The sequence below is a fragment of the Marmota monax genome, unplaced genomic scaffold (assembly GCF_021218885.2).
Source record: "Marmota monax isolate L192 unplaced genomic scaffold, Marmota_monax_Labrador192_F-V1.1 WCK01_AAM20220418_F8-fsc00002, whole genome shotgun sequence".
NCBI lineage: Eukaryota > Metazoa > Chordata > Mammalia > Rodentia > Sciuridae > Marmota > Marmota monax.
In genome coordinates this window covers 17,742,107-17,886,285 of record NW_026693571.1, presented here as the reverse complement: position 1 = coordinate 17,886,285, position 144,179 = coordinate 17,742,107, and the positions used below count along the sequence as shown (strand labels likewise).

General features: G+C 39.4%; 2 protein-coding genes and 2 pseudogenes across 5 annotated transcripts; 2 read left to right on the top strand and 2 right to left on the bottom strand.

Moving 5' to 3' along the window:
- Nucleotides 1–29,438: 29,438 nt before the first annotated feature.
- LOC131424714 (zinc finger protein 232-like) lies at nucleotides 29,439–32,075 on the bottom strand (annotated as a pseudogene).
- Nucleotides 32,076–41,016: 8,941 nt separating this feature from the next.
- On the top strand, nucleotides 41,017–41,226 carry LOC124102471 (UPF0729 protein C18orf32-like; annotated as a pseudogene).
- Nucleotides 41,227–71,391: 30,165 nt separating this feature from the next.
- On the top strand, nucleotides 71,392–118,538 carry Dapp1 (dual adaptor of phosphotyrosine and 3-phosphoinositides 1). Its single transcript, XM_046458812.2, has 9 exons — nucleotides 71,392–71,639; nucleotides 85,904–86,026; nucleotides 88,906–89,039; nucleotides 99,814–99,944; nucleotides 109,815–109,862; nucleotides 111,691–111,753; nucleotides 112,542–112,627; nucleotides 115,201–115,288; nucleotides 116,917–118,538. Exons 1-9 carry the CDS (start codon nucleotides 71,539–71,541, stop codon nucleotides 116,983–116,985), a joined length of 843 nt encoding a protein of 280 aa, XP_046314768.1. The 5' UTR covers nucleotides 71,392–71,538; the 3' UTR covers nucleotides 116,986–118,538.
- A 4,910-nt stretch (nucleotides 118,539–123,448) lies between these two features.
- On the bottom strand, nucleotides 123,449–143,753 carry Lamtor3 (late endosomal/lysosomal adaptor, MAPK and MTOR activator 3). 4 transcript variants are annotated; one of them, XM_046458811.2, is made up of 7 exons: nucleotides 143,200–143,364; nucleotides 142,823–142,868; nucleotides 141,201–141,235; nucleotides 134,066–134,124; nucleotides 132,507–132,640; nucleotides 130,828–130,891; nucleotides 123,449–129,364 (listed from the first exon to the last, which is right to left on the bottom strand). In XM_046458811.2, exons 2-7 carry the CDS (start codon nucleotides 142,829–142,831, stop codon nucleotides 129,291–129,293), a joined length of 375 nt encoding a protein of 124 aa, XP_046314767.1. In that variant the 5' UTR covers nucleotides 142,832–142,868; nucleotides 143,200–143,364; the 3' UTR covers nucleotides 123,449–129,290. The 4 variants fall into 4 exon arrangements, 3 of the variants coding, with proteins under 3 accessions (XP_046314767.1, XP_058439813.1, XP_058439815.1); XM_058583830.1 differs by lacking the exons at nucleotides 123,449–129,364; nucleotides 130,828–130,891; nucleotides 134,066–134,124 and having other exon boundaries at nucleotides 132,516–132,640; nucleotides 143,200–143,735; XR_009228152.1 differs by lacking the exons at nucleotides 123,449–129,364; nucleotides 130,828–130,891; nucleotides 142,823–142,868 and having other exon boundaries at nucleotides 132,599–132,640; nucleotides 143,200–143,731.
- Between the last annotated feature and the right edge of the window lie 426 nt (nucleotides 143,754–144,179).

Here is a 144,179-nt window from a genome sequence, read left to right as displayed (position 1 = left end):
AATTCTCATTTCTTTGTCTCCTGATTCCTCAGTGCTAAGTCTGCTAAAGCTTATTCTCACTATTTGATGTTTCTCCCAAATCTGCTTCTCCTCGGTGTTTCCTCTTCCTGTGATTCCCCAGGCAATCATCCTAATCAGCCAGGTTTAGCTCCTTTCTTCCATTCACCCTCCCCATCCAATCTGTTTGCAAGTCCTGGTGATTCTACTTCTGTCTTAATTGTCATGCCATTCCCCGAGCTCCGTGCACAGGAATCGCCTACTGCAATGCCTCACTATTTCAATCTTGTTGGGTTGAGGCAATCTCTAAATGGCCTGCATTGGTCCCCACCTGCTGGCATTGACTGTTGTGGAAGTCTTCCCCTTTGGGTGTGTACCAGGCCTGGCAATCTGCTTCCAATGAATAAAACATGGCACCTGTGATGGGCTGTCACCTCTAAGATTAGATTACAAAAGTACCCTGATTTCCATCTTGCTTCCTTTTATTGCTTTTTCACTTGCTCTGATGGAGGCAGACACCAGAGCTGCCCTATGGAAAGGCTCATGGGGCAAGGGACTGGGTGAGGCCTCTGGCCAATGGCCACTGAGGAGTTGTGAGAGAAGAGCTAAACCCTACCAGAGTCGATACTCAGATTCCTGCCATTCAGAAACTGTGAGAGAATGAACGCTTGTTGTTTTAAGATGCTAAATTTGAGCATAATTCTTTAATGCAGCATACCTTCCTCATTCTTCTACATACCCAGGAATTTTTACATCTTTCCATTACCACATTAAACCTCTGGAAATGCCATTCTGTTTATGTCATTCCCGTTTTCAAAAACCTTGACTGATTCCTCATCTGCCTCTGGAAAATATCTAAGCTTCTCAGCTTGGCAATGACAAGGCTTTATCACCAAGCCCCAGCATGTGAGTTAATAATTAATTAAGGATTATTTGATAGTTGAAGGCAATCGTGTGTAATTCCGACATTAACTGAGGCTACTCCATCACTTAAGGGCTAAATAAAATTGGCTCCAACTACTGATACTCATTTTGTGGAAAATCCAACATACTTCCCCAAGATTTCTATCAATTCCTGGTGGATTTATTGTGTTCACACTTGTATCTGTCTTTATCTTGCTTCTACTCAATTAAATCAGTGTACAGATCATCTCTCTAGCTCACACACACTCCTGCTCCACACAATGTCAACCCAGATGTGGATCTCAGTTTTTTTTCCTTGACACGCACACTGCCACACGTACACACTTCTTACAAGACTGTTGAGTAAACCAGGTTTTACTTAAATTTGAGGATTTTCCTTACAGCTCAAGTAAGTTCAATTGAATATTAGATGTGACTATTAAAATATTTGGAGGAGGTGGAAAAACAATAAAAATAAAAATTTATTTTAGTCTGTATTTGCATAAAGAAACACTGGAAAGAGCTCACAGAAACTAAACAAGACATCTCCTGTGGAGAGGGAGTAGAATAATGGGGTAGGGAGGGGGAGCTTGGGAGGAATAGAGGAACTCTAGATAGGGCAGAGAGGTGGGAGGGGAAGGGAGGAGGGCAGGGGGTTAGCAATGATGGTGGAATATGATGGACATCATTATCCAAAGTACATGTATGAAGATGCGAATTGTTGTGAACATACTTTATATACAGAGATATGAAAAATTGTGCCCCATATGTGTAATAAGTATTGTATTTGCATTCCACTGTCATATATTTAAAAAATAAAATCAATTAAATATTTAAAAAACCTAATAATAAAAGATTATGAATTGAAAAAAAAATAAAATATTGAAATTCAAAAAAAGATAGGAACAAAAGTTGGACTAAGACGTCATATTATATTCCTCTATGCTTATTATATTCCTCTATGTTATTTTGATTTATGAACCATGTAAATGTATTTTCTTACCACCCACGTCCCACAGGGGTGGTGGAAATGGGGTTCCCTCAGGTGGAATGGGATGGCTGGGAAATAAAAGCTAAGAAAAATAGACCAGGGAAAAAACCACAGAACACAGAAAGTAGTTCCAAAACCAGGGGGCAGGACAGGCAAGCTGACCAGATGGGTCCAGCTTCCAAAACATATAGGAGCCCGCTTCTGCTTTATTTGTACAGGAAACATCAAAAACTTTCCATAGAAAATTCTTCACCAAAATAAGATAAGGCGGGGGGCAGGTAGGTGCTCAGTTCCTAATGGGTTATGCCCATCTCCAGTGCTACTGTGAGGGCCCTTTCTAGCAGGGCAGAGAGGAAGGTCACATGCATTGGTAGAGCCACGGGAAGTTCCCAGCGCCAGACCTATTCCCTCTCTGGCTGCGATGTCCAAAAGAGGTCCTCTTGCATTTCACAGTTGGCTTCCTATATTTTCTTTTCCATAAAATCAAAAATTAAAATGTAAAAGTCACTGAGACACCATCCATTAAGAAAGTCTTACTGTCTACCTCAGGCTGCTGGACCCAGAATTCCTTCCTCTGCCCTGTCCCCTCTCTCCCAAGCCCCTCCACTCTCCTCCTTTTATAGTCTATTCAGGATGGAGTCCTTTTCTGTTCCAACCCAGATTTTCCTCTCTCCTAATTCAATTAAATTCTCTTATGTCCCTGTTTTCAAATTTATCCCTAGGTCTGCCTTTACATATTAAAAACTCATAAATATGTTCATATGAACAAAGTATAAAAAGAAATCTAAAAGTAGTAATTTTAAATGAATTATTTCGGCTCTACCCTCCCTTCCCCAGGGTACAAAACATGTGGTAAGGCTGGGATATCAGAGAAGCAGGGAGAGAGAAAAATCTAATAGATGAAGTCAAAGAATATCAAAGACAAATTCTGAGCAACTTTGCTTGGGACCAACCTGACTGTATTCTCTAGACTTCTCCTGACATTTTTGTTGAGTACCTGTGTTCCAAGTAAGCTAATTAAGCTTGTCTCTGATGAAACAAATCATTTTGTGACTTCCAATTCTTCAGTGCAACTTTAAAACAACATTAGATTTTTTTTTGAGCAAAAAATTGAACTGTCACCTCATGCCAGACAATATGCAAACAGCTATTAAACATAAAAAGGTACACAATTTCATTAATCATCAGGAATATGCTGATGAAAACAATGAGATAAACTATACACTTATCCTAATGGCTGAAATGTAACAGACAATATCAAGTGTTGGCAAGGTCATAGTGAACAAGTGCCAGTGTACTTCGGCAAACCACTTCAGAAAACTGACAGTATCTACTAAAAGTGGAACCTCAGCTTCTCAAAAACACCCCTGAGTCCCCCTGTGTCACTCCAAACAGGTATGCCTACAATTGTCCCAAAGTCTAAAAGCTCCTTGAAATATCCATCAGTAGTAGAATGGAAAAATAACTTTGTGGGTTTTGTGTGATGAACTATTACACACCAGTGAGAAGGGTGAACATAACATTAAGAGGAAGAAGCCAGACACTGAGAAGTTCATATCCTACGGTTTCATTTCCATAAAGTTGAAAACTAGCAAAACTCACCTAATATTTGAGAAGCCAAGAGAGTGATTAATTTAGGGGGAATGGATGGCAACTGTAAAGTGGGCCTGTGGTAATGGAGTATATTTTTGTGTAGGGACTGGTTTTATGTAGGTGTTCACACTGGAAAGATTTATCAAACTCCTCACGTAATATTTATGCACATTTTCTATTGGTGCATGATAAATATGTAAGTTATGAAAAGTTTTTAAGAACTCATCAGCCGGGTAATTGTTAGCATTTGCTATGATTTGAATGTTTCTGAGCCTCTAAAACTCATGGTGGTATTAAGAGATGGTCAGGATGGTTTTGCCTTCACAGATGCAATTAAAAGAGATTTCAGAGAGCTGCCTGGTCCTGCCATCTCTTCTGCCGGGAAAGGACACAGCACTTGTTTATCCCTTTGGCACCCTTTGGCCATGTGAGGACACGGCAAGAAGGTACCATCTTGGGGTCAGGGAGTGTCACTCACCACACGGGGAATCTGCCAGTGCCTTGATCTTGGATGTTCCAGCCTCCAGAACAAAGAGAAATAAATTTCTGTTGTTTACAAATTACCAAATCACAGGTATTTTATTACAGCAGCCCAGATGGACTAAGAGTGTCATCCATCCATAGTTTTGAAACTGCCTACCTCATATTCCACGAACACAGATTTTTGTCTGTTTGGTTTTTTTTTTTTTTGCATAAATGCTTATGGAACAAATTAATGAAGCAATTATACCTAATTATTGGTATGGAGTGATAACCAATGATTTTCATTAGCTATTAAGGATTGTTTTTAGACTGTATATTTAGAATTCTAATTATAAATATCTTTTGGCTATAATTTGAGACATTTTAAGAATTCTAAGTATCTAAGAGTTTAAAAGTCACTGGGATAGAGTGATATTCATAATATACGGAATAGTTTGAGAGACAGAAGAACTTAACAGTTAAAAGCATGTGGTAGCTACGTGCAGTGGTGCACGCCTGTAATCTCAGAGGCTCAGGAGGCTGAGGCAGGAAGATTGAGAGTTCAAAGCCAGCCTCAGCAAAAGCGAGGTTTTAAACAACTCAGTGAGACCCTGTCTCTAAATAAAATACAAAATCAGGCTGGGAATGTGGCTCAGTGGTTGAGAGCCCCTGAGTTCAATCCCCTGTTCCCACCCACCACCCAAAAAAGGATGTGGTCAGGGAATGAATTCAAGTTCCAGCTATGTGATTCATTTGCTGTGTGACTTTGAACCAGTTATTTAACATCTACCAATCTCAGCATCATCTCTGAAATGGTAATAATAGTGCTACCTAATCCATGAGTTAATGGGAGGAATAAGTGAGGATATGTTTGTCAAGCACTTAGCATACTGCTGTATGTATATTGATTGTGTTCCATAAATGTTCACTATTGCTTCAAGTAATAGCCAATTTATTTACATTTCTATGTCATAGTTATAGTATTTTTTAGTTTATATTATGTTAAATTTAACTATCATTTGAAATATTTAAAGCCCTCAATTCCACTGATTATGCTTAATCTTCTTCTTAACCAGCTGTGTAATGTCAGGCAAGTTACTCCACCTCTCTGGGCCTCCAACATCAAATGAGGAAGCTGAAATAAACAATCCCACATTGAAGATTTTGATGATGCTGACATTTTATATACCCATGTTTTGATTTTCAGGGTTTTTTTTTTGCAGGGGGAGTAGGTACCAGGGATTGAACTCAGGGGCACTCAACCACTGAGCCACATCCCCAGACATGTTTTGTATTTTATTTAAAGACAGGGTCTCACTGAGTTGCTTAGAGCCTCGCTTTTGCCGAGGCTGGTTTTGAACTCTCGATCCTCCTGCTTCAGCTTCCCAAGTTGCTGGGATTACAGGCATGTGCCACAGCACATGTTTTGATTTTTATCCCTTTGGAACCACATCCCATAATATCCTCCACTCCCTCTCCACTTCTCATATGGTAAACAAAAGGAATAGCTCCCAGCACCCTCTCCCACCTGCATGTCTCTGCTATTATCTCAGCAGGTCCTTACCTATTTAGAATGCCTCTTCCCCTTAGCAAGCTCTTCTTGATTTCACCCTGCTGGATACCATCTGTCTCTCCCCTAAAATCCTGAATACTTAGTCTATATGTCTCTTGGGACAAGTATCATTCTCTTCCTTGCATTTTAGTTATCATTTAAATTCTGTCTCTTACTCCAGGCTCTAAATGCTTGTGAGAGAAACATACTTATGTGGCCTGTGTGAACTTTGCCCATCAGAGATGTTGAGCAAGAATTTTCTGAATTAATTTATTCACCTAAGAATGTTAGTACTATCCAGCCACTCCTTACACCACAAAAGAAATCTAACATAGGAATGTCTATAAAATATCTGAATAAATAACCAATGTACCATCGATATTTTATACCTCAATATGTTCCCGCATTAAGGTTTGACATGAGACAACTAAAACCACTGTGGCTGGTAATTATCACACCATGGAACCCTAGTCTATGGAGAATGGCCATAAATACCTGTCTGAGAAGTGTGTGTTGTTTCTGAGGCTGAACTTATGCCCCTTCCAAACCAGGGCATCAGAGACAGGCAGGAGGGCTGACTATTTTCTCCTGTTGGTCCTCTTTCCTTTTCTGGCCTCCTGGATGTGACAGATGCAAAGAAAGACTCTGCACAGTCACAGCACAGCCAGGAGAATCATCCCCAGGGAGGGCTCAGTTGACCTTCATTAGTTGCTAACTATCGTTTGCAGGTTGTTTCTAAATTAAGTTCCGTAGACTAGTGGCTTTCAATCTTTCCATGCACGAAGCAGATTGTTCTTTCTCCTGTGAGTAATCCCTAAGGAAGTCACAGCCATGATGATCCATGCAGGGGTGAGGACTAATCTTAAGATTAGAGGAGTTTTCAGGGTAATGGGTTGTTGGTTTGTTTCTTTTAATGTCTGTTTCAATTAGCGATGTAACATAATGGTGTAGGATGCTAGCCAATTGAAATGCAGGTGCTTTGCAACACGCTTTACCATAAAAGGACAGGTTTTGTCAGTAAGGAAATCAGTCGTGACAGTTGGCAGTCGTAAAGACATAGGTAAGCTGGGAACCTCCTTCCCCACATCTCTGCTCTCACTGTCTGGAGAAGCAAATGTCAGACCTCTTGTTCCAGGTGGGGTTTCTTTAATTTACAGTAGAATTTTATATTGCTGAGAATCGTAGTTGTGTTATCGTGAATGATGAAGGATATGTAGTTAGACACCTTCTGCTAGATTTATTAAAAGATGCCTCAGAGTTGAGTTCAGCCCTCCTAGAGAGCATTTTGGAAATATGTATTCCAAGCATCAAAACAGGCCTATCCTTTCCCAGGAAATGGCACATCTGGAGACTTAACTACAAAAAGGTTATATGCATCTATAAGAATATTTGTATCAAAACTATTTGTAACAGTGACAAAGAAAAATATGTAAGTGTGTAACAATAGGGAATTGTGACTTAATTAGGGCACAGTCACAGGCTTGAGCCTGAGTGCCTGTCAGCTCTTTGGAGTGACGGAATAGGAAGGGCATCTGCTGAAATACATTCATGATACATGCTCACCTTAAAGTCCGTTTTATTACCTAAACAGAATATTTCCTGTGTGGGAGATGTTCTACTAAGCATCTATATGCATCTTATTTAATTATTAAACAATATGATGACCTTGGCAGTACTATTACCTTTATTTTACAGATGATGGGTGCCCAAGGTCCCATGAGTATTGTGTCAGAGCCATGGGGGGTTGGGATAGAGAAATGAGAACAATATTGGAAAGGATCTGGGAAGATTTATTATCTATGATTGTACGGGATTTTGAGTATTATCATCCTCTTCTTTTTCTTGAATATTTTCTGTGTATTGTTTTCCTATAATGATCCTGAGTTTTTTCATAATGAGAATTGCTTAGTATCTCAAAAATGTCCTATCTTCTCCTTCTCCTTCTCCTTCTCCATCCACCCCACCCACCCCACCTCCCTTTTTTATTTATTTTTTATATTGAGACAGATTCTTGCTAAATTTCCGAAGCTAACCTCAAAGTTACAATCCCTAGTCTCTGGGATAACAGGTGTGTGCAACATGCTTAACCCTTTGTTCTTTCTGATTCTTTCCAAGATTTTCCAATATATGTGGAAGAGAATTTTGGCTTATGCAATCCTGTTTGGGTGTGGATGTGAGATGTCCCCCCAATAAGCTCAAGTAAGAGACAATACAGGAATGTTTTATTACCTAAACAGAATATTTACTGCATGCTAGACGTTCCACTAAGCATGATTAGATTATAAAATGATTAGATCATGATCGGTGAGGTAAATGATTAGATTATGAAGACTGTGACCCAATTCAGTGGGTTAACCCATTTGATGGATTAATAATTTGAATTGAATACTGGGTGGTAATTCTGGGCAGGTATGGTATGGCTAGAGGAAACAGGTCATTGAGGACAGGTCTTGGGGATTTTATCTTGTCCCCTAGCTCCTTGCCCTGTCTTTGTTTCCCAACTGTTATGAGCTAAGCCACTTTCCTTAGACACAGCTCTTTCACCATGATGTTCTCCTCCACTTCAGGCCAGAGCAACAGAGTTGGCCAGCCATGGACTGAAACCTCTGAAACCATGAACCAGACTTTTCCTCCTTCAAGTTATTCTTGTCAGGTATTTTGGTCACAGTGACAAAAAGCTGACTAACAGATTCCCTATGGCTGGGGAAAGGTAAGAAAGATAAGTATCCATGCAAGGACCTTTGGATCTCTCCAGGTTCTGCTGCAGGGCTGCTGGTCTCTGCAGCTCCTTGGGTTGGTGAACACTAAGGTACAATGAGTCCTGTTGAACTTTTTGGATGATTAAAGTCTTGTCCTGCTATTGAACAGGTCATCCTTGGTCATCGAGATCCTGTTTTCAGGGGTCTCTTCTCAAACATCATTTTGCAGACAAATGATGCTCTATGAGCCATGATGCTCTTCCAGATCAGCACCTGGGCACACCTGCAGTCCAAGAATGATCTGTGTGAGCTGATCCGTGGCTGGCTCCCGATGGAACATCTGTGCCAGCTCTCTGAATGTTGTTGGAAGTGGCCCCGTATCTGGTCCCTCCTGGAGCCTTGCAGGCTTTCTCTAGCACACTCCAGCAGCTGGGCTTCCTCTGGGTGGTTCTCTCTCCTGTCACCATCTGAAGCCTTCCTCCTGCCACAGTGCATCCTGCCTTCTTCTTTCTATCAGATCAGAAAGTAAATCTATGAAAAGTTGTACTAGGCCTAGCTTTTCATATTCTTTAAGTGAAGGTTTAAAAAAAATTTAGATCTCATTTCTCCAAAATGTCTAACTTTCAAAACCCTCATGGTAGAATCCTATTTGTGATACCAGAAGAAGAATCCTAACTTTATTTCTCTTTGATATTTTTGCTGCAGTGACTCAAAATCTTCCCTAATGAATTAAAGGTAGGAAATGGATGTGCTGAAAAGACATGGGGAAGGTCAGTTCAAAGACATCAGAAACATGTTTCTATTTCACTAGCACATTGCTATAGAAAATATTGGAATTTGGCATAAAGATTGTGTGATTAGGGGACAGGACAAACTCTAAGAGCTTTCAGAGTTATAGAAAAGATCCAAATCAGGGAGGGCTTGGGATAAGTGATTTTGTTTTTCTATGAGGATCTGGGGAGGGGAGGGGGGAGGGGGGGGGGGATGGGGATAGGAAAGATGGTGGAATGAGATGGACATCATTACCCTAGGTACATGTATGATTGCATGAATAGTTATAACTCTACTATGTGTACAACCAGAGAAGTAAAAAATCATGCTCCATTTGTGTACAATGAATCAAAGAGCATTCTGCTGTCACATATAACTGATTAGAACAGATAAATTTAAAAGTTTTAAAAAAAGATCTGGGGAAAATAGTCAGAACATATTTCTGGGAATGCTAGGTAGCAGTGTATCTTCAAAATGAGAACAGAAAGGCAAATTTGGAGAAATTACATAATAAGTGAAATACTCAGGATACTTTGAAAGAAAAATGAATGAGGTAACTCAGAGGTGAAAGGAATGACAAGAAAGGACAGTAGAGAGTCCCATGCAAGCATTTGCAGCAAAAGTTGTCAAGTGAAAGGAACCTGAGCTTTGAGGTCAAACAGAACGCACATCAAATCTCAATTTTGCCAATCACTGACTGTGCCAATGAAGCCACTCTCCATTACTGTTAGTTTATTTGAAAGACAGAAATGACAATACCTAACTCAGTGTATTACACAGAGAACAAAAATCATATAGTAGTAAATGAGAGTAAATAATGCATGTTAATTCCTCATAGCACGTGACGTCCAACAAACTAAGTGTGACTAAACTACAATCAACATCATCATCATTATAAGAAGCAGAAAATAAGCTTAAAAAATCTAGGGGAAAAAAAAACTCTTGGTCAACACCTAGAGAAAGCCCCCCAAGATCATCACAAGACTGATGGATGAAGACTGAGGCTGTAGCTCAGTGGCAGAGCACTTGCATGGCACTTGTGAGGCGCTGGGTTCAATCCTTAGCACTCCATAAAAATAAACAAATAAAATAAAGGCATGTTGTCCATCTACAACTACAAAAATAAATTTTAAAAAATGATGGATGAGGGCCAAGAAGGAAGTGAAGGATACACCAGATGCTGAAAGAACTCTATGTGAAGATAAAATGAAAATGAGGATATATATGGGTTCCATACGGATATGAAAACAGGTGTGTAAGACGAGATGCCATGCAACTGAGTGTGGAAAGATCATCTTGCTTCCTCTGATGAGCTACACCGATCTGAACAAGAGGAAAGGAGGAGGAGGTAGAAGAGGAGAAAAAGAGCATTTACTATATTTAGATTTTATACTGATGAAGATAAGGACCCTGAAATCCTATGCACATGTAGGTTCAACAGCCAGGATGTAAAGTCCTTTCTGAGCACAGGATATGTAGAAACCTTGGTATCCTCATGTAGCTGCTATATATGGCCCCAGTCTCTCCTTCTTGATCATTTTCCATCTTCCTGTGGGAGACAGCTTTAACTGTGGAGAAACCTTTGTGAACTTCTATGTGCCTGGTGCTGTGCTGTGTGGAGCAAGACGGCTCCACAGTTGTGATTGGCAATTCAAGTAAGGGGGGAGGCAACCCCAGGAAGGCTTTCTTTGCAACAGCCCTCCATTGGGCACAGTATCTAGGAGAGGTGTTCAGTTTACCTCTCTATAAAACCACTATTTTTTTGTTATTGTTTTACTGCCATTCTTTGGCTATGTGGAGCTGTCACCTGTTTCTATCCTGCAGTGTGGCAGTCCCTTGCCCCCAAGCTGAATGTGCTGATGAATCACTGCCTTCCTCTTTGGGCTCTCTCCTCTAGGAGCCCCACACAACTACGTGGCCAATTAGCAGACAAGGCTTGCTGGTTGGTTTGTTGTCTGCTTCCCCACCAGGCAGGAGAGCTTTATTTGGGAACATTCTATGCTTACATGAATAAATGCTTGTTCACCTCCCCCAGCAGTCCAATATATATGTCTGTTCCCATACTATACATAGTTTCACAAGTGGGTTGCTATAATTATGATTGAGAATTATTTTTGATCTCAAGTAATATTTACCTACAACCTGCTCATGTTGGAGGGGGGTGCATGGAGAGGGCTGAAATATCTCATTTTCATCTATGTAGATGTGTATGTAAAGAGGAGCTTTAGTTAAAAAAAACACTTTTGCACATTGCAAGAACTTGGAAATCAAATTTTACATTATTTACACTATAACTTTTCTCCCATGACACAGCTGCAGAAGTTCTTTATTCAAATCATTTATTGTAGTATAAATATTCTGGCTAAAAGTATAAGCCTTTGGCTCAATCGTTCCTTCAATTCTCAAAGGTGTTTATTTAACTGGTGATTTAGATCTCCAATTGTATTTATTGGTAGGTTAAAACACTGGTCAGGCTCAAATCCCCCAAAGAGTTCTGAAATTCAAATATATCTATGAAATCAGTTAAATTCATTAGTGATTGTTATGTCCACAATCAATAGTTTTAATCCATTTCATTCAGTTTAATTTGACGAGCTGAATGCTCTGGGACAAGCAGAGGAGAGAGAGAGATATCTTTGAACACCTGAAGGCCTGCTGGGATGGTTGAATCACCAACAGATCATTCAATAGTGTCAATCTGATATCTAAGCGCTATCCGTGGCAGTCCTTCACTGTGGCTGCTGTGGGAATTCAGAGAGGGAACATTTTACTAGTGCAATTTGGAGAAAATCTGGAGGAATGTCACCAGAAATAAGATGAGAAACATGTAGAAAAGTTGATCAGGAGTCTGAGTTCCAGCAAAGAAATTTACCCATACATGTGAAATATGAGTTAGGAAGTAGCAAGAGCTGACGCCAGAGTTTTAAATTAGCCATGAAACATTATTATATTCATTCAATTCTTTTCAATTGAAGAGACTTTAAGAATAATCTCACTCCATTCCAAGATATGAAAAAGAAAAAAAAAAGAGTTTATTTGGTTGAAATGGGATTAAGATCTGGCTATTTCATATGATTCTGCCTGAACAGTGGAATTGGCTATGGACAACTTTGTACTGATTAAAAGTTGAAGAACTTAAGCTTTATCTTGTATGGGACAGAAAACTTATGGAGGATTTTAATTGGGTGTGTTTCTGGCTCAGATCTGCATTTTTAGACAGATCATTCAAGTTGAGAGGGTGACAAAGACCAGCTTATTCCTCATCTCAATATCTCTCTCTCCTTTTATCTGGGAACAGTCCAGATGAGAGACAGTGGAGACCTGAATTGGGACTAGAGGACTAAGCAAAGGAGGGAAGAGATTAGAACATGTAATTACTAGATAAAATCTGTCAGACTCATGACTGATTCTCAGTGGGGAAGAAAAGAGGATTAAATCTCAGGCTTTTGGTTTGTGTGACTACAGGAAATTTGAAGTTGTTAATTCAGATGATGAAAGAGAAAATGAGTGGATTTAGGGTAAAAATAATGAGCTCTCTTTGGACATATTGATTATGAGGTACCTGTGGAAATCCAAGTAGAGACAGTGGTCAAGAAGGAAAATGAATATAGGATTCTAATCCAGGGAGAATACTAGACTGGGAAAGGAGACTTTGGATCATCAGGTCACCAGAGTATGGCAGGGATGGGGGGGTGGTGGCAGGAAGTCAGAAGCACAAGGGTGGTTGATTCTACTGAGAAGCATATAATTCTCAAGGGGACATCATAGAGTCAATGTTTTCTTTACAAGCTTTTCAATTGAAGAGCCTTTAAGAATAATCTCACTCCATTCTAAGATATGAAAAAGAAAAAAAAAGAGTTTATTTGGTTGAAATGGGGATAAGACCTGCACGACCCTACCTGCCTGTGCTCTCTACTCTTCTTTCTTCCCCAAAGGCAATGTCAGAAAATTCTAAGAAACTGTTAAAAAAAAAAAATGAGTGATTTAGACCAGAAGTCAGAAAACTACTTTCCAGGGTCCAAATCCACATACTTCCTGTTTTTGCAAGTAAAGTTTTATTGGAACACAGCCACTCACATTTGCCTTGTAGTTTGTCTGTCTGCTTTCAGGCTATATCAGGAGAGTTGTGACAGGGACAACCTGGATAACAGAGACAAAAATAATCACTGCCTGGCCCTAACCAATAATCACTACTTGGCCCTATCTATTAAATATAGTTATAAATCCCACTGTCCTTTTAAAAAAGAGAATCAGCTATCAATGTTCCAAAGAGGAAGATGGATATGTGCCCACCCAAATGAATCTTCATAGGAACAGCAAACTACCACCTCTGAACTTCCTTTCACTATTGAATAAAATAATTCTTAGTATTTTTTTTTACTGTTATCTCTGAAATAAATTTAAAACTGCCTTTATCCTATTTGAGGTAAAACACTGAATTTTTTCTACGCTATTATTAATTGTTCTTTCTTAATTCAAAGACCAATTTTACTCAAAAATCTGAAGTATCGTATACCCTTTCTCCTACAAGTGACACGGTTTGAAAATTCAGTTTTCCAGGGTGCAGCCACTAGGGAGTTCTCAGAGGGATAAAGCCTGCAGGGTCAGATGTATCTTTTGAGATTACATCTTGCTGGGACGTGCTGGGATCTAACCCAGACCAAAGCTCCCACCCCACCCCTGCATCTCTTCTTTCACGCATTGCTCCTATTTGTAGGCAACGTGTACCAGCCAGAAACAAGCCAGGGAAGAAGAGTGCAGAACATTCACCCCCGAGAGCTGGTGAGATCGACGTGAGACGCAAGGGACCTGGAGGGAAGCCCAGGGACCTGCCATTCCAACAGGTGCAGGCGCTGGGCCCCGCCCCCTTCTCCTCTCCCTCCATTCACCAGGTTCTTCTGCATTTGGCCAGAGAAACGCAGTGCAGGCGGCACACGTGGCAAAGTACTAAATGTGTTTCAGTAGCACCAACTGGGGAGTGAAAAATTTTCCACAGTTCACCCAAAGGATTTTAATGTAGTCCGAGGTCTGGAATTAAAGAAACAAAAACTTAATTCTTTGTTGATAAAGCAGTATTGAAAACTGGGCCCCATAGAATTCAATTGATATCCTGAATTTCTATAACAAATTGAACATGGAGACACAAATAATTAGCATGTATTTATTATGTTTAAGAATGACAAAGGGAAATGGGAGGAGGGAAGATGGCGGCGAGGGGAGTGCATTACCCCCGTGTGCTGCTTCACTGTGTGGGAGTATGACAAGTCAGGACGGCTAAAGGATATCTTGTTAGGAATTTCCAGCAATAGTGGGGTGCGCCGGAACCTGGAGGAAGGATTTCCATCGCATGAGGATCGGCTACGGGGACTCAAACGCGAGAGGTTTGTCGCACGGAGGGTAATACTGCTTATTCAGCAAATCGCCCCGCGGCTAGAGTCTGCAAGGCGCGCTGGGATAGAGACGCAGGGTTACAGCGCTGCAGTTTCTGCCAGACGCGCAAGCACCGCACTCAGGGCTGAATTCTGGGTTCGAGACGGGGAAGGAAGCGGTCCATCTCGGTTCTCCACACCGGTCAGACCACAGAGGAGGCCAGCAGCCACCATGTTGGTAAACTGACGTCACCACACCTGTTTTTGACTGACCGCAGCTCATTCAGCCATAGAACAGGTAATTTCAGGCTGCAATTCGCCTGCGGCTTGCAGACAGATTGCTAGGGTTCAGCGCCTGGGGCCTTCTTAAAATCTGATCTTATCGGAGTGAACACGGAGCGCGGGGCGGCCAAGTCCCGGCTCCCGGAACCGTCCCGGAACCGCCCTGGCTCCGGGCTGCGGAGCCTGCGGAGGCTGCTTCTTGGACCCTGCTAATATCAGAGCAAACACGAAACACCAAGAAGCCGAATTCCAGCTCCCGGAACTGAGCCCGCGGGGACTGCTTCTTGGAGCTTACACTTATAGGAGCTTACACCGAGCACAGAGCGGCCGAGTTCCGGCTCCCGGAACCGTCCCGGAACCGCCCTGGCTCAGGGCTGCGGAGCCCGCGGAGGCTGCTTCTTGGACCCTGCTACTATCAGAGCATACACCAAACACTAAGCGGCCGAATTCCGGCTCCCGGAACTGAGCCCGCGGGGGCTGCTTCTTGGAGCCTACACTTATAGGAGCTTACACCGAGCACGGAGCGGCCGAGTTCCGGCTCCCGGAACTTCCCTGGACCGGGGCTAGGAGCCCGCGGAAACTGTGTCTCGGTCCGGGTCCTGCTGAGGGCAGGTCAGGACTCACCCATTGCTTGGGTTGCCTGGCAAGGGGAACGAAATGCTGCCATTCGCATAGGATACCAACATGGCAGAGATCTGATGTCAGCAGAAAGCGGTGGAGGAGAGATCTTCATCAATACCAGCGGTGACATAAGCAGTTGGTCTTCTGGTAAGGGGGGTGAGGCTCAGTCACCCGAGTCTCCTCAATTTGTCCTCGAGCCGGAGGGAAGGAGCCGGGCCGCCGCCAGCCCCCGGAGCAGGCCCAGCGGCTCGCCAGCGTGGTGACCGCGTGACCCCAATTGGAGAGGGGGCGGAGCGGAGCCGCCACCCACACCCGCCAGGTGGGCAGACCCACGACCCAGTAGTACATGGGCGTGGTAGGAGGGGCAGGGCAGAGCCGCCCTTCGCGCTTGCAAGGTAAACAGACCTGTGACAGCCTGGCGGGTCAGGCCCAGTGGCCTGCCAGTGTGGTACACACGTCACCCCAACTCGAGTAGGGGCAGAGCAGATCCTTATCCCACGCCCGGATCAGGCCCTGCCGGTGTGGTGGTCACGTGACCCCAATTGGAGTGGGGGTGGAGCGGAACCGCCACCCGTGCCCGCAGGGTGAGCAGACCAGTGATCAACCTGCAGATCAGGCCCAGGGGTCCGCAGGCGTGGTAGGAGGGGCAGGGCAGATCCGCCGCCCGCGCCTTCAAGGTAGGCAGACCTACAACAGACCGGCGGATCAGGCCCAGGAGCCTGCCGGCGGGGTACAAACACCACCCTAATTGGAGTAGTGACAGAGCAGAGTCGCCTCCCTTGCCAGGAACAGACCCAGCATCCTGCAGGCGGGGTAGTCACGACACCCCAATTGGAGTAGGGGCAAAGCAGAGCCTCCACTCGTGCCCGAAAGGTGGGCAGATCTGCGACCGACCAGCAGGACAGGCCCAGTGGCCTGCTGGTACGACAGACACGTCACCCCAATTGGAGTAGGGGCAGAACAGAGCCGCCACCAGCTCCCAGAACAGGCCCAGTGCCCTGCCGGCGCGGTAGCCACGACACCCCAATTGGAATAAGGAGAGAGCAGAGCCGCCGCCCGCACCTGCAGGAAAGATACGCAAGCAGTATGAAAAGACAAGGAAAGAAAGGACCACAAGCAATGCAGGTCAACGCAACTTTAGAAGAGGTAACAGCTGCAGCAGATGGAATGTCAGATAAAGAATTCAGGATATACATGCTTCAGATGATCTGGAGTATCAAGGAAGACATTAAACAGCAAAATCAGACAATGAAAGATCACTTCGACAACGAATTACGCAAACAAATCCAGGAAGCAAAGGATCAACTATACAGGGAGATAGAGGTTATAAAAAACAAGCAATCAGAAATCCTAGAAATGCAGGAAGCAATAAACCAACTTAAAAACTCAATGGAGAATACTACCAACAGAGTAGAACACTTAGAAGATAGAACATCAGACAATGAAGACAAAGTATTTCAACTGGAAAAGAACATAGACAGCTCAGCAAGACTGTTAAGAAACCATGAGCAGAACATCCAAGAAATATGGGATAACATTAAGAGACCAAACTTAAGAGTCATTGGGATACAGGAAGGTACAGAGCTCCAAACCAAAGGAATGAGCAGTCTATTCCATGAAATAATACAAGAAAACTTCCCAGACTTGAAGAATGAGACAGAATCCCAAATCCTAGAAGCCTACAGGACGCCGAATGTGCAAAATCATAAGAGATCCACACCTAGACACATTATAATGAAGATGCCCAACATACAGAATAAGGAGAGAATTTTAAAAGCTACAAGAGAAAGGAAGCAGATTACATTTAGGGGCAAGCCAATCAGGATAACAGCTGATCTTTCAACACAGACTCTGAAAGCTAGAAGATCCTGGAATAACATATTTCAAACACTGAAAGATAATGGGTTCCAACCAAGAATTGTGTATCCAGCGAAATTAAGCTTCAGGATGGAGAATGAAATTAAAACCTTCCACGATAAACAAAAGTTTAAAGAATTCGCAGCTAGAAAACCATCTCTTCAAAACATCCTAGCCAAAGTATTACAGGAAGAGGAAATGGAAAATAACAATGAAAACCAACAGTGGGAGGTAGGACAGTAAAGGGGGGGGGGGAAACAATCAAAGAGGAAAACAAACAATGTTTAGTAACAGAAATAAACAAATATGGCTGGAAGAACAACCCATATCTCAATAATAACCCTAAATGTTAATGGCTTAAACTCACCAATTAAGAGACACAGGCTAGTAGAATGGATCACAAAACAAGACCCAACAATATGCTGCCTACAGGAGACGCATTTGATAGGAAAAGACATACATAGGCTGAAGGTGAAAGGTTGGGAAAAATCATATCACTCATATGGACTTCGGAAACAAGCAGGCGTGTCCATACTCATATCAAATAAAATAGATTTCAAGCCAAAGTTAATCAAAAGAGATAAAGAGGGACACTACATACTGCTTAAGGGAACCATACACCAACAAGACATAACAATCATAAATATTTATGCCCCAAACAATGGTGCAGCTATGTTCGTCAAACAAACTCTTCTCAAGTTCAAGAGTCTAATAGACCACCACACCATAATCATGGGAGACTTCAACACACCTCTCTCGCCACTGGACAGATCTTCCAAACAAAAGTTGAATAAGGAAACTATAGAACTCAATAACTCTATTAATAACCTAGACCTAATTGACATATATAGAGTATACCACCCAACATCAAGCAGTTACACTTTTTTCTCAGCAGCACATGGATCCTTCTCAAAAATAGATCATATATTATGTCACAGGGCAACTCTTAGACAATATAAAGGAGTAGAGATATTACCATGCATCTTATCTGATCATAATGGAATGAAACTAAAAATCAACGATAAAAGAAGGAAGGAAAAAGCATACATCAATTGGAGAATGAACAATAGGTTACTGAATGATCAATGGGTTATAGAAGACATCAAGGAGGAAATTAAAAAATTCTTAGAGATAAATGAAAACACAGACACAACATATCGGAATCTATGGGACACATTGAAAGCAGTTCTAAGAGGAAAATTCATTGCTTGGAGTTCATTCCTTAAAAAAAGAAAAAACCAACAAATAAATGATCTCATACTTCATCTCAAAATCCTTGAAAAAGAAGAGCAAAACAACAGCAAAAGAAGTAGAAGGCAAGAAATAATTAAAATCAGAGCTGAAATTAATGAAATCGAAACAAAAGAAACAATTGAAAAAATTGACAAAACTAAAAGTTGGTTCTTTGAAAAAATAAACAAAATCGACAGACCCTTAGCGATGCTAGTGAAGAGAAGAAGAGAGAGAACTCAAATTACTAGCATACGGGATGAAAAAGGCAATATCACAACAGACACTTCAGAAATACAGAAGATAATCAAAAACTATTTTGAATCCTTATACTCCAATAAATTAGAAGATAGTGAAGGCATAGATAAATTTCTTAAGTCATATGATCTGCCCAGATTGAGTCAGGAGGATATAGAAAACCTAAACAGACCAATATCAATTGAGGAGATAGAAGAAACCATCAAAAGACCACCAACTAAGAAAAGCCCAGGTCCCGATGGGTATACAGCAGAATTTTACAAAACCTTTAAAGAAGAACTAATACCAATACTTTTCAAGCTACTTCAGGAAATAGAAAAGGAGGGAGAACTTCCAAATTCATTCTATGAGGCCAACATCACCCTGATACCTAAACCAGACAAAGACACTTCAAAGAAAGAAAACTACAGACCAATATCTCTAATGAACCTAGATGCAAAAATCCTCAATAAAATTCTGGCGAATCGGATACAAAAACATATAAAAAAAATTGTACACCATGATCAAGTAGGATTCATCCCTGGGATGCAAGGCTGGTTCAATATACGGAAATCAATAAATGTTATTCACCACATCAATAGACTTAAAAATAAGAACCATATGATCATCTCGATAGATGCGGAAAAAGCATTTGACAAAGTACAGCATCCCTTTATGTTCAAAACTCTAGAAAAACTAGGGATAACAGGAACATACCTCAATATTGTAAAAGCAATCTATGCTAAGCCTCAGGCTAGCATTATTCTGAATGGAGAAAAACTGAAGGCATTCCCTCTAAAATCTGGAACAAGACAGGGATGCCCTCTCTCTCCACTTCTCTTCAACATAGTTCTCGAAACACTGGCCAGAGCAATTAGACAGACGAAAGAAATTAAAGGCATAAAAATAGGAAAAGAAGAAATTAAATTATCACTATTTGCAGATGATATGATTCTATATCTAGCAGACCCAAAAGGCTCTACAAAGAAACTATTAGAGCTAATAAATGAATTCAGCAAAGTGGCAGGATTTAAAATCAACACGCATAAATCAAAGGCATTCCTGTATATCAGCGACAAATCCTCTGAAATGGAAATGAGGACAACCACTCCATTCAAAATATCTTCAAAAAAATAAAATACTTGGGAATCAACCTAACAAAAGAGGTGAAAGACTTATACAATGAAAACTACAGAACCCTAAAGAGAGAAATAGAAGAAGATCTTAGAAGATGGAAAAATATACCCTGTTCATGGATAGGCAGAACTAACATCATCAAAATGGCGATATTACCAAAAGTTCTCTATAGGTTTAATGCAATGCCAATCAAAATCCCAATGGCATTTCTTGTAGAAATAGAGAAAGCAATCATGAAATTCATATGGAAAAATAAAAGACCCAGAATAGCAAAAACAATGCTAAGCAAGAAGTGTGAATCAGGCGGTATAGCGATACCAGACTTCAAACTATACTACAGAGCAATAGTAACAAAAACAGCATGGTACTGGTACCAAAACAGGCGTGTGGACCAATGGTACAGAATAGAGGACACAGAAACCAATCCACAAAACTACAACTATCTTATATTTGATAAAGGGGCTAAAAGCATGCAATGGAGGAAGGATAGCATCTTCAACAAATGGTGCTGGGAAAACTGGAAATCCATATGCAACAAAATGAAACTGAATCCCTTTCTCTCGCCATGCACAAAAGTGAATTCAAAATGGATCAAGGAACTTGATATCAAATCAGAGACGCGCCGTCTGATAGAAGAAAAAGTTGGCTACGATCTACAGTCGGTGGGGTCGGGCTCCAAATTCCTCAATAGGACACCCATAGCACAAAAGTTAATAACTAGAATCAACAAATGGGACTTACTCAAACTAAGAAGTTTTTTCTCAGCAAAAGAAACAATAAGAGAGGTAAATAGGGAGCCTACATCCTGGGAACAAATCTTTACTCCTCACACTTCAGATAGAGCCCTAATATCCAGAGTATACAAAGAACTCAAAAAATTAGACAATAAGAGAACAAACAACCCAATCAACAAATGGGCCAAGGACCTGAACAGACACTTCACAGAGGAGGACATACAGTCAATCAACAAGTACATGAAAAAATGCTCACCATCTCTAGCTGTCAGAGAAATGCAAATCAAAACCACCCTAAGATACCATCTCACTCCAGTAAGATTGGCAGCCATTAGGAAGTCAAACAACAACAAGTGCTGGCGAGGATGTGGGGAAAAGGGTACACTTGTACATTGCTGGTGGGACTGCAGATTGGTGCAGCCAATTTGGAAAGCAGTATGGAGATTTCTTGGAAAGCTGGGAATGGAGCCACCATTTGACCCAGCTATTCCCCTTCTTGGTCTATTCCCTAAAGACCTAAAAAGAGCATGCTACAGGGACACTGCTACATCGATGTTCATAGCAGCACAGTTCACAATAGCAAGACTGTGGAACCAACCTAGATGCCCTTCAATAGACGAATGGATAAAAAAAATGTGGCATTTATACACAATGGAGTATTACTCTGCATTAAAAAATGACAAAATCATAGAATTTACAGGGAAATGGATGGCATTAGAGCAGATTATGCTAAGTGAAGCTAGCCAATCCCTAAAAAACAAATGCCAAATGTCTTCTTTGATATAAGGAAAGTAACTAAGAACAGAGTAGGGACGAAGAACAGGAGAAGAAGATTAACATTTAACAGGGATGAGAGGTGGGAGGGAAAGGGAGAGAGAAGGTAAATTGCACGGTAATGGAAGGAGACCCTCAGGGTTATACAGTGGAGGGGGTAGAGAGAGAGGAGGGGAGGGGAGGGGAGAGGTGGGGAGGGGGGAGGGTGGATGATGGGAAAGGCAGCGGAGCACAACAGACACTAGTATGGCAATTTGTAAATCAATGGATGTGTAACTGATGTGAATCTGCAATCTGTGTATGGGGTGAAGGTGGGAGTTCATAACCCACTAGAATCAAAGTGTGGAATATGATATGTCAAGAAATTTGTAATGTTTTGAACAACCCACAATAAAAAATTAAAAAAAAAAAAAAAAAAAAAAAAAGAATGACAAAGGATAAGTGTCAGTCACAAGTGAACAAAAAAAGGGGGGGGGTATTTTTATAGCAAAATAAGAACTTTCTGCTAAGATGTGTGAAAGTGTTAGGGTAAAATTTCCACTGTATTTAGTTTAGACCTTTATAGATCACATGAAATAGGGAAGAAAAGTGTGAAGGCAGAAAATAGAATAAATTTATAAAAAGATTACTTAACTCTTTTAAAATAAATGTACCAACCCACTTTCACACCATCTCCACTCTCTTGGTGAATCATTAGTTTCATTTAGTATTGTTAGCCATGTTGATTTTAAATATGACTCAGGACACCATATAGAAGGTTAAATTCAAACTCAAAGAGAGGATGTTTAAGTAACATACACTTATTTGTTAAATACTTACAGAGTTGCTTACTATGTGCCAGGTAGAGTGTTAAGAGCCTCATAAAAGTTGTTGTTTTTGGTTTTTTGGTTTTTTTAGTTAGGAAAGCACACCTGAAAAAGACCTGGGCATTGGTAGAAATCAAATATTTTTTAAAAAGCAAACAATGGCCAAGCGCAGTGGCTCATGCCTGTAATACCAGCAGTTTAGGAGGCTGAGGCAGGAAGATCACAAGTCCAAAGCCAGCCTCAGCAACTTAGCAAGTCCCTGAGTAACAAAAGGAGACCCTATCTCAAAATAAAAAATAAAAAAAGGGCTGGGGATGTGGCTCAGTGATTAAGCACCATGGATTCAATCCCTGATACCAAAAAAAAATTTTTAAAGCAAATAATGTGTTGATAACTAGTACCTTTCTTGTACTCATCTCATTTCCACAGAGCAACTCTTCTCCTGAGCATTGGTTGCTTTGCTATTAAAGTATTTGGGTGAGAAAAATAATCCCACACCTGAAGACCTGCCTGGCTGTGGCTCTTCATTTTTCCATCCCTCCAAGGGAATGCTTACATTAGTGATCAGTTTTCCTTACTGCAGGGATTATAAGGCAAAAAAAATTCCTTGTTTTGGATTTCTATTAAAACAAGTATTTAAATATGCAAATTGTTATACCAAAATGTATTTAATTATAGAATTTGTACATTTCCCAGTTACCAAGAACTTTCTATTCTTATGTGATAGTCGTTTCTTAGAACTGCAGTGACCTCAAGTTTTTTTTTATTCTTTTCCTTTCATCTATCAGAATATTCTCTTTTCAAGACTCTGTCCTGTCCTTCAGTAGACTCTTCTGAATCCTCTGCATTCCTCTAACTGCTAAATCATTAATCACATCCACACCGTTATGATTCTGTTTCCTTCTTTCTTCAGCTTGCCTATTCAGAGCATTCAGAGACCCGGTATTGCCTTTCCTCCATTTTTTGGTCAGAAGTTTGCTCTTGTCTCTGAATTCTTCAGGGCCTGAAGCCAGCTCATTTCCTGTGAGCTTTATGTGAACTTCTGCTACTTGGCATGTCTGTTTTCCTGAACACAGGCCTCAAATCCTGAACTCACATCCTGAGTTCACTCCTCTCTATAGCTCTTCTTTATTTCCTTATATCATATAAAAGAAGCCTGTGGCTCTCCTTTCATCCACTAGTCTGACAATGCTATTTGTTGAGCTTCTGGTATATGCCAGCACAGGTGTTTTATTACCTCTGATATTCAATGAAGAACAAAACAGACATCAATCCAGTTCTCTTGGAACAGTGTGGAGTAATCACATGTTATTTTGATTGTGCTGAATGCCATGGAGGAAATGAACAAGGATCACTTCACTGAGAGAGAATGAAAGAGCAGACCCACATGAGTAGTCAAAGGCAGGTTTCTCTAATTCTTCTCACATTTAAGCTGTGATCATAAAGACTTTTTTACATTTTTCTGATTTTCTTTGTGGGGGCAGGAATTTTTATCTTGTCCCATAGCCATTTCCCTGCATCTTTTTATAGAGGAGTCCTTCTCTGTTAGCAAAACTCCTAGGTTAACAGACTCTTCCCCATATCTTTTTTCAGAACTGGAGGAATTATCTTTCTGTTGTCATCTCTTATTTTCTAGGGGGGAGAAAAAAAAGTCCTAACCCCTGGTGGCCTAAGCCAGGGTCCATCAGCCATTAACTGATTAACTGTGTTTCACTTCAAAATTAAAATCAGATCCTATTGAGAGATTTCTATTTCCACTCCATCCAAACCAGGTGAGCAACTGTCTCCTGTTTTCTGAAGACTTACTCTCTCCAGTTTCTTCCTGGTCCAGGGTATTTTTTCCATATTTTGATTTTTATTTCTCCATTTCTTCTGTTGCCTTCATCCCTTCCTGTGGTATACCAAGTTCTCTAAACCATCCTTTGCATCTTCATCCCACAGATGCTCCTTGATCCTGTGGGCCCTGGCCCTAAGGCACAGTACAGCACCTTAAGTAAACACAGCAAGGCAGGAGGCAGGCCACCTGTAACACCTGCTTTTCCACCTTCTAGCAATGCTGACCTCACATGAGCTAACTTCTAGACTCCACTTCCCTCTGATGTAGGATGAAGATAACCCATCCATATTCATTCATTTTCTTTTGCTATATAATAGAGTACCACAAATTTAGTGGCTCAAAAAACATATGCTTGTTATCTCATAGTTTCTGAGGATCAGGAGTTTGGGGCAGAATATGTTTCCAAACTCCCTTAGTTGGTGGGAAGAATTTGTTTCCTTGCAGCTGCAGGACTGAGGAGCCCAGCTTCTTAGGCTGTTGGCTGGAGGCTGCCCAAGGGGCTGTGAGCCGTTCCCTCCAACATGGCCGCCTCTCGAAAGTCCACAAGGAGAGTTGTGAGCTCCCGATTGCTAAACATCAGTCTTAAATAACTGATAACTAATCAGGTGACTTTTGCCATATGATGTAACTTAATTAGGGAAATGGCATCCCATTACCTTCCATATATATATATATATATATATATATTGGTTCCAAGCAAGTCACAGGTTCACCTAGCACTGTTGAAGAGAGGGTAGTACAGGGCAGAGAGATGAGGCCATCTCAGAATTCTGTTCACTTCAGAATTCTCCATAGGGCTGCTATAAACAGACATATTAAATCAAATCATGCATAGAAAGCACTTAACCCAGTGCCTGGCAGGTGGTACATATTCAATTAGCTATTATTATACTGCTTCTTTCTTAGACTTTTTAAAAATATCTACTGGCAGTAGGATGTCAGCTACTTATAACTGAGCACTGGCAGCACCTTTCATCTGCCATTTTATCTTCACAAGATTCTCTTACATCTCTTTCCTGAGCTCCTCATCCCCATGCCGGTCACTTCTTTGGTTCCCCCACGCAGCTGAGCCCTGGAATGCATGTCATAGTCTGATCATCAGCTCTTCTCAGGCACATGGTGTCCTAGATGATCTTATGGAGAAAATTGCCTTCGTTCATGTTTCTTTTTTAGTTTTGAACATAGTAAGTATGAAAAAAAAATGGGAAACTTGCAAAACCAAAATGGAGTCACTCATGTCAATGCTACTTAAAAAAAAAAAAAAAAAAAAGGAAGAAAAAATAAGAAAGAAAATAAACCTGGGCGATTATGCAGAAAGGATTCTTGTACATGATCACCTGAGAGTAAGTATCTCGAAAGGCTCTGCCAGAGCTTACCCAGAGCTCAACCTTACACAAAAGATACTAGTACCAGGACATCTGCCCAGCAGCTGTCTGTCCATCCTTGAACAGGTACTGCTCTTGAAATAATCATCGCGGTCAGGTTGTTTCAAAAGAGCTGATGCAGTCCTCCCCACTTTTGTCTTTAAAAATGTCCCTTTGCCTCAGTCTCTTCAATAGGCCCATAGTTCGCTCTGGCACACTTATTCCTATGGCAGTGCTATTCCCAAATAAGTATCGTTATTCTTTGGAGAATCTCTCTCTGATGGTTTTCCACGGAGTCTGGCCTCAGTGTCTGCTCACACCCCTGCTTTGGCACGTTTACAATTTCCCTGCTGCTATCTCGTGCCTCTGCCTCACCCACGCCCACCCCTCTGTTGCTTTGCAGTACATTTATTTCAAAACCTCTTAAACCAGCATTTCAAAATCAGCAGCTTCCAATGTCTCATTTCCTTTCACTTGAATGAAATGACTGCCACCGTCCTTGTACCAGTGGGCAGGTCGTGTCTGTCCCCAAGGTTCTTGGCATCCCATGGGAGACCGAGAGCCCTGTGTAAAAAAGGAAGCTAAAATTTCATAGCTGGAAAGGCAAAACAATGTTGAGGGTTGTAAGGGTTGCTGTTGTTATTGTCCAAATCTCTCAGAAATGGGCGTGAAAAATGGCAGGCACCAGTACCAGAAAGAAGGATTCAGCCTTAAGGAGAGAAAACATACGAGACTCTGTGGAGGACCACAATGTGTACTAACCGGATTAAAATCAGAGATGAACTCTTTCAGCCTAATGCCCAAACTGAGAGTCCCTTAAAGGGGATTTTAAAAAATGGCACGCAGGGCAAGGCGGGTGGGGCTGTGGTGTGCTGAAGTATTACTGTGCCCAGGCTCAGAGCTAGAAATGGTGAACAGTAGGCAATAAGGACTGTGAACTGGAGGGACAAAGTATCCCACCAGAGATAGTTTTTGCATCTTTAGCTTCAGCCATACTTGGCTTTAAAGTGGCTCTGCTTTTGTCAACTGGCACATTGGCATGACTGATTCAACTTAGTACGTTTTGACAATTCTGATACCAAAGTCTTGGGTTATCCCAGTGGGCCCTGTTGCTGGGCCTCTGGGGACCAATGATCGCATTTTCCATGTGGGCCATGCTGACTCAAGCCACCTTTAGGTGTCAACTTTGAAGAACAAAACACTGGCTACTTCATTTTTTGGTACCTGAACCCTAACCTGCAGTATTTCTCTTCTTTTCTTACTTTGCCTGCTTCCAAAGCAGTCCCTTAAAGAACTCTGCTTTCAAAAATCTAGTTACATAAATAATATGGACATACACACACAACATATATATGAGTGTATATCATAACTGTATTAAAATATTTACATATACTAGTGGTTATCCCTGAATAGCAGGTACATTTATTTCCTATAGCTGCAATAAACAAATTACCACAGACACAGTGGCTTAGATCAGCACAAATCCATTACCTTACCGGTCTATGTTTCGGCAGCCCAGAATGAGTCTCCTTGAGCTAAACTCAAGATGTCAGCAGGGCTACATTCTTTTCTGGAGGCTCTCAGGCAGAATCCATTCTTTGGCTCTTTTCAGCTTCCAGAAGCTGCCTGCACTCCCTGGCTCAGGGCCCTCTATCAACAAAGTCAGCAATATTGGACCAGGTCCTGCTGAGGCTGCCAGCTCTCGGGTCTGTTCTGGTTTCCTGTTTCACTTTTAAGGACCCTTGTGATTACATTGGGCACTCCCAGATAAAAGAATAAATTCTCCTCCTGAAGGCCGTTGATTAGCCATCTTAATTCCATCTGCAGCTTTTAATTCTCTTTTGCCATGCAACCTAACGTCTTCACAGATCTGGGAGCAGAATGAGCACACCTGTGTTGGCCGTCACTCTGCCTGCCACAGAAGATCAAGAACTGTTGTTGCTGTCTATTTTGCCTTACGTGTAGTTCTGAATTTCTGAAATATGAGTTAGTCATAGAAGAGTCTAAAAAACAACTCACAAAAATATCCAGGTCTCTTGTCCATAAACTCCCTTTCAACATGGCTCCCTTTACACCACCAGCTACCATTACTTTCCTTTGTCTCACCTGTAATCTTCTGAAGGTGGTCACTCATTCTCACTCCTTTAAATAGTCCCATTATGTCTCTAGAGTTACCTTTCACTTACTCTTTGAATTTTAACTATTTCTTTTACTTCTTTGGTTGGCAGTGGGGGAAATGTTTGTTTTAAAAATCTTCTCCATGAGCATCACTCTCAACTCTTGAACTTAGCATCTTGACGTATTTACAGCATATCATCCTGGTCTCTGATATTTGGAAAAAAAGAATCAGAATTCTCTCCACTGATCTACCTATTATAGTAATAATAGCTTACACTTAGCATCTATAATGTTTCAGCCACTCTTCTAAACACTTACATATATTAAACCACTCACTTATCATATACAACAATCTAATAAGACAAATGCTATCATTATTACCATTTTAAAGATGGAAATAAGGCACAGGTAAAAGAGAAAAGTGAAGCACAGAGAGGTTAAGTAACTTGCCTGTGGTCACCCAGCTAAAAAGAGATGGAATTCCAGAATCCATTCTCTTAAGTATTTTGCTGTATTGACATTCTTGTATTTTTATATCTTCCTCTTCTACATTTTTTTTATAAATTCATGATAGCTTTTTTCATCTCTCATTTCCTCTGCCCTAATTGCCATTTTTCAAGAAACTAATTTCTTCTACTGACATAACAGGATCAAAGAAGAAAGTATAGCATCTCCCAGGATTTCTATCCTTTTAGGTACATAAATGCCATGAATTCTATGTGAGGTTACTCTGTTATGGAAGAATATTCAGACTGATTTTAAGTATTTGGCTTAAAATTCTTTTAGGTCACTTTTTTGTTTTTCTGGGGTTTTTTTTATTGCTTTCTGCAATGTTGTTAAAGTCTGTCCTGTTATAACCAGGCCAAGTAATATACTCTAAAATAAAATTATATTTTATATTCATTTTGGGAAAGAAAGGAAACCACATATATTGATTGGCTTTTAGGCCTGAAAGTAGAAAGTGATTTTTCAAATGTCTTATTTAACCTTCACCATGGAGATATGAGACAGATGGTCCCATCCCTGTTTTACAGGTGAGAAATGAGCTGTTTTTATCACAGGAATGGAAATCTGACTAACATACGTGATAATAAACTAAGGGAAACTTAGTAAAGCCTGTTTGTTCTGATTCTTGTCTGTGAGTCCCCCATCTTCAGAGATAAGAATGATTCTTTCCTTCAGGTGGATGGCACCTCTCACATGAATCTCATGACCTGCGTCAAGGAAAGATCAGAAAATCATTCCTGTAAGGCCTCTATTCCTATATCATTCTTATATTCCTAATTCCTCAACATCCCTATATTCGTCTAGAGAAGAAGGTGAGGGAAATGTGGAAATGACCTTCCTAATTCTGTTGTTTCCTCAAAGGCCAAGTATCCATACTTCATATAGACAGTATTTGTGATCCATTTCATGAGACAAGTTTTAATACCTAAAATGCGCAACCAACCCAACAGTAAAGATAGGCAGAAAATAGGAATAGGTAACTCACAAACTAAAAAGATAAAATATATTAATAGACATTAACCATGAAAGATGCATAGTCTGAATTGTGATTGTGGAATGCAAATTTAAAAAATGAGAAAAAATTTTCCTCATTAGATTGGCAGAAAATTAAAAGAACAAAATCATAGCATTTATAAACTCTAGGTAGAACTAGATTTACAAAGGCTCACTTGAATAGTAATTTTTCAATAAAATTGTAATGGGTATGTCTTCAACCTAGCAATTCTATGTTGAAGTTTCAAGTCCCTAGGATTACAGGTGTGCACCTCTCCACCTAGCTCCAAGTAACAAAATTCTATCATTCCATAAATCCATCCTTACTTGATAGAATTTGAACTGTAACAACCATCTCTCTTGTTTTATCACAAGGGATCATAGAAGTTCTCCACACTTTACTATAGCAAATGCACACTGTCTATTTGCCAGATCATCTATAGACACACTCCGACTACAAGAATAAGAAATTCCCAACAACATTAAAACCTCAGAGGCTTTAATAGAATGCTGAAGACAAATAGTAATAAATTTATTAACATCTGAACATAGAACCATATTGTAAACTGGACAAGAGAAAGTGAGAAACCTCATGTTTGTCTGTCTGTTTGGATAATTCTCAGGATGATTTTAAGCATCCACTGGGGCAAGTGGTAGCTTCTAGCCTACTCTGTTTCAGTTGTCCCCAGTTGGTCTTGAGCTAGCCTGTCCTTTTTTTTTTTTTTTTTTAAATATAGGCCAATGATCAATTTATTGCCTCTTAGCTTCAATCCAACATTCTTTGTTCTGCTTTACTACAGCTGGACCTGTAAACATTTCTCCTTTGTCAGGTGGTATAATGGAAGGTTTTGACAATTAAGGGCACTGGAGAGACCAAGATAAGAGGAAGGAGCTTCTTTAGGGTTGGTTTCCCCCCACCATCTTGTTCAAGAGTACAGCTGCCATCAGTGTCCAGGAAATCCAGTGGCACGTACCCTTTGGTGAATGTTACTGATACCTCATCTCGTGGTTTCTTGGACTGCTGCATCTCAGTGAATGTCAACCATTCATCCAGTGGGCCATAGCCAGTGCTGTGTTGGTAAATATTTAACCAACTGCACACCAAAAATTCTTGATTGTTGCATTTGCTGATTTTCATGGTGTGAATATTCCCTTAACAGCTAATTTCAGTGCAGATTTAGGCAGTGATAATGCAAAATTGGCTCTAGCAAGCCTGTACAGACTGGCTTTAGTATGTCTCTGGATTAGCACACCCTGTCCAATGAGGTCTGAATTCAGTCTTGTGAGGCTGGAAGGGGAGCTTCTAAGTTTGCTTCCCTCGGCCTTAGAGGTAGTAGCTGTTTCTCATTCTACAATTCTATATTCTTTAGTAGATCATACCCTTTTATTAGTTAATTATTTATATTAAATTTCCCTTTTCAAATTACTAGTGCAGATTCTGTCTCCTGCTTGGACGTTTGCAGATGTGACCCTCTCCAAGGAAGAGGACAAAAGATCCAGTGTGCCAGGACAAAGATCTAGTCACAAAAAAAATATCAATAACTATCACTGCCTGAGCAGTTATGCTGTGCTAGCATTAGAACTCTACTGAAGTAGGCATTACTATCCTTATTTTATTGGTGGACAGCTAAGAGTCTTGTTCAAGGTCTGCCAGAAAGAAGCAGCAGCACAATTTGGCTATTACTTATAGCCAAAGGCATCCTATGGATATATTAATTTTAATCAAAGGACATGAATTAATAAAATCTTCAATTGACACTACATTGACAGTTTTTCCTAAATCAAGAAAGACACAGGGAAAACCTTAAGATACTTATAACTTTTATGAGATCTAGTCTTAAGTAGCTTAGACAAAAGTACAAGTCTGTCTGGAGACTTTATCATCTTCAATACACTGGGAAGGCTCTTTGCTAGCATGAACTCTCTGATGTCTAATAAGCTCTGAACTCCATCTGTTTCCCACATCCTTTTTATATAAAAGTTTTCTCTCCACTGTGAATTTTCAAGTGCTGACTAAGATATGAGCTTTAACTGAAGGCCTTCCCACACTTATTGCACTCATGGGCTTCTCTCCTGGATGAATCCTCTGATGTTGAACAAGATGAGCACCCCACCTGAAGGCCTTTCCACATTCACTACATTCATAGAGTTTCTCTCCAGTATGAATTCTCTGATGCTGAATGAGGTTTGAGCTCTGATTGAAAGTTTTCCCACAGTCACTACACTTATAGGGTTTCTCTCCAGAATGAATTCTCTGGTGGATTACAAGATGTGAGTTATAAATGAAGGCTTTCCCACATTCACTACGTTCATGGTCTTTCCTCCCTGTGGGAGTTTTCTTATTTGTGACAACCATCTGCTGAAACTTTTCCCTTGAGCAGGGTACCACTTCCGTCTCTTTGCTTTGGAATTTCTTTGCTGCTGTTCTAAGGTGCCCTCAACTTCAGAGGTAACTTCAAATGGAGAAATGTCAGTAGTGAGTTTTTCTGAGAACATTCGTGATTCCACTTTGGTAATGGGCAGCTGTGGCAGTGATCCTGTGTCCTTGGGTTCTGGGCCATCTTCTGCAACAACTGATGGAAAATGTAAAAATACCTGTTCACTCTCTGGCAAAGGCTGGGTCTCCTGAGATTCACACTTGAGCTGGGTCTCCTTAGGTTGGAGCTGGATGCTTGGTTCCTCCTGGGCTGGTCCCAGAGATGCCTTCTTCTCCCACGGCTCTTCCTGTGCAGGTCCATCTGCAGGGCCTGGACACCTGCGGTCCTGGTTCAAGTCCTTTCTCTAAATCTTCCAGCACAGTCACAGCCTCCTCTTAATTCTTTGGGTGATGTTCCCCCACCCAGGACCAGAGTTCCTCAGGCAGGATGGTCAGGAATTGCTCCAGCATCAGTAAATCCAGGATCTGTTCCTTGGTGTGTGTCTCTGGTCTTAGGCATTCACAACGGAGTACCTATAGTCGGCTCAGGGCCTCCCTTGGGCCAGGGGTCTCTTGGTAGCAGAGCTGCCTAAAGCACTAGAGAAAGATCTCTTGGCTGCTAGAGTGGTTCCCAGGTAGCCTGGTCTCATATCCCCAAGATTGTTCCTCTTCTTTTGGTTTCAAAATCACAATCTTCTCTTGTTCCTGTGTATCCTGAAGGGCCAGAGTTTTAGCTGATGTTAGTGGTACAGCCATAGTAGCCTGGACTAGCTCTGTAGAAAGCCCACACCAGCTGGGGCACTCCCACAGAGGCAGGGCATCCATCAGGCACTGCCCTGCACGGCGCAATTCCAGCCCCAGCAGCAGCCCCAGCCCCAGCTCTAGCCCCAGCTCCAGCCCCAGCTACAACTCCTAACCCTGTCCTTTTTGAAGGATTTTTCTGGTTGCTGCCTTCCTCTCCATGTGACTAACAGGATTAAAAACATGTGCCCTGAAAATTTCTTCTACTGAGACCCTATAAATATTACTCATTCTGGGCTGGGGTTGTGGCTCAGCAGTAGAGTGCTCACCTAGCATGTGTAAGGCCCTGGGTTTGATCCTCAGCACCACATAAAAATAAATAAATAAAGGTATTGTGTCCAACTGCAACTAAAAAAATAAATATTAAAAAATATATATTACTCATCCTGGGCTGGGAGACCCCTGAATGCAATCAAAGCTGTCATTCACATGAGATTCATGATATTTCAGTCTTAAAGAAAATGCCTTTGAAAGCAACAATTCAGCCTACGTTTTAGATTCTGAAGGAGTTTGGGGAATCAGGGGCAACGAGAGACGGCTCCAGTGGCTTAAGCTTCAATTACATTATATTGAACTTAATTTCTGTGGCTTCCAATCAGCCCCAGAGTATTTACCAAGAGAGGCCACAGTGGGAGGCAAAAAGGGAAGATAATAACAGCCCTAAAAAGACTTGCTTTCTGGCCAAGAAGGTCAAATTAACATCTTCAAAACAGTGAGAGACCAAGAAATGCAAATTGCCTGGTACTGATAAGAAGTGCAGAAGCAGTTTTAGTAAGAAGGGAGATGAAGTGGTCTGCAGCAATCCAGGAAGGCCCAAGAAACAAAGACCATAGTCGGGCTCAGTGGTACACACCTAGAATCCCAACGATTTAGGAGGCTGAGTCAGGAGGATTGCAAGTTTGAAGCCAGCCTCAGAAACTTAGGGAAACCCTTGGCAATTTAGCAAGATCCTGTCTCAAAATAAAAATAAATAAATAAAAAGGGCTGGGGATTTGGCTCAGTGGTAAAGCACCCCTGGGATCCACCCCCAGAATAAAGAAAGAAAGCAAGAAAGGAAGGAAGGAAGAAAAAGAAGGAGGAGGAGCAGAAACAAGGATGTCTTAGATTAAACTGAAGGGTAAGTGAGCCAAGGATGGCCAGGGTAGGAAGGAGCGTGCTACAGTCAAGATCAGCAGCACAGGCCACACAAGGACATTTCTCAGATGGAGGTCTCTCCTGAGGACCTCCATATGGAGGATGTCCATCTCCAGCCTCCAGCCATTTCCTCCCTTCCTCCAAATCACCTGGGATTCTGAGAACTCCCAAGCCTGAAACGTGTGGATTGTTAAGAGGATATGTGGAAATCTCTCCCCAGAATAGTAATGAGCAGCCTGTGGGTCTCTCCACAACATTTTGAAGAAAATAAATGAGCAAATGTCAGATTCAAATAGATCCCTCAAGAAAGATAATTTTAGTTGACTCTTTGGAACTGGAATCCTGTCTGGGCACGTAGGAGCACACAGATATCAGTTACCTTCAGTTACTGAAGAAGAGCAGGTGTCTAAACAAAGCTGCTGCTAGTCAAACCGAATTAAAATGACACTGTACTCCTCCACAACCCTCGGGATTAGTAAGCATGCAGCAGGCCCAAGATCGTCCTCCTTACAGATGGCTTTTGAGGACACCTGTACTTAGTTAACTGTCACAGTCAATGGCTACATCTAAGCCTGACATTTTATCCCAAAAGGATCATAAAGCTGTAATAGTATAACACTGTTGAGCTTAGAACCCAGAAAAGGTGACTCCAGACCATTAGTCCCAGGTTCTTGTAACTTCTGGCACATTCCTAAATCTCTCTGAGCTACCATTTAATTCTAAGTAAATTAAGCCAAAATGCAACTTATTTTTTATTTGCTATTACCTTGTCTGTTTGCAAAAAAAAAAAAATCAGTAAGCATTTCCTCTATGCATATCTCTGCCAAATGTTTGAGGGAGGAAATGAAATATAAGAATGAATGAGGCAAGTTATGCCCTCAAAGACTGCAAATCTCTAAACAAGCTAAATACAAGAGATGCAGGCTAAATGGGGCAGAGAGCGACTGAGGCTCTATGAGAGGCACAGAATTTGGTAAAGCAAGGCAGATGCTAAGCGATTAATTTTGAGAGAAGTTTTCTGGGATGACTCCTTAGAGGTATTTTTGTCTTATATTTGAAGAACAGACAAAATTCTTCTGGGTGGACTGGGAAAAGCAATACGCCAAGATAAAAGAAGACTGTAAATAATTGAAGGCACAAGAATACACACAGGCATGATGTATTTGGAAAATGATGAGAGACCAGTGTGCCTAGAGAGGATACAATGCAAAATACGTTATTAAAAGTAGGTTGAAGCCGGGCCCAGTGGCGCACGCCTGTAATCCCAGAGGCTCTGGAGGCTGAGGCAGGAGAATCGCGAGTTCAAAGCCAGCCCTAGCAAAAGTGAAGTGCTAAGCAACTCAGTGAGACCCTGTCTCTAAATAAAAAACACAAAATAGGACGGGGGACGCAGCTCAGTGGTTGAGGGTCCCTGAATTCAATCCCCAATACCAAAAAAAAAATATGTGGGTTGAAGGTAGATGAGGAGGAATTTAGAAGTCAGACTAAGGAGACGTAATTGAGCAGGATAGAGCATGTTCATATACAAGCAGTCTTGTGCTACCGGGATATAAATGATGAACTGGAGATTTTTTTTTTTTTTAAGGCCAGTTAAGACAAGAAATCACCATATTCTTGGAATGAGAAGATGAAGGCCTGACCTGGTCAAGAAGCTGTGAGCATGGCTAGAAAGAGGCAGATTTGGTGTATGGGCCATGGTGCAGAAAGTAGCAGAGAATGGCTTAGAAGTTTCCAGTTGGAGGTGATTGCATGCCATCCTCCCCAGTGCTTTTCACGAACATTCCACCTCATGGACAGGACCTCAGCACATCCACAGAGAAACTGGTGCCTATAGATCTAGATCTGCCCCGACCAGAATTAGCTCTCCATAGATTGAGACTAGAATCTGATTTCAAATCCAACCATTGGGGGATGAAGATAATTCCCAATGAAGGAGAAGAAACACCAAGGAAAACAGTTCACAGAGGAAGATATCGGAATTGAGCTTCCTGGGGGCCACTGTTGGGCTGAGGAGATCACCCAGCAGTGACTGGACATGCTCCCGCCGTGTTCTCACACAGCATTTGACAGAGTGGTGCCTGTGCTGTCAGACATTCATGAACATTTAGTGATATTTTGTATGGTTGGGGTCATTTATTTGTTTGGAAAGTTAACCTTTGGGGAAACTTAAAGATGGTTCTGGTTCTGGGGAATCTTCCAAATTGGAGACAGAAAGATGGAAGATGTGCTCAGCATTCAAACTTTATGGGAAAAAAAATTTATGAAAAACTTCAGCGGAGTGTTGAGGCAAATGTTACGTGAGATCTTGTAATTGGCCTTGTTAAGGGGGGACCAAGCCTTTTACCTGGTGGCACAGGATGGGGTTCCTTTATGTTAATTTCAGCAACAGTGGACCTTATTTACTTTAGCAATTGCCTTTGGTGTAAAACAACAAGTTGTATTTACTTCTACTCAATCATAGAATATCCTTTTCCCCAAAGATTCTCAGTAAGGGGCAGTGTCACTTGTGACCTTGGGGAGCTCTAAAGAGGTGGCAACCCAGAAGCACACTTCTGTACCCTGCAGCCTACATGACTTGCCCCAGGGAGAGAAGGGCCAACCAACCCTCTGACCATACAGTCCAACAGTAACTGAAAGTAAACGGTTCAGGGAAAAATGCACAGAAGAGTTCCAGATTTCTCTAAAGTAAAGCTAACTCCCTCGTGTTTCCAGAATATTTGTTATTTATTGATTGAAAATGTTTAAAGGACTTGAATCATTAGAATCAATACTTTTAAGTGATCTTAAAAGTCCAGCATCCAGATTATCATCTCAAACAAATTAGGTGACAGTATTTGCTTTTACTGCATTTAAAAAAACATTTGTAAAATATTCTTGAATGAATGATAAAAATGCAAAGCATACTTGATATCCAGATCTGGAAATTTCATAAGTTCATTTGTAGTTAGTTATACTTTCAAAGTGTATTGAACCAACTGAAACTTTATGATAACCTATAACACAGAAAGAATATTCATAGCCTAGGGTTCCTATTGTGGATGTATAAGATATATGCCTCCACTTATATTAGGCAACCTGCATAAATCTGCCAGCTTTAACCAAAGATAGTTCTTGATTCCTGCATTAGTTCATCATCTTACAGTTTGGGGAAGATTAGAAAATCATCTGAAAGAAAAAAAATGCACTTAGGAAATTCACTACTTCTTTCTTTGATTTTTAGGTAGTTTCCACAAAGATACTGTGGGTTTTTTTTTTTTTTCTTGCTTTGTTTTATGTGGCTGTTTTTCTTACAAAACAAATGAATAAATGTGGAACAAAGAGGATGCTTTAACAAAACTGAGTTTCACCAACATGTTTGGTTCTAAAAACAAACCTTCAACATGCAAACTTTATAGTAGAGGATAGGAAAGGTAGCAGAACATGACAGTCACTAGTATGGCAATATGTAAATCAATGGATGTGTAACTGATGTGATTCTGCAATCTGTATATGGGCTAAAAATGGGAGTTCATAACCCACTTGAAGCAAAGTGTGAAAGATGATATATCAAGAACTATGTAATGTTTAGAACAACCAACAATAAAAAAAAAATAAAAAAAAAACATGCAAACTTTCAAAAAATGAGTAAACAACTGCATTCTTTGTAAAAATGTGGGATTTGCCTTCTTGCCACTCATGGGAATGATTTTAGGCGATGGCTTTCCAACATGCAGATTCCCATGACACAAGGTCAATGGGGCACTAAAGAGGAAGGCAAAGTACAGACCCTTCTCTGAGCCTTGGGCACCATCTCAAGTTAAATTTCCTCTGCCCTGGGCCTCTCTCAGTTGGCTCATTTCTGACTCTCAGCCTCTCCTGCTAAAACTTGTCTAAATCTCACAGCTCCTCTGGGTCACATACTCAGTGAAAAAAAATGCCATCTGCACATGTTGCTTCCCATCTTCCTGAGGGAAGACACTGGTGACACACAGTATTTCAGATTTCCAGAGTCATTTCCAGTAATTAACTATTCTTCATGGCAGGAGTCCATGAACCATTCCATTCTATAGATGGTCAGGCTGAGCCCTGAAGATTGAATGACCTGCCCTGTGAAAATCCCTTACAGAGCAATGGCAGAGCCAGGTTCAGAAGGTAGGGCCCCCTAGGAAACAGGTCACTCCTCATGCAAAGTCAGGAAACCAAAATGCAGCCTAGGGCTCAGTTGCAGGGGAGAACTTTTGGTCAGCCTAAATATAGCAGCCTAATCTGGAAGACAGCCAGTGCTCTGGATGCCTGCTCCACCGGCTCACGCAGAACACTCTAGGATGCTTAATTGCCACAGGTGGGTCACACAGTTCTTCCAACATTCTTCCAAAAATAAACCATTTCTGAACCTACCTACGTGTTGATGGTATTGTCATTTTAAAATTCAAGGTAAAAAGAGGTAATGGTGAGTCAGAGGGAACAGAGGTGGTTGTTTTTGGATAATTGGAGGTACATTCTGTGAATTGCTGGGAAGCCATTTTGCAAATTGATTTTCTTTCCTCTTTTTAAAAATTTCTTGAAGACATCTATGTGATTTGTCCCATACAGTATAGTTTTGTAAAACCCTAAGAAATGTATTTTCCCTTCTGTGACTCCAATCCTCCCAGGTCAGGTGGGGGCTTTTGTGTCTGCCTCATATTCAGAGTTGTCTATCTGGAGCCTGGAGGTACCTGTTCCATGCAGGGATGTGAGTCTAGCATGTAGACAGTGAAGTCCATTCCCCACTCCAAAGGGAACCCCCAACTCTTTGGGTGACTCAGGAATGGTAGAGCAGATGGGTATGAGGAAGGTCTATGAAGTCAGACCCGAGTATGAGTCAGGGTTTCACTGCTGACTGCCATTTCCATATTCAAACCTCATGTCATTAGTTTCCATCTCAAAAATAATAACACCGGCCCCTCCTTCTTCAGAGGCTGGGATGATCAGCAGAGGGAATAGTTCAAGTGATTGATTAACATATGATCTCTACTGAGTATAGTTTTAGGAAATCTCTAAATAATCATCTCAAGCAATTTAGGTAATAGAAATAAATTTTACTGCATCTAAAATACTTTCATGCTGGATGCTATGGTGCATGCCTATAATCCCAGGAACCCAGGAGGCTGAGGCAGGAGGACTGCAAGTTCAAAGCCAGCCTCAGCAATTCAGTGAGGCCCCAAATGACTTAGTAAGACTGTGTTTCAAAATAAAACATTAAAAAGGACTGGGGATGTTGCTTAGTGGTTAATCACCCTGGGATCAATCTCTAGTACCAAAAAAAAAAAAAAGTTCATAAAGCATAAGTTGGTATATAGCATTAGGTACAGGGCATTAGGTATGGGTTAGTAGGTAGAGGGTAGTGTTAGTTTTATCAATGACAGGGATCCCACGCTGTAACTCATAGAAAATATTTTATGACTACCAGAAATATAGAGCAACAAGTCTTCTTAATTGGTTTGGGATTTTTTTTTTTTAATTTAACTTACAATTTAAAGTCAAATGCATTTCCTTCTGCACCAGTAGGTGAGTGGATGACAGTGGCAGGCCAGCTGGAGCCTGGCTCTGATGAACTGGCTCTGTTAAGTGTTATTAGTGGCCTGCAGTATTCTCCTGTGCGTTCTCCTTTCCCCCAAGCAAAAGCCATATGTGCACCTCTCTCATTAACTGTGTAGGGGAGTTTAAAACTCCAGCTGCTTAGTGTTTCAGGCAGGGACCAACAGAAAACATTAATAGGAGAAAAGCAAAAATATTTTGATAATTTTTTTTTACATGTACATGGAGGACTCATAAGAAAAATGAAGACCCAAAGAAGCAGTGAGCGCCAAAGGCTTTCACACTAGGTTTGGTAAAGAATAGCAAACCATGCACGGTGCCTAGACAAGGAAACCTGGGCCAGGGAGGTTAATTTTGGAAAAGTGACTAGACAGATAAAGGTTAGTTAAACAAGGTTTGTTTGTACAGATTTCTTTTGGCCTCAGCTCCCCTGTCTCTGGTGTTAAGAATGTTTTCTTCCTCCTGGTACACGGCAGGCACCTTTCACATGACAAAGGCAGTCAGAGTGCCCTTCTGGCATCTGACACCTTTCAAATATCTTTAACTCAAAACAATCAGTGTCCAAGATAAGGATGTTTGGGGTTGGTGGGTTCTGCCCTCTTTTGCCTGCATCCCAAATCTCATGGCTGTCCAGTGTCCATTCAGGTCTGTTGGATTACATGTGTGGAACCTTCTACGGCTAAGAGATTTCTCTAAAGGCATAACCTACATGCTGAGTTTCCCAGACCATCAAAGCCCTCAAGTGAGCCTTTCCAGTCATTGGTTAAAGAAGGTCAAAGAAAGCAGGGCAGACGCAGGGAGTTCCCTGGGCTTTGGTCCCACTCTCCAGCTAAATTCCGATGTTTAAGCATAATCCCCAATTAAAAAAAAAAAAAAAAGAGCTTCTTCTTGCCACTTGAAACTGGCTTGCCCCATGTTTTTTTAAATGTTTTTCTTCTGAAGCTGGGCAGGCAGGGTTGAGTAGCTTGAATTTTGTTTATGTGCTTTTAAAAGTCTAATTATAACTCTTTGAAAGCTACTCTGCAAAGGGCTGTATAAAAGAAGAGCTAGATGGGTGGCCCCCTCATGCTGGCAGGGATTAAATATGCATGTTACTTCCAGGGCTAGGTGCAGCTGCTGTCACTAATGCCACAACAAATAACCCTGAGACAAAGGTTTGCTGGATGCATTGTGAGGTTTTGTCAGGTGCTTAGGACCAGATCTGATAATGGAAGGTGAGTGCACTCATGAAAACATAGCTGCTGCCTCTCTAAGCTAGTTAGGAGCACCAGAGTCTCCCCAAATAATCTCCTTATCTCCTTCTCTGAAAATGTTCCAAGCCCTTCTGCATTCTATAATTAAAAGGTCAAGGTTGGAATCTAAAAATCTCTTCTAATGCCATAGTGAGCCACTTAATAAATGGAGAGTCACTGACTAGTTAGAAGACTGCACTAAGGAGAAAGTGAACAGTCAAGCCTCTCAGAACAAAGAGCTTGGAGTAGGGAGTTGAGTTGTTCATCTTATTACTGGACTAACCCAATGAGGATAAAATAGATGTTCTCATCAAATGTATCCATGGAGGATCCTTAGGATGGCTACTCCTCTCTTTTCCCACAGCCCCTTCTCTTCACCATAGAACCTACAATCCACTAAAATTATCTAATGTTTGGGTTAAGAGTTGTCTTTTTTCCCAGGGCCTATTTTTGTTATTGTTTGCATATGGAAGGGGCAAAGTGGCTTACAGGCTTACTTCTCAAAGTGAGGTCTGTACCCCCAGTGGCATCTGCATCACCTGCGGGCTTGCCATAAATAAAAACCTCAGGCTCCACCTCAGATCTACAGTTGGGATCCATTCTGCCAACACCCCTCCATAAAGTACATGCACAATGAAGTTTAAGAAGCTCTGACCACAGCTTAGAATAACTTCACTTATTGTTGGTTTGCCATGTTGAGAAGACAGTGTATCTTTTCTGGATGTTGAAAGAAAGGTGTGGATACTCAAAATGAAAAATGCTGTACCTCATTCTATCCCTTAATAGAGTTAATTGAATATTCCCCAGGGCCTCTAAGCTTCTCAGTCCCAGGAAAGTTACTGTACCAGGCTGGACAGCAGCTCATTCCCCCCCCACCCCACCCCTGCCACCCCCCACTCCCCCCCCCCCCCCCCCCCCCCCCCCACCACACCCCCCCCCCACCACACACCCCCACCACCACACACACCCCCACCCCCGCCACAAATGGCAGACTTTGCCTTTGGGGCTTCCTGGTTGTGGCTTAGGAGCTGGAGCCTGGGACAATGGTGTGCATTCCTTCATTCCAATTCTGCTCTGGATCTACAAGAAATTCCTGGAGCCATACATATACCAGGTGATTTCTCCTTTTGTTAGTCATATATGGTCTTGAAAAGCTATAAAAGAATCCAGCAATAGAAACAAAGTAAACTGAAAGTAAGAATGGATTGCCAACCAAAGGACCAACAGGAATCCACAATAAAAAGAAAGACTAATACAGTTTTCCCAAAGGATCTCAACTGTATTAAAAATGGATCTGATAATATGAAGCATTTTTTCTGTAATTGTCTCTGACCTTTTTCTCTGAAACTAGGATTCCAAATAGATAGTTTATTTACCTGATACTTATTGAGAAATACATGGTATTTGTATTTCAAATGTACTAGATGATATTTGATGACCTCGTTCCTGAGATCCGTTTCCATTACAGTAGCTTGCCTTTCTATCGCTGCTCTTTTCTTTTAAATATTGTTTAGTTGTTGATGGACCTTGATTTTATTTATTTGTATGTGATGCTGAGAATCAAATCCAGTGCCTCACACATGCTAGGCAAGCGCTCTACCACTGAGCCACAACCCCAGCCCTCATTGCTGCTCTTTTAATAATATGAATGCATAGGCTTGTGCCCGTAAACACGCACTACTTCAAACCTTGGGCCTCCAGCATTCCTTCACATGATTTTGACTACTTTTTACTCTTAATTCTACAAGTCCTTCTAATTTGAGTGGAGTAAGTTTTACTGTAAAATAGTATAGATGACAATGATGTGAAACAAAGATAAAATTACCCTTTGACACAATGGAGCAGTTTTATCTGTGAAAGTAAGTAACTACCATTCATTGCTCTCAGGAAGATAGAAAAGAAAGAAATAGGAGAAATTTCTCTGAAAAATGAAACCTTTTACATACCATGTAATGTATATTATAAAATGATAATGATCTTGCCTTCCTTCCATTCCAACACAAGCATTAAACATCCAGTTTAATTTGTGTGTGGGGGCGGGGGGTGGGGGGAGGCCACTGCACCAGTTTGTTTGTAGGGATGCTGGCTCCAGCTGCTAATGGCCAGGTCTCTATGCTTGGGTCTGTCTAAAAATCCCTAGGGGAGGAAGAGGAGTCTCCCATATACTCTGGCCTCTGTCTGCAGCTTTGCTCTGTTCTTAGTGCAGCCTCTACCTCACGTCTCTGAATGTTTAATGCTATTGCATTAAAATGTTTAATTTTAATGCTGCTGCAGACCCTGTCTCCAACCACCCACAGAGGAAGGGGACCCTTGGCATCCCTCCAAGACCCAGGGCAGTGCACTCTAGCCTACTGTCACCTGCAGGTTTTTGCATCTGCTTAATGGTCAGTTCCAGGTGAGATCATTTGCCTTCAAATAGCCACCTCCATGCTGGAGAGGGGGCCAGGTGTGTGAGAGATGAGAGGAAAGGGCACCCACAGATGGTGGAAAGTAGTGGCTGGAGGGCAAAGTTGATCACCCAGCACCACGCCTTGGAGGCACTGAAGAAGAAACTCGGCTCAGTTTAGTCTATAATTCAATGTTTAGGGTTTTTTCCCTGAGCTCTGCTACAGTGTGAGCTTCCCTCCATTTCCCTGAGCAAACCTTTGGTAAAGTCTGCTGTGAACAACTCTTTGGCAAGAGAGCTAAGTTTAGAAAAACCCTGTGGCCTGAGGTCAGGTGGTGTGGGGAGAGGAGAACCACCCCAGACAGCCATTGGCTGGCTGGTGACCTAGATTTCAGCAGAGACAAGAAGTTGGGGGAACACAGTGACCCGGAGAGTGTAAGCCCCCAGGATTCGCGGAAATTCCACTGGATTGCCACATCACTGGACTTGTCACATCATTAGACTTGTCACAGCATGTGGGACAGAGGAACCTGGAATTATTATTTTTCTATTGAAAGTAAGTTTTATATTAGAGGAAAAGATGACCTCAGAAGGCTGAAATGGCTTGGTCACTTAGGAAGAAATAACACAACTGAACATAATTGTGCATTTTCCTTCCAGGCGGCACAGTCTTGCTGGAGAGTAAGCAAGATTAGGTTGAGTGAGGGCCAGCAACAGCCACTGCAATCTGCCCACCCCTAAAGCCATGAGTCCTCACCCGTGGGAACTTGCTTCCTGCTGGGAAATCCTCTCTCTCGCTCCCTGAAACTCGGCTCCCATTCCTTTCCCACTTCCCCTATCAGAGTGTCTGTGTGTTTGAACTCAAAGTCTGAATGATGTTCAGGACCCCTCCTGTGGGACCTCTGGGCCCCAAGACCATTCATGCTAACAAGTAACCAAGTACCTAAGAAGGCCACTGAGAGCAGGGCAGGATCACCACAGGGAGCCACCAAGTCCTGCGGCCAACATAGCTGAGTCTCCACTGAGCTGTGGCCAAGAGACACTGAGGCAAGAGAGCAGGAGGCTATTCAGTTGCTGCCATCCAAGAGCAAAAAGCTCTGGCCTTTCCTTTCTGGAAGTTCTCTTTTTCTCCTTAGCCACACACAGATGGCCCAAGGAATGAGTGAGATCCTCGCCTTTAAAAAAAAATTTAATAACAAACTTTATTGAGGTATAATTTACATAAAATAAAATGTTTCCTGTTGAGCTTACAAATTGTCTTTTATTTGTTTTTTTTGTGAGCCTTCCTTAGTGCAGGAGTGTTGATGGTACAAACACCTATAGCTGGTCAGGTCCTGTGGTGCTGAATTTCCCTGTCACGGGCTTAAAACACAAATCATTTCCCCAGCAGCCTGTAAATCTGTCAGGAAACCATTTTCATCTTCAGATTCTTTCAATGCCTCTTCTAAAGGTCCTCAGCCTCTAGAGGGCGTAAGATTCATCTGGGGAGTCTGTCTGGTTTGAAGCTGGTGGTCTGCAGACCACTCTGGGAGGGGCTTTGGTCTTCACTGTGCTAACTCCACATTTCCCCCACTCAATCCCCACTCCTCTGCTCCTCCATAACCTCCATATCTTCAAATTCCCTTCAGGATCATATTTATTCTTTTTTATGTCTAGTACATTACTGCCTCAGTCACCTACTGCACCATCTTTATTTTTAGTTTCCCTGATCCCTTTGCAATTCTTTGTTTCTGAAAACATCCTCTACTTCCTCATAATTCTGTCCTTCGTCCTGATTCTACCTCCTACCTGAACTTCTGGAAAAAAAAAATCACCTTGTAATACACACACACACACACACACAAAATACATGGTAAGGGAAATTTCACTTTAAGTACTATTAAAATATTTTAAATGCCAAAGATCCCTTATTTACAGGATTAACAGAAAAACCTCAGAAACCTCAGATGCATGGGCCAGCAAGAAACAGTGATGAAATCTATTTCAAAATTATTGCAATGGCCAAATCGTTTCCCCTTTAAATAGGGAGCTATTCCCAGTTTCCACTGTAATACTCAGCACCGTCAAGATGTTTCACTGTTCCCTGTCATCTTAAATGACTGGATTCTACACTAAAGAGTTTCATTGTCACCTGCATTCCTTACTTTAAATGAAAAGTGAAATGTTGTGAAGGTCCGTATTTACCAAATAGGTTAAGGAAAAAGTCATGAGAACATAATTGAGTTTGCAGGAACAAAAATCATTTTTTTAAGGAGTAAAATTGAAGTTTTAGATTCAAATCACTTTTTACTAATTCAAATTCTTTTGGTGAAGACTTCAAAGCTTGAAAAAAGAGAGAGGAATTAAGAATTGAGCTATTGGAAACTTGGCGAGACAGGTAATAAATTATACTTGGATCATTTAGAAAATTTAATTTGGCATCATTTATAAATGTGGCATTGGATAATATCACTTAAATTTAGCTACTTTAATAAAGAGCTATATGTCTATGGAGTGGTGAGCAAAGGGTCTAATCTCCACACAGGCCCAACCAGAGCCTCCACACAGTGCGGTGTGACTGCCACCTAGTGGCAGCATATCCTCACCACAGGAATCCTACCGGTGGAGGCCCGGGAGAGCCGGTACCTGGAGCATCATCAGACTGTGGGGCTGACCCACAAAATAAGGCCACCTGGCAGGGAGAGTAGTTATATTTCCTATAATATCTACTCCTGTAGCTTCCAGGGTTATTTTAAGAAATATGTATTTGTTCGTGCAATTTCAAAGAAAGTCATACAAGGACATGTAAGCCACAGTTTTTACCTGTAGGGAGTTTGTTTTGTACAGGCTCCAAGTAGAGGTTCAAGTTCCCATTAATTTAATTCTAGCTCAGAAAACATTTTGTTGCTTTAAAAACAGCACTAAAATTTGCTGATGTTTGCATCCCAGGACTCAGTAAGGAAAAAAACAGTGGCTAAGTCAGAAGTGTGGGATTCATTCCAACCAGCAGTAGAAGTTCAGGCAAGTGCCTCCATATTTTCTAACCCATTAAATGGCGGCGATTGAAGTAGGCTCTCTCTGAGACACTCTCCAGGAAAAGTTCTACTACTCCCGTTCATTTCTTAACTTCCACCTCAGGAGGGCCAAAACTTTTTTGGCTAAGCTGTTCTCACATTATCATGGGTGATTTCAAGGTTGATTCATTTTCACAGCTGAATCTATCCTGGTTCCTCTGGAAGGCTAAGAATCCCAGCAACATCACAGCTGATCAATTGGGCAAATAATGTTTACTGTTTGTCATTGAAACCTATGGGTTGGTACAGTTCTTTTCAGCTAAAGTTAGACCAAGAAGACCAAAAGTATTTGGATAAGGCCTGCAAGATCCAAAAGTGTGTAGCCTGACTCAGTCTCATTTTGCGGGGTGAGTGGCTGCTTTTGCAAATGTTAAGTGCAATAGCTGGTGAGTTCGAGGATTCATCTTAGTCCATGCTTTTGCTAAGCAGAAATCAGTGCCAAGATGATTAAGCATGACCTTTCCATACAGATGGTGCCTCACTTCACCAGCACAAACAGCACCTGTCACATTAACCCTGAAAAGCAGATGTTTACATAGTTTTAAGACAGTGTCTTAAATTGGTAAAGTAAGTGCTTTAATAAAAGACCTGGCAGAAGAGAGCACAATATCATTGAATCTATTTACATTACCTGGTAAGAATGCCATACTGTAATTCTTAGAAATTAGGAGACATTTATACATAGCACTCTTCTTAAGTTATACCTACATGAGCTTTCTTAAAATTTTTGGATTAATGTATGAACACTGCCTTATCTGAAGGCATGTCAATTCACTTTGATAAGATGTGTTTTATTACGAATACACAGTACTCAACAACAAGGCATGGTAGTCCACACCTGTAATCTCTGCTTCTTGGGAGGCTGAGGCTGGAGGATGGCAAGTTCAAGATCAGCCCAAGCAACTTAGTGAGACCCTATCTCAAAAAATACAAAGGACTGGAGCTATAACTCAGAGGTAGAGAGCTTGCCAAGCATGTGTGTGAAGCTGTGGGTTCAAGTCCAAGTATTGAAGAAAATTAAGTTTTCTGGCTTTAATACAATGTATGTGTGAGAACATAGCATCAACAACCTTGAATGTTTGTTTCAAAAAGTCACATTATCTCAAAGGTAAAAGGGATTCTAAAAGTGATTGTGATTTAGAATGATTTTCCTCCAAATATAAGAACCATTTTTATCAGACACATACAAGTTGGGGTTGGAATAGTTTATTCCAGATATAGACAATAGGAATTGAGAAACAGTAACGAAACCAAGAAGAAGCCAGTCTGCTTTTTATCATTACAAGAAACCAGCAATCCTAAATAATGTCAGGGATGAATATACCTCCCTGCAGAGTTAGACCATTCCTTACTCTCTCCTACAGACTGAATGCTGGTGTCCCTCAAAGTTTGTATATTGAAACCAACTAGTCCCCAGTGTGATGGGTGTGGGGCCTTTGAGAGGTGATTAGGTCAGAAGGATGAACACCTTTTGAATGGAATAAGTGCCTTTATAAAAGACTATATATATATATATATATATATATACATACATACACACACACACACAATGGAATACTATTCAGCATTAAAAGAAAATAAAATCATGGCATATGCAGGTAAATGGATGGAGTTGGAGAATATAATGCTAAGTGAATTCAGCCAATACCCCCCCAAAACAAAAGCTGAATGTTTTCTCTGACATAAGGATGCTGATTCATAATGGGGTTGGCGGGGAGCATGGAAGGATTAGACGAACTCTAAATAGAGCAAAGGGGAGGAAGGGGAAGGGAGGAGGCATGGGAGGGTAGGAAAGACAGTGGAATGAGATGGACATCATTACCCTAAGTACATGTATGAAGACATGAATGGTTGTGACTCTACTTTGTGTACAACTGGAGATACGAAAAATTGTGCTCTATATGTGTAATATGAATTGCATTCTGCTGTCATACATAACAAATTAGAATAAAAAAATAATAACAAAAAAAAGAATATAAGAGACCCCAGAGAGCCCTGGTCTGTTATTTGTAAACCACCCAGTCCATGGTATTCTGTTAAAATATCTCAAACAGACTAAAACACCCCGACAACCCAACCCACTAATTGTCCTACTTTCTCTGCTGTCTACTTTAATATTGAAGTGACTAAGAGCATACTGCATTCTACTTGTTACAACATAAGTTGCTATTTCATATCTCCTAATTATCAAATCAATATTTTATAATCTAGAAGATATAGAAACACTGTTAAAAAGCATTTGAAGAATTATCCATAATTTACAATTCAGAGCTACTTGCAGCCTACCCTCTGGTGTGTTTCCTACAGTATCTTCTCTATCAGTTTCTTCTTTCCATATTCAGGGTATTTTCTTTATTTATACTAAAGATCTATAATAAATCATATTTTTAAATATTGCATAATATTCCACTCTAGGTTGTTTTCAGTCTGTCACTCTTATAATGCAAAAATGAAAATTACTCTATTATGTATTTATAATGTATTTGTCTAATTATTTTGGTAAAAATTCCTAGAAATGTAATCACCAGGTCAGAGATTAAATAAAGGCCTTCTTATAAAGGCCTCAGGATTATATTGCTAAATGACTAGCTTACATACCCAAAGCATATATTAAAATGTTAATCGTTTGAAAACACACCAAAATTTAGTATTATCAGATGAATATGTGCTTTTTTGCGGGGGTGAGGAGGGGACACTCAATGGATTGATTACTTTTATTTTTTAAAATTCGTACCATTTCTATCACAATTTACGTCTTTGATTACTATTGGGATTTTTATTTGCATTTTATTTTTCTTTTTTTCTCTTTTGGTACTGGGAATTGAACTCAGGGGCCCTCCACCACCGAGCCACATCCCCAGCCCAATTATGTCTTTTATTTAGAGACAGGTTCTCACTGAGTTGCTTAGCACCTCACAGTTTCTGAGGCTGGCTTTGAACTCATGATTCTCCTGCCTCAGTCTCCTGAGCCCCTGGGATTATAGATGTACACCAATGGGCCCAGCAGCATTTTCTTATTTATGAATTTCTGCTCAAGTCTTTTGCCCTTATAAATGGTCACCCTTTTGAAACTTACTTTTTACTGAAAGCTGGATGAAGAAACGCTATCTTTAATAAGGTAACATGCCTGGATAACTCTCCTATTGAACAGTCTCCTCTGCTACCAGGGACCCTCTACTGCCAACAGGCCCTGCCCACAGGAATCATGCACTAAGCCTCCTTTCCATTCCTTGAAACTTCACACCTTCTGAGACCACCATCACAGTCCCCTCCATGGTTTTTCTTTCAGACTGATGGACACTTCACCACACTGGTTGTTCACAATTTCAATGAGAGCAGTAGAATAAAGATGTGCAATAATTAATTTATAGGAGAATGAGATGGGACTTTGAACTCTCTCAATAGTGCTATTTGTTTCTCTTCATGTTACCTAAACTGTCCATCATCTTTTTTTCTATCATGTTCACAGAAATTTCTTAGTAAAAAAGCTAACAAAACCTCCAACTCTTTTCACATAAACTCTTCTCAAGCCACACTCTTTATCCTGTGCTTATTAACAGATCAGTTTGAAGCCCCAAAATCTTTGCGTTCAGGGGAAGTGTGGTATGGCAGACACCACCAACAGAATACAAAACTGTTTTCCTCTCTTCTCAGCACCCACCTGGGTTGTATTTCCTAGCTTCCTTTGCAGTTAGGTACAGCCACAGGGACAAGTTGTCCTCAGAAGAATGGAAGTGTTTGTGTGTGTCCCCACCTGTCCTTACTGCTCTCTGGGTTCATAAAACTGAGAGCAACTTTGAAATTCATGTGTTAAAGATGGCACTGCCACTGTCAGTTTGGTTTTTAAATGACTGTGAGGTGGAAAGTTCTTTCCACTGATCTGAATATCCATGCTGGACAGGTATATGAATAAGAAATTAAAAATTAACTTCCTCTGTATTGAACTATTGAACTTTGGGTCTATCTGAAGTAGCAATTTAGATACTGTGATTAAAATAAGAGAAAGTGAAGCATGGGGGTGGAGGGGTCGAGAACGAAATAATTTGTGCCAGTTATTCATCTCTTAACTCTCAACTTCATTCCTGACCTTCTCTGACCCCTTATGTCACAAGCCCTGGAAGCCCACAAACAGTATCTTGCTAATTCACTTATCAGCTGCCTTCCAGAAGGATTTTGCCAGCTGGGAGAATTATTTATTTATTTACTTACTTTTTAGTTTGGGGCTGTGCCTCCAACACCAGGAACAGCTAGTAGCAATGGACAGCTGCAAGCACCGAGAACATCATAGACAGTGTTCAGCTGCATCAAAGAGGCATGTTCTCCTGGCTTCCCAGCTGACCGCAGCAGTACCTCCTGAAATCATCAGCGAGTGTGGATTTCCATGGTCTAGTTCAAAGGTGGGCTACGGCTTCTTGATCTTCCCCTTATTCCTCTTGTTCTTCCCACACTTTCACTGCCAGTTCCTGCTTTATATCCTTCTCTGGATGAAACACCTAGAGGAGCTCCTCTTAACTGGACACTCCCATTGTACACAATTTCTCTTCCTGGTGCTGCTCACCACTATGAAGTTCTTTAACATTTCTGATTTCTTCAATGATAAAATTAAAAATAGAAGCTGCTCTAACACCTGGAGACTAAATAATACACTATTGAATGACCAATGGATAGTGGAAGAAATCAGGAATGAAATTATAAAAAAAAAAAAAACACTTAGAGTTAATTGAGAATAGCAACACAACTTATCAAAATCTCTGGGACACTATAAAGGTGTTTCTAAGAGGAAAGTTAATTGCATTGAGCGCATTCTTTAAAAAGGCACCAATTAAATAACTTAATTTTTCACCTCAAAGCCTTAGAAAAAGAAGAACAAATCAACACCAAAAGCAGTAAGACAGGAAATAATTAAAATCAGAGCTGAAATTAATGAAATTGAAACAGCAAAAAAAAAAAATTCAGAAAATTGATGAAACGAATAGTTGGTTCTTTGAAAAAAATTAATTAAATTGGCAGATCCTTAATCAAGCTAACAAAGAGAAAGAGAGAAATGTCAAATTACTAAAATTCAAGATGAAAAAGGAAATATCACCATGGACACCAATGAAATACAGAAGATGATCAGAAAGTAGGAAAACTATCCTATTCACAATAGCCTCAAAAAAATTTTTTTTTAAATCTAACAAAAGAGGTGAAAGACATCTACAGTGAAAATCATAGTACTCTAAAGAAAGAAATTGAAGAAGACCTTAGAAGACGGGAAAATCTCCCACGTTCTCAGATAGGCAGAATTAATATTGTCAAAATGGCCATACTTCCAAAAGCACTATATAGATTTAATGCAACTCCTATTAAGGTTCTGAAACATTATTCATAGAAATAGAGAAAGCAGTCATGAAATTCATTTGGAAAAGTAAGAGACTCAGAATAGCCAAAGTAATTCTCAGTGAGAAAAGTTAAGCAGAAGGCATCACAATACCAGACTTTAAATAATACTACAGAACCACATGGTATTGGTACAAAAACAGACATGAAGACCAATGGAACAGATTAGAAGACACAGAGTCATACTCACATAAATACAGTTATCTCATAGTAGATAAAGGTGCCATAAACATACATTTGAGAAAAGATAGCCTCTTCAACAAAGGTGCTAGGAAAACTGGAGATGTGTATGTAGTAGAATGAAACTGAACCTCTATCTCTCACTTTAGACAAAACTCAACTCAAAATGGATCAAATACTAGGCATTAGACCACGAACTGTGCACTTACTAGAAGAAAATGTAGGCCCAACTCTCCATCATGTCAGCTTAGGAACAGACTTCCTCAAAAAGACTCCTAAAGCGCAAGAAGTTAAATCAAGACTCAATAAATGTACAGTAGATGGGGTAGAGAGAGATGATGGGAGGAGAGGGGAGGGGAGGGGGGATAGTAGAGGATAGGAAGGGCAGCAGAATACAACAGACACTAGTATGGCGGTATATAAAAACGTAGATGTGTAACCGATGTGATTCTGCAATCTGTATACGGGGAAAAAATGGGAGTTCATAACCTACTTGAATCAAATGTATGAAATATGATATGTCAAGAGCTATGTAATGTTTTGAACAACTAATAATAAAAAAAGACTCAATAAATGGGATGGATTCAAACTAAATAGCTTCTTCACAGCAAAGGAAACGATCAAGAATGTGAACAGGGAGCCTACAGAATGGAGAAAATCTTTACCACCAGCACTTCAGACAGAGCATTAATCTCCAGGATATACAAGGAACATAAAAAAACTTGACAGCAAAAACACAAATGATCCAATCAATAAATGGGCTAAAGAAATAACAGGCATTTCACAGAAGAAATACAAATGGCAAAAAAAAAAAAAAAAACGTGAAAAGAAAATGTTCAACATCTCTAGCAATTAGAGAAATGCAAATCAAAACCATGCTAAAAACCCCATCTCACTCCAGTCATAATGGCAATTATTAAGAATACAAGCACATACACATTGCTGGTGGGACTACAAATTGGTACAACCACCCTGGAAAGAAGTATGGAGATAACTTAGAAAATTTGGAATAGACTCACTATTTGACCTTGTTGTCCCATTCCTCAGTTTATACCCAAAGGACTTAAAATCAGCATACTACAGTGACACAGTCATTTCAATGTTTATAGCAGCTCAATTCACAATAGCCAAGCTATGGAACCAACCTAGGTGCCCTACAATAGATGAATGAATAAAGAAAATGTGGTTTATATACACAATGAAATATTATTCGGCCCCAAATAAGAAAGCAATTATGGCATTTGCTGATAAGTGGATGCAGAATATCATGCTAAGTGAAATAAGCCAGTCCCGGAAAACCAAAGGCAGAATATTCTCTCAGATATGTGGATGCTAACCCACAACAAGGGAGGAGAAGATTAGAAGTTCATTGGACTAGACAAAGGTGAATGAAGAAAAGGAAGAAGGGATGATAATAGGAAAGAGAGTAGAATTGTGTATATCTTTCCTAGTTTCATAATAAATAGATGACTAATATAACTACATAATGTACAACCACATTAATGTGACCCAATTGGAACAAGTTGTACTTATTCTATGTATGTATAATATTTCAAAATATACAGTCATGTAAATAAATAAATAAATGACATTACTGATTTCTAACTTTATCACTTATTTGCAAATTACAGCTGGGCATGGCGATGTACCCCTGTAATCCCAGTGACTCAGGAGGCTGAAGCAGGAAGATCACAGATTCAAGGACAGCCTCAGCAACTTAGTGAGACCCCATCTCAAAATAGAAAATAAAAAGGACTGAGGATGTAGCTCAGTAGTAAAGCACCCCTGAGTTAAATCCCCTTTCCCACTCCCATTACAAAAATATGATGGACATAGTGGCACACACTTGAAACCCTATTGTCTAATAAGACTAAAGCAGGAAGATGGCAAGTTTGAGGCCAGACTTGGCAACTTAGCAAAACCCAGTCTCAAACTAAAAAATAAAAAAGGGATGGGGTAGAAAATAGGTCAGTGGTAGAGCAACCCTGGGTTCAATCTCCAGTTACACACACAAGAAAAATAAAATACAAAATCGTATGATTTTGCTCTGCCTCATGAACATGTTTATGAATCCAAATAAAAGTGATTATGGCTACTCTTTATAATTTATAGATTCCTTTTTTTTAAGATTGTGGGTAAATTTCCCCTCACTGATCACACATTTCTTTTTCTGGGCCTTTCAAAATCTTTTGAATATTTTTAAATTCTGATCTAGTCAAATACATTAGTCATTTCTTCCTTTGAAAAAAAGACTAATATGGGGCTGGGGTTGTAGCTCAGTGGTAGAGTACTTGCCTCACACACGTGAGGGCCTGGGTTCCATCCTCAGCACCACATAAAAATAAACAAATAAAAATAAAGATATTAAACTAAAAAATATTCAAAACTAAAAAAAAATATTTAAAAAAGAAAAAGACTAATATAACCTATGGCCACTGAGGGTGATTGTATTTCTTACTCAACGGCAGAGCTTAGTTGTTTCAACACCACCTGTGGGGAAATAGTTTCAATACCCAGCGGCCTGACTTCTTGTAACCACCAAGAACTGCTTGAATGCCAACGATAGGCTTGGTCACAGGATCCAAGGTGGACACAAATGAAGAGTGACCACAATATCTCAAGTTAGTGTTTCTTGGGCTTGTATTCATTCACTCTTGGGCCTTTATTAAAACAAGCAGGACCTCTGCCCTTTGGACTACAGATCCTCCCGTTATTTCTGGAAGGGCTGACTTTTTATTTCATTTCAGCTTATTCTTTAGGTAGGTGACTTTGCATAGGTATTATTAGTGAATTTGTGGCATCATAGTTTTTAGGATACTCTCTTTTTTAAAATTTTTTAAAAATATTTTTAGTTGTAATTGGGCATAATACCTTTATTTTATTTTTATGTGGTGCTGAGGATCGAATCCAGCGCCTACACATGCTAGGCAAGTGCTCTACCACTGAGCCAAACCAGCCCCTTTAGGATACTCTTATAGAAAATAAATGCACTTGAGGAAGCCCAGACAAGCCCTTTTTATATTTTTCATGTTGTAGGGACTGTCTAGTATTCAGCAATATTACACACTAGATGCCAGTAGGCTCCCCACGATGTGACAACCAAAAATGCCTCCAGAGTCTACCAAATGTCTCCTGGGGGGCAAAATTGCCCCAGTTAAGGGCCACTGTTTTAGGACCCATGGATAATATCCTAGTCAAGGTTCTGCAGAGAAATGGAGCCAATAAGATGTGGATGTGAGTGTGAATATTGATATAGATGGCATAGATATACAGGCCAACATATGAAGAGATTGTGATGAAGAATTGGCTCATGCAATCATGGAGGCTAGCAAGTCCAAAATCCACAGAGCAGTCTAGCAGGCTAAAGACATCAGAAAGTCAAGAGTTCAAGTCTGCAGGCTAGCTCCTGTTGAAGACGTCTCCTGGGGATATTATTATAATTTTTTTTTTGGTGGGGGGTATTGAGGATTGAACTCAGGGGCACTCAACCACGGAGCCACATCCCCAGACCTTTTTTGTATTTTATTTAGAGACAGGGTCTCACTGAGTTCTTCAGTGCCTTGCCGTTACTGAGGCTGGCTTTGAGTTCTCAACACTCCTGTCTCAGCCTCCGAAGCTGGTGGGATTATAGGCATGAGCCACTGTGCCCAGCTCTCCTGGGGATTTTGTTCCTTAGGTGAGGCTAGTGATTTCATTCTCTTTGGATCTTCAACTGACTGGATGAGATCCATACACTGTATGGAGGGCAATCTGCTATATTCAAAGTCTACTGAGGTAAATGTTAGTTTCATCCAAAAACATTCTTACAAAAATACTCAGAATAATGTCTGATAAAATATCTAGGTACCCTGGGACCCAGCAAGTTGACATATAAAAGTACTGTCATGGATAAGTAATCCAAACTCTCAAAACTCTCTCACTCCTAGAGCTCACATTCTAGGCTGTGAACCATGTGATAAGCAAGTGTCTTCACTACCTATCACCAGGTAACAAGCAATCCCAAACTTTATTGTTTAAAACAACATTTTATTACGTACATGTTTTCTTTAGATCCAAAATTCAAACAGAGAGGAGAAGAGATGACTTGTCTCTGATCTTCAATGTCTGGGGCCTCAGCTGGCAAGACTTGAACTTCTTGGAGTGGATTAAATGGCTGGAGACAGCGATCATCCAGAAGCTTCTTCAATCTGTCTGGCACTCGGACTGGGATGGCTGGAGCTGAGCTCATCTGGGATCATTGACCGAGCACACCTGTGGAACATTCTGTGGGGCTGGGGACTCTGGTACTAACTTTAGGTTCCCAGAGGAAATGCCCCAAGGAAACCGCTGGACTGGGAGTTTACCAAGAGACCAAGTTTCTTCCTACCCACCTTCCAAGTTACACCACCGGGACCCCCACCACATTCAGTTCATCACAGTGAGTCACTGAGGCCAGACCTAATTCAAGGAGGGGGATTATGTATCACCTCTTGGCAAGAAGTGGCAAGGACACACTGCAAAACAGAAGAGCCTGTGGATGGGAGATGGATGAACATATAGATATTTAAAATAAGTCAATATTCTATAAAACCTCAGGCAGAGCCAAACAGAACGGGTATTTAGGATGTTTGGACTGAAAATAGGTACAAGGAGTCTTCTGGGAGGGCAAATTTTCTAAAAATCTTCTTCTGGGAGTGCAAATTTTCTAAAAATCATTGAATCCTACTGCACAGGAAATGAACATTGTAGCATGCAAGTTAAACATCAATATATCTGCTAAACATGCAATCGGCACAGTACAGGCAGAGAAGAATCAGAACAGATGTGAGTGTTGGCCATGGTGCAGGAACAGGGTCCTAGAGGCCCCCTTAACTTATCAAGTAGCAGAAAGATCTCAGGTATTCAGGGAGGGACAAGATTGGCCAAGATGACTGGGGGATACCCTGGGGCACAGGCAATTGGATATTAAAGAGCCAACCCGGAAGATTTTAGTATTTACTAACACTGAGAGCTTTAAAAACTAGAGTAGGGGAAAAAGAAATGGTAGCCTTGAGGCAGGAGGAGAGGCATTTTAGATAAGGTGGATAAGGAAACCTTTCTGAGAATGTGATTTTTGAGCAAAACAACTGCATGAAGTGAGAGAGAGAGAGAGCCACAGTGAGATCTGGAGTCCGGGAAAGCTAGGAATAGGAAAAGCATTTGCAAAGACACAGGACAAAAATGAGCCAAGCTCAAGGAGGAGCAAGGAAGCAGGGGAGGGTTGCTTGCTGGAAGAGAACGTGAAGCAGGTATTTGTGAAGAAAATACTTGTATCCCTATTTAAATAACAAAGCCACTGGAAATACTGGTAAGAACTGGGACAAAATCCCCCAAAGCTAGGAGGTTGATCCTTTTCCAGTGATGAGGCAAGGGAGCTTGGTTGAGTGAATTGATGGGCCCTCAGGCAGTTCTGAGAATGGAGCTTTTTCCAGTGAGAGTGAGATTCCTAGGGAACTTGGGTGCGGGACAAGAATTCTCCTTTCCCTTAGGGGACTCTTGATTTCCCCGCCTTCCCTGGATTGGACTTTGTGAGCTCTGCAATAGTATTACTTCTGTGGTACTTTCTCATACTTGAAGAAAATACCAGGAATTAAGTGACTGGATTAGTGAATGGGACAAACATTTCATATAAGAGAAAGAGGAGTGAGAATGGAACTGAAGATTGAGTAATGAAAGTGGAAGAGGAGGAAGAAGAGAAGGTTGAGAAGATTCCACTGGCTTTCTATTCCTGGTAGATGTCTTTGGTGAGCCTCTGGAGATGGAGCTGATCGTTTGACATGCTTGGACCGCCAAGCTGAGAGACTCAGGAAAGCCAGGACTATTATACAGCTTCTCTGGCCGTGGGCAGCCAGTGGCTTGGGAAATCGGCCGATGGTCACTGCAGTCACTTGCAGCACCAAAGCTAGAAATGGAGTCTCTCGGTTACTCTGAAGCCAGGGGACACAGCTCTGTATTTTCAAGTCCCTTCACCCTGTGGCACTCATGGAGTGCAGCACTTCTCCTCCTCATTTAGATCTCCCTTTGAGAGAGAGCCTGTGGCCAAGGGTGTGGTGAGCCCACAGGCACCTTCAGATGAGCTACCCACTCATGCCAAGGCCAGTCTGTCCCTAGCTGTTCCCAACGAGTGACTGAACACAGTGGGGCTGTGTCCTGTGCAAGCAAACTCCTCTGCTGTTCTTGCTTTGCGACTCCCCACGGGCATGACCAAGTCTGGAGCCCTCTCTGCCCACCTCCCCTTCCTTCTCTTTTGTGTCAGCTTATACTGATGTGAAGACAAAAGGGAAATCTCGATGAAAGCAACACTGTGCCACAGTCTGGCTGGGCACAAATGCCGCAGTCTGGCTGGGCACACAATCACGAGCCACCACACAGCTTGTAGATTCAAACAGCAACTCTTTATTCCCGAACTCACACCAGCCGTCTACAATCACGTTCTGGGGAAATCCACGTTCTCTTCCCAAATCCACGTTCTCTGCCCAAATTCACCTCCACTGGGCTTCTATCTCCAAAATATACTGTCTGAATCCCGTGAGAACTCAAGGGGAACTCAGGCAGCAGGATACGCCCTATTCCCAGCAGGAATAATCTTAAACCTTAAACCTGGAACCTAAACTGGGAACGCCCTAAACAAGATTATCTTAAAACCGGGAACACCCTAATCTGCCTTGGTCCTTGAGCAAGGTTAAGTACATTCAATGTCACTGCAACATGGGGTACGCTGGCAAGGAAATTGTCATACTTACTTGGCTAATGGCTCCCAGCATCTCCCCCCTTCTGATTAATTAAACAACAAGCAATGCGGCTTAAGGACCGTGCCTGGTAGGTTGTCCAATTCAACATATGGTTCTTACCCGTCATCGGAAAACTGACCTTTAGGCGTCAGCCTCCTGTCTTAGGTTGATACCACTGCAATTGAATCATACCCGTCACTGACTACCGGTCCAGCATACAGCCATACTTGTGGATAGGTCTATGCACCAGTGGGGGGGTGAGGTTCTTTGCCTCACCTCTGTTGGCCCCCAAATTTGGCCTTGGTGCCAGTGGGGGAGTGAGGTTAATGTGGCTTATGGACCGTGCCTGGTAGGTTGTCCAATTCAACATATGGTTCTTACCCGTCATTGGAAAACTGACCTTTAGGCGTCAGCCTCCTGTCTTAGGTTGATACCACTGCAATTGGATCATACCCGTCACTGACTACCGGTCCAGCATAAGCCATTGGCCCCCAAATTTTAGACCATCACTAGCAGAAGGGAGGAGGATACAGAAATGCCACGACACCAAGCCAATTGACGGCTCCTTGGGAAAAATTGCATCACTGGTGACACCATCAGCAAAGATATGTCAGCACTACCACAATTAACATGGGGTGCGCTGGCAAGGAAATAAAAATTGCATCACTAGTGACACCATCAGCAAAGATATGCTAGCATTACCACAATTCGCTGCACCAAACGATAGTTACATAGTCCAGGCAAGTTCTGCAAGCAATTCAAAGCAGAGGAATCTATCAATATGTCCATTTCCTCCCAAAATCCGTTTCCTCCCAAAGTAAGTTGACTCTTTGAGCATTACTTGTTGAGTTCTTCACCGGCACTGGGATGGAGATAGGAATTCTGGCAATGATGCTAAAGAGACATTATCCTGAAAAGAATTATTAAATATAATGAAAAGGAAAGGTGAAAGTAACAAACAGATATGTTAACCTACTTTAAAAACAATCCTTAACAGCCTTTTACCTAATTTAAATTAGTAAACAAACAGATCTGTTAACCACCTTTAAAAACAATCCTTAACAGCTGTTTACATAATTTAAATTAAACCATTTAAATCACGTGAATAAAAAAAATAATAATAATTCGTATCCATTTTTTCATGAGCGCTCCTCATATAAGAAATATGGATATACGCACATACAGACATACAACACAAAACACAAGAGTGTACACAAACGTACAACACATAAGAAAATAGTAAAGGCCTTGTAGCTTTACCTAGGTGAAATCTCCATTGCAATGTTTAAAAACTCCACAGTCAAAAAATAAAACTGATCAGAAAAACATTAACCTAGGCTTGTATGAGCTCAAAAAATAAAAATAGAACCTTATGATGTGGAAAAATGCAATAATAAAATAGCTATTGAAAAAAGCATCCTGGTTAATCACTGTCGCAGATGTAAGAATGGCCAAGCTGGAGCTCTGGATATCAGCTGTTATGGATTTGAGTCAAATCATCTTCTTTTCGATCTGTAGAAACTGTTTTAGTTAATCTCTCTGGAATCCAAATGGGCTGCTGTTCTCCCTGTGGAAAAACACAAACAGACCCCCGACTCCAGACAATCACTGGGTCAGGACCTTTCCATTGTCCTGTTAGAATATCTTTCCAAAGTACTTTAGGCTTATGTATATTTTTTGGATACATATGCCTTTCCGCAGCACTAAGTCCTGATGAATCCAAATTTAAAAAGTTTAGAGTAAAAAGCGTTATTTTAAGTTTATCTTTGGGGGATATATACCCCCTTCCAATTCCCTCTTTTTGCTTTAATAAGTATGTTTTAATAGTTTGATGAGCTCTTTCAACTATGCCTTGTTAATGGCTCTTAAATCTTGCAATAATCTCCATTTACCAGACTTCTTTTTGATGACAAAAATGGGAGTATTATGGGGAGATATGGAAGGTTGTATATGTCCTTCCGCTAATTGTTGTTTGACCAGATCATGGGCTACTTGTGTCTTTTCTTTTGTCAGGGGCCACTGAGGAACCCACACTGGTCTTTCTGATTTCCAAGTAATTTTGATTGTCTCAGTGGCCCTTTCTGAAAATCCAACCCATGTCTGTCTGTTCCTTGATCTATTTGTACTGGTGCTGCTATACCTTGCCCTTGTTTTCCTAATCTTTTTTCTTTCCTAAAGCCTTGTCTAGCTCTAGTAGTGGGCACATTAGGATTGATATTATTTGTTAACGTCAAACCTAATTGATCTAGGACATCTCGTCCCCATAAATTTATAGGAAGATGATCCAATACATATGGCTGTATAGTTCCTTCACATCCTTCAGGATCCTTCCAATCTAATATCATAGAACTTCTATGGGGATTAGTCGCCACTCCTAGGCCTCGAAGCGTCTGAGTGGCTTGTTGTAATGGCCAATGTTTTGGCCATTCTTGACGAGATATGATGCTAAGGTCAGCTCCTGTGTCCAGTAGCCCATTAAACTCATGACCTTGAATATTTAGTTTTAGCATTGGGCGAGAATCTAAATTTAAAGACAACATAGCCCAATCTACACCTGTGGAGCCTAATCCCCTGGAACCTCTTTCTACACTATGACTAGGAAATTTATTATGTAGGCTGGGTATTATTAACAACTGTGCTATTCTATCTCCAGGTGAAATTACTGATATACCTCTTGGAGAACTAGCTATAATTTTTATTTCACCTACATAATCGGGATCAATTACCCCAGGACTTATCATAAGTCCTTTTAATGTAGATGAACTACGTCCCAATAATAAGCCTACTGTTCCTTGGGGAAGAGGTCCTTTTACTCCTGTGGGAATGATTTGAACTCCCATCTCTGGAGTTAATACTGCTCTGGCAGAGGCACAGATGTCCAACCCTGCGCTCCCTCGGGTTTGTCTGATGAGGGATTTAATGGACAATGTGTCCTGGGCACTACCCTGATGGTGTTGCTGGGATCCTCCACTGCCCCGTATATTTGTGGTTGTGGGCCCCGGAGCATTGGGCCCCCCTGTCCGTTTTTTGGCAATGGAGCCTGATGCCTTTCTCCACGATATCTTGGATAAATACCTGGTCTTTGTCCGTTTTTTGATAAGGGAGTACCTTCTATAGTGGTTTGAGAACGGCATTCATTAGCCCAATGTCTCCCTCTACGGCATCGTGGGCAAATACCCGGTATTCTATTCCTTTGATACCTACTTTTGTTAAACCCTCCTCTTATGGGGCAATTCCTTTTAAAATGTCCTGTTTGTTCACAATCATAGCATGTTTTTGGCCTGGCATCTAAAGCCTGTTGTACTGCAGCTGCCAAGACTTGCCCTTGTTCATTAATATCTCTACATAATTTAATATATGTGTTTAAATCTTCATGTCTCCATGGTCTAATAACCTCTCTGCAGCAACGATTTGCTTGGTCATAAGCCAGTTGTTTTATTAATGGCATTGCTTGTTCTGTATCCCCAAAAATTTTGGCAGCCGTTTGAATTAGCCTATCTACAAAGTCAGCGTAAGGTTCATTAGCTCTCTGTATTACCTTAGATAGCTGACCTTGTAAATCTCCATGTCCTTGTAAAGTCTTCCATGCCCTAACTGCGTCTGCAGCAATTTGTGCATATATAGCAGGATCATATTCAATTTGTTGCCGTTGACCCTCATAAGGTCCTTTTCCTAACAACATATCTAGATTTCTTTGAGGGTAACCGGCTGCTGCATTTCGCCTAGCTGTCTCCGCACAAAATTCCTCATTGGCAACCTTCCATAACAAATATTGTCCTCCATTTAGTACAGATTTACACATGCTAGCCCAATCTGCTGGCGTCATGTCCAAGTTAGTAATGGACTCGACCATGCTTACCGTGAAGGGAGCTTGGGGCCCGTAGGTTGTTACAGCCTCCTTTAACTGCTTCACTGTTTTAAAATCTAAAGCACGGTGAATTCGCTGCCCTCCTGCCTGTTCAAGTACAGGGCATGCTAATCTTTGAGGTCCTGTCTCAGGATCCCATTTATCAACTACGGGGTTTGAGGGCCACTCAGCTGTCTCCATCGGTGGGGCTGTTGGTTGAATTATGCCCTCTTGTGATAAAATGGAGTTAGTAACAGCCTCCTGTTGTGGCCTTTTTCCTAACAACCCCTTTTCCTTTAAATTTTCTTCCTCTGTCTGACTAGCTCGAGAGACCTTCTCTTTTGCTTGATCTAAAATGTCTTTCTCCATGGTCTGAACCTCTAACAATTTACTTAACATCTTTTCGGTTTGTTTTTTACTAATTTCTAATCTACTATAAAGATAACGCAACCCAATAAGATAGCACAAAACAAAGCCGAAACTGAATGAAACAAAAACGGAATAAAAAATCGTTGTATCAATTTTCTCTTCCTCAGGGCCGACAAACTTCAAACCTTTAGTCAACCATTTTTTCCAGTTTGCCTGAGAAATTTCTAGGGATAGGCAGCTTGAAACAAAAACAAGATAAATCAAAACAATAACACATTGTTTTTTGAGTTGGTCACCCATTCTTTCGCTCTTCCTCAGGGGCGAGCAATTTCACTTACCTCCAAGCTTCAGAAGTTCCCCGTACGGGCCACCAAATGCCACAGTCTGGCTGGGCACAAATGCCGCAGTCTGGCTGGGCACACAATCACGAGCCACCACACAGCTTGTAGATTCAAACAGCAACTCTTTATTCCCGAACTCACACCAGCCGTCTACAATCACGTTCTGGGGAAATCCACGTTCTCTTCCCAAATCCACGTTCTCTGCCCAAATTCACCTCCACTGGGCTTCTATCTCCAAAATATACTGTCTGAATCCCGTGAGAACTCAAGGGGAACTCAGGCAGCAGGATACGCCCTATTCCCAGCAGGAATAATCTTAAACCTTAAACCTGGAACCTAAACTGGGAACGCCCTAAACAAGATTATCTTAAAACCGGGAACACCCTAATCTGCCTTGGTCCTTGAGCAAGGTTAAGTACATTCAATGTCACTGCAACATGGGGTACGCTGGCAAGGAAATTGTCATACTTACTTGGCTAATGGCTCCCAGCAACACTGAGAGGGCTTTCCCAAATGCAGCCTGGAGGCTCTTAAGAAGTAGGACTTGTGCGTATCTCAGGCTGCTTTCTGGAATGTGAATTTTGGTCACCTCCACCTTCTGGTTACAGATGTATGTACATATATGAGTGTTTGTATCTCTGTGCCAGAGCTGCAAGATGAGTGTCAAGACGTTATCAAACTCTTGTTTTGGGATATTTTTACCAACTATACACATCCTTCATCTTCCATTGGTCACACAGCCCTCTAGCCCTTGCATTTTTTTTAATTTCAATAAGAGTTTCTCTTCAAACAATTTTAATGACATTATAATGCCAGGTGCAGTGGCACAGCTTGTAATCTCAGTGAGTCGGGAGGCTGGGACAGGAGGATCACAAGTTCAAGATCAGCTTCAGCAATTTAGCAAGACCCTCTCTCAAAATAAAAACTAAAAAAGACTGGGGATATAGCTCAGTGATAAAGTGCCCCTGGGTTCAATGTCTAGTACCAATAACAAAACAAAACCTGAATCACATTGTAATGGTTTCACAGCTTTTCACCTATGTAAGCACCCACTTTCCTAGCTTCCTTTAGAATATTGATTCACAGCTATCTAAACATGTGTTCCCAATTGCAATTCCTAAGCCTCTCCAATAACTTTTTTTTTTACTTTATAGTTTCTGACCTTGAATCAATTGATCTTGGATTAGTGTCTCTTGGAAATTCATGTCTGCCTGGTTCCACAGAATGTGACTTTATAGAATCTTTGCAGATGAAATTAAGGTGAGCTTATACTGTATTAGGGTGGACCCTAAATCCAATAACCTATATTCTTAAAAGAAGGCCAAGTGAAGAAACAGAGAAGAGATGGTAGTATGAAAATAGGCAGAGAGTAAAGAGATGGATCTACAAGCCAAAGATCAGCAAAGATTTCCAGCAACCACCAGAAGGTAGGAGAGAGAAGAACACTTCCTCTGAGCCTCCAGAAGGACCCAACCCTCCCAACACCTGGATTTTAGACTCTTGACCTCCAGAACTAGAGACAAAACAATTCTGTTGTTTTTACCCAACCATTTTGTGTTACTTTGTTATGGTGTTGGAGATCAGAACATGATACCCCCAATACATTACCTTGGCATGCTCAGTGTGTTTGAACTGAAGGAAACAGGAGGGCCTCTAAATCATAAGCTGTCTCTCTCACCTTCTCCCAACCTCCTGTTCCATAGTCTTCTTCCTCCTCTAAAGCAAACCCTAAAATCTAGAAAGGTCATTTTCATCTTTCTTATTAAAGTAGATAATAAGACCCTTGTGTGGCAGGTGTCTTGCCTATACTCAGAGGAAAGGCATACTACCCAGAGAGACCAAGAATAACTTGAATAGATAAGCCTTGCTTGTCCACCCCCTCCATGCTCCGCCCTCAGTTTATTACCATTAATCATATCCTTTTCATCCTATCATATTTATTCACAACTATTCACTTTTTTTTTTTAGAATTAGCATAAAATTTTCTTTGGGCCTTTTGCTCTCTATTTCTGAATGCTCCCATGTCACTTAAAAGTTTGATATATAAATTTGTTAATGCTTTTCTCTTATTAATCTGTCTTTTGTTCTAGGAGTGTCAGCGTGACCCTTGTGAAAGGTATAGGGCTCCCTTACAATGACAGCCCTAGGAAATTAATACACTGGGATCTGAGGCTCTCCCTGTCTTCTTTCCTCTACCTTCATGGCCATTTCCACCCAATAAATCTCCTGTGCTTTTAATTCCATCTAAACACCTACTTTCTAGAATGATCAAACTGATAAACTTCCAAAATAAAAAAAAAAATTAGCCCAATTTTAGATTTTTAACCAAAACCTTCAGAAAGTCTTTTTCGTGAATTCAATGATAGTTGTTGAGCTGTTTCTCCTCTCGAAGTCTGCACTGAGTGGCCCATAAAAAAGAACCAAACTTCCTTAAGTTCTCATTCAGTCTATGTAATAAAGTTTCATCCTAAGGAGTACATCTGTTGGGACCTCTGCTGACCACGGAAGTGCAATCGCTGGGAAAAAAGAAATCCCCAGTCTTGTGATTCTGGTTTTGTGATTCTCCATGTACATGACAGTTAGAGCTTGAGAAATGGCTTCCATATACGTGCCTGAGCAGCCCCAAGATATGGCTTCCGCAAACACAAAGAATAACTCCCCAGCAATGGGGCACACATATCTAATGGGGTATTGTTTCTGTAACTGGGGTAATGGGGCTCTGTTTCTGTAACTAGGGTAACGGGGTTCTGTTTCTGTAACTGGGGTGCCTAGGCTACCCCAACCTGGGGGACTCTCCAATCTCTGATTGGCCCCTGCCTTTGTCCCCACCTCCCTTCTCCTCTCTCTATATAAGTCCTCTCCCTCCACAATAAACTGAGTTGCTGCACCATCTCGGCTGACTCAACTCCCGACTCGGTGTGATTTTTGCCAAGCTGGGTGGAGGGCCGGGTCGCAACACTTACCCTCTTGCTCAGCCCGGAGACACTCACTAGCTGGTCTAGTGATTCTCCTCAACCCCTGTCGGAGGGCAGTCCGACATACATCAATAAAAAGAAAAGTTTCATCTCAATAGAGTGGCAAAAATGTAATAAAGATACATGGGGTACATGATGGCAGTAGAGAGGCTTAGCAATATGGAATGTCACCTAACCCAATCTGCAAAGGAGAGGGTCAAACATAATCATGAGACAAGGTAAAACTGAGGCTGAGGGTTGAAAATGAAAAAGGAGTTGGCCAACCACAGCATAGGAGAAGAACATTCTAAGCAGAAAGAGAAGGTAACAAAAGCACATAGATTCTTTAAAATATATATATATATATATATATATATATATATATATATATATATATATATATATATATATATATATATATTAGTTGTAGATGAACACTATACCTTTATTTTAATTGTTTTATCTTTATGTGGTGCTCAGGATCAAACCCAGTGCCTCACTCATGCTAGGCAAGCATTCTACCACTGAGCCACAACCCCGGCCCCCCCACATAGATTCTATATGATACTAAAATTAAACAGCTTATTCATCTTGGAGAAGAAGAAAAATGATGAAATACCCAGATCGCTTGTCAAAATGGTCTTTGGGCTGTGGTACAACTGAGGACACACTATGAAGGGTGGAGACATAGTTCTTCAATTTCCTCCCAGCCCTGCTCCTTGCCCAGGTAGAGTCCTTCCTCAGGGTATTTGAGACACTCCTGTCTGAAGTTGGGACTTAGACATACACAGACATGACTGATAGTTCGATGAATTCAGCAGAATTCCGTTGCTTAAAATCACCACTTGGAGAAAACCTTCTATGTAAGGAAGGAGTCGGATATGATCCCATATTACTCAACAGTAGGACCTAAAGAGTGATTCTGATTAGAATATGAGAGAATTTTCAGACAAACCAAGACTGATCCAACTCTCCGGAGGTGCGTGTGCTAAGGCAGTCCTCATATAGCCGAAACTCACTAATTTCAGAAAATGAGTCTCCTCCAGGCTGCATGATTCTGGAATTCCATTATCCTCATTTCACTCCCTCAAAATGAGTGAACACAGATATCTAGAGAGAGACAAGGAGAGTACCTCGCAGACCCAGCTACTTTCCCAAGGAATGTGGAGATCAGAAAGCAGTCAGGACACCAATGTAGAAAGAATGTGGCCTGTGACAGCCTAGTACAGAATTATCAAATGGTGAGGAATCCAGAAGCAAGTGGTGGTGGGATCCCACATGCAGCAGCAGAGACTAGACACTCAACCACATGTCAGAGATCAAGAGCAGGTCAGCACATCACATGGCCGATGTGGGTGAGCAGAGGAAAAAAATTGGCCTAAGGCAAGTAGAATAACTACTGAGAGAAATTATGGGAACAGCAGCTAGAACAGTGGGGTGACAGGCGTAGCAGAGGCATGTGATCAGTCGTGACCCACAAAGACCCAAAGGAGCTCTCAGCACCACTTGGATATCCATCTGCCTAACTGGTGTCTTCACTCGGCTTCTCTCCTTTATTCCTTGAAGATTAAAATTAACCTTTATGAAATATTTACTGAGCATCTGGGAGCTCACACCATGGGTCAAGCTGAACTTTTTTTCAGAATTTTAAATCATTCAGAAAATCATGCATCTTCATCAGTTTCGACTATTACAACAAAGTAGTACAACTAGGTAGCTGTGTGTGTGTGTGTGTGTGTGTGTGTGTTTGAACCTGGGGTGCTCTACGACTCAGCTACATTCCCAGATTTTTTTGTTATTATTATTGGTTATATTAAGACAGGGCCTTGCTAAGTTGCTGAAGCTGGCCTCAAACCTATGATCTTGCTGCATTAGCCTCCCAAGTCACTGTGCCTAGATCCTTAGACACTGGGCTTTCAAATAACATATATTTACTTCTCATAATTCTGGAGGCTGTAAATCCAACATAAGAGTGCCATCATGTTCAGGTTCTGGTGAGGGCCGTCTTCTAGACTGCAGTCTGCTGTATACTCACTGTATCTTCACATGGTGGAAAGAGTTTGAGAGAGTTCCTTGGAGTCCTTTTCATAAGGGCACCAACCTCATTCATGAAGACTCCGCCTTATAACCTAATCATCTCCTAAAGGCCCCACCTGCTAATGGTATCACAATGGGGGTAGGATTTCAACATGTAAAGTGCACACAAACATCCACTTTTGGGGGGGGTATCATTTTGTAAAGAATATATTGGGGCTGAGTATGGTGGCGCATGCCTGTAATCCCGACAGCTCCAGAGGCTGAGTCAGAAGGATCATGAGTTCAAAGCCAGCCTCAGCAAAAACAAGGCACTGAGCAACTCAGTGAGATCCTCTCTAAATAAAATAGAAAAAAGGGCTGGGGATATGGTTCAGTGGTCGAGTACCACTGAATTCAATTCCTGGTATCCCCTCAGCGCCCCCCCCCCCAAAAGAATATATTAGAAAGGTAAAATCCAAAGTCTTTATGTTTTTCCTTTCCCTTTCTGAGGAAACTCCCTTTATTTCTGTTTCTAGTTTCCTCCTCTCCCTGCAGAGGAAGGTTTAGGGTGAATTTTATACCTTCAAGTTGGTGCCTTACAGCCATATCCAGATAGCCTTATCCAAACGTACAAAGAAACTAGTACTGCTTATGTGGACCAAAGAAGAAAGTGAAACAGGGACCAGGGAATTTACAACAACCAATTGAACTAACCTTTCAGATGTGAACACATATTTGCAACAGAGAATACAGAGGTGATGATTTGAAGTCAAACTTCATGGCATATTTTGTGGGCTTTGTTTTTGTTTTGGTCGCCTTTTTTTTTTTTAGTTTTCAATGGATCGATTGATTATTTATTTGTTTGTTTGTTTATTTATTTATTTATATGTGGTGCTGAGGAAAGAACCCAGTGCTTCACACACACCAGGCAAGCACTCTACCACTGAGCCACAACTCCAGTCAATGGCACATTTCTTAAAAGCAATATGGCAGTTCTGAGCTTGTCACAGAATTAAGAGGAGAAATGGAAGCCTTTCTTTTGGAGAGCTGACTTGGAAGGGAAGAACAATGGTCAATTCTCTCTTTCTCTACTGTTCCCTGTTCCACTCGAATACAAAACAAACATTTCTTCTGTTTCATGGGTGGAGAGAACAGGCAGTGAGTGACTGAAGGTCCCTCAACACTGAGCTGTAATCAACTTGGTCCATAGTAACCCCAAGCCAGGGTTTTCCTTCTCAGATTATATCCTTTATTTCCCACCTACATAAGTAACAGAGAAGAAGAAGCCATATTTGGTCAACTGCAAAAAGTCAACCATGGGAGGTAAGAGGACCAGGTCTACTCTGCGGGGAGCTCGAGCAGGACTGACATTGATGGCAGTCAAGTGAAGAGCAGACATGGCAATATTTGAGCTTTCTGTAGAGATAAATAAGTTAGGAAAAGATCAAGAGAGTCTTTAGCTATATGAAGAAGTTTCTTTTCAAAACTTATCCTTAGAGGGATACCAACTGTCAGAAGCTCTTTCTTCTAATGAAGTTCAAATATACCCAAAATAACTCTCCACAAATTCTCTAATTTTTTATGAAAAATTTTATAATTTGAATGTGATGGTAATTCTAGGGCAGGTCTAACATTTCTTTTTTTTTTAATTTTTTTTAGCTGTTGATAGACATTTATTTATTTATTTATTTATTTATTAATATGTGGTGCTGAGGGGCTGGGATTATGGCTCAGTGTTAGAGCGCTCACCTAGCACAGGCGGGACCTGGATTTGATCCTCAGCGCCACATAAAAATAAAGGCATGTGTTGTGTCCATCTACACCTAAAAAAAATAAATATTTTTTTAAAAAATATGTGGTGCTGAAAATCGGACCCAGTGCTTCATACATGCCAGGCAAATGCACTACCACTGAGCCCCAGCCCCAGCCCTAACATTTCTTGATAAGTAAAATATTTTTTCAACAAAGAAAGCAGGGGAAGTGGCTCAGGGGTAGAGCACTTGCCTAATGTGAATTCCTGTGTTTGATCTCTAGTGTGTACGCACACACACACACACACATACATCATATATATACACATATACACACACATACATATGAATATTTTTGTACTCATATATGTACATACACAAAAATATATGTGTGTATAAATTCATATATATAACATATACAAACACACATTTTTTTTTCAACAAAGAATAAGATGCTCCAAGATTTTTAAGACGAACTTGATCATTTATGTCCATTTCGTGTCTAAGGCCAATATGGAAAAATTCAGTGCTGTGAATCAGCAGGATTGAAAAAGAGATTATTGAAACAGCGAGTGAAGTATGTGGTTTTCAAAAATATACCTTGGGAAGGGATATGAAAGCAAAAGTTGAAGTCTCTTTAATAAAAATAATTATAATATCTGAAAATCTAATGTAAAAGCACATTACCAAATATTTTTTACAAAAGTCCAGTATTTTGTTGAAACCATTCAGTAATGCTATAGCAGATAGTACTGCTAAAATATTAAACGTGTAGAGAGTGGGGCGGGGGTGGCAAAGAAGGGAAGGATCTCTGGAAAATAAAAAAAATGACAAAATGGGGGGATGACATCAAAGGAGAAGGCAGTAAAATGGGATGGCTAAAGGAGAGAAGAAGGCAAAAAATTGAAAAAGAATAAGAGGTCATCTGAGCAAATTCTGCTACTTTCCTCCCCACCCCCAAAAGACAAGTTAACAAAGAGGGAAAAAAACCAGAATTTGCTAAAATGGGAACGAAATAGATACTAAAACACTAAACAAAGGGCTATAGAAAGGGAACAGGAAATCTGGTGCTCAGGCCGTTCCCCTATCTCTACTGTGTGCACATTTGGTAACTCCCTGGCCTCTGTTCAAGGGCACAGTTGATTCCTCTATGAAAAACCTGTAGCCAAAAGAATTTTAAACGTTGTTGTACCATCACGTGCATGTGATCAGAGCTTACTCGACCCAAGCTTTCCCTAGATACTCAGGAAAAGTAAGCCAGGGTTGCACAAACCAATGGGAAACAGAGGTCACAAGGAAGAATTTTAAGGGTGGAATGACACAGAAGTACAGAACAGCCTTTAGCGAGCATCTAAATCCTTTAGGAACCACACTGCTGTCTTGGTGTCTGTCCAGCAAAGCAGTCCTCCTCATACTTTAACACACTGGATAAACCCTGAGTTCTACTCTCTTCACCTGGCTAATGCTGCTAATTCTCAGACCACACTGAAAAAATAAGTTATAGAGCATCCTGGTGAACCTGAGTTAGTCAGGTCATGGCGAGGTGGTGGTGGGGAGGGGTAGGCAAACACACACTCATACACACACACACACACACACACCATACACACGAGTCAGCACCCAAAAGCACATTCTTTCCAGCAGGTAACATACAGAGATAAGGACAGAAGCAACATATATTATTCACTCATAACTGAACTTTGTTCTATTTCCCAAGGATTGAGTCTCTGCAGTTACCCTTTAAGACATCCAGGCAAATAGAATTCTCCTCTATTACACAAATATAGACACAAAGACATACCAGGTGTAAGTCCAGTGAATTATAGTATGTCCCATTAGGTGAACTTAAAAATAACCTCTATAACTTTTTCCTACCTTCTTTTCACCCTATTCCTCTTTCATGGAAGAAACATGTCTCTGAGTAGTCCCAAGCTGAGTATCAAGGGTATTTCAGAAAGTTTTAGTGATTATGCAGAAATATCAAGACAGTGTTAAAACGTACACTTCAGGGCTGAACTGATAGTTTGACTCTGATTTCTCCACCAGCTCTACAGATGTTCCTGACATGGAAGCTTCCTTAGTGCTCCTTGTGTGCATAAGAGAGAAAAGAAAGAAAGTGAGTGAATGAGTATATTCATTCTCCCTAAAAACCAGAAGTTATAGTTTGGCCCATAGTGTTAGGCAGAAGTTATAGTTTGGCCTCATGGAAAGAGTTTGAACTAATGTCCTGTACCAGGTGGATGGTCCCCTCTATGTCTCTGACAGAAACTGCCTGCCGGCGATGTGTGTGGGTGTCCCAGGTAGCTACCTAAGTTTGCATACTTCCTGACTGACAGAACACTCCTGCCAGAGCCTCAGGGCCAGGGTGGCAGAGTCAGTGGGAGGAGTAACCAAGTTTCACTTCCTCACCGTTTGGAGACTCACAGCCACAGCAGGCTCCCAGTTCACCCGAGGAGAAGAGTCTAAGGAGCAGCTGAGCCCCTCTCTCCTCTTCCCCACAGCACCTGGCAGGGGCTTCACAGGCGGACGGAAGGGCACGAATGGGCAGAGCAGAACTTCCAGAAGGGAAAATGAGTACCCAGGATCCCTTGGATCTGTGGAGCAGATCAGATGGAGACGCTGAGCTGCTTCAGGACTTGGGGTGAGAGAGAAAATCCTCTTTTCAAAGTGTTTTCTGGGTGAACTTAACCCCTACTCCATCCTGAAAGCTCAATTAATGATTATCCTTAGCTCTTTCTTTCTCTCTGCCACCTCTGTCTTCTAAACTGGCCACTTTATTTGTCTGTATGTGTCAGGTATCTTCCCTTTAGGGGCCTAATTCTGTTGTAAAAACAGATTATTTTTTCCAAATGTGAAAGCAGATAAACATAGAACATGGGACAAAAGTCAAATATTGGACATTCTTTAAAAATAGGGACAGAATTGGGATGTGTGAGTTGATGTTGCCTAGTCAGTTGATATTGCTCTGCTTTACAAATAAATGTGCTCTTAAAGACTTTTGTACAGTGATCTGTTGACAGGCTGTTGCTGGTAAGGTAAACAGAAAGCCTACCCTACTGTAAGTGAGAGGGACTTTTTCTAAAGAGAGAGAATGAGGAAGTTTTTGCCCCAATCTCATTAGTTTCTTTCTCCTCACACTGCATTCATGAGTTCTTTCTTGTATGTATATCTGTAGGGGCAACTTTGAGCCTTTTAAATACCAATAGAACAGAATAAAACTTCTGCCTCAAATAGGTAAGTGTAGGTAGGTGGAGTCATCAGAGTTCTATTTTAAAGAGGGACTAGATGACACAGCTCATTCAGGATATTTACTTCAAGAAACAAGTATTACACAAGAGAAGAAAAGGGAATTTTCTAGAGAAACCAGACCTCCCACCTAATGTACTGGGAATAACCCTGCGAGACTGGTTTTGACACCTGCATTTCCAAAGAGGCCAAACCTGTACCTTCTGCCTGGGTCAATAGCTCTAGATAGATCTTCACAACCCAACAATATAGAAACTGTTGTCATCTTCTTACAAAGAATAAAAACAAGCACCAAAGGGGAGTTTGAATAACTTGCTTATCTTTCAAATGTCAATGTCAAATATCAATGAAATGACAAAGCTGGGATCCCAAGGGCCATGTCTTTAACCAAGGAAAAACTGAAAAAGAATTGTATCTTTTTGTGTTGTATTACTGTGAAATTTCTCAGTGACTCCTTTCCTTGTGTGTGTGTGTGTGTGTGCTGGAGATTGAATCCAGAGGCATTCTACCACTGAGCTACATCCCGAGCCTTTTTTATTTTCTATTTTGATTCAGGGTCTTGCTAAGTTGCTGAGACTGGGATGGGACTGTTCATCCTCCTACCTCAGCCTTCTGTGTCACCCAGATTACCGGTGTGCACATCATGCTCAGCAGTAATTCCCATCTTTAGATTTTAAAACTGAGGTCTCAGAATTGATCTACCTTCTTATGACAAATCAGATGCACTAGGTAGAATTTTCAAAAGGGAAACTCCTGCTACTAGGAAGTCAGAGTTCCATAATATCTCTGTCCTTCTCTATTGAATCTCCAAAGAGAAAAGGTAAAGGCCCCTCCATGAGCATCTAAAACAGGTATCACTAAATCGAAGTGCTCAAGCTAGACTTGGGGTGTCAAAACTATATTGAATCATTAAGCTCTAAGGCTTCACCCTGTTTTGTTATCTATTGACAGCTCACTGTAGTAAGAAACCCCAAGGGAGAAGAGAGACAGAGAAAATATTCAATTTTGGCCCTAAACTAAACAAATCCTTAAACCCAAGATCTGTGCTTGAGTCCTATTGGTGCACACGTAGATGTCAAAGGAACTGTAGGATGTCCCTGTAGACCACTGTGCTGCCAGGAAGAAGACACTATAGATAAATTCCACATTTCCTTCCCTGTGAAAAGAATAGACACTCGATACTAAGTCCAGAGTCTCCAAGAAAAGAAAAAAGTAAAAAAAAAAAAAAAAAAGTGCATTTGTGTCTAGACTTCTTCTTTTCAGAAAAACTGGAAATTCATTAAGCATATGAGTTGAGTTTAGTTTTAGTTTTTTTTTTTAAAGAAAAACATGGGCAAAACTACAGGTTGTAGTTATCTGGGGAAACTGCTTATCACTGTGGTTCTCCATCTTTGCTATGCGCCAGAACAACCCAAGGAGTTTTGTTTTTGTTTTTGTTTTTAAATTCCTGGTGCCCAGACTACACAACAGACAAATATTCTTGGTATCTCTGGGAAAAGCATTTCTCTCCAAGTGATTCAAAAGTGAGGCTGAGACTGAGACTCACAGCATAGAATATTTACTCTCAAAAGCATTGAGTAAGTGTGGTTTTATTATTTACTTTAAGTGTGTTGGGTGTGTACCTGAATCTTCAAATCACTAATAAATGTTGTTTTGTTTTGTTTTGTTTTGTTTTTTGGGGGGAGGGGTCATTTTGGTTAATAACTTAGTTAAGGTATATTTTACATACATAAAATTTACCATTTCAAGTGCATAGTTCAATAAGTTTTATTAACTTTAAGGAGTGATATAACCATCACCATAAATAAGCATTAGAACTTTTTCATTCCACCAGAAGAACTCTCAGGAGCATGGTTCCCCTAGGGTAGGATGGGGAGTAAACAAAATCCTGATTTCTACAGTTTGTCTATTTCCCCAATAGAGACAAACTCAAGCTATTTGCCTCTACCAAGGAATGGACAAGTTCAAACTGCCAAGGGTTTAATATTTTTAATATTAATATTTGCAAATCAAATATTTTACCATTAACCTGAGCCAGTATTTAGCCTTCTAGCACATCACTGATATGCTTTTCATAGGTAATAATTTAAATAATCCTGACAATGACTTGTTGCCTTTGACAGAATTGTGAATCTAAATGAAACTTGTTCTTTGAAGCTTTAACTTACTGAGGGTATTGTCTGGATCAAACCTTCTGATTAATTCAGTTTTTTAAAAAACTCCATAAAAAATGATGTCATGTAATTGATAGATAAAAGGTAGATGGTTTTATTTTTTAAAAATTATTTATTTTCATTGGTGCATTTTAATTATACATAATAGTGACACAGGGCTTGGCAGCACATACTTATAATCTCAGGGGCCACAGTGGCTGAGGCAGGAGCTTGAAAGTACACAGCCAGCCTCAGCACGTTAGGAGGCCCTAAGCAATTTAGTGAGACCCTGGGCCAAAAGTAAAAAGGGCTGAGGGATGTTGCTCAGTGGTTAACTCCCTTTAGGTTCAATTCCTGGAAACAAATAAATAATAATAATAACAACAACAACACGTAATAATAGGAAGGTATCTGACTTTAATGACTTAAGTTTTTAACTATTTTCAGTAGGTTATTTGAGTAGTTAGGTAAATTTTATGTTATATTTTTGATAGCTATACACATAATTTAGTGGTTAAATTATTTTAAAAAAGCATATATCAGTCTTAGTTCTATTTTTCTTCAAGCTCTAGAATATATAAGTTCTGTAAATTGAACCCTGAGCTGAAGTAAATTCATCATTTTCTTTCCAAGTCACTTGCTTAGAGCACAGGATTATTATTCTCTCAAGTCCCTAAATCAAGCAACTCAGATGCATTTCCATCCCTGTCTCATTTATAGTGTCAGTCCAAAAGCATTTATTTTCTTTCAGCCTAAGTGCATTACTGTACTGAAAAGCGAAGGAGGAAGAGGGGAGAAAAAAAAACCTGTCCTAAACTGTGGCTCAGTTTCACTTATACTTTAATGGTGTGGGATTAGGGGGAGTGGGGAGGGGGTGAGGCCTGTTCCCTAATGTGCCACCAGTGTGAACAATTGTGGGTAAGAAGCAGACAGAGATTGTGGTCAGGTCTTCTCTACTTTCAAAATCAAGACAGGGATTTGGCGCAGGGATGGAGGCTGCATTCAGCCCCCTTCCCCTGGTCTCTGCAGCCTCTGGCCAGACCCAAGTGGCCAAATGGATCTGGCAGCTCCCCTTGCCCAGGACCCCCAGGACCCCCCACCAATCCCGCTGGCTACTTCTGTTCCCCACTAGAAAGGAGGATGGGGACTAGTAAGCGCTCTGCATCCAGTTCTTCCAGTCTTATTTTGTAATGGATTAAGAGCCAACCTTTGGGGCTGGGCTGGGGCTCAGTGGTAGAGCCCTTGCCTTGCACACATGAGGCACTGGGTTCGATCCTCAGCATCACATAAAAATAAATAAATAAAATAAAGATATTGTGTCCATTTACAAATAAAAATATATTAAAAAAAAAAAAACGAGCCAAACTTTGAAGATGCCTACACAAAGCAGCCCGTGTTAGATGCTAGAACATACCAGCTAGCTGGGTTGGATCAGCTGGACAAGAATAACATAGAGCCCTAAGAGAACAGCATAGAAGAACTAGTGGAGGTTTCCTGGTGGTCTTCTCAGCCCCAGATTGGCGGGGGTGGGGGTGGGGTGTGCAGTTAGAAGATTCCTGTTTTGAAGACAGATTCTGAGTAAAGGATGATGATGAGTTTCCAATGATTTTAATTGGTAGTAGGAAGAACAACAGTTGGCATGGCAACTTAAGGTACATAAATGAAAATATCAGCAAAGGTTAAGATGTATATAGATTAAGCTTTCCATGAATTTGCTTGAGATATAAGAGTATTTCAAGAGCAGGTCCTTCACCAGAAACAATTTGGAAAGCAAAATACAGGAAAGGCTGACGTTATGTCAGTTTGTCAGACTTCCTTAAGTTACTTTTAGCCACCAACTACCAAGAAAAGCCCTCTGCCCCTCACAGTTTAAATCACAAGGGTACCACTCTGGCCCTAGACCAAAGATCATCGTGAAGCCCAGAAGCTGGCTAATCCTTCCATGAAACTAATACAACTGTCATTTCCAAACCTAAAGGAAACACTACGGCTGCTTTAGAGATTATCATATTCCTTTAAAAAAAAAGAAAAGTGTATATACATACATACATACACACACACACACACATACACACACAGACAAATTCTGTGTATAAGGACTTATGTTTTTTTAAGCTGTAATTTTTAGCTTCTGGAATTACATGGCCTGTTTCTCTAATAGAAATACAGGGAGCTGTTTAAAAATTTAAAATGTTATGTCACCTCCAGTTAACCTTAAACACACTCTAAAGGAATCTACAAAGTTCCCCTTCTGTGAAAATTCTGTCATCTTGGATTCTAAAAATGGAAGGTGATTCTTCTGCGCTGTTGGTAGTATGTAACTAGTATGCAGTAGGCGCTCCTCTTGAGTTAATTGAGTTTCCACTTCAGTTTTTGTGTTTTCTGTTCCTTGGTGGGTGACTTCCTTCTCCTTACTCATGGAAATCCATGCCCCCCCCCCACCCCGTTCTCCACAGTGGGCGGGGCTGCTCTCCAGTCTTCCTCTCTCCTGTGGGTCACCTGTTGAATGGGGACACTAGGCAAGGCACCATGGGGAGACTGAAATAAGGGAAAAATATCTGTGCGGCGACAGGAGGCAAGGCAGGCGTAGTTAGAATGCTCTGCAGTGTGGGCTGGGGGGCCCCAGCAGTGGCCAGAGAAAATGCTCCCTGTGGTGGTATGGACGATCACTGGAAGCAGAGAAGATGGTCTTGTTTGTCAGTTGAAGTCAGAAATGGTGACATTTGATACAAAAAAAAAAAAAAGGACAAAAACCCCCAAGAGTCAAGGAGTATAAGTGGCAAACATGCCACAGAGAAAATAGAAGGAGCCCACAAAGCTTCAGGCCACCCAGTCCCTGGGACCCGTCTGGACCAGTCCCACCTTGCTCTGTGAGGAGCTTCCACCCCATCTTCCCCCTTGTACTTCTATTTTCTTAATGGACTCTTGGGCCTTTTTTTCTTTTTAAGCCCTGGATTAATTTCTGTCTTTTACAATTCCCCTTAGGCTAAATAGATAAATAGGCTAAATTCCTATTTCGAGGCCATAAACTTCTGGCTCTTCCTCCTAAAGTGGACCTGATTGAAACTAGCTATGGGGTACGTGAATGGGCAGGGTCTTAGCTCCCTGTCTAGCTCACCTCCAGCTCCTCTGTGGTCTGGGTCTCCCCCGGAGGCCCTGCCACTGGTGCCTGCCCACTTCTCTGTTTAAAACCAGTTACGCCTGAGGAAAGCAGAAGAGCCATCGTCTAATTCATCTTGATATCAATGATGTAAGAAAATATTACTTGTTAGAGACACACGTTGAATTATTTAGGGTTAAAGTAGCCTGATGTCTGTAATTTCAAGCTGTTTATCAAAAGATATGTAGATAAACAAAAACATGGCAAAAAGTTACAAACTATTATAACTAGTCTGGCGTAGTGGGATGCATGCCTCCTACCCCAGCCATTTGGGAGCAGAAGGATTGCAAATTTGAAGCTGACCTCAGCAACTTAGTGAGACCATGTTTCAAGGTAAAAAATAAATGGGCTGGTGATGTAGCTCAGTGGTAAACCAGCCCTGGGTCCAATCCCCCATACAAAACAAAAACAACAACAACAACAAAATTATTCTAACTAAACTATGGGGCCTGGGGGTGTAGCTCAATGGTAAAGCATTTGCCAAGCATGAGTGAAGTCCTGGGTTTGATCCTAGGATGGCAAAAAACAAACAACAAAAACCCTCCCTATCTGAAGCATTGGTTTTATTTAAATGTGGGCATTGTTTATTTTACTATTTATACTATTTTCTACTTTCTTGTATATCTAAAATTATTCACAATAAACAGTTAAAATTGCCATAATATATATTCATTATCAAAAACTAAAGGAATAATGCATTAAAAATATCAACCATGTTCTAGCAACTAAATTATATTGTCCAATTATTTCCAGTTTTGTAAAAATATTTTTCTGTGAACATACACACTCACTGACACACACAGATTGAATTGCAACACTGTGGCAGTACTATGTGCATAATATTGCTCTTGCTTCCTGGTTGTATACTTTTCATTTCCTTCTCTGTCTCAGAGCAGTTGTGGGTTCCCATCTTGGGCCAACCTGCAGCCCTGTGTCAAAGTTTGGATTTTTAAGTTGGTCCAGATTCAAGAGGGCCTGAAATAGATTTGTCAATGAACAATATGGAATATTTGCAGGCATGTGGAATTCCATGGTCATCATGTTTTATTGTGAGATAGATTAATTTTGGGCAGTTGAGCATATAGGTGGCAGTGGTCCAGAGCCAAGAAATCTAATTAGGCAGTTTACAGATTGGTGAATGAGAAACTAGAGTAAAAATTGATCTGGAACAGCAAGGAAGGAACAGGAGCGGAAACCAGTAATTCCATTACGCTAAGAATGATAAGAGATTAACATCCAAACAAAACTGGTTCTGCTTTTGTGTATTTTTTCAAAATGAAATCAAAGATATTTTGAAAACCTTAATGTCTCACACAAGAATTTTTAAATTTGTTCTTTGTTTTATCACTATAAATTTCTAGAGCTGCCTGGGTTCCATGTTACTGTTCTATTTTTATTTGCTACTGGTACTTAGTGTTTTGGATTGATTCACCAAATAAAATTGGAGCCATTTTGCAGATGTTAATCCTGAGGTGCTAAGGGGTTTGGCCATCTGTTTCTCTTCTCCTTTTGAGGTGAACCCCTTAGGAACCGAGCAGAAATGTAGGTTATTCATCTTTGTCCTCTCTATCCTGGCCTACCACTTGACAAAGAGCAGATGTTTAAGTGTTGGTTGAATTGCTACAAGTTGAGTCGAAGCCAAGGCCAGAACTCAAGACTCCTGACTCCAGCCCATGAGCTGTCCACCACACCAACCTGGTAATGGATTTGCATTCATCACCCCAGAAGCATTCAGGCCCCTCATGCCAACACTTTTTACTGATGGGATAAACTGACATCAGTTAGAGGTATCATCTGAACCACAGACTAGCAAAGAGGTAACCAGTAAAACAAGGATCTGACTGTATTTTTTACATCCGCCAAGACTGGGACTCTTTCCTGCAGCTGTAGCTTCTTGAAAGTGTCTTTCTCTGTCTCCTGTACTAACCCACAATGGCAGGTTGTCTGGCAACCACAAACCAAAGACAATAAACTCAGAACTAACATTTTATGAAATATAGGGTACAAGAGTAATCACTTAGTAATCACTTAGCAATCATTAAGTGAAGAGTCAACTAGATTTCATTCAAAGCCCCTTCCCCACAAATCCCTGCCAAGAATCTCTGGTTTTGAATCCCTGCCCATCCCATCTAGGCCTTCTCAGATTCTTATTTGTGGAATGTTTTTTCTAGTCCAAACCAGGCATTTCCTGTACCCAACCACCAGGATTCATGATGCTCTTCGGGTCTTGTAGCCATTCCTCCCCTGTGCGTGCTGCTGGGAATTGAGTAGGACCTTTGTTGTGACGAGATGCAATTTCCACTCCTCCTTCAAGTCAGTGGCCATGTCTATCCCTCAGGTCACTCCAAGTCACAGGCTTCTCTGGATGTGCCGACCCATCTCCGGATAGGCTCTATAAGTCTGCCCCTACGCCTACCTACCTGTGGTTCTCTGCCTGCATCTCCAGTTCACTGGGTCTGTATGTGTGTGTCCTAAGTCACTGTTTCTAGTATCTTTGGCTGTTTGCATGAGCCTGTGGGCCTTTATCTGTTTTTGTTTTTATGTCTCTTTCTATCTATCTGTGTACAGTTCTTTGATAATTGTGACTCTGACTCTTTGTGCCATTCTGTGTCTCTGAATCTCTGATTCTCTATTCTATCTCTATCTCACTGTTTCCATCCCCCAGAACTTCTGGTCTCATTCTTCAGACTCCTTCAAGAACAGGTTTTTCCTGGTCTCTAACTCCCACAGAGTTCTCTTCTCCCTTCCAACAGGGCCCTGACTCCCACCAGAAAACTTGGGACCTGCCTTTAGCTGATGGCTAACATAGTTGGCTTTTGTCATCACTCAAGTCTGTTTTCTAAAGCCAGGGACAGATGGCCTCACCATTTAGCTCTGCTAGTAGCATTTGTAAATGTGGGCATTTACAATAGTGATCTAGAAAGGCACCACTGTGCTGAGTCCATCACAGAAACATCCCTTCTGAAAAGATTGTCCCACATCACACTATGCCTGAATGCAGCCTTATTAGAAAACTTTCCTGATCCTTGGTTCTCTCTGCTTAAACAGGGTCCATCACTCTGATCAGGGGAAAAATAAGCTCACACCTGTGAACATGTGACTTCACATGCTTACAAAGACAATACCATCTTGTCCTGGATATACCTAACTATGAGACCAATCATAGGACCAAAAGCTCTTGAGCTAAATAAAACAGTTCCTTATCCTAAACTCAGGATTTCTCTTGCACAGAGGATCAGGAGCTTTATCTTTCACAAAGTCAAAGTGTCCAGCACCAACTCTATAAAAAAAGAAGGTAAATAAAACAGCACCCAGAAAATCCCATGGAATAACTCAAATGCTGAGGTTTTATTAGCCAAGTAAAGATTGCCTGGAGAGGGAGAGCCTGATAGGCTCATCTTGTCTTCTATCACTGTTGTGCTCAGGACTGTGAGACTGAGCTATAGCTTCAGCAAAAACAGGAGACAAATCAATTAGCTATGCCAGCCATGGATTTAGAGAAGTGAATGATGCCTCTATTAGTTTTTGGTCTAGAGAATTCAAAGGGTGTGTCAGTGTCATTCAAAAGTGAGAATAATTTTGAAAATGAAGTCTAGAGAAATTTCTCTAAAGATGAGTTCTTTTGTTGGTTCCAGGCCTTCTAGCGATCAGAAGTTTCTGTTCTCACCTTGGATTGAAATGTAAATTCTCTTTGCAGCTCTCTTGGGACAGAGTCTTGGTTCTATTTCACTTCTTTTTGTCAGGAAGAGGAAGAATATATCATTAAATCTGTGAATAATCTGTAGACACAGCTTACTAAGAAGTTTTATCATCAAAGATGCACAATCTAGGCTGCTTCTCAATCTTGGGACAGCCCACTCTCCCTTGAATATGTATCTACCTTCCTAAATAAATCTGTCTACACCTTAAAAAAAAAAAAAAGAAAGAAATGCAAATTTTAAAAATATTTTAAATATTTTAAATTTTTTAGTTTTAGGTGGACCCAATATCTTTATTTTATTTTTATGTGGTGATGAGGAACAAATCCAGTGCCTCACACATGCTAGGCGAGCTCTGTACCACTTGAGCCACAACCCCAGCCCAAGAAATGCAATTTATAAATGGAGGCGTGGCTCATATTTTAAATTGCAAGCTTTCTGGCCCACCAGTTCTTGCAGCATTGTCTTGCATTGAGTCCCCAACATGGACTCGCTGTTTCAACTAGGCATTCTGTTGCCTCAATATACAGTGCATACATGAACCCCCATGTCTTTGCTCATGCCATCCTTCCTCTTAGAATGTCCTTTTTTTCTTACTAATCAATTAAATATCCAACCTTCAAGCCCTGGTTCCTGATCTTCTTCCTTCTTGAAGTTTACCCTGGTCATTCCAGCCCTCCATGAGCTCCCCTCCCATACCATTTACTGTCCATATCACTGAAATGGGAGCTATTTGGCAATTTCTGACTATGATCACCTGAAGATCCTTCCCTTTTCCTTTTGATGAGTACCAAAAACCAGTTAGTACTTTGTCTTGCCCCTCTCTCCAGGTACAAACACTGAACTATCAAGTTTATTGAAGTGAACTGAAGTTTTTAGGGCCAAGAATCCTTCACATCTGTACTTCTCCAACTCTAAACTGCATAACAATCACCTGGACCTCAGCAGGTTGAGAGTAGGACCTGATGTGTGTTTCTAGCAAGATCCCAGATGATGTCGATGGGGTCAGTCCACACTTTGAGTTGCAATGCTTTGCAGGGCTTTTCAAACACCATGTGCCAAACAAAAACAAATACTGAGTGCAACCTCTTTGAGGTCTTAGAGTGAGTTTAGTGAGTCACAATGATATTTATTCAAAATGAATAGACATGAAAGTATTCAAGTAAGTTGCATATGGAAGGATCAGTGTTGTTTCCTGCTACTCCGTGTGTGTATATTTGTGAGATATATGTGTTGGTCTATGTAGGGACTGATATAAAATAATTTTATATAGTGGGTCCGAATGAACCCTAATATTATATACAACTAAAAAGAACTAATAAAAATTACTTTTGAAAAATCAAATGGGATAAAAAAACATTGAAGCTTTCAACATGCAGGAGCAATTTTCCAGAAGGTTCTAGCACAAGGAGGCACTGGAATGAAAGCAGAGAAGTCTACATGGAGGAACAGCTTTCTGGATCTAGTCTGCGGGCTTGCTCTGTGGTTCAGTTTATTTCCTGTACCTTACCAAGAGGCAACTATGAAAATTCTTTAGTGGGTGGGTGTTTCCTAATTTGTTACTGTATCATGGAAGGGATAATACCACTATTTCCTTCAACGTCAACTGCTAGTTTTAATAATTTTATAAACCCAGTAATAATATTCTTTTGAAGCTTGATTAGTCTCTGTTCTGTGGACTCTTAACCTTGAGACAAATTGTGAAAATGTGTAGGCCTTGGGGGAGAAAAGAAGACTATAACACATTGTTTTTAATAGATTGTTATAAATAGTAATTTCTTGCTCTTTTTACTTCTTCAGGGAAAGTGAGACAAAAATAATTTTTAAGGTTCAGAAAAATGAACCTTTTTTCCCAATGTATAGATAAAGCACCTAGGACAATGTCTGGACCAACTTAAAAAATTGATTCAAGCAAAGCTGCCACCTGGAAATTAACGCTGTAAGGATTTTCCAGGTGTCTTTTGCTTTGTACTCAAGTGTTTCTTATGGATTTATGGTATATAATTAAAAGATTATCACAAAAATTCTTAGTAAAAATTGTCATCAGGCTAAAATTAATATTAGATTTCTGTTCATGCTTTAAACACAGACTACAGATGCTATTGAAAAGACAGAAGCGGTGGTACACACCTATAATCCCAGCACCTTGGGAGGCTGAGGAAGGAGGATCACAAATTCAAGACAAGACTCAAAAATTTAACAACATCCTGTCTCAAAACATAAAAAGCACTGGGGGTACAGTGCTTGATATCACAGCTCAGTGATAGAGCCTCCCTGGGTTTAATCTTCAATCTTCAGCAGCACAAACACACACACACACACAACCCACAACACACACACACAAAGAGAAAAGAAAAAAAAGAAAGAAATTCAACGAAATGTGCAAATCTTTTATGTTTTAAAATTTTGTGAATCAATGTTATTTCAAATAAGTAATCTACTGGCTTCAATTAAATCTTATGGTGAAATGTTCATTCTGAGGTTAATTATTGGCAAAATATACTTTAAAAAACTTTTGACCTTGCAGAGATTTTATGTACCAAGAAGAATTATCATTTTGGTTTTAGTTGAACTTGAAGCTTGTTATAGCTTCCCTTGTAATCCTTCCAGCTGTGCTTTGAAAGCATTTTATAGTGAACAGATTTGAACTTGTCTGGGAATCAGTTCAATGAGTGAGATTTCTCTGGGAAAACTACTCAGTGGGTTTTCTTATAAATGCCATTGCTATCAGCTAACAAATACATTTCTTAAACTGAATAAAAGCACCTCTGTCCAAAAGAGGAAAGGCTAAAGAAACATGTATTAGGAAATGTAGGTTTAAGAAACAGATATCTTGAACATCTATGTAGAAACTTCCTTCCACAGATGTACTTTATTCTTTATCACTAATGCTAAAATTTCATGCCACAGGAACATCATAGCCTGTGTGGCTCATGACAAGGTCCCTCACTGCCAGAAGAAAGTTCTTGCATGCTCTACACACCTCTTCAATAGCACTTAGCTCATCATGTTGACATGACCCGTCTAATTGTCCATCTCTCCTTCACTGCCTTGGATTGTGGGTCCTTTGCCTCTGTTATCTTCAACTATCTGTTATCTGGATTAAATGGAGAAGAATAAAAAAATATATTTGAACAAAAATAAAATCGTATCACAGAGGGTTCATTGCAAGTTATGACTTTGTGATTTTCAATGGCTTTATGACAGTAACTAACCTTCTGAGTCTTGCTGTTTGCTTGTCTCAGTCACTCCACCTGTGTGGACATGTGCAGTTCTCACAATTGGCCTAAGAGTTCCAACTATTAGTTATCCTACTTTGGACATGAGGAAACTGAGGCTCATATTGGTAAAGTAACATGCCCAAGATCTTGCTGCCAGTAATAGATATTACCTGGCTTGGGACCTGGGCAATGAGATTTCAGGAGCCACAATTTCAATTGCCACACTGGACTTTCATTACAATGTCCTTTAAAAAATCATGAGAAAGTCCCGTCATTAGTAGAACATTAGGAGAAAAGAACAAAATGTCCAGCAGTGTCCTAGAATGGCCTTATTCCCATAGAGTTAGGAGTGGGGGGACAGATCTGAATGCCAACTAGAGGCATAGAATACATCGTAGTAGGAAACCCAGGAAAATGATTAGCATTTGTATCTTCTGGAGAAAGAAACAGGGGGACTGCATCTTAAGACTGAAAAAAAAAAAAGACTTTATTTTCACCATGCCTTGTTTTGAATTATTTGGATTTTTTTCTTTTATCATAGATATATGTTACCATTTCTAAAATACAAAGATCAGTTAAAACACACACACACACACACACAGAGAAAGAGAGAGAGAGAGAGAGAGAGAGAGGTATATGAATGTGAATCTCCTTGGGACTTTCCCATCTCTTCAGGTATTTGTCAGTATGACACAATATTTGATGAGCCTGCACTCACTATAAAACACCAGAATTCTTTACAACTGGCTTCATTTCACTCAAGACAGTGGACTATAGTTCAATAGCTTAGTGGCTTTTCCATGAAACAGTTTCATACTTGACAAAAGAGAGAGTAAGAGGCAGAGACCAAAATAAAGAAAGAAAATTAGTCAAAGTCTATTTTTATGGCTGTTTTGGATTGGACTTTTTAAAAATTTCTATTCTTAAATCAACACTCTCTATTATTTTGATAAGACTGCCTTATGAAATACCACAAACTCAATGGTTTACCCAACACTAGACTTTCATCTCACATTTCTGGAGAAATTTAAAACCAGAGTGACAATAGGATTGTTCCTTCTGAAGCCCATGAGGCTATCTCCTAAGTTTCTCTTTCTATAAGAGGACACCAGTCACATTGGGTTAAGGCTCCCTTTAATGTCCTCATTTTAACTAAATTAATACTTATCTCCAAATAATTTTGTATTCTGAAGTACTGGAGGTTAGGGTTTCAATATGTGAATCTTTAGGACATAATTCAACCCATAGCACGCTGCTTTAAGCCAACTCTCTGTTCCCTGCTTCAGCCTTGTTCTGATTGGGCTGAGAGCTTGGTCTCTGGCCTACCTATGATGGGAAGCATATTGGTAAGGAATCTTGAGAGGGAAGCCCAGTGAAGAAGTCATCCTTTGGTTTTCTGAGTGAAAGTGCTGTTTTCTTTTTTCTAGGTGGTATCATGGCAACCTCTCACGTCATGCAGCTGAGGCTCTTCTTCTCTCCAATGGATGGGATGGTAGCTACCTTCTGAGAGACAGCAATGAGCAGACTGGACTGTACTCTCTCTCCGTGAGGTAGGGTGCTTAAGGACTCTTGAGTTTGGCGTGGTCCCATCTGTCATTTGATGGCTTTCTTGTCACTCAAATTGCCAAATAACAAAATTCCCTGATTCCTTTTGGGCCACCAGGTGAGATTTCAAACTCTGAATGGTGAGACAATTGAAAAAAAAGAAAATCCTGCTTCATCTGGCAGGAAAAGGATGTCAGAGCTGGAGGAGACTTTGGAAATTATTTAATCTCAACCTCTCATGTGGCTGGTGAAGAACAAGAAACCCAAAATGGTGGAGTGTCTGGCATCCAAAAAACCAATGACAGAAAGAGCACCACAATCGAAATCCCTGAGTCCAGGCCTAGTGTCCTTTTCACTATTTCTTGCTTCCCCTGGAAAATCAGAATTTGTGACTATACAATGTCCATAGCCACAAACTCAAGTGGGCAATATGCAACTTTAAAATGTTTCCTACAAATGGGCTCACTTTCTTTCTTGAGGCTCCATTTTCCCCAAATGGTTCAGTCCTTTCAGGATGTCTCTTCCCCACCTTCTTCTTCCTGGCTGGCTTCCCAGATCAAAGAGGCTGACCCAGCTCATGGTAATCAGGAGGGGTGGCTGGTTCCCATCAGCCTCTACACTTGTTTCTGCTGACGTACAGCAAGTCCTTCTTGGGCTCTTGGGCGGGTTTCCATATCTCCATAGGTTAGACTAGAATGTGAGGTCCCCACAAATTTCCCTCATCCACTCACCCCTGATCTCAAACTGCCCAAGAGTTTGTGTGACTGTCTGATGGCAGCGCCATGCACCCTTGGAAGAAAGTCACAGGTTCCCTTCACAGTGAAGTCCTCCAAGCTAATCCAGCATGGGAAGGTTTTGTTTCTCTCCTGCTCTATCTACATGGCCCATGCCTCCTTGTTCCTAACTCAGTAGTAGTGTCTGTACTCACTTCTGCTGTTGAATCCTCCTTTGTGTCTAGTTCAGTCATAGCTCCTGTTTGTTCTTGTTTCTTGTGTTTAATCTCTCTCTCTAATAGGGGGACATGACTGGTCACAAAAATATTTCCCTAAATAACTAATGACAAGTTATTTATGCGCTTAAAAGCCCATGATTAACATATTTGCTTATCTGCTCTCTAGGCTTAAGGCTTCTGTATTTGTTTTCTATGCTACAAATGAATTTCCAAAATACTTAATGGCTTAAAACAAAATAAACGGATCTCTCACAATTCCCGTACTTTAGAAGTTCAGAAACAGTGTGGTGGGATTCTCCAGAAGTTCAGAGTCCTTTATAGCCAGGTAGCTATAAAGGTGTTGGATGAAGATGCGGCTCCTCGTTTCCTCCTTCCCTCCTTCTTTCTCATTCATGTCTTTGTTCCCATTTTCCTTTTAACTGTCAACCAGAGACCAATGTCAACTCCTCGAGGCTGCCACAGTTCCATGCCATATGGCCATCGTGGGCTGTTCACAGCAAGGTTATTGCTGTCTTCCAGTCCAGCCAAGGCACATCTCTCTGGTTTCTTCTTTTATGAACAGAGAAAATAATTCATTTTACAGAGATCATGAGATTAGTAAGGGTTACCCAGGTAATCTTCCCATCTTAAGGTCAACTACTTTGAGAACTTAATGACCTGCAAAGGTCCTTCGTAATCACATCTAGAGTAGCTTTTGATTGGATAAATTGGAACAAGATGTCTGTGTTCCAGGGGCTTGGCATTGAGGCCATCTTATCAGGCTTCCTGTCACAACTTTCATTCCCCAATAGTGAATCTGAGGTCTACTTGAAGAGGATGGGAGCATAGGCAGAGCACAACAGACTCATTAGAGAGTCAAACAGAAAAAAGCACGATCATTAATACTTCTCATGCCACCTTGTCACATTTTGCTTATAAATTTTCTAAATAACATGGATGGGAAAATTATGAAACCAAAAATGGAATTCCACTCAGGTGGCAGCAAGATTCTGATTGTCAACCACGTTAAAAGTTCATCAGATGGTTAGGCTGCTGATGCTTTATTGAATGGATCCTCCCCAAATCTCAAAACACATGTGGAATTATTGGATCAAAGAATATTAACGTTCCACTTATGTGTGTCTCATTTGAACAATGAAATCATAAGCTTCTTCTGCACAGATAGCATGTATATATTTCATCTTCATGAAAAATTACAAATAAATCACTGGGGGGAGACCCAGCGATCTTGGTTTTAACCTGCAGGTGATCACCTGCAGGTGATCCCAAGGTTTTAACCTGCAGGTAATCACCTGCAGGTGATCCCAAGGCACACTAAAGCTGGAGTGTGGGCATAGGCCCCATGGAGAGGAATAGTGGGAGATGAAGCTAGAAAGATAGAATTGGATCAATTAAAGTGGGGAGAGATATATATTACTTAATGTTCTACCTCATTTCAAAAATGAATTAGAAAATAAAAATGTAGGAAATTGGATATTTTACTCAATAGGCAATGAAACAGACAAGAAAAGAAAAGGGCTGGGCTCAAATAACTGAGTGACAGAAGCAGAATTCTGACTGATCCCAGACAAGGAAGAGAGGAAGACCAAAGACATAAAAGAAAGTGATGACAAGGTTAAGTGCCATTTCTATCATCTCTATTCCCTGCTCTTCTTAAACTCATGTCCCTTAGAGGATTAATTTTCAAAGCCTTTCAGTAAGACCTAGAGAGGTAGGGAGAAGTGTCTCTTGTCTTTCAGTAGAGTAAAAAGTGCCAAAAGCAATTAGTGATGGTCTTTAAAACTGGCAAAGATCTCAATGATTGCATTTTTAAGAACTGTATATTCAGTTATTAAAAAAGTTAACGGTGATGCTAATACCCAAGACTATGCTTGCCTTCAAAAAAGATATTCATTTGTTAAATAACATTAAGCACTTCTTTTTTCCTTTCAGAGCCAAAGACTCTGTCAAACACTTTCATGTTGAATATACTGGATATTCATTTAAATTCGGCTTTAATGAATACTCATCTTTAAAGGACTTTGTCAAGCATTTCGCAAATCAGCCTTTGATTGGAAGTGAGACAGGTAAGCTGTCTAAGTCCATTTTCTGTTGCTATAACTGAATGCCTGGGGCTGGATGATTTGTAAAAAAAAAAAAATGTTTAGTGTATGGTTCTAAAAATCTAAGAACATGGCGTCAATTTTGACTTGGCTCTAGTAACTTCATGCTAGGTCATGACACAGTAGAGAGCATCACATGGTGAGAGTCAGAGAGGCTGAGAGGCCTAGCCAAATCAGTTTTTATAAACAAACCTATTCTTGAGATAATCTATTAACCCATTAATTCATTAGTCCATTAATCATAAGAATGGGTTAATACATTCGTGAGGGCAGAATCCTAATCACCTTTTAAGAGATTCTATCTTGTCCCACCTCTTAATATCATAATGGGAGGCTGGGGATATAGCTCAATTGGTAGAGTGCTTGCCTTGCATGCATAAGGCCCTGGGTTCAATCCCCAGCACCACACACACACACACACACACACACACACACACAAATTCTTTCATATCATAATTAAATTTCAACGTAAGTTTCAGGGCAGACAAACCATATCCAAACCATAGCATAAATATTTGAAATATTATTTGAAGATGAAAAAGCAAACTATAGTACACACCATCCTGGTACTGGAATTATCCAACTTGTGTGTCTAGATTATTTAAAGAAGGTAAATAAAAGTCCACTTCTGTATCTGTGACATAGAATCACAATTTCATTGGCCTCAATGGTGATAAATCTCAGTTAAATCAAAGTCTGGGAAATTCCAAGAAGCTACAGCACAAGAGGAACTCTAAAGTTAATTAAGGCCTACTGCCATGAGCTTTTTAGTACTTGTTTTCTTGGTAAACTTGTCAGTGGGCTTTCTGCTGATTTCTGTGTGGGGGGAGATGATGCCATCATTAGCTTCTTCCTTTTCTGCTATTTATGTGGCCTGGAGAGACCCTGATATGAATCATACCGTGTCTAGTACACATGAAAACCACAATGGAAACCTCAAAATGGTTGCTTTGCTTTATACCAACATCACCAGGTTTATAATAAAACGTTCTCATCTGCAAAGTGGAAACTCTAATCTTCTTCTTCTTCTTCTTCTTTTTTTCCTGGTATAAATTCTCCCAGTTCACCCTGAAAGTTACTTCACCATTTAACCTGCAGTTATTCTCACAAATGGCAAGGAGGGCTGTTTATTACCTGCTTACCTTGAGCTTGGCAAGCATTTCAGTGTCTCCAAACTCTTCACTCCTCTTGTTTTAAACTGTTGTCCAAATCTACATTTGATTTTTTTTTTCTTTAGTCCTTGGTCACTGGGAATAGAGAGGAGATTTTTGAAGCTAGGGCTTTGTTAGGATTACCTCTAATTTTGTCCTTATCTCTGTCGGCCAGGTCCTGGTCCAATGCAGAGTGTTTGGGTGAATGAATAAACGAATGAGTGGATGATTGTGAGTGGGAACTCCACAGCTTTCAAAGCCAATGGTATTTTTCTGCCTTCTCTTCTTTCTAAGCAAAGTCAGCTCCCTTTTTTAAACTCTGTCTTTATGCTCTATTTTCAATTCCTTTCATCATTCTATCTGTTCCTTCCTGGACCTTCTCCCAATCAGTAGGAAAAGTCCATATTCTGCATGCTGGCAGATTTCAAAGCAGTTTGAGATCAAAGTGAATGCAGTGCATTCTGGTTAGACCTTTCAGACACTGCTGCAGTCACCAGGCAAGAAGATCACCTGAGCCTGCTCCAAAGCAAAGGCACCTTGTCCCTGCATTGGGGACAACGTTCAGCTTCCCTGTAAATACATTATTCTGACTAAAGAAGCCTTGTGACTAATGCATTAGGGATTGTAATGATTTATAATCCTGGCTCCTAGAGTAGATTCTATAAAATCTGCTGTACATTATTATTACTAGAGTTACTATTTTTTTTATTACAGTAAAACTCAGAAAACTATGATTGTTACCCTCTCCTTGCCTTTCCTCTGTTGTATTCATTATCCAGTGAAGAATTTGCTATTTGAACCCTTGCTTCAGGCCCCTTGTGTTGATGGATATGTACTCACTCCCTGGCTTCAAGCCCTTAAGTTAGATTCGGCTAATTCTATTCCCCTTATCTGTCCCAGCCAGATGAAGGCCAAGCCACCGAAGCTGGAAACCAGAGGCCAAACCCATGACAGAGGAGTGTTCCAATCTTTCCCCTCTGAGAATAATAGGCCTCAGGAAACAAGATAACGTGCTGAAGTCACCATGAGTCTTAAGCCCAGCAGGTCCTCAGAAGTCACAGAGTCACTACTGTGGCCTACGAAAAGTGGTGGATGGAAACTAGGATGCCACCTTCTAAAAATAGGCCTTTTCTTACTCATTTAAGAATTGGCTTCCGGCATTGGCTCCCTGTGATCAGGAGACACCAAGCTGAGGATTTCTTGTGTTCCCATCACACAAAGTACAAATCCTTAGGGCTGGGAATGTAGCTCAGTTTTGGAGTGCTTGTCTAGCACGCCTGAGACCCTGGACTTAATCAATCCCCAGCACTGGAGAAAGAAAAAGAAGAGAAGAGCAAACTCTCAAATCCTTTATGTTAGATTCAGATCTTCAGGGAACACATTTGTCCACACAATGAACAAGGCCCTGGCAGGGCTTTCACATTCAGATTCCCAGAATGAGTAGGACTAAGATCTGATGTGGCCAGCCACTACTGTCAGCCAGTCCCAGACCCAGTCTCACGCTGCAGGGCCTAGAGAGTGAGTTTATTAAGGTGAACTTTTGTCCACTGGCATTACCTCTGAAGGCAAGAGAGGGAGTGTCCAAATAACCAAAGGCTTACATTTTTTTCTGAGTTATATGCCATATCTTCAGCAGATTGAAACCAAAGGTACTTGACTGTGTCTTAAGAAAATCTTTACCCTCAAGGTATATGAAAGTGTGGACCTAAAAAGGTGAATGTTATTTTAAAATATTTTTTTCTTCTTCTACTGCTATTCACTACTCTTTAAACTCTCTGGGTATGTTTCCTAATCTAAAGAACAAGGGATTCCTATACAAGATCGGAGGGACCTGTGTCAGTTTTCTTTAAAAAAAATATATATATATATTTTTTTTAATTATGGACGGACACAATAACTTTATTTTATTTTATGTGGTGCTGAGGATCGAACCCAGTGTCAGTTTTAAGAATTCCATTATTGCTGGGCGTGGTACTGGGGAAAGCCTGTAATCCCAGCAACTTGAGAGGCTGAAGCAGGAGCAAAATTCAAGGCCAGCCTCAGCAATTTATCGAGGCCCAAAGCAACTTTGTGAGACTCTGTCTCAAAATGTAAAAAAAATAAAAATAAAAGTAACTGGGGTTGTGACACAGTGGTTAAGCACCCCTGAGTTAAATCCTCCGTAAAAAAAAAAAAAAGATTTTTTTTGTTATTGTAATTTCCCCTTTCCCTTGTTATAATCTGCATTTAATCTTTCTACTCTCCATTGAAGTTTAAGTTCACTCTAATTTCTCCTACGAAGACCCATAAACATTGTCATGATACATCCGATTCTCAAAACCCAATAATTTCCCAAATACATAGCAGAGATAATGCAATGTACTCACTTACTATGATCTGCCAATGGCCCTTTTATCTTCCAACATATTTTGCAATTCATTTTTTAAAATATCTTACTTTTTGCATTAGTATGTAAGCTCTACGAGGAGAGGGATTTTTTTTTAATCATGAATGCTTCCTGATGTAGCCCAGACTGGCAGGAATCTCTACTCATCATTCCCACAGTAGGTCACATTGAGCACCATTCTCAATGCATAACAGTTTGCCTGGTGACACCGTAACTAGCAAATGCCTGACAATTTTAACTTCCAAAGTTGATACAAAGCATAATTTGAAAGGGTGTTTTGTGTTGTATATATATTCAATAATGATAAAATTCAGAATTTGTCTTTCATTTGTAATAGCAGGATATTGTGTAAAACATATTCATATTTGTCCATAACTTCCACCTCAACTCAATAGCCTCTGATATTTGAGAAATATTTTATTATTTAAATATCTTTGATCTGTTACTAATGTTCACTGTATCTTCTTGTAATTAGCCAAATTTCATGTATATATTCTTAAGAATACAGACAGCGCTTACCTTTCTACTTAAAAGTCTAAATATTATTAGAAAAAAATTGGCTTTCATTCATACATTCAATACTTTTTATGTGATGTGGTCATGTACAATTTATTACAGTGCGTGGTGACTTTAATCATGAAATCCACGTGAAAAACACAGTCAAGTGCTGTGTTTGTGCTTACCACTTATTTATGTATTTGTGTATTTTTGTATTCATTTTGTGCTTACTCTTTATAATACTTGGTTCTTGGTTTTAAAGATCCTATCTTGTTCTTTTGAAAATGTCAAATTTCCACTTCACTTTTTTGTTTTGATATGGGGATCCCCAACCTTTTGATTACAGCCACAGCTATTCTTATTCTGTGAGATCAGCCATCTTACCCAAGTGGCATTTTAAAATAATGAAGTCAAAATTAAATTTAATTAAAATATTGCATGATACTTCTGAAAATAACTAAATTTACAGGATTTTAGAATAGGAAGGGAGTTTGGAACCATTTGATTTCTCTTTTACAAAGGAAACTGAGGCCTGATGGAAATGTTAAAGCAAAACCTCACATCTCCTTCCTCAAGCTGCCTCCTAAAAAATCTATTGTTTTTAATCTTTGACTTATACGTGGGAATTCTTGACCACAACACAGTATACCATTTATCATACCATAAAGATTTCATGCTGACTGCACCTGAACTGAGAATAATTATGGCATAATAAGTGAACACATGAATTCCCAGTTCAACTCCCGCCTCTGCTACTTGCCAACTATGTGTCCCCAAGCAAGTTACATAACCTCTCTGACCTTTGGTTGTCATCACCTTATAAAATTGAGCTGATGGTACCAGGTGTGATAGTGCACACCTATAATCCCAGCCACTCAGGAGGCTGAGGCAGGAGGATCACAAGATCAAGGCCAGCTCAGCAATTTAGTGAGGCCCTAAACAATTTAGTGAGACCCTGTCTCTACATAAAAAATAAAAAGGGCTGGGTTGGGGCTCAGTGGTAAAGCACCTCTGGGTTCAATCCTCAGTACCTCTTCCAAAAAAAAAAATTGAGCTGGTGGTAATTGTTCATACTACCATATCTTGTGAAGACTGAATATAGACACACAAAAACATATAAAATATGTAAAATATATAGAATAATTTTTGGCATAACATAAATATTCCAACATTATGTCTGGCATTTAATAAAGCCCTTTACTGGTTGTTAATTCCATCAGATTCTAGGCAAGAGCTGTAAATTCTTTGGTATATCATGAAGTGTTCATTTAGGGACAAATTAATTGAGGTTTATCAAATGTTCATAATGTCCTCAGACTTTAATCCAGTTCCTTGTGGGTTCCTATGAATGGTACAAACAAGGGCCCACTCTAATAACAGTGACCTGACTTGACTTGGATATTTGAACAGAATCTTCTCCTGCCCTAGGTAACTGCTCTACTTCCCCTCTCTCAGTGTATTTCTCCCAGTGAGACTGAAAACTGAATGTTAAAGCCCATTCAGATATAAATGAATGTGGGATAAAGTCCATTTGTAGAGCAGGTAGCAAAGAAGGAAGGAAGAGGGTCTTAGCCTGGAGGTGGAGCATGCCTCTAATCCCAGCTGCTCAGGAGCTCAAAGCCAGCCTCAGCAATTCAGTGAGGCCCTAAGCAATTTAGCAAGACCCTGTTTCAAAATAAAAAATAAATTTAAATAAGGGTCTGGATATGTGGCTTGATGGTCAAGGGCCCCTGGGCTCAACCCCAGTATCAAAAAAGAAAAAGAAAAAAAGAAAGGAAGGAAAGAAAACAAGGGCCTTGAATATTGATGTACGCCTGGGCCAAGAGACCCACTGCCAATTGGCAGGAGAAGACAGAACCCATCATGCCATTTGCAGCACTTGTTTTCTGAACCTGAAGGCAGTAATAAAAAAAAAAATGGGTGTATGTGATCCCATTTTAATTTTGTTCAGCAAATATTTTATTGAATGCCAGCCATAAGATGGGCATTGTTAGCCACTGATTTATAGAGAGAGATGAACTGATATCATTTTTGTCCTCCAACACCTCAAGAGTCCAGCTGAGGAATGTAATAACTAAGTACCAACTTGATGGTATAAAGGAAATACTTAAAAGTTTCCCTTCAGGAGTTCTGTGCCCTCTGCGCTGCACTGTATTTCAGATACCAAAATAATGCCCGAGGCTTGAGGCTGTTCTTGTCTTTTCCTGGCTCCCTGCTGGTACACAAGATAGGAGTCCTTGAATGCTGTCTCATATTGTTGCACACAGAGTTATTGATGCACCTCTTACACATCACTGTGTTATCTTTCAGCCAGAGCAAGCTAGAATGTCTGCCCCCATCCAGCTCTGATCATCTCAAAAATGAACCTCTGCAGAGCATGTCTGAAACCTAGTTTCATGTCAAGGGCAGGAAACAACAGTCCCCTTCATGCAGCTCAGAAACTGAAGTGAAACTTGCAGCCAAGTTTCCAAGGCCTGTGGTTGCTGATCTTCCTCCACCACCCCCTGCCTCCCGTTGCTTTTTATCTCTATCTTCCAACCAAGTTCTGGGTTCTTTTGGTCTAAATATCACCAACCCAGAGTTCTTCTTTTGGAGCCAAGGCACTATCTTGGACCTTGAGGGGGAGATTATGAGTCCGTGGTGGCTACATTAGATAAGTTTCTTTTGATTGCAAACACAAAAACTAACTCTAGCTAAGTGAATTAAAGAAAATATATAGTGTAGGGGGAGCAAAGTACAGAGAGAAGATTGGAAATTTTTTTTTAGAAAGATACTAATATGTCCTCCCAGAATTAAAGGGCAAGTTGAACAACCAAGAGGCAGGAATCATCTCATCAGTTGTGATGGCAACTCTGAGGTTTCCAGTGAGTTGGAAAGCCTGTCTCTGTCTAGCCCCTGCTCATCTCCAAAATGCACCTCCGCAGAACGTTACTGAAACCAGGTTTCATGTCAAAGGCAGGAAACAACAGTCTACTTCATGCTTTTCACACACTGAAATTGGTGGCCTTCCTTCCAGAGAAGGAAGTAAGGGGACACAGGAAGTAAACCTAATGAGTGTGGCCCAGATTGCATGTTTGTGGGCGAGGGGCCATTGCCCGGTGGTTCTGTAGGGCTGGGGGGACTCTATCTCTGTAGAGTGGAATGGGACTGTCTCTATAGAAAGGGAGTCATCCGAAGCCTAGCAGCCAGGCCAAGATGTCTATATATTTGTTCTTCCTTGGACAAGAATGTTCAGCTAAAGTTCTGTCTTCTTTGACACCAGACTTTTATTTATGGAAGGTACCATTTTATAAGTAGTTTGTCATTTTCTTCCTTCCACAATTGAATCTAGCCTCATGCATGGTTTTACTAGTTAAAAAATCAACCTACAGTTAATTCCACTCTTCTAGTTGACTCAATACTACCTCCCTGAATCAGCTTTTGTTGGGTTAAACTTTGGAGGAGGTTTCCAAAATAGAATTTCCCTTCCAATGGAGATTTTAAAGAGTCATGTCTAAAGTTGTCCTGTTCTTGGCATAGCCCAGGGGAGCTGTGGGCCTGGGAGGCTCATTCACCCCAGGCTTTTCCCTGACTTAAGTCTGAACTACTGTAGCATTCATTCATCCATTCCCTCGCTCATCAGGCCTTCACTGCGTCAGAAACTCTGAAGCATGGAGGTATAAAGAAGAATTTGACACCACAGCAGCTCTGAAGGGGTCCAGAGAACTTTGAAATGAAATAGGAAATGCAGTGACTTCCTAATATCAAGTGGTTGAGGTCCTGCAGGTTCAGGCAACTACCCCAGCCCAGAGACCTTCATACTGCAGCACACCTGGTTCCTATGGTTCTCCTCTCTCCCAGAGACTAAGCTTGGGGTCCACCAGATAATGGCCATCCAAACACATGCAAACACTTCTCCCCTGACCTGTGAATATGGTATGCCACGTGGCAAGAGAGAATTAAGTTTATAGGTTGAATAAAGACTGCTCGTCAGAAAATTCTGAGATGATATTATCCTGGATTATGCAGATGGGGCCATTGTAATCACAAGAATTGCTGTAAGTAAAAGAGTCGGGCAGAAGAGGAAGAACCAGAGAGATGGCGACATGAGGAGGACCTGACCTCCTGTTGCTGGCTTTGAAGATGGAAGAAAGGTCAAAAAAAGATATCCTTTAGACTAGAAGCTAGAAAATACCAGGGAACAGCTTCTCCCCTAGAGCTTCAGAAGGAAGGCAGCCTTGCCAATACCTTGATTTCAGACTAATGAGATCCATGTCAGATTCCTGTCCCCCAGAACTGTCAGATAATAAATGTTTTGAACCAATCAGTGTAATGATTCCCTACAGAAATAATAGGAATGCAGGTAAGAGTATGCAAAGGGTGTTTCTGGTAATATCCATCAGGTATATCTTTCTATTTTCACTTAAAGCATTGTTTTAATATTAAGTATATGGAATAGGGTGAAATTTTGGCATTAACTTTGAAGATAGGACAAGAACTCAAACTATTTTGTGGAGTTCTCGATACCAAAGTAGAATGCTATCTACCATTTTTATAATTGTCCACAATCACTTCTTTACCTGGTGTGAGGAAAGTGTGACTGCTCTTATAGTCAGAGATAGAATGAAAGCTTAGAACAGTCATCCAAGGTCAACGGGACAGCGTAGTAGTGGTGGCAATCCAGCCCTGTGCTCTGCCTCTGCATCCAGGGCTCTTTTTGCCGCTGAAGGCAATTCTCTGGGGTAGGATTTCAGCAGCCCTCCCCAAGTTCAGCACACAACAGCAATGGTATCCGTGTTTGCGTGGCCCCTGGACCTGCTCAACGGCTGCTCTTGATTTAGGTGTTGCTTTCATTCTGACTGTGAAACTGTAACTGGCCCCTTCTCCTTATATGACTAGATGTGTTCCCATGGAAGGGTCACATTGACAAAAGAGAGCACAGACAATGTGCAAGAACAGGACTGGGGCCTCTGATAACGGGGCAAGCCATTTTTCATTATGATCCCAATGCAACTGACCTGAATGGGAGGCACAAAGAGGAGGGGCCACCGCCTTCATTCTCTGAGACTGAGATCAGGGACTTCTTTTTTGGCTTTTCTCAACATGTCTTTTCATTTCATGGCAGCACATTGTGTGGGCCCCAGGTATCAGAAGCCACAGTTCTGTTTTTTGTAATCAGATGTTGTATGTATTCAAGCATTGTAAAAAAAAATTATATAGATTCATCATTAACATTAGGTTTTGTATTTTTTTTAACCACAAAGGAAGCATTTTTTTCTTTTCTCATTGTCCTCTTGTACCAAAATTTAGTGTCCATATATTCTGTTTTTAGCCTTTCTTTCTTTGCAGTACTGGGGATTAAACCCAGGTGTGCTTTGCCACTGAGCTATATCCCCAGACCTTTTTATATTTTTATTTTGAGACAGGATTTTGCTAAGTTGCTGAGGAACTCCTGAAACTTGTAATTCTCCTGCCTCAGCCTCTGAGTTGCTGGGATTACAAGTGCGTGCCATGGTGCCCAGCTATTTTATATAATCTTTCAAATCATCTCTTCAAAGATGGCCACTGCTGGAAAATATCACCTCTCCCAATCCCACCCTTTTCACCCTCTGTCCCTTTACCCTGTTCTATTCATTTTTCCACAACACCTCTCACACATGACATTTTTTTTTCCATTCTTTTTCTGGTTCCCCTCCTAGAATATAAGCTCTAAAAGAGCAGGTGCCTCATGTTTGCTGTTGTCTCCCAGGTGCCTAGTCAGTGCAGGGTAGAGCAGGGCTTCATGAATATGTGTTGATGAATTACCGAATTCTTTACACCTCCTCTGTCTAGTGCCATCCTCGACCTGCTGTAGAAAAGATCTTAGTGAAATAAAAAGCAAGAAGCCATAGCAAGGGAGGAAAGTCCATTTCGTTCACATTTTTTTGTAGTCAACGTTTCTAGTTTCTGATGGACTCATTGATCAGGGGAAGGAGGCAGCAGGGGAAATATCAAAGTGTTAAGTCAGAAGTGTTCGAAGCTTCTGTACAAAGTTCCCGAGACTCAAGGTCTGGCCCCTGGGCTGAGCCTATTTAGTGCCTGGCCCTTCCTCCAGACGCAGTAGAGGCAGTCACAGGTGAGCACCAGCTGACTGGTGTTCTGTTCCCTTAAGCAAAGCAAAGGTTTCGTTCAGTTAATTGACCGAGTGGTAGAAGAAAGTGAGGAGAGGGCTGTTGAGTCCCCTTTTTTGAGATCCACTGATTTGTTACAAGTTTGTTCTGAAACTGCTAGATCCTCCTGTACCCCAGGGCATTTGTTTATTTGTTTTCCTGGTTTCATAAACCCCACCTGGAAGTCTTCCAGTTACTGCTTAAGGGATCAATGGTATCTCCTCTTTGAGAGCCTCCTGAATACTTCTCGTGAGGTTCTTAGGAGCTCTCAACATGCTTGGCCTATGTTGCTTCCACCAGTCTCACCACCCTCCTAGTTTAAATGACTATATCCATTACTAGTTCAGAGCTCTAGGAGGCCAAAAATCATCTCTACCATGCTTGCTGTCTCAGTGTCCAGCTCAAGTGTCTGGCATGCGGTAGTTATTCCACAAATGTTGAGAAAAATGAATAGCTGAACACAAGAGAAAATGAGCAACTTTACAATCCAGTCATGGGCATCCAGTTAGCATTTTGGATCTTCCTTCTGGGGCTATCATTTGATGATACATATATATTTTTTTGTCCTTATTCAGGCACTCTGATCGTTCTGAAACATCCCTATCCAAGAGTAGTGGAAGAACCTTCCATTTATGAATCTGTCAGGGTTCACACAGCAATGCAGACAGGAAGAACAGAAAGTGACCTCGTGCCCACTGCACCTTCCGTAAGTAACATCAGTCTAACCACGAGCTCTTTCATTGTCTGGAAGTCAGTAAGAGTTGTAAGAGCAGTAAAAGTTGAAGTTTTATTCACATAAAAATTCTAGCTTGGGATATAAGACTTGGGAATGAATATAATATTTAAAGGTTGTGACTCAGTTCATCTGATCCAATGTAAATCATAAAGAATACAATGATTGGGTTGGGGGTATAGCTCAGTGGTGCTTATCTGGCATGCCTGAGGCCCTGGGCTCTATACCCAGCACCACAAATACACACAAACACAGGCACACATGTACACAGGCACACACGTGGACACACTTGTGAACACACAGGGCTTTAGCAACAAGATGTTAAATACTTAGAAAATGGCACTTAAATGTACAACCTAGAAGAATGAGAAGTTATATTCCATTTATGTATGATGTGTCAAAATGCATTCTACTGTCTATATAACTAATGAGAACAATTTTTTTTAAAAAAGTCGAGCCGGGCGTGGTGGCACACACCTGTAATCCCAGCAGCTCTGGAGGCTGAGGCCGGAGAATCGCAAGTTCAAATTCAGCCTCAGTAACTTAGTGAGGTGCTAAGCAACTCAGTGAGACCCTGGCTCTAAATATAAAATAGGGCTGGGGATGTGGCTCAGTGCCCCTGGGTTCAATCCCTAGTACAAAAAAAAAAAAAAGAAAGCAAGAAAAGAAAAGAAAAAAGAAAATGGCACTTAAGTTCCGATCTTTAGATATCCAAGCAAAGTTCATGGTAGAATGGGTGAGAGCTGTGTTTAGCTATTGACTTAACAGTTTTCTTTGACAAATGTCTTAAATTAAGAAAAAAATTGTCTTTTACATTTCAACCCTCCACGGAAGAAAAGTGTTCTCCTGCTTTACTATAAAAACTCATGGTGTTATTTTCTTCCTAGCTCTTTTTTCCTGCACTGACTGAAAACATTTGCACTTCTTTGCATCGGGGGCCATTGTTCAGCTGCAGTGCAACTAGAGCACTCGTTGTCCTTCAAGAGTCCATTTATGTTTGTTCCGTGAACTGTGACCCTGCAGATCCCTCCCTGGCAGCCCCTTCTCTTCATTATTCCCAGGGCTCTTCTATTTGCTGCCCCTTGTTTGCTGAACATTATTACTACAAGAAATCTGGATTCATGTGGTGGATAAAGACAATACCCAAATTCTGAGTAGCAATCATAACACTTGAGAAATAATCACTTGCAGATACTCAGCTACAAACCATATTAAAACAGATGTGAGTGCTCTGTCTCTGCAGTTCTTTTTCCACCCTGCTGCCAGAGAGATCTTATTATTAAAAAGCAGATTCACCACATAACCTGCTTGTTTCATATCCTTCTGTGGTGCCCATAGTCTTCATGGCCCACATACACCCTGCTTGCCCTCTGGCCTCATCTCATGCTACTTCCATGCTTATTTGACAAAACCTGCCTCTCTCAAACAGCATGCACTTCAATAAGTTGTTCCTTCTGCCCTCCCTGTAGCTGAAATGCCTCCAACGCTGTTACTGTCCACTCAGCCCTCAAGATTAGCATCCGGGATCAGTGCCTTCCAGGAAGCCTTCCTTGACTCCATCAGCTTCTTTATAAATGTTCCTTTTCTGGCTCTGGAGCCTGCTATTTATCTATATCCAAGAATTATCACATCATAATGAACTACCTGCACATCTGTCTCACCCCCACCAACTTGACACTTCTTTTTTTTTTTGGTGCCAGAGATTGGACCCAGGGACACTTAACCACTGAGCCACATCCCTGGCCCTTTCTATTTTTTATTTTCAAATAGTATGTTGTTTAGTTGCTCAGGGCCTTGCTAAGTTGATGAGGCTGGCTTTGAACTTGCAATCCTCCTGCCTCGGCCTCCGAAGCCACTGGGAATACAGGCGTGCACCACTGTACCCAGCTACCCTGACACTTCCAAGGACAGGTTTCATAGCTTGTCTTTGGAGCTTTATAGCCCAGCCAGTTCATGGTACTCTTTACATTTTTCTTACTCTGCCACATCTTCTCAAAAAGAAAAATCCTAGAAATCGGTCAAGAAAGATATTTTGACTTTGTTACAGTTGAGGAAGAAAGTATCCATCCTCAGAACTAGAAGCACTTGGGAAAGTAAGGTGATAAATAACTTAAAGTCAAAAGAAAGTAAAAATCAGATCAAGAGCCTACAATGTGTGTCTTTTATCAAACAGTAAGATGCAGATAATTCCTCCTTTGAAGGGTTGATGTGAGCACAAGATGTAGCATACTTAGTAAAAATAAGCCTCTTGAGATAAAATTCTGGAAGCCTTGTTAATTCTTTGCTCGCTCCAACTATCAGATGAATTCACCTGCCCAGAAAAGTTTGTATAATGCTGTTTTTAAATAGTAGTGAGTGGTTGATTGACAGTGACAATGATAACTCACACTATTTAATGAGAATCCCATGAAGTTTATTGTACATTTATTTATTTGTTTATTTATGTGTTTATTGGTACTGGGGATTGAACTCAAGGGCACTCAACCACTGAGCCACATCCCTAGCCCTTTTTTATATTTTATTTAGAGACAGGCTCTCACTGAGTTGCTTAGTGCCTCACTTTTGGTGAGGCTGGCTTTGAACTCTCGATCCTCCTGTCTCAGCCTCCCTAACTGCTGGGATTATAGGCATGTGCCACCACATCTGGTTTATTGTGCATTTATACAGACAAAACAACAACAACCACAACAACAACTCTAAAAGGCTTTCGAGTGGATTCTGAAACATCTCTCATTACTCCACTATGGACTCTTTGATGACTGTACATGTGTGGCTGTGGAAAGAGTTCTGATCTGATTAGAATTATTGTTTATACTGAACACAAAGTTTTCATCTTCACTGGTTACCCCAGAAAGCCATAGGATCATGCACCTCTGCCTCCAAGCTGACAGCTCTGAGGGTTTTCAGACTTCTGCTTTCTCCTGTGGAAATGCAGTTCTTGCACAAGCTGTCAGTGAAAGTAGAGAATTAAATTCTATTTACAGGAAAAAGAACTTCCTTAAAGCAAAAATGAAAGATGTCCCATTGACCAGAAATATAAGTGCTTATGTGAAGTTAACATTCTTTGGCAACTGCCTTTGGGGAAATTACTATTTATGACATATAAACAACAAGGCATTGCAATGCAGATGTATCTCAGTACTCGAGTGCTTACCTAGCATACATGAGGTCCAGGGTTTAAACCCTCACACACACACATACACATATACCAACAAAGCATTGAGTTTCTGAGATGAGGTTTAATTTAATTAATTTATTTATTAAACAATTTCAACAATTTCTTTCTTTCTTTTTCTTTTTTCTTTCTTTCTTTTTTTTTTTTTTTTTTTGTACTAGGGATTGAACCCATGGGTTTTTTACCACTAAGCCATATCCTTGGCCCTTTTACTTTTTATTTTGAGACAGGGTCTTGCTAAGTTGCTTAGGGCCTGGTTAAAACTTGCAATTCTCCTGCCTCAGCCTCCCAAGTCAAGTCACTGGGATTATAGGTGTGCAACAGTGTGCCCAACTAAACAAACATCTTTTAAGTGCCTACCATATATACAACACTGAGAGTTTGGCAATAGGTTAGGCAAAGCCCCCCACTGCAAGGGTTCACATTCTAGTTGGGAATACATCACAAAACAAAGGACAAGGAGAAAAGATGGAAACCCAGGAGGCCTCTCGGAGGAAGTCACATTTGAGCAGAAGCTTCACGGAAAGGAAAAACACATGTGGACAATGATACCAGGTGCAATCTGTCATCCCAGTGATTCAGGAGCTGAGGCACTTAGATCAAAAGTTCAAGGCCATCTTTGGCAACTTAATGAAACAAAAATGGCCTCGAACTTGTGATCCTCCCACCTCAGTCTCCCAAGTAACTGGCATTACAGGTTTGTATCACTGCACTATCACTGTGGTGTTTCAGAGACCACAAGGAGGCAAACATGCCTAGATGGAGAGAGAGAAAGTGGTGAAAGATGAGATTACTGAGGCAATGGAGGGGAGCAGGTCCTGTAAGACAATGATATTCTCAAAGAACAGTACAGTACATCCCAACTGAGTTTGTGAAACTTTATTTTAGTTGCCACAATGCTTTGAGACACACTAGCCTCCGTGGGTGTCAAGAACTGTGAAGAGTCCAAGATCTTATCCTACTTACAAGCTAACAAGTTGGCCTGCCACAGTTTCATGGATGCTACTAGATGACACAAGCCTTCTGGGTCAGAGACAAGGCCGGTAGCTTCTTACAGCAATAGCATCATCAGAATATTGGCATTTGAGTTTCTAACCTGTGCTGAATTCTAATTCCCACAGGAGTACATTAAAAGGGCCAAGTGATAACTATATACACAGTGGGTTGTACTGTAGGAGAGGAACCCTGAGCTTTGGGAACCCAAATCTTTTATAATGCACACTAGCATGTCCGACTTTTGGTTTTGAGGGAGATATTATTTCTGTCTTCCAAGGTTGTCTGTCAGGCAAACATACTTTTAAAATTTGATCTTTAATAAAAGGATGTTAGTGCCATGCTTTTGTGACATAAAAAAACATAAGAGACCCATGGAGAATTGCTTCTCAATCATGGGAAGGATCATGGAGGTTAAATATCGGGCAATTCATGAAGAATTGTCAAATCTAAAATGTCAATTTTTCCTCCTTTACATAATATGAAATGTTTCATAGCATGTGGCAAAGGATTTTTGTTCCAAGTGTTGATGAGAAATTATAAGAGAGTTTTAAAATGTTCCTTAAGTTTTTACTTTTTAAAAAAGATCCTTCTCACTGTACATGGAAACTGGAGTGGGAACTAAGTAAGAACACCTTTCAAGAGGCTATTACAGCAGTTCAGGGAAGAGATGGTATTAACCTGGGGAAGGAGGATAAGAGTAGTAGTTAAAGTGCAGTGAAGTTAAAGTATGAACTAGTCAACTTCAGGATGTATTTTGAAGGTAGAAGAGACAAGACATACTGATGAATTGAATGTGATACAAGAAATCAAGAGGAACAGAGTAAATAGTCCTGCCACTTCCTAATATAGCTAAGACTAGAGGAGGACTGAGTTTGGAAATGGAAATGAGAAATTCTGTGTTGGACATGTTAAATGTGAAATGTCAAGTAGTTATGTTGGTAGAGAGTCAGTGAGATAAAATTTCAAATTCCTGGCATAGAATAAGTCTTATAAAAACTTTAGCTTCATTAGCTTCCCTTTTGTGGTATTTCACATTTTAAACAATTCTCTCCTTCTAAAAATTGTTTCCTTTGCTTCTGCAACATTGTTCTATATTTTGTGATCTCTGACACATTTTATAGTTCCTCTTCTTAGGCATCTCCCTTGCATGTTGGTGTTTTTCAGTATTATTATTCAATCTGTGAAGTTTTTCTCACACTTAATATTTTGCTATTTTGCTGTTTGTCCTTCCAAACACATATGTTAGCTCTCTCTCTCTCTCTCTCTCTCTGTCTCTCTCTCTCTCTCTCTCTCTCTCTCTATATATATATATATATATATATATATATATATATAATATTATATATGAGCTTTATATTATATATATAATTGTACATATATAATGAGCTTTATATTGTAGAGTTATAAATATGCTTATTTAATTATATGTTATGTTCAGCTTTCATGTCTTTACATAGTTTCCTAAAACATCATTAAGAAAATTCTTTAATATTCCATTATTTTGGTACATCAATTTATTTAGTAATTCCTCTATTAGGTTTTTATGTTCTATTTTTTATAATAATTCCAAGCCTACAGAATAATTAAAAGAATAGTACAAAGAACTCTGTTTTTCCTGACCCATTGGAAACTAAATTGACTACATGATACCCCATCACTCTGAAGTCTTCCATGGCACATTTCCTATAACAAGGGCATTTACCTACATGGTCACACAGAACCATTCAAATTAGGAAACTAACATTAATACCATGCTACTATTTTATCCAGAGATCTCATTCAAGTTTCTCCATAAGGTTTTCTCCATAAGGTTCTCTATAGGGAAAAGATTCGATACACAGTTACAAATTACACTTATCTGTCCCATCTCTTGAGTATTCTTCAAGACAAAACATCTCCTCAGTTTTTCCTTGACTTCATGTCTTTGACGTTTTTGAAAATTAAAGGTCAGTTATTTTGTGAACTGTTCCTCAATTTTGGTTTCTCTGACACTGAATCATCATTAGATTTGAGTTCTGTATTTTTGATAGAAATACCACAAGAAGGATGCTTTGTGCTTCTCATTGCAAACTCTCACATGGATACAATTTCAGTTTGTCCCATTAAGGTGGGTGTTGGAAGACTTAAGCAATGTATGCACTTAACATTTCTTTATTTTAAAATCATTTTCCCCTTTTTTTATTAATAAATATTTGTGGAGGTTTTGGAGACTATACAAATATCCTACTCCTCATCAAAATTTTATCTACCAATTTTAGCATTTATTGATGTTTCTTTGCTGTTTTAATTATTACAATGATATCAACAAATGGCAAGTCTCTGATATTAGCTGTTATTGTACTGTAAGGGAAATATTTTTATTTTCCACATTTATCCAATCCTTTTTGTATTGATAGGTTATAATCATGACTATCCTTATTTATTTTGATCCTTTAAATTTTCCCAGTCTTTCAAGATGACTTCTGTGTTCATATGGTCTCAAAATGCTTTTATAACTTTCTGATACAGCAGGATATTCCAGACTTATATTTTCCTTGTTCCCAGCTCTGGAACCAGCTAATTCTCAATAAAAAAGAAAGAAAAAAAAAACTTGCTCCTTTTTCTGCAAAGTGGTGCTTTAGAAATCAACATTTGAGCAGTATTTGCTTATTTTCATTGCAGTGTCATTCTGCTAACCACTCAATGAAAAGGGAAAATATGCATGCATCTACATATGAATCCACACGCACTGTTTTTGGTCTATATCTACCTATCTATTCATCTGTCCATATATCCACTCACCTTCCATGGGTTCATAACAGTACCTTCAATCCTAATCCAGTACCACGAAGCTCATTCTAGTTTTTTCCTTTTTCATATTGTAATAACCTTGTCCCACAGTGAGGAATATTGACCCCATTATCCTCTATACATTTACTTCTATGATAATCAACTGAATGGAAGCCATCTTCAATTGATGCTCTTTTCATCCATGACCCTACTTGGACACCCTGCTCACCCAACTCAGGCTCTAACACCCAGTTCCAGGCCAATGCCATCCCTGCCCTCACTGCACATGCACTCCATGACTTGTCTCTGAAACTGTGCACCATCTACCACCTTCACCACTTTGAGCAGAAGCTCTCCTCACCTTGCTGGGCTTTAACACTTCCCTCCAAGCTGCTGCTGACCCATCACCACCATCATTCACAAAAATATTCCCTGTACACTGCCTGGGCTCTACCACCCTCCATGAAGGTGCACATGTGCCACCACACACTCACACTACTGCCTGCTTGCTCCACCCCCAACCCATGGCTTTTTAAAGAAGGTAGTCAGAAAGGCTGATCCTGTATTTTTAAACATTAAGCTTGTTTCCAACTTGGGAAAGATGTTCTTATAAACATCTTTTTTGTTATAGATCATAAATTTTTTAAAAGACAAATCTTCTATATAATTATTTCATTTCTTATAATCTGAGACCCTGGAATAAAATTAATATTCTCAGCTCTTCAATTGGTAGTTTTCCATTTATCAAAACCATAGAAAAATGCTAGACTAATAGCATATTATTTGGGTGGAGGTGAGATAAGTGAACAGCACTATTCCTTAGCTTGATATCAGTGAATAATTACATTAAGGTCTTTTACATAACAATTTACCCTTAATTATTTTAATTCTATAGAGAGTAACCTGCAACCACCCCAAATGGTAATTTTTGCCATTGCTCTATATACCTAAACTCAATTCAATTGGATCAATTCCCTTAACATCAAAATAAATAATATTGATTATATGATATCAAATTCATCTATATTGTTTAGCATTGTTTAAATGAACACCTGGGAAGTCCATCCTTACTTTTATGCCACAGCACTTTTAAAAGTCACTGGATATTATTTCTTGTTTTAATTCTTTGTACTGTGGTTGGTAATTGTTCCTCTTTTTATTTGGTAGGCAAAATTCATCTCAGGAAAAAAATAGTCTGGAAACTCCCATAAAAAGAACCTTGACATCAACCTAGTCATTTCCCAGTTTTTGTTTTGTTTTGTTTAAAAAAACTCTTTTTTAATATTTATTTTTTAGGTGTAGATGGACACAACACAATGCCTTTATTTTTATGTGTTGCTGAGAATTGAACCCGGGTCCCACCTGTGCTAGGCGAGCACTCTAACATAAGATCATATTAGACAAAACATCCTATGAGAAATCTAGTTTCATCAGGAATTTATGAATTAATTTCTTGATTTAAGGTTCCTTGTCTCATGCAGATATCTATTCATGCAGTCCCTGATTGTTCATTATATTTCATAAGTTCTAGGTAACATTTGGTATTGATTTAGTAGTATGTGAGTTAAAGGAAACGACTCATTCCCACTTCAAATCCCTTTTGAATAAATCAGGTATGAATAAATCTGCACTCCTGAATATCTATTCCATAGATATGAGCCTTAAGAAATGGTTTGCAGCCATGCACAGATGTACATGTCTGTAATCCCAGTGGCTTGGGAGGCTGAGGCAGGAGGATCACAAGTTTAAAGTGAGCCTGAGTGGGCTGGGGATGTGGCTCAAGCAGTAGCGCGCTCACCTGGCATACGTGGGGCCCTGGGTTCGATCCTCAGCACCACATTAAAATAAAATAAAATAAAGATGTTGTGTCCACCGAAAACTGAAAAATAAATATTAAAAAATAGTCAGCCTGAGCAATTTAGTGAGACCTTATCTCAAAATAATAATAATAATAAAGGCTTGGCTCAATGATTACATGCCCCTGGGGGTTTGATCCCTGGTATAAAAAAAAAAAAATGTTTTGGAGAAAGTAGGGAAATGTGGAGATGGAAAGAATATGTGATAAAATAAATGTTGGAAATGCTACTTCTGAGGTTCCTTCTTTAAAATTTACAAAGCATATTAATATAATGCACACCCTGGGAAACCCCAAAGTAAATAAATCCTTTTACTTTTCTTAATCCAGTTTCCAAAAAATGCAGTCATTTCTCTGTACCTGTGGGGAAGGGTTTCATGATCTCCATGGATACAAATATCCTCAGATACCCAAGTCTCTTATATAAAATGGCATAGTATTTGCATATAACTTATGCACATCCTCCCATGGACTTTAAACCATCTTAGATGAAGTAATATTGAATACAACATAAACACTATGTAAATCGTTGTTAGAATGTATTATGTAGGGAATAATGACAAGAAAAAATTCTGTGTACGTTCAGTACAATTTTTTTTTCCAAATACATTCAATTTGTGGTTGAATCTGAGGATGTGAAACTGGTGGATAAGGAGGGCCCACTATGGTTGACCATCGATGTGCATATGCGTGTTTAGGTGCTAATTCTCCTGCAACAGTACAAGCTGCTGGGTTACACATAACACGCTTCCACAAACGCTGACTTTTATAAGTGAAAAGATGTGGTTTATTATTTGCAAATTGCTAGCTGCAGTTAGCAGAGAGCCTTTCCCTACTTGTCTGTTGCTATAAAATTACACCAAATGATCCAGTCTAAACAATCTCTGACAGGATGTGGAAGATTTTCAAGTGCCTGGTGAAGAATGAAAGACCATCATTTAAGGATCAAAAGCAGACTTGTTCTTTATTCATAATAAGACAGTAATAGAGAGACAGACATCATGCTGTGACTGTTCTGCACTTCACTTAGTGCTTCTTTCTTTTTCAGTTGGGTACCAAAGAAGGCTACCTCACCAAACAGGGGGGCCTCGTCAAGGTAAGGAAGTGCGTTTTTTGCTCATGCCAGCCACAAAGAAGGAGAACATGTCTCACAGACTCAATTCTCATTTTGACAGTCCTTTTTTAAACAGCATAATTGCCAACTCATTTTGACCCACTTATAGTTTTACCTATTTGAAAGAGTTCACTTTTATGACTGATTAGTCAAAATTCTGGAAAAATACTTGCTTATTCTTTTAGAAAGCCTTACATTGGTTTTCTACAATGAATACACCAGAAGCCATGTTATCCTTTTAATGGAATGAGAGAGGATAAAGGTGGTATGATAAGGCAGAATGCTTCTGTTCTTTCCTTTTTTTCTAACAAAGAAGTCAAAATTATATGAAATGTGGACTAAAGGTAGGCCCAAAACATCACTGACGATAATAAAACTATTTTAAAATCCCAAAGAAAACATAATTTAGAGCTTTATAAGTCTATTGTATGCAACTGTCCCCCATTTATGTGATTTGCCACAGTCCGGCTGCAGCAAAATAACCAGGGGGTGACGAACAACTTGTGTACGTTGATACAGCAGGAGTGGGAGCCGTTTATTGTAGGACAGGAGGGGTATTTATACATTCCACACAGCTTATCTAATTAACATAAACTAGATACAGCAGTCAACCAATAAGGAATCTCCACACTTAATGGCTCGCTGGCATTACTTCACAAACCACTCCCTCTGGCAAAATGCCAGGCGCTATCCTGACTTGTTTACAGACCCTAACATTGATTGTCTTCTATCTCATGTTAGTGCATCACAGAGACCTTCATGAAGGGACTGCATCTGCTCCTTCCTATATGCAGAGTAGGGACACTTAGCCTCTTTTTTCAGGGGTACTGGTTTGCTTGAATCCAACCTAAACATTTGGTTGTGTCCCTACTAGGTTGGATGCTTCCTGAAGACTGGGGATATTCACGTTTGAGCATATTTATTCTTAAATCCTGTTATTTCTTTTAACTAGTTACATTGCCACCCAGAATGTATAAGGATTCTGGTATACGAAGAAGGTGACAGTGGCAGCAACAGTTTTGCCATAGAATTCTTAGGCAAGATTTATATTGTCATGTGGTTTGAGTTTTCCAAACCTTAATTGGCTTATTTGTAAGACAAAAATAATATTTGGCATTGTTATATGTGGATTGTCTCTTAAATGAGGATTGTGTACACACACACAAACATATACATCTATATGTATATATGTACACATATATACATATGTAATTAAATATATTTAATATATGTATAAACAGTATATAATATTTAGGGCTGGGGATATACCTCAGTCAAGTGCTTGCTTTGCATGCACAAGGCCCTGGGTTTAATCCCCAGCACCCTCCCCCCAAAAAAGTATATAATATTTAATGTAAGTACATGTTGAGTTCAATCCTCAGCACCACATAAAAGTAAATAAATAAAATAAAGTTACTGTGTCCAACTACAACTAAAAAATAAATATTAAAAAAAGAATAGTATGTATTTCACAGAAAGTGCTCAAAAATGTTATCTATTTCTATTATAAAAGTTAATAATATAGAAATTTTAGTTGTTTGTTATAATCATCTTGAATATTTATGAGAGGCTACATCTTTTTTTGTTTAAATAGGCTAATAATTTCCCTGCCGTCTTTATGAACTTAATGCATGGAATCAATTTTAATTATGTATTAGATATTTTGAAAATATTTTCTCAGTCATACAATAATTTTCAGACTTATTTTTATCTAATCTTCTAGATACTTCAAAACTAAAAGTAAACTATCTAGTTCAGATATTGCATTCCTGTACTCAAAACCTATAAGTCTTAATTTTTTTTTCCTCAGACCTGGAAAACAAGATGGTTCACTTTGCACAGAAATGAACTGAAATACTTCAAAGACCAGATGGTGAGAAACATAATATATTTTTCTTTAAAAACCAACTCTCTAGATAAAAGGAACATCTGCCTCTAAAAATCCCTGAAATTCTCCTTCTGTCCACCTGAAACAATAAATGATTGGAGATGAGTTCCTGATTCCTGATATGAGTAGAGTTCTTTTGCAAAGACAAGATGTGTATCCCAGAGTTGCCCTATTGCCCTGGCTGAACTATTGTTCTCTAGGGCACATAATTCCTTCTGTGTAGGGTAACAGAATTTTTCTTTTGCTACAATTTGTTAACTATCACTCTCCAGAGATTTCTCTGTTTATTAAAATATGTCCATTCCCATGCCCATTTTATTATGCTAATTTAAGATTATTTTATTTCTTCTCACTTTCTTTATAAAAAAATTCTGAGAAAGTAGAAGTTTTAAAAGAGAGAAAAATAACACTCCCTTCCATGGGTAAAAATCCATCTCTATCAAATGTAAGTTGATAGAGGCAATGTCTTTCTTCTTAATGCTTACCTTCATGAAAGGCTAATTCTAAAACCAGAGGTGGGTAACTTTACTTCAAAAGTCTTTTCCATATATATATATATATATATCAGTCCTCTTAGAGAAAAAAAAACTGACAGTTGTACCTGGTGGAACTCTTTTTTTAAAAATTTGTTCTTTTTAGTTATACATGATATATGTATACAAACATGTAGTACATATTATTCTAATAAGTCTGATTAGATGATAAATGATGGATGGATTGATGTGATTATTTTTATGATGATGTAGGTTGCTCTTTCTGTTTTATTTTTTAAGTCTCCAGAGCCAATTCGGATCCTAGACCTAAGGGAATGTTCAGCTGTTCAATTTGATTATTCACAGGAAAGGGTAAACTGTTTTTGGTAAGTTGGTTTTTCTTTCTTTTCTTTTTATAAAGGAAATGTTTTTAAAAGTCTTCTTTTCAGACACTTATTTTAGCTCAGGAATAAAAAGCTGTATGACTTAATGTCTCCTTACGTGTGGAACTGAGGGATGTGGATTCACCATCACACAGTGCATACATGTTAGGCCTTTTTTCAGCTGTGTGTAAAATATTACCTCACGTAAAGAGGTCTAAACAAATTGGCAGAGCCAGGCGCCATGGTGCATGCCTTTTATCCCAGCGGCTCTGGAGGCTGAGACAAGAGGATCGCGAGTTCAAAGCCAGCCTCAGCAAAAGCAAAATGCTAAGCAATTCAGTGAGACCCTGTCTTTAAAATACAAAATAGGACTGGGGATGTGGCTCAGAGGTCAAATACCCCTGAGTTCAACCTTGACACCCCCCCCCCCCACACACACACACACAAATTGGCAAGTGGCCTGGGTTTGGCTGTGTGCTATAACATATATGATATAAATTCTGCATTGTGAACATTCACATCTTTTTGTTTGTTTGTACTGGGGATTAAATCCAGGACCTAATAACATGCATTAACTAGGCAAGCACTCCACCAGTGATCTATACCTTCAACCCTTTTTTAAATTTTGAGATAGAATTTTTGCTAAATTACCCAAACTGGCCTCAAACTTGCATTCTTCCTGATTCAGCCTCACCCTCCCTATATTATAGGCACACCTGGCTATTCACGACTTAGCTTTCTTTCTTTCAGGTTTTCCTCCAAAATTTTAATTATAATTTTGTTGACTCCAATGATGGGCAACTTATATTATTATTACAATTTATGGCAATTGCACAAAAGTATTTTGTTCAAATATTAGCATATTATGAACTTTTTCTAACTGGAAGAAATAAAGTATCTTGAGAAAGGAGTGTCTTAATTTTTACCAATTTATATCTTCAAATTGTTCGTGTATACTTAAGTTGGAAGACATGTATACTCTTTACCTAGATTCATCAATGTTTTGTTATATTTATCACTTTTTTTTCCTGAACCAATTGTAAACATCATGGCTAAAAGCTTAAGTATGTATCTTCTGAGAATAAACATGTTATCTGCAGAACCATAATGTCATTATCACACCTGACAAAACTCATGGTAATTCTATAATATCAACCAGCAATAGATATCTTTTTTAAAAATTGCATAAAGGTGTCATATGAGCTAGCAGTTTTATTTTTCTCATGTAACAGGAAATGGAGAAGCAGGCAGCTTCCACAGCAAGGCCAAGTCCAGTGTCTTTGCAGTTTTCTTGGCCTTTCCTCATGATGGCTACTTCAGAGCCAAATGGCTACTCCAAATTTAGGCCACTTGTTTTCATAGATCTGAAGAAAGATGTAGGAATGATGTAAGGCTACATCTGTCCCTTTGTACCAGGAAAGCCAATCTTTCTCCAGAAAGTTCCCTATAGACTTCCCCTTATAATTCACTGGCCACAATGGGGCCATCATCATCATCATCCCTAGCATCAGGGAAGGCTAGGAAAGTGAGAGCATAATCATAATTGACCAATTAGGATTCATTGCCTGGGGTTCTGTTAGCAAGAAGAAAATTATCTGTATTAATGGATACCTAAGGGTCTCCCACAAAGAGTATCAATGACAATTCTAGAAATCAGTTTCACAGAGTGTGTACAATACCAGTATCACCCCTCCCCCTGCATTGTCTACTCACTCCTCAACTGAATCTCACATAAGGTTTTGCCTTCTACACACAGACTCTTACTACTCAGCATTAATTATTGGTGTCAAAATATGTTAGTCGGGCTATAGAATAATAGAGACCTTCTGAATTTTAGTTCAAGCCTTTTTTTCACAAACGATCTTAGTATTTTTCATCTAGACTGAATGTTCAGGAAGGATGGGCAAGATATAAGTTAGGGCTAGCCCTTATCATGCCAGTGATTTTGACTGTATAATCAAAGACAATCAAATGATGAATTACTACATATTTAGAAATAGTCCTCTGTGTCAGTAGGAAATTTTATCTTCCTTCCAGTATTAACTCAGGGTCAGAAATGGGCTAGTTGAGGAGCTATATTGTCTCTTTTCCTCTCCTAAATAACTGCCTACATCCACTGAAGACGGGGTTTTCCTCATTAAAGCTAGATACCACAAATGAGTTCTTTCCACAAACTCTCATCTGTCCTGCATATTCTTTGAATCATATCACAGGTTCTGAATCATCTAAGAACCCAGTTGACACATAAGTGTTATATATAAGCCTGTACTGTGTGTTCAATTCAAGATATGTATAGTGAAGGAACTGGGGCAGCCTGGACATAGTTTTTTTCTTTTTTGAAGTCTCATTAGAGAATATAAACCTTGCCTGTAATGATAATAGGGATCTACAACTTCCTACATGTTTCTGCAGTTTGTTGGCAGCTATAGCTCTGTCTATACTAGTTCTTCAAGTTACTTCTTACTCAGGTCCTTTATCGATTCTTTTTTCTCTTGGAATATTCTAATTGGTGTTCCACTAATACATGTTCAACCTACCACCTGGAGTAGCTAACATTCTTTATTTTGTCTTATCAGCTTAGTATTTCCATTCAGGACATTTTATCTCTGTGCAAAGACAGGAGTAGAAGCGGATGAATGGATCAAAATATTACGGTGGAAATTGGTGAGTTATAAAAAGTGTTTAAGTGTTCAGTCCCGAGAAATTATGTTGAGGATTTCAAACGTATTTCTGTTGAGTCAGACTATTCCCAAGAATCTAAGGGATGTCATTTGCAGGCTTATGGAATAGTCTGTTTCTTCTCTGGGGGACAGAAAAAAAGATGGAGACATGATTGTAAAAAGAAAGAACTTATTTGAATCTCAGCCCTAGAGCCTTCCCTAGTGCCCCAGCATCTGTCACTTTGCCAGATTAGTCCAGGTTTGTCAGGAGGAGGGCATCTGTGACCAGAATGCTCATAGAGGAAAGCTGACTTATTTCTCTAGCTAAAAAGTCTTCTAAATGGTCAGAAATTTTCCTATAACTACCATGTAGGAATCCACTTTTTTTTTGTTATAGCAAAATACTTTAGGCAATTACTTATGAAGAAAAAGAAAAATCAGATTGCCAAAAAGGAAGTCAAAGAGTGACAAAGGTCAGCCAGGCTCAGACATTTATATCAACTTGCTTTTGTGAAAATTCACTCCAGGCAACCAGTATTTCCTTCCAAGGGCAGCGCACTCCTGACCCACAAGCCTCCCACTAAGCCCCACCTCTTAAAGGTTCCATCACTTCTTAATATTGCCACCCTGGGGACTAAGCCTTTTCATATAGATCTTTTAGGGACACACTTAAACATAACAACCTACAGCATACCAATTAAAATCTTTGATGTTTTAAAAAATGAAACACTTGTTTCCTAATTATTATTTATGTGTGTGAAATTATTTGATAGGCCTGGTACTGTGGCACACACCTGTAAGGCTTGGTAGGCTGAGGCAGGAGGATCATGAGTTCAAAGCCAGCCTCAGCAATGGTGAGGTGCTAAGCAACTCAGTGAGACCCTGTCTCTAAATAAAATACAAAAAATAGGGCTGGGGATGTGGCTCCGTGGTTGAGTGTCCCTGAGTTCAATCTCTGGGTACCGCCCCACCCCCCCAAAAAAAATCATCTGATAGGTGTTTTCTCATATCTGAGAATCTTGTTGGATAGGCCTTTCTAGATACTGGGATTTCTGCTCTTGGTAATTTTTTCAGTTTGAAATCTAAAGTAATATGCCACTTATTTTGAGATTGTTCTGATGTATTTGATATTCAGTGAGGAAATACTTTGCCTTATGAAACCTTTGTTCAGATATGAATTAATCTCTTCCCTTTCCTATCCAAGTGACACATAATCATTATAAACAAAGTAAAAATATATCAAATGCACACTTTCAGATTTCTCCCTGTGCAAATATTTAAAAACAAAATTTAACCTTTCTCTGGTATTATTTACTCATTCTACTTAGCAATATATTATAAGCATCTTTCCATATCAACAATTTTAGATTCTTATCATCCTTTTTGATTCATTGAATAGTGTTGCATTTTATAGATTATTGTAAGCATTAGACTAATTCCAAAATTGTACTTTCTAGCAACTGCTTTATAAATGTCTCCTGGGAAAAATACAGAAAACCAGATTAACGCAGGGAGTGGGGCGTGACAATTTATAGTTGCGAGACTTCTTTACTAATCAGCATGTCTTATTTAATATTTTAGAGATTACTCTTGATATCACTTTATAATAGATACACATGTGTTTTATTTCAGTCACAAATCAGAAAACAGCTCAATCGAGAGGAAAGCACAATCCGATCTCAGTCATTCATCTTTAAATAGATCTTTCTCACCAAAGAGTGGCCTTGGCCCTGAGCAAGGTGGAATGCTCCCTGGTACTGTGATACATAGCAGGATTCAGATGAAAGCTGACCAAGGATTTTTCTTCAAAAGCAAATCAAAAGCAGATACTGACCAGGACCCATATACCACGTTCACAGACTCTTGGGAAACTGCTGCCGTTCCAAGATGTCGCCATGTCCAGCACACTGAAGCAATTGTTCTGAGAGAAATCAATGGACCCCCACCTCCAGGTCTGCTCACTCTCAGAACACATAATGCAAGATGAAGGGATTTTTGTCTTTACTCCAAGTAGCCCCCATGCTTGCTGACATGAGTTGTCGAGTTCCACTCTGGGTCAAGGTCAGCTCACTGACCTTGAAGTTGTGCTATTATGCAGGAAGTAAACAGTCGTATGTTTGGAAAGCTTAGACAGCTTCTTTATAAAGTATATGGAGATAGCAGACATCAAGGATTTTTTGAAGGAGAGGTTGTTTTTTGCTTTTTTGTTCTTTATACAAAAGTCAAAAACTGTTTCCAAAACTAAAATGGAACCTGCTTATTGTTTTTATTTTCTCTTTTAAAAGCCTTAGAAATCTAGTGTGTCTTTCACATCTAATGATAAAACTATGAGAACTAAATGTCCTATGGGCAATTATGTGGGACAATAAAGGTACATGAAGATACAATTTAAAAACATCACTTGACCATTTTGGGGGAAATGTTTTGAAGCGTGAAAACACATAAATTGAGGAAGGGTAACAAAGTGGTAGATAACTTGTAGTTCATAATAATTATTATTTTATTTATAATAATAATAGAGGACATGTAAGCAGTGGGTTATCTTTATCTGACATTTCTCCAAATGATCTGGAAGAGATTTCTCAAAGTGTGTTATAACAGTCCCTTTCCTATAATGAGCTATATAGGGTTAACTTCTAAGCCCCCTGGGCCTTACTAAAGAGCAACTTCTATTGCCAATTGAGGGAGTAACACTAAATCTACATGAAATATATAATAATGTGTTACACAGCTGTTGCAAAGCAGAGTAAGAAGACTGAAGTGAGAATGAAATGCTGGTGTCCAGAGTTCATAAGCAGATTCTAACTCTTTCTAATATCTTTATCGATCCTGCTTTTTGAGGCAGAAGTTTATGGTGCAAAGGTATGATATAACACTGCTCTTGCAGTCCCAAGGGATACCTTGTTAACCAAGTTCCCTCTATTATTTAAGCATTTAAGACTTGGAAATTACAGTACATATTGTATGTTTCAACAAGGTTTTTAATGTATTTCATATGTTTGTATTATATGGGATAAAATAGATGTCAAGTTAAAATGTATTATGTCAAGTTTGCAAAGTAATATCAAATAACTCTCATATACATCTATAGATGTATACTATACATCTCCTGTATGATTTCATGTATGGTTTTCTTAAAAACAAAGGTGTTGCTTTGTGTAGGTAATATTGATTTTGCTTTTTGTAAAACATACCATGTTTATTTATATTCTTTGTTTCTGTTTAATAAATAAAAAGCACAATTTTGCTGTTCATGTAGTAGCACATTTTTAGTCTTTGAAATTTAAAAGAAATACAATTGATGAATATCACAAAGCAATTATACTGAAGTTAAACTATGAGCCACAAAAGACTGGAAGTTGAAGAAGTAGTTTCAGTCCTGCTGGGTGTGATGCTGTATGCCTATAATACCAGCAACTCAAAAGGCTGACACAGAAGAATCACAAGTTCAAAGCCAGCCTCAATAACTTAGCGAGGGCTTCAGCAACTTAGTGAGATCCTGTCTCATAATTATAAAGAAATAAAAAATAAAAAGGGCTGAGAATGTGGCTTATGGGTTAAGCATCTCTGGGTTTAATCACTAATAACATAAAGGAAAAAAAACGAAATAGTTTCATTCCTTCAGGAATTCTTAGTTAAATTATGGACAGGACAATAAACAGATATGTAGTGACAGTGCATAGAGATAAATAACATAAATACTGTAAGAGAGGTACACAAAGCTATTTGATGGAAAGCAAGCTTCAATCGGAACAAAACCATTTGTGGTAGGTTCTGACATGGGGAGTTAACGCATATATCCACTAAGCACTTAGGACCAGGTAAGATTCTTCTCTGCAGTCTCCTAAATGGGTTATCTTTATCTGATATTTCTCCAAATGATCTGGAAGAGATTTCTCAAAGTGTTATAACAATCCCTTCCCTAGAATAAGCTGTATGGGGTTAACCTATATGCGCTCTGGGCCTTATTAAAGAACAACTTCTGTTGCCTGTTATGGGAGTAACACTAAGTCTACTTGAAATATATAATAATGTATTATACCGCTGTTGCAGAGTAGAATAAGAGGTCTGAAGTGAAATTTTAACTTCCTAAAGAGGCTGCACTTCCAACTCCTGAGAGGAGCCGGGTGAGGGGCCCTCAGCTATTTCTCCAAATCTAAAACCGGGGAAGATGTTTGTGCCAATGGCAGATCAGAGCAGGGGGATATGGAGAACAGTGAGTGAGGTGCCCATATGAGGCTCCATCTGCTAATGGTATGTGCTTATCTAAAATGAAGTGCCCCAGGACACTGTCAAAGCATTAGCAGTTACTCTCAGAATTCCCTCTGGGAGATCTTGGTACACAAGAGCAAAGTTCCCTCTGGAGCAGTAGAGTCACCCCCTTGGATGGAAAGTCCAGTACTGTTTCTGAGGGAAAGCAGCCCCATTCCAGAATCACTGGCTATCAGGACACTCAGTGGAGCAGGATCATCTTCCTCCACCCTGTGGCATGCAAGAGAATGAGATGGGTGTGCAGGTCATGGAATTAGGCTTGTGTCCCACTTCAGGCAGACAGCAAAAGAATTATTCTAGTGAACATCAGTCCTACTTCTCTTCCCCTCCACCTCTGATTGGTTGCAGAGTAGACCCATGTTTTTACCAAACTCTTCCCAATCAAGGGTGCTATAGTGCCTACAGAGTGTCATGTGTGGGCCAATGCTCTGCTCACTACAGATTTGGCTGCCTGGCCATGATTTCAAAACCATCTGTAGGGGAGGACCAGATTTTTATTTTTTAAAATTTGGAATCTATCATAGAGATTTTGTAAAATTCAATTAAAAATGACTAGAAAAGTGAAATAAAAAGCATAAATATCACAAACCCAAATTTTGTTATCAGATTCAAGAGACATAAATTTACTATGTCAAATTGGTTAAGTTTTTAAAGCACTCACTCCCAATTTCTGTACTTATCTTGTAAATAGTGTGCAGAATGCCCCATCTGTTGAGCACATTTTGAGTAGCACAGGTCTAAGTAACTAGCAGGTGAAAGAAAATGAGTCTTTTTGAGAAAAGAATCCACCTAAAGGTAAAGAGGCCTGGGGTGCAAATGTTTGGTTAATGGAATATGGGTATCATTATAGGGGGATGGTGATTCTAAACACATCCTTGCCTGTTACTTGGGCCTTCCTCTGCAAACCTAAAGGAGGTGTTTGACTCAAGTCACCAGGGGAGAGATGTTGAGATGGAAGTTCTATCATATTTAGAGTAAGACAACATCTTTGGCCTTCGTTGTAGGATCCAGCAGCCTCTGAGGGTACTCACACCCTCAGGCAGAAGTAGCAGCAATGACCAGGGTTGAGGGGCATAGCTTATCCCAAAGGGTGGGAACAAAGCAAAGTAAATTGGCAGATGCCACGTGTTTTAAGAGTACATGTGTAGCCAGGTGTGGTAGCAAAGGCCTGTAATCCCAGCAGCTCTTGAGGCTGAGGCAGGAGGATCACAAGTTCAAAGATAGCCTCAGCAACTTAGCAAGGCCCCAAGCAACTAAGTGAGACCCTGTCTCAAAAATATAAAAAGGGCTGAAGATGTGGCTCAATGGCAAATCAGCCCTGGGTTCAATTCCTAAATGTCTAAATTAATATATTTTCCAAAAAAAAGAGTACATGAGAAGGGTTGTATGGGTACCCCTGGAAATATCTGAAATGCATTTGAGAGGAACTGGATTTTCCACAGGGGTGAAAAAACAAGAATGGAGACAGAGAAGTGGGCATAAGGGGGTCCGTAAACTTATCTTGTGGTTATTTTCTTAGTCCAGATACATGCTTGTCATAGACATACTCAACAACTGGTAAGGTCCCCCATTGATTCCTTGACTTGTGAAATGAGGGCTATTATAGCAAGAAAGGCCAATTGGAAAACATTAGAACTACCTCTGCCTGAGAAAATAATAAACAAAAGTAATACCACATTCCTGGAGGGACTTTAAAAATTAGTGCCACCATCAAAGATGGGGTAGAGGTGGTGATTCCTTCCACAACCCCATTCAGCCCACCAATTTGTCCAATGCATAAAACACATAAACTTACCCCAGTGGTGACTCTAATTGCAGCTGCTGTTACAGACATGATTTCACTGCTTGAGCAAGTTAACACACCCGTTGGCCTAGTATGCGGCTATTGATCTCACAAAAATAATTTTTTTCCCTCAATATCTGTTAGTAAATACTAGAAAGAGTTAGCTTTCAGCTGGTAAGACTGACACATCTTCACTGTTCTGCAGCCAAATGTTACAATTTAGTTCACAAGGACCTTGATCACATTTCCTCCCACTAGACATTACACTGCTCCATTACGTTGATGACATTATGCCAACTAAACAAGAAGTAGCGAAAACCATAAGCACTTTGGAAAGATATTTTTGTCTCAGACCATGGGAAATAAATCCAACAAGAATTCAGGTGCTTTCCAACTAAGTGAAATTTCTGAGAGTACAATGGCATGGAGCCTGTCAAGATTTTTTGTTTCCTTGTACTAGGAATTGAACCCAGGGCTTCACATGCCAGGAAAGCAATATACAACTGAGCTACCATTCCTAATCACTTTAAAAATTTTTAATTTGGAACAGGGTCATGCTGAGTTGCCCAACCTGGCCTTGAACTTACATTCCTCCTGCCTCAGACTCCTGAGTAGCTGGGCTTACACAACAAGCCACAGTGCCCAGCAGGGTTTCTCTTTTAATAGCAAGAATAATTTACATTCAACTGCTCCACAACCAAAAATGTGGCACGATACTAATGGATTTTTTGGATTTAGAAGACAACATATTTCTCATCTTGCTTATGGAATTCAATGGTCTTACCATCCTGAAGCAGCTGGCTTGACAGCACGGTGGAATGGCCTTGATACTACATATGTCTAAATTACATGTAAATAATATTTTTCCATAGCCAAGATGCAGAGTTATGGAATCAAGGGGTGGGAATGAAAGCAGCACCTCTCAATATTATCCCTAGTGTCCACTAACACAATTTTTTGCTTTCTGTCCCCATGTTCTTATACTCTGCAGATCTAGAAGACTTTGAAGAGGAATGCCTCCACTAGACACAATAATGATTCTATTAAACTGGATGGGCTGCCACTCTAACAATTTAGGCTCCTTGTTTCTGAATCAACAGATAAAGAAAGCAATTACTGTAATGGCAGGGGTCAGTGTCCTTAGTATTAGGGGAAATTTGGCTGTTACTGCACAAAGGAAGTTAAAAAAAAAAAAAAAGTAAGTCTGGAATACAGAAGCTCTGCCAAGGGAACCTTAGTACCATCAACCCCTATGATTAAAATAATGAAAACTTACAAAACCGAATTCAGGAAGGACATCTAATGGCTCAGATTATTTAGGAGTAAAGATTTGGATTAGCCCACCAGGCAGAGGCAACAACAGGCAACATGCTTATTGAGAACAAAGGGAATATGGAGTAGGTCATGAAAGGTAGCTACAATCACCAGCCAAAACCATGTCCAGTTGGCAGAACTAGGACTGTGATTACATATGTGCTCCTTTTTTTTTTTTTTTTTTTTTCTGTTTGTGTAACATACACATACATATAGGCTATCTTTTTTTCTTCTCTCCCATATCCTCTTATTATAACTTTTTTTTTTTTTTTTTTCCTGGTACCAGGTATTGCTTAACCACTGAGCCACATCCCCAGTTCTCTCCCCAACCCTTTTTAAATACATTTTATTTCAAGACAAAGTCTCACTGAGTTGCCAAGTGCCTGGCTAATTTGCTGAGGCTGGCTTTGAACTCAAGATCCTCCTGCCTCCCAAGGTGCTGGGATTACAGGCATGCACCCCCTGCTCATATTTTTTTATAATCTTACATAAAATGTACTAATAGCAGTTGACCTTACAACACAGAATAGCAAGGAGAAAAGTGAGCATCACCCATGAACCTCACATCTTCCTTTGGGGAATGGTTGCATATTCTTGGTTGTATGTAGAATAGTTGTATCAGGTTAGAAATATGATTTAGTTATTATTTTTATTTTGAAGTTAAAATATGGTTTGAGATGCATACAGATGCCAAGATAACTAGGAGTGGACTCTGAAGGTTGTTTGATGTGCCAACTTGGCAAGTGCTTTAGTCAACTTTTTTGCCGCTGTGAATAAAAGACTCCACCAGCACAATTGTAATGGAGGAAAAATTTATTTGAGGGCTCATGGTTTCAGAGGTCTCAGTCCATAGACATCCAGCTCCATTCCTCAGGGCTCAAGGTGCGGCTTAACATCAAGATGGAAGAGTGGCATAGGGAAGCAGCTCGCGTGATGGTCAGAGAACAGAGAGACACTCCAGTCACCAGATACAAAATTTATACCCTGAGACCATGCCCCCAGGGACTCACATCCTCCAGCCACACCCTACCAGCCTTCAGTTACCACTCAGTTAATTCCCATCAGGGGACTAATTCATTGATTGGATTGAGGCTCTCATAATCCAGTCATTTCTCCCCTAAACCTTCTTGCACTGTCTCCAACTTTAGCTTTTGGGGGACAATTCACATCCAAACTATAACAGCAAGGATAAACTGTTATTATTCAATCAAACATGAATCTAAATGTGATTATGAAGGTATTTTGTGATTATGAAGGTTAGTAAGATGTGCTTACTAACTACAATCTCTTGAATTTAAGTCAAAGAGATTATTCTCCATAATGTGGGGAGGACTCCTCCAATCAGTTAAATGGCCATAAGAGCAAAACTGAGGTTTCCAGGAGGAAAAAATTGTACTTCAAAACCACAGTAGCAGGTCTTGCCTAAAATTTTCAGACTTCCAACGTGTTAGACAATTGGACTTGCCAGTCCTCACAAATATATAAACCATTCCTTGAAATAAACAGGATAAATATATATTCTAACTGGTTCCACTTCTTTAAAGGACCCTAATACAATTTTCTTCCCAAATTATCTCATAATTTTGTTTCTTGCCGAAATATTTTTATTAATTTATTTTTATTATTTTTGAATAGTTAAAAATTCAAAAAGTACAATGAAGTTTACAGTGAAAAGGCTCACTCCTGAACAGATAACCAGGTAATCTTCCACTAATTCTTTCTTTCATGCACCTCTTTGGAGATTATCTAAATATACAAATCATCTATCATAAACAACTTATGAATATACACATATATTTTTCTTCATACACATTTTATCATGTCAGTTTCAAACCATGCTTTTTTCAATGAACATTATGCCTTGGAGATCATTTCATTTCAATACCTGAAGCACTTCCTTATTTCTTTCTCCATTGGGAAAAATGTAGCAATTTATTTCACCAAACCTCTACCTACAGTGGGAGATTTGAGAGTGAAAAGAGCACCATAAACAATTATGCCAGAAACAAAAGTACATATAAATTGGTGTTGTTCAAAAAACCAGAATTTGCCATTATCCTATCAAGGGTAGATATTTAGGTAGCTTCCAACCTTTGACAGTATCAAGTTGCAAAGTCTAGGCTTATAAATATGTAATCTCACACCTCTATATGCATTGGTAGGACAAATTGCTGGAAATAGAATAGCTGGACCAAAGATTGTGTTACTTCTACTAGCAAGACACAAAAAAATCTGTCACACTTAATGAATAATTCCTTCCCATTAATTTATGATGCCATCTTTATAATGTTTTCAGTCCTTTACAAAATTTTAGGAAAATTGTTTTGGGATTAGTTCATTCCATTGATCTACCTAGTTTTATACCATGCAACTAGTTTCATACTGCCTTCTAAAAATAATCTAGCTTTTTTCTCCTCCACTTATTTGTGCATTATCGTTGTACATAATGACGGGATTTGTTTTTACATATTAGTACATGTGCACAGTATACTTTGGCCAACAGCCCTCCCTAGCACATCCCCATTCTCTCCCCTTGGTTCCCTTCCTCTATTCTGATAGCCCTTTGGTTTTCATGTGATCACCTCTACATTTTCCTTTCCTTTTTCATCTCTAGCTTCCACATATGAGGGAAACCATATTACACCTGACCTTCTGAGTTTGGCTTATTTTGCTTAACATAATGTTCTCAAGTTCCCTCCATTTTCCTGCAAATGACATAATTTCATTTTTTCCTTATGGCTGAATAAAACTCCACTGTGTATATAAAGCACATTTTCTTTATCCATTCATCTGTTGGTGGATATCTAGGCTGGTTCCATAGTTTGGTTATTGTGAACAGTGCTGCTATAAACATGGGTATGCACGTATCACTATAATATGATGATTTTGGGGGGGCGGTGGGGAGGTTCCTGGGGTTTTGAACTCAGGGGCACTGAACCACTGAGCCACATCCCCAGCCATATTTTGTGTTTTATTTAGAGACAGGTTTTCACTGAGTTGCTTAGTGCTTCAACGTTGCTGAGGCTGGATTTAAACTCCTGATTTTCCTGTCTCAGCCTCCAGTGCTGCTGGTATTACAGGCATGCACCACCACACCTGGAAAATTCTTTAGGATTGATACTAAGAAGAGGTATAGCTGGTTTATATGGTGGTTCCATGCCTAGTGTTTTGAAGAACCTCCATACTGATTTCCATAGTGTTTGTACTAATTTACAATCCTAACAGTGTAAAAATGTTCCTTTTTCTCTATATCTTCCCCAGCATTTATTATTGTTTGTATTCTTGATGACCGCAATACTGACTGAAATGAGATGAAATCTCAGTGTAAATTTGATTTGCATTTCCCTAATTGCTAATGATGTTGAACATTTTTCCATGTACTTGCCATCTATATTTTTTCTTTTGAGAAGCGTCTGTTTAATTCATTTGCCCATTTATTAATTGGGGATTTTTTTGGTGTCGAGTTCTTTATGTATTCTAGATATTAATCCTCTGTCAGAAGAGTAGCTAGCCAAGATCTTTTCCAATTCTGTAAATCCTCTCTTCACATTCTTATTTCTTCTGTGCAGAAGCTTTTTAATTTGATGCCATACCATTTCCTGAGCTTTTGGGGTCCCATTAGAGAAAAGTTGGTGCCTATGCTCCTATGTTGAAGTGTTGACATTATGCTTTCTCCTAGCAATTGCATAGTTTCTGGTTTAATTCCTGTACCTTTAAGTTGATTTTTGTGCAGGCTATGAGATAAGGGTCTAGTCTCATTCTTCTATATATGGCCACCCAGTTTTCCCAGCAGCATTTGTTAAAATGGCTGTCACTTCTCCAGTGTTTTTGGCAACTTTGTCAAAGATCAGATGACTATAGTGCCTTTGTGTCTTCTACTCTGTATCATTGGTCTACCATTTGTTTTATACAAGTTCTTTGAAGTTTTTGTTACTATAGATCTTTACTAATGTTAAGTTAGGTATTGTGATGGTTCCAGCATTGCTCTTTGACTTAAGAATTGCTTGGCTATTCTGGGTCTTATTCTTCCAAATAAATTCAAGGACCAATTTTTTTCTAGTTCTGTGAAGAATGTCACTGGTATTTTGATGGGGACTGCAGTGAATCTGTATATTGCTTTTGGTACTGTGGCCATTTTAACAGTATTAATTTTTCCTATTCATGAACTAGGGAGGTCTTTCTTTCTTCAATATTCTATAGTTTTCAATGGAGAGGTGTTTCACTGCCTTCATTAGATTATTCCTAGGATTTTTTTTTTTTTGGGGGGGGGCACATTGTGAATGGGATTGGTTCCCTGATTTCTTCCTTAGCAGATTTATTTTTGGATATAGGAAGTTTACTGATTTATGTGTTAATTTTATAATCTATTACTTTGCTGAATTTATTAGCTCTAGTAGTCTTTTGGTGGAGTTTTTTGGATCTTCTAAGTGTAGGATCATATCATCAGCAAACAGTGAGAATTTGACTTCTTCCTTTTCTATTTTTATTCCTTTTATTTCCTTCTCTTAACAAAATAACCTAGTTTCATGTTACTTTTTCAAAAAACTCGGGGATTTTCACCAAACTGTAGACTAACTTATTAATTATACCCTCTCAAATAGAATAGAAGCAGTGGTAACATGAAAAGATTTACTACATTTATTAGTTTTCCTGGAGTTTTAAATTTATTACCCTCAAATTAAAATTGGGCCACCTCATTTCTAAAACACTGCTTCATATACCATTTCATCATCAAGACATTATTAGATAATGATTTAGATAATGGAAATTCTATATTTTAATGTGCTTTTCTAATGTTTAATTAGGTAGTAACAATTAAACTACTTATAGTTTCCTACAGAGAAAACACTATCTGGCTGTTGGCGCATGTCTGTAATATCAGTGGCTTGGGAGGCTGAGGCAGGATGATTGCAAGTTCAAAGCCAGCCTCAGTAATGGCAACCGAGGTCTCACTAAGCAACTCAGTGAGACCCTGTCTCTAAATAAAATACAAAACAGGGCTGAGGATGTGGCTTAGTGGTTGAGTGCCCCCAAGTTCAATCCCTAGTACTCCCCCAAAATAAACAAACAAAAAGCCTATCTATCTGGTTGCTATTACTTTTTTTGTAAAGCATAGTTTTTGTCCATTTTATTTTTGAAGTGCTAGAGACTGAACTCAGGGCCTTGAACATGCTAGGCAAGAACTCTACCACTGAGCTACATCCCTAGCCCTCTAGTCCATTTTAAGTATTCCTGTTTTGTGATTCTACAATACCATCTATACGGCTTTATTACAACATATTCTATACCTGTTTCCTTTACCAAACAATAATTTCTTTAAAGGAGGATATCACAAGTTAATCTCATTTGTGTTGGAAAGGAAGAGGAAGGAAAAGCAGCACACTGCTTGCCTGAATGCTTCACTACATAATTTTAGGGACTGCATTCAAAAACATTCCATTATGAAAGTCAACCTCCAGGGTAGAGAAATATGGTATGAATAATGCTTCTTAGAACTGTGCAGTGTGGAAGCGCTGAGGACTGGCACATAGGAGGTGCTCAAAGTATATGTACTGAATTACACTAGTGACAAACTGTCAAAGAACCTAGAAGGAAATTAACAACCTGAAAGATGTACTGCATTCCTTCTGAACCTAAAAAGGTCATATACTAGAACTGTGATACTTATTTCAAGGAGATATTAGGCTCACAGATGAGATTTGTTTTCTAATTGACAGTTTACACTTGGTAAAACAATCTTAAGATCAATACCTGAAAAAAACGTTCAAAACTTATTTGTGTAGTTGAATGAGTGAATTAATTATGTTATTTACACTTTGGGGAAAAGTCTGAAAAAACAAATATCTATATGGTGCTCAAACTATATTTTTAAAAATACTATTTTATTTAAACTCATGTATGAAAAAAAGACTATACTATCATGTTTATATACATACTGATATTGGAAACAGAATTCAATAACAAATCACATTTGAATCTTATAAGATACACAAACATTAAAACACTGATTGGTTATAGAAAGCAAAGTAGGAAAAAAACACCATAAGCTATAATTTTTCTTTTCATTAAAGAGCAGCACCCTCTGAGAAGAATGAAATTAGTAATCTTCATCTATACTACAAAATAATATATCCAAATGAACGTTAGTGATTGTACTGATTTTATTACTTTTACTAAGCTACTTTGTCTTCCTCACATCAATGTAAAGAAATAAAACAATATAAAGAAAAATATGTCATTATTATTCACAATAAAAAGGGTCTGCTGCATTCCTGCAGGCCTGGGAGTATTGTACAATAGGGAGCACATAATGGCTCAAGTGGATCAATGTACCATTTTGATTCTGATCCACTGAATAGAATCTCATTTATATCTAGTGACTGGACAAACTCCATGGGAGCTGTGATAGACTGAACCATTTCTGTGGTATCCCCAGATCTCACTAAACAAGAAAAGACCTTATGCAAGTAAATATAACAATTGATCTGTCTATACATTATAGGCTCTTTCTTTAGTATAAGGTGGGGGAAAAGGGGCCTTTTCGAGTACATAGATAAAAGTATTATTGTGTTCTAAAGATTGCTGGATTGATATTGTTACAATAAAGACCATATACACATCAGAAAACATTTTTCCATTAAGAAACTTCCACAACTTTTATCAATTCTTCAAATAATGGAGCAAGTTCCTTTTCTAGGCTGACAATTAGTCCTAAAACAAAGAGATTTGAAGAATTAGAAAATGTCAGAAAAATGTTCCTGAAAGTCATTAACTTAAATTCCCCCTTTTCCAAAATTTAGTTGCTCAAAAATAAATCAGGCACATTTTCTCAGAAATAAAACAATTATTCTAATTATGAATAAAGTAACCCCAAATCCTAAGTTCCATTTTAATCTACTATTAAAAAGTAGATGGATAAAAAAATATTTGTTTCTATTAGTAGATACAGATGAATTATATGCACTGTATTTTGTTAAGAGTTTTGAAAGGAAAATCTTAATTTATCTGTTTCAAAATATGCATTGATTGACGATAATACACATTATTTTTACTAAATAAGAAATATTTTTTTTCCTGAGCATATGTTAACATTACATCAAAAGAGGTAAATGAGCTACTTCAATATTGATCAAAGGACAACAAAACTGAATAAATTCAATAAAGCTAAGACATAAATGGGTATTTCAAATGAAACAATAAAGACAAATGGTAGAGTATAAAACATATTTACATGTTCAATGATAAATCTCAGAGAAAAACTCACCTAGAAATTAGCATACCTAGCATTCCCTTAATTTAGGTTCTAAGTACTGTCTGTACATTATACAATGTATAATAACTCGATTATTTAGTATGGGATAACTTGTGACTTAAAAAAAAAAATCTCACTTTACCCAAATAGGTGTGAAATATATCAACCCAACTAAACAATACCATTATTTTACACATATACACCCAGTGAAGGGTATCGGATATCACAGAATTTTACTATTCTCTATAGAAAGTACAGCTTCTTAGTATTTGTTCTCAAATTCTTCAGCACTTAAGAATGGGAATGTCTTCATTCTATTAAAGCTCTTTAAATTCTCAATCATCTTTCCCATCATCATTAGCAATTTAAAAAATTCTAATTTAATTGATTGGTCTATATGGAGGTAAATCATCTTTGATTATTTTGTGGGTTTTGTTTGGTTATCTTCTCCACCCTGTTTGCTTAAACTATTTTAATAGGAACAAGATGTAGCACTCAGGATAACATTTAACTTCCTTCCTATCTCAAAAACTTTATTTGCTTTTTGAACAAGAAAATAAGCTCATAAGATATAGAAAGCAAATATCAGCTCTATTATACAGGTATGGAAACCAAGATTCAGAGAAATTATTTCCCAAGGTCAAGGGAAGTAAATGTCAGAGCTAGGCAGTTTTCAGAACTGAAATTTATTAATTCTATTATACTGCACAGATACAGTAATATAAACAATTAAAAGCTATATTTAAGGGGCTGGGGCTGTAGCTCAGTGGCAGAGCACTTGCCTAGCATGTATGAGGCACTGGGTTCAATCGTTAGCATCATATAAATATAAACAAAATAAAGGCATGCTGTTCATCTGCAAGTACAAAAATAAATTTTTTTTTTTTAAAAAAAAGCTATATTTAAGGTAACAAAAACACACCTGTATTGGCATTGCTGCTGGCTATGAAACTCACCACCAAAGGCAAACGATTGAACTGAACCACCTACAAAGAAAACAAGATCTAAATAATGTTACATTGTAAAAATGTAGTGTAACTCAACTGAAATTCTGAATCTTTCAAAAATTTTTAAATAGGCAATGTTATTAGCCTAACCTGGTATATTATATTATAAAATATAAATAATCTCAAAGTAAATATTTCCAAAAAATGGACATACTTGATATCTTTTAGAGACATTAAAACCACTTAGCCCAAAAAGTTTTCAAGGTGAAAGTTTTCAAGTGTTAGTTACATAACAGAGGTTCAATGAATAATTGATAATAGCTAAAGGTAATAATTTCTTAGTCATTCAAGTACAGCAATCCCCCACCCTTATCTGTAGTATCCCTTTCTAAGGTTTCCAATACCCACAATACAACCATGTTACAAAAATATTAAGTGGAAAATTCCAAAAATAACTCATAAATTTTAAATCGCATGCCATTCTAATAGCATGATGAAATATCATACTGCACCACTCTATTCTGGCCAGGAAGTGATTAGCCCTTTATTCAACATATCCAAAATGTACATGCTGCTATCCACTTTAGTCACTTAGTAGTCATTTTTGATCAGCTTGATTGTCATGGTAGTGCTTGTGTTAAAGTAACCTATGGGCTCAAGATGCAAAAAGCAATGTTGGCAATTCAGATATGCCAAAAAGAAGCCATGAAGAGCTTCCTTTAAGTGAAAAGATGAAAGTTTTCAACTTAATAAGGAAAGAAAAAAAGTTATACACCAAGGTTGCTAAGACCTATGGCAAGTTATATCGTTAATCTCTTACTGTGCCTAATTTATAAACTAAACATTATCAACTTAACTACTTTTTTAAAAACTGAGCTTCAACTAATTCTTATTGGTGAGTAGGTCAGATGATTTGATTATTTGTCCTAATTCATGTGAAAAATACATAATTTTAAAATTTAAAATGTCATTATATGTCATCCGTGGCAAATGAGTTACATTCTAGGAAACATGTCTCTAAAGCAAAAAGGATTAAATAATTACTAAGAAAATGTAGCTGGAGATCAAGAGACATGTAACAACATGGGCTTTCAAAAAATAAAAGCACAATTTTAATTTCTTCCCCACAAATAATAACCTCATTTGTTATATGTGCATTTCAAACAACAGAATTTACAACAATAGGGGCTAGAGATGTGGTTCAGTGCTAGAGTTCTTGCCTACCATGCATGAAGCCCTGGGTTTGATCCCCAGCACACACAAAAAAAGGGCAATAATAACAAATTTAAATAACATCATTTGACTTTCAAAGAAATAATTTTATCTGTCACAACAACAAAAAAGTGTATTGTTTGAGAAATCATAGCTATTTATTTAGCTAATGGCACCATCTACTGGAGTTAACAATGATCTAACTTACCCTGGAGTTGATCTAACTTACCCTTTTGGAGATGACACGTACTTTATTTTAAAATCTTTTAAGAAACCTTAAGGAAATTACTACAGTTTTAACATAACCAACTTGAAGGTTAAAATTTTAAAATTTCATCCCCTTCAAAACTAAATATTTAGCATCACAACACAGGGCTATTTTATATTAAAGATAGCGAAGGATAATTAAAATCAGAAAACTATTTGAGAATAATGAACTTACCTGGTAAGAGTTATAGTAACATATAATGCTTTTATTTTTTGAAAGCCCAAGTTTACTACCTTGGTCAGTAGCAAGGGCAAAAGTAGATAAGAAACCAGGTCTCAAAGCATGTTCTGGAGCATTATCATTGGCCACTGGAAAAATAAGCAATTTAAGTAAAAATTATGCAAAGAATGTGGTACAGAGAAGATTTACATCACTCCCTTTTAAAAATAAATCCATAAAAAAATGAGCAAAAAGTTACATTTTACAATATTAAAAACCATACTACTAAACTGGGTCTCATAAACTTAGATGGGAAAAACTGCTTAATCAGAAGTTCAGTGATAATAACTAAGGGAGAAAATGGTAATTCTTGCATTTTAAAATTTTTAATAAAAATAAAAATGTCTGTGCTGGGTATAGTGGTGCACACCTGTAATCCCAGTGACTCTGGAGGCTGTGGCAGGAGAATCTCAAGTTCAAGGCAAGTCTGAGCAACTTTAGAAGGCCCTAAGCAACTTAATGAGACCCTGTCTCAAAATAGAAAATAAAAAGAACTGGAGATGTAGCTCAGTAGTCAAGTGCTCCTGGGTTAAATCCCCAGTACCCCACCCCCCAAAAAAGTTCGTATTTTTTTGTTATCTATCTAAGACATAAACCATAATCAACACATTCAATAAACTGAATATTCTGGTTATCCAAGAGCTGTGCTAGAATAAAATAATGAAAAAAACTACAAAAACTTTAGCACTCATAAAACCCAGAGCAGCAGCATCTCTCCTAAACATTAATAATCCCACAAGTGGCCGGGCACAGTGGCGCACACCTGTAATCCCAGTAGCTCAGGAGGCTGAGGCAGAAAAATTGTGAGCTCAAAGCCAGCCTCAGCAACTTAGTGAGGTACTTAGCAATTCAGAGACCCTGTCTCTAAATAAAATAAAAAAAAAGGGATGGGAATGTTGCTCAGTGGTTAAGCACCCCTGGATTCGATCCTTAGCACATACACAAAAAATTAAATAAATAAATCCCACAAGTGGCTACTTGTTTCAAGTTTCTCACTTTATTGTCATGAGCAACTAATAATAATAATAATAATTAAAAAAAAAAAAAGGCCTGAATGGAGTTGATTGTATCAATAAGTGTTGAGTGCAAGGCATTACATAGATCCTTGGGAGAACCTTAGAGCTAAACAATCATCAAAGATTATTCTGTTCAAAGTCCTCATTACAAAAGTAAGAATGGGCAGTGGCCTGACTATAGTCACCCATGTTGTGTGGTGGGTTAGAAAACATGCTGGACTACACATCAGGAAATGATGGTTTCTAGTATTTCCTTGTCACTGATTCATGTGCAACTTTGGATCAGCAATGTACTCTTTTCATTTGATCATCTTCATTTATAAAAGTAAAGAACTAAACCAGGAGACTTCTAACCTTATAATTCTAAAGTCTAAAAGCAAATATTTCTTCTAGAACTAGACCATCTTCTGAATTTGTTGAAATAATTTTTATATATTTGCCTTCTGCACTAATCAGATGTAAATACATTTTTAGTCCAGAGCAAATATTCACGTTTACCTTTAATTACAGGTACTCCATCTCTATCTGACACAACAATAGCATGGAGTCCTTCAACACTAGAAAAAGAAAAAAGGCAAAATATTATAAAATATTCCGTTTTTCTCAAAATACATACCTCAAACTCATAATGGTAATTCTCATGTATTTCTGAAAAAATGACTGGGGTCTCAATTATTAATATACTATGCTCCTATAATGTGTTTGCTAAAACTCTTTCAAAAACTGAATGAATCTGTATCACTAACATGTTTAAAATCTTTACATGTTTGTATTATTTAGGTAAAGATCTAAAAAGCTAATTCTCCATTAAAATTGCTAATGGATTATCATTCCATGGTTTATTTAAGCAGAAAAGGTTATTAGTAGGGTTATAGGATTAAAAAAAAAGAAAAATACCTTTCTCTTTCTCTCATTCCTTCTAATATGTATAACTAATTAAAACAAATAAAAAAAAAGAATGATGAAGTAACTGTGTATCATACTATTTTATACTATATCATTACTAATATTGTTTAATCCTGAAATTATCTATGATTAAAATATATTTTAGAAAAATAATAAAACAAATATATTCTTCTAATCTCAAAACTAGGTCATATAAACACGTATCCTATAGAATCACACATGCAAATCATTTTGTGAAGTTATAAACAGCAACATAACTTGAAAGGAAGGGCAAGTTAAATAAGTAATAATGATATACACATACAATGACATACAATGTAATACTTTGTAGACTTAAAAAACAAAGTTCTTTGTGTGCCGGGAGGGAATAATCTCAAAGTATATTCTTCCAAGTGAAAAAATATCAAGTTTTGAATACAGTGTGTAAAAGAAACAACAACTTATATAATGTAATGTGAAGGCTTGTTTTTGTGTGTATAAATACACATGCTTACATTCCTTGTTAAGTGTAGGTACATAAAAAATAACAACAGTCATCTCTAACAGGGAAACTATGTGGCTGGAGCACAAGGATAGGAAGCTTTTCACTCTATGTTCCTCAGTTAATATTTTCTTTTGCAGTGCTAGGGAAATAACCTAGGGCCTCAGACATTCTAGGCAAGTGCTCTACCACTGAACCCATCCCCGGCTCTTCAGTTAATTTCTGTACCCTTTTTTTTTTTTGAACTTTATATTGTCTACTCAAAAAATGAGCAAATTTAAAGAGGTAAAAAGAGTACTATAAAAATGTTTAGAAAAATTTGTGCCACAACAGGTAGCTTTTTTCCCCTAATATCCATGGTAATTAACTTAAATAGCAACTAATGCACCAAAAGAAAAAATTTGCTGGGCATGGCAGTATACAGCTGTAATCCCAGAGATTGGGGAAGCAGAGTCTCCCCAATCTTTTGAGGAACCCAAATCTGAGATAGCCTAGCAATTTAGTGAGGCCCTGTTTCAACATTTAAAAAGGCGGGGGTGGGGGGTAGGAAGGAGATGACAATATAGCTTATTGTTAAAGTGCCTCTGGGTTCAATCCCCAATACTAAACACTAAAAATTTTAAAATAAATAAATAAAACGACTTTCTTTTTAATCTATCTATCTATCTATGTAAGGGGTGGGGGGTGCCAGGGATTGAACTTAGAGGTACTCAACCACCAAGCCATATCTCCAGCCCTATTTTATATTTTATTTAGAAATAGAGTCTCACTGAGTTGCTTAGCACCTTGCAATTGCTGAGGCTGGCTTTGAACTCAGATCCTTCTGTCTCAACCTTTGGAGCTGCTGGGATTACAGGAACTGGCAAAAGGATTTTCTTCTTAATGGGTTGCAAATTACAGAAATACAAGTCCAAGAAAGGAGAACAATTTGCTTATACTCTTAAAGTAACCATTTTTAGAAATGAGGTCACAAATATAAAGACACAAGTTGTTCTCAATTATCGACTGTAAACAAAGAGCTCCACAAACAGATTTACTAAAAATTAAAAATAAGTGTGATTCACTAATAGACATTATATTTTTACAAGGAATAAATTAAATTTTACGGAACATTCTGTAGAAATCTAAACTCTAAATAAAATAACCATTCTTTTTCTAAAAACAATATTAATCAGTAATCAAAGACAACATACTGGGGCTGGGGGTATAGCTCATTGGTAGAGCATGTGCAAGTGAGAGCTTAGTATAATAAAGGCCCTTGGTTCAATCTCCAAGCTCCCTTCCCTAACTACCCACAAAGACTTTATACTTAGCTTTTTCATATAATTATGAAATATTTGGTTATTTTAAAACAATGACAAGTTGTGATTATAAAAGCCTGATGCTTCTTTGGGTCATAGCCAGATTTTAAAATACAAATCCAAGAATGATACTTAACAGAATTCAAAAGCGCACATTCTATTAATGTCTGTAGCTGACTGACTTGGCTGTTGAGAAGCACAGCGCACACAGCGCTGAGGAATCTGTTCATAGCTAAAGATTCAAATCCATGCATCTAGCAACAAATCAAAGTGCTCACACTATTTCTTCCTTCTTTTTGTTCTTGGAATACAGTAAGCCTACTTTAAGATCACAATACAAGTAAAACTGGACTCAGTCATTATGAAAAAAAAAGATGACATTAATTCCTTTTCTGTCATTATGGAAGAATTAATTATCTTTTTACAAATATTCTTACACTGAATACACCTCTTGTAAGGGCACTACCATCTGATGTTTTCCCTTGGGTTAAAATATAAAAGAGACTGGGGTTGTGGCTCAGTGGTACAGCGCTTGCCTAGCAAGCGTTAAAGCAATGGGTTTGATCCTCAGCACTACATAAAAAAATGAATAAATAAACAAAAGAAAGGTACTGTGTCCATCTATAACTAAAAATATTTTTAAAAAGATAAAAGATGTCAGAATTCAAACTTGTCAATTACTTTTCAACTGTTTTTGATGAACTTTAAGCACTGCTCAGAAATAAAATGAACATATTTTTTTTAACAATTCTTAAGACAGCTTTGTCATGCCCAGTGCCATAGTGCATCAAAAGCTGATAATGTGAGATCCTCAATGTCCGAATCAATTTTATTATTTATAATCAGACCATGTAATTAGAATTAATTATTGCTCATCATTACCCTAGGCACATGTATGATTACACCAATGGTGCATTTCTACACCATGAGAATTGAAATGTTGTACTCCATTTGTATATTATGAACTGAAATGCATTCTGCTGTTATGTACAACTAAGTAGAACAAATTAAAAAAAAAGAATTAATTATTGCTTTGTTTATTAGGTCTCCAGATGAATAAAGAGCATCTCAATGGTGACTATATAAGTTAAAAACACTGAATGCAAAATTTTTTTGTTTCTTCAACAAGTAGACTCTTAAAATAGCATTTTTAAACTGGTAAGTCTTCTAAGTGGATAAATTATGCTTTTATTCCCATATTGTGTCACCAGTAGAGTGTTCTCCCACCCCCTCAATTTAGCACCTTTCAAATGCCAGGGTTCTAACAAGATAACTACAGATAAATACAGAAAGCTTTCATTTTTGCTAGTTCCAGTTTGCATTTTTCAGTTATTATGATTTAGTTAATACCACCTCCTGCCCATAACATGGGTGGAATTTCAATTACCCTCACATATTTACTGAATTACTGCATAAGCTACAGACTTTGCTAACTCTTCACATTACCATGAGGATAACTATGTAATTAACAGATGTACTCTGTGATCTGTAACCATCCACATCACTTCTTCCAAAATGTGTTCATGACTGGTCACTGGGCATCTATCATGCAGTTCACAAAGAGACATAACAAGGCATACAGCCCTTGTCTCCCAGTATAAACTATATGACATTAAAAAAAAAAAAAATAGATAATCTAAAGAGGGAAGTAGCCAGCAAAGATGAACTACAGAAAGGTAATGAAAAGTTAAAATGTTGGAAGTGAAATTTGAAATGATGGTAAATAGTTAACAGAAGAAAGAGCTAACAAAGAAAATGTGGACTCCATCACTGTTAGGGGGATTCTAGATACATAGCCAGAGGCACTCAGTGAAGGTAAATTTAATGACATAAATTAGGAAACCAGATATGATAAAAGTCCCAGAGAAAGTGATTCTGGAAAAAAAATAATAAAAAAATTAAAGGACTCAGATATTTCACAACTGTGAAATTACAAAGGATAAAAGTAGGCAGCTAATCCAAAATTATTAGACTATGACAATTCACCAAGATCTAGAAAAGAATCTAGCTCCTTCTCTGAAAGTAAATGAAAAGCAGTTAAACACTGTTTTTACTTTTTATGTTTTCTTTTTTTGGTACCGGGGATTGAATCCAGAAGCTCTCTACCACTCAGTCACACCCCCAACCTGTCACCCCACCCTTTTAAATTTTGTTATTTCGATGCAGAGTCTAACTAAGTTGCTAAGGGCTTCACTGGGTTGCTGAGGCTTACCTCAAACTTGCAATCCTCCTGCCTCAGCATCTCAAGCCACTGGAATTAAACACTGTTTTAAACTTACTCTTGATACACTTTTTTGCAAAAACAAACAAACAAACAAACAAAAAACTTAATTCTCAATGTCCCCAATGTTTTAAATTATTGTACTAAGCAATTATTCATTTTAGTATTTGTTTTCATTCCCCTAAATATTTATAAGTAACAATAAGACAATTTTAATGTTCTTTAAAAATTTAAAGGTCATAAAACAATTGCTATTTTCCCTGATTTCTAAATTATTTTCAGCATGTATTGTCATTTCTACAGACCTATATTAGCATGCAAAGCTAGGACTTCCTGTATTGTTGATTACTGGGTTAAAAAGAAAATCAACAATTTGTCTCTATAGTTTGCCAATATTAGGAGGAAAAGAATACAAATGAATTCAAGCATTATAGTAACACAAAATCAATTACTTCATAGTTTAAAACCTCAATATTTTTTTTCCTGAATACATGAGAAAAATATAACAGTTATATTCAAAACCAGAAAATAATGTCATTAATTTCCAGTGATCTGAAATCAGGCGAGTTACAGGCACATTCCATTAGAAAAAGCACACTGGAAATTCAAGCAAAAATCCAAATAAGGTGTTTTCCCCTATCTACAAAAATACATTGACATACACAACCTTTTATAACTTCAGATTTGGGAGATAAGAAAAAATTCTCACCACAAATTCTGCTATATTACTTTAAAGTTATTCAATAAATTCTGAATCACTTCCTTGTCGAACATGAGAATCATATACCTCTCTTGTGCCCTCAACTGAGCAAGTCTAAGTTATCTGTAAGAGTGCAGAGGAAAGCAGCACTTGCTAAGAAAGGCATTTTCTACATTACACTAAATATGAATTTTAAATAAGGACAAAGTCCTTTGAATTAGTAAAAATCTAGAAGAAAGTTTGTTAACCTTAATACAAGAGCTTAATTTAGAAAATAGTACATGAAGTAGACTGTGTGTAGGCAAAACAAAGCCTTGTATCCTGAGCAAGAGCAACACAGGAGGCATCATCACATTACCTGATCTCCAGACCTATACAAAAACAGCTTGATATTAGTATCAAAACAGACATGAAGACCAGTGGAATAGAATGGAAGACACAAGAGACAAACACACAAACTTACAGTTATTTGATACTTGACAAAAGTGTCAAAAATATGTGGTGAAGAGCTGGGGTTGTGGCTCAGCAGTAGAGCGCTCATCTAGCATATGTGAGGCCCTGGGTTCGATCCTCAGCACCACATAAAAATATATACAATAAAGGTATTATGTTCAACTACAACTAAAAAATGAATATTTAAAAAAATATATATGTTGGAGAAAAGATAAGCTTCTTAACAAATGGAGCTGGGAATCCTGAATATCTATATGTACATGAATAAAACTAGATCCCAATCTCTCATCCTGCACAAAATTCAACATGACGTGGATCAAAGACTTAGAAATTAGACAGAAACTTTGTAACTGCTAGAAGAAAACATAAGGTCAACACTCCATCATCATATAGGTACAGGCACTGACTTCCTTAAAAAGACCCCTAAAACTCCAGAAATATAACCAAGAATCAATAAGAGGAATGCCATCAAATTAAAAAGCTTCTGCACAGCAAAGTTTCACCTTAAAAGTAGGAAACCATTAAGAACATAAAGAGAGAACCTACAGAATCGGAGAAAATCTTTGCCAGATACTTCTCTGATAGGGAAGATCCAAAACATAAAAAACTCAAAATGCTTACACCAAAAAAACCCAAATAAACAAATTAATAAATGAACCAGAGAAATAAACAGAAATTTCTCCAAAGAAAAAAAAAATCAGGTCAGACACAGTGACACATGCCTATAATTCCAGCAGCTCAGGGGGCTGAGGCAGGAGGATTGCAAATTCAAAGTCAGCTTTAACAACTTAGCAAGGCCCTAAGCAACTAAGCAAGACCCTGTCTCAAAATAAATTTAGAGTTTTTTAAATTTAAATTAAAAATTTAGAGTTTTTAAATTTTTGTTTTTTTAAAGGCCTAGGATGTGGCTCAGTGTAAAGCACCTCTAGATTCAATCCCTGGTAACAAAAAAACAAACAAACAAACCTATACTCACAGAATTCATATCACTCCAGTCAGAACGGCAATTATCAAAAACACAAGTAATAACAAATGTTGGCTAGTATATGGGGGAAAGGTATAACATAGATTGTTGGTGGGATTGCAAATTACCACCACCACTCTGGAAAGCAGTATGGAGATTCTCAAAAAACTAGGAATAGAACCACCATAGGACACAACTATCCCACTCCTTGATATTTATCTAAAACAACTAAAATCAGCATTCTATAGCAATACAGCCGCATCAATGTTATAGCAGCACAATTAACAGTAGTCAAATTATAGAACCAGCCCAGATGACCATCAAGATGAATAGATTAAAAACATATGGAATATATACACAACAGAGTTTTACTTGGCCATGAAGAATGAAATTATGTCATTGCTAGCAAATGGATAGAAAAGCCACACAACTCCTCTAGGCCTCATGTTATTTATCTGCAAACTCAAAGAACACCACTTATGATACCTACAGTAATGTTAGATATTTAAAAGTGATAATAAATATCATACAAAATATCTTTAGAGAAATAATATGCCTCATAAAATTAACATGCTATGAGGAAGTTATGCAATAACTGGTTTCTTACCTTGGTAACTTCTTATACAGGAAACGCTTCAGGTCCTGAAAGAGAATGTTTAAAAGTAATATTATATAGCTTCCACTGCTTTTCTAGACTTGTCCTATCCATCTTTCAGGAAACTTAAGTCATCATTCGTAACTTTTCTTGCTGGCATTTTATCTTTCTATTTCTGATTTTTATATTTACTAGTTTTATAACTTAGAGCAAGTTAACCTTTTGCTCTAAGCCTTTAGAGAAATAATTCATTACTGGTTGAATAGATAATCATAGAACCTATATAACTATTGAAGTTTATTGAGATGTATGTATTAGTACCAGCTGTAAAGCCAGTTCATACTTTTCATAATACATTTACTCCTGTAGCTACTGGTTTAGAATACATTATGAGCTGGGTGCCATGGCACATGCCTGTAATACCAGTGGCTTGGGAGGCTGAGACAAGAGACTCGCAGGTTCAAAGCCAGCCTCAGAAACTGTGAGGCGCTAAGCAACTCACCCTGTCTCTAAATAAAATACAAAATAGGGCTAGGGAGGGCTAGGGATGTGGCTTAGTGGTGGAGTACCCCTGAGTTCAATCTGGTACCCAAAAAAAAAACCAAAAAAAACCAAAAAACAAAAAAAACCCCACAAAAACAACAACAAAAAAGGAATACATTATGAACTTTTTTCTACATCCATAGACAGATTTTCCATTCTTTCTTGGAGGAAAGGTACCAGGAATTGAACTCAGGGGCACTCAACCACAGAACCACATCCCCAGCCTTATTTTGTATATTTTTATTTGGAGACTGGGTCTCACTGAGTACTTAGCACCTCGCTTTTGCTGAGGCTGGCTTTGAACTCGTGATCCTCCTAGCTCAGCCTCTTCAGCGGCTGGGATTACAGGTGTACACCACAGGGCCCAGCTCCATTGTCCTTCTTAATGATCCTAAACAAGTTAATTAACTTCTCTAAGTTTTAGCTTCCTCATATGACTAAAAGAAAAAGACAATATATCGAGTGTTTATTCTGCAGAGAACATATTTAGGACTAAAGAAACAGAAAACTTTTATAATCTGTTTTATTACACACCCTCACCTGATGAATTTCATTGTCAAACCATATATAATCGTAATCTGTACCTACATATGACTCATATCTGTTTTCCAAATCTCTAATCCGTGCTCTTCTCCAAACCTGAATGATCATTTTATTCCATGTTATCACCACCAGTTTACTTTTGCTCCCATCTTAAACACACACACACACACACTCACACAGAACTTGACTTGCGATTCGTACAATGCAGCTAATGAAATTATCATGACTGCTGACTTTAAAAAAAGGATCCAGAGCACATGTCCTACATACTGACAGGAAAGGCATCATTTAGAATTTCAAATGGTAAATACAGCCTTTTTTTTTTTTTAAGGCCCAGGAGGATTGGGAAAGGGGAGAATACAATTTTCTCAACCAGAAACCCAGGACCCTTAAAATCCAATCATATTAGTCTCTCACACCTGATCCTAACCCGGAAGAGAGACCAAAAACGAAACAAAATTTCTGTTTGGGAAGCTCTACCTCTTGGTGCTCAGTAGCCTCCCCCACGCCCCCGGGGCCCTTCCTCTTGTGTGGGGGTATCAACTCACATCCGCCATGACGAACCCCTTTCTCCCGCAGGATCAATCTCCACGCCTGGAAGAGAAACTCCCTGTGACTCTCCCCTCTAGGCTTCTTCGCCCTCCCGGTGACCCCACATTAAACGGGGGATTAAGTCCTCGTCAGGGCCGAGCATGATTCCGCAGTTCTAGATCTCGGACCACGGAGGCTATGCGAGGGGGTCGGAACTTCCCAACACCCGGTCAAGTACCCAGCCTGGATGTCTCACCTCCGCCCATTGCACCCCTGCCCCCGCACCCAGAAGTCGAGGCCCAACGAGGAGAAGTGGCGGCCTCTCCTCTTCAAACTCACCACCCACTTCACCCCGGGCCCAGGCCTGAGCACCGGGCAGAGCGGCGCCAGTTACCTGGGTTTCTTGACTGCTGGATTAGCTCAAAAGCTGTACAGAAAAGGCTCCAAAAACAGGTTCCTCGCAAAGCGCTGTCACATGATTCGTGACCTGGGCCGCGCTCCAGGAAGCACTTCGTCGGCGATGACACAGGATTTCCCGCGGAACGGGCGGAAATTGCAAGCGCGCCCAGTCGCTCCTCGGGCCCCACGCGTACTGCTTTCTGCGCCTGCGCGCTGCGCGGCTCCGCGCGGCTCAGTCTCCGGGAGAACGTTGCTGTGATAGAGGTTTCCCACGGGGTGGCTGCGCCGCAGTTCCTCCGGAGAGTGCCCATGAGGGTTCGTGTTATTGTTTCTGAAAGCTGGGTTTTTGTCCCCGATGCCGATCTAATAAGGAGGCGGCTTGGAGAAAGAGGAAAAAAATGGTTTATTGCTTTGCTAGCAAAGGAGAAATACGGAACTCCTGTCCCAAAGGCTGTGATTCTGTCCATCAGCAGGAACAGAGGGACTTTTATATCAGAGGAGAGATCAGGAAGGAAAAGGTTAGGGGGAAAGAAGATCAAGGAAGAGATCGGGAAGGAGAAGGTTGGGGAGAAGAATGTAGGGGAGAATATGGTTGGGAAAAAGAAAAAAAAATTAAGTTTCAAAGCCACAAGGGATATAGTCAAAGCATCAAGCGAACCCCTGTTACATTATGAGGCATTCTTGTGTGGAGAGGATGCAAAAGTTTCATGGGTTTTCCAGGATCCCTTATCTTAAAATCTTTCATTGTAGATAAAGAAATTTGCGGGACTGGTGTGTTAACGACCAGCACGCACTAGATCGCCTGCGATTGGAAGTCCGAAGAACTTAGGTTTCTGACCCCAGTTGCTTACTTTCTCTCGACTTAACCGCAGATGCCTCCCTACAGGCTCTTTATTCCAGGTCTTATCCAGATTTAATCAAGGAGCCCTGTATCTCTAGCCTCTACTTTTAATGCATGCAGTCGCTGACCTACCT

What these genes read in the sequence shown, in the direction of transcription:
- Dapp1 (XM_046458812.2), top strand. Translation starts at nt 71,539, where the DNA reads ATGGGCAGAGCAGAACTTCCAGAAGGGAAAATGAGTACCCAGGATCCC. An exon ending in CTGTACTCTCTCTCCGTGAG is followed by an intron (nt 86,027 to 88,905) that starts GTAGGGTGCTTA and finishes TTTTCCTTTCAG; the next exon opens with AGCCAAAGACTCTGTCAAAC. An exon ending in AATACTTCAAAGACCAGATG is followed by an intron (nt 111,754 to 112,541) that starts GTGAGAAACATA and finishes TTATTTTTTAAG; the next exon opens with TCTCCAGAGCCAATTCGGAT.
- Lamtor3 (XM_058583830.1), bottom strand. Translation starts at nt 143,671, where the DNA reads ATGGACAGAATCACAGCCTTTGGGACAGGAGTTCCGTATTTCTCCTTT. An exon ending in CCAGCAGTCAAGAAACCCAG is followed by an intron (nt 142,869 to 143,199) that starts GTAACTGGCGCC and finishes TTTCTCTTCCAG; the next exon opens with GCGTGGAGATTGATCCTGCG.